General features: G+C 45.1%; 2 protein-coding genes across 3 annotated transcripts; one reads left to right on the top strand and one right to left on the bottom strand.

The window, feature by feature from the left end:
* The first annotated feature begins 28675 nt into the window (after positions 1 to 28675).
* Positions 28676 to 78521, top strand: TP53BP2 (tumor protein p53 binding protein 2). 2 transcript variants are annotated; one of them, XM_080938557.1, is made up of 18 exons: positions 28676 to 28932; positions 46391 to 46538; positions 48990 to 49103; positions 52535 to 52617; positions 54043 to 54144; positions 57948 to 58122; positions 58628 to 58809; positions 59151 to 59315; positions 59645 to 59873; positions 61251 to 61340; positions 61663 to 61742; positions 63080 to 63542; positions 65220 to 65998; positions 68321 to 68458; positions 69239 to 69372; positions 71224 to 71390; positions 74211 to 74410; positions 77842 to 78521. In XM_080938557.1, exons 1-18 carry the CDS (start codon positions 28906 to 28908, stop codon positions 77881 to 77883), a joined length of 3318 nt encoding a protein of 1105 aa, XP_080794683.1. In that variant the 5' UTR covers positions 28676 to 28905; the 3' UTR covers positions 77884 to 78521. The 2 variants fall into 2 exon arrangements, with proteins under 2 accessions (XP_080794683.1, XP_080794682.1); XM_080938556.1 differs by having other exon boundaries at positions 61594 to 61742.
* Positions 78522 to 82961: 4440 nt separating this feature from the next.
* CAPN2 (calpain 2) lies at positions 82962 to 131991 on the bottom strand. The gene is made up of 21 exons (XM_080924353.1): positions 131524 to 131991; positions 126796 to 126865; positions 108611 to 108729; positions 107947 to 108080; positions 106791 to 106959; positions 105847 to 105930; positions 104753 to 104838; positions 103434 to 103508; positions 102319 to 102479; positions 100117 to 100286; positions 97939 to 97950; positions 96825 to 97036; positions 95080 to 95116; positions 93840 to 93905; positions 92481 to 92538; positions 89289 to 89353; positions 88361 to 88429; positions 87935 to 88013; positions 86419 to 86535; positions 85897 to 85955; positions 82962 to 83923 (listed from the first exon to the last, which is right to left on the bottom strand). Exons 1-21 carry the CDS (start codon positions 131758 to 131760, stop codon positions 83900 to 83902), a joined length of 2103 nt encoding a protein of 700 aa, XP_080780479.1. The 5' UTR covers positions 131761 to 131991; the 3' UTR covers positions 82962 to 83899.
* Positions 131992 to 143602: the final 11611 nt, after the last annotated feature.

Here is a 143602-nt window from a genome sequence, read left to right as displayed (position 1 = left end):
ATGGGTAGATTCCTGGGGATTAGTAGAGAGCCTGCCAAGCCAGAGATCTTGTCTCAAAACCATTACTTCTTGAGTTTGATTGATCTCTGGCCTCCTAATGCACCAACATCATAAATGCACATTTACGTGAACACTTATTTTCAACACAAAAGGCTACTTGCTATGTATCTTAGTTGGGGTTTGAACTGCTAGAAAGAGACACTATGACCACAGGAACTCTTATAAAGTAAAACATTTAACTGGGCCTAGAAGTTCAATCCATTATCACAATGGTAAGAAGCCTGGTGGCAAACAGGCAGACATGGTGCTGGAGAAATAGCTGAGAGTTCTACATCTGAATTTGGCAGGAAAAGAGAGAGACATCAGGCTTAGCTTAAGCATATGAAACCTAAAGCCTACCTCCCAGTGACAATCCCTCCAACAAGACCACACTTCCTAATAGTGTCACTTCCTATAAGCCTATTGGGGGGTGTCACTAGCATTAAAACTACCACACTATGACAAAAAGCTAGCCAACCTAGCAAAGATGAGGTCTCCGAGGTAGAGAGGGAGATAATTAATCCCACTTTCTCAGTCTTGAGAAGCCTTCAAGAGTGACATTAGCATTGGCCTCCAGACCCCATAGGCTGGGAAGCATCCATGGAGTTAAGTGTGCTGGTGGGAAGGGGTCTCAGATCGACAGCTTCTTGCCTACTACATAGCAACCTTTATTTTGGAGATCAGAGTTGCTGTTACAAGGGTCTGAAGGCAGCCATTAAAATGGACTTCTCCTTTTACTATTACTCATTAGACAAGCATCTTCTTTAAGGGCTCTTCAAAACCGAGAATAAAATGTGTTTCACTCATATGAACGTTACATTTCAATTGGTGTATAGTGTTTATACTTGCTGCTGACGTCTACTAAGAGGAAGCAATAGATAACCCTCTGGTCTGATCTGTTGTGAGAAAGCTTACAACTTAGCAATAAAAACAGTATGTGTAGCTGGTCTGTGTAGAGATCAGCGAGTAGTTTGTTTGATGACAACGGTGAAGATAGGAACCAGGGGACACCTGAGCAGATGATAACCAAGCATGACACCGAGCAGGGTGTCCATCATCCACAATTTTTCCTGAAGACAATATGATTCTTCCAAAGGCATATCCAGTCTGTGCCAATTAAGGTCATTCTGGAAGCTATGTAATAAAGAGTGCTGTTCCCATATTTTCAGTTGATTTCGGAGTTCTCTCAGGCCAACACTACTCATTGTAGTCAGTATGAATTGCAATCTTAGGAGGGACAGGATCCAGTTACAGGCCCTTTGTTTTTGTGTTCCCCCTCAGTTCCCTGCAAGGCTACCATGAGAAAGAGGAAGGAGTGTGGAATATTCAGGCACAGGAAACAGGGATCCAGCCATGAATGGACCGCACCACACCCTGGTTGAGCTATGGACACTAGACTGTGTGACTAGGGTAAGCAGGCTTGCCTCATAGAGGAAGCAAAATGATGACCAGGAAGCCAATGGCTGTACCACAGTTCTCAGTGCGGAGCTGGGAATGGGACAGGAGCCTGGTCCAGATGCCAGGGGTCTTCAGGCTTGAGATGCAGACAAACCTGGACAAGGCTGCCCATGCAGCCCAAGCTCCACAAGGTCTTGTGTTTTTCTTCATGGGTTGTGGCTGAGGCTGCAGCTGATAGCCTGAGCTCCCACATCTGAAGCCTGGTGCCGAGAGGAAAATGGATGCTAAGGTGGGGAAGAAAGGAAATATGCATATTCTCTGTCAGCCTCGAACTAGCTTCATTGTAGGTAGCAGGAAAAAAAAAATCGTAGGCAACCATATACTTAAAAAGTGTTTCTAAGAAAGGCCATTAGAGACTAACACAAGTTTGATTTCTAATTATTCAGATCAGCAAAGGGGCCTGGTTTTCAAGGGTTGTCGCTGATCGGAACCCAGCTGGTTACATATTTAGCACCTCAGAATGGTCTTTGAGAGTTTAAAACACTTTCTGGAGATCTTGTTTTTATGTGTGTGAGTGTTTGCCTAGATGTATGTCTGTTTAGACGTGTGTCTGTGTCCCACATGCATGCAGAAGCACGGATCCACTGGAATTGGAGTAATAGATGGTTGAGAGCTGCCATGTGGGTGCTGGGAATTGAACTTAGGTCCTCTGGTAGAGCAGCAGTCAGTGCTCTTAACCACTGAGCCACCTCTCTAGCCCCATGACCTTTGAAATTTCTAGTTTAAGGCCTGGATATTGTTCGTATCTGGTGATTGATTCATGCCTACCATGCTGACAGTAGACTTGAGTATTATGAAAATTCCAGAAGAATAGTTTACAGAAAAGGTTTCTCTGTCCAGGGACTGGAATACCTAGACCTCTCTAATCCATGTTTCTTAGAGATATATGGCCATCATTCCTAGTGTGAAGGCTGACTGGCCTAATCATTCTGGTAAACAGAAATCTCTTCCCTAACCACAGAAGCCCGATGGAGAGAGCACCGTGACAGGGAGGGTAGACGTCACCCGAGTTCCTATGAAGCCTGATGAAGACTCCCTTCTCATCAGAAGATGTTTCTCCAGTGGCTGCCCTGTCCGATGATCCTAGAGAGATGTCTTGGACCTGGGATGGGGCACTAGGATATGGGCCTTTTTTGCCTCCTTATACCAATCTCCCAACCCAGGACAGACCTCTGACACTTGTGTCCCTTTTTTTGCTAAACCGAAATATTTTCTTTTGGAGGAAGAAGGCAAGAAGGAGCCCCCATAAGGCTCAGAAAGCTAGGGAAACTTTCGAGAAGCCCCCTCCCCTGAGCCTGTAAAAGCAGAGGATGGTCACAGGGGGCGGGATCTATGGCAGCAGAAGCACCTGCAAGATGTGCAGGAAGGTCCAGGGATGCAGCCTGTGGTGGCTCTCTGGTGATGCAACACCTTTAAGTGACCCATGCTCTGTGAGTAACTCCTGTAAGCTCAGTGATCCTCCTAGACTTGGGAGGAATCATCTCTTCATTTTGTTACTCATGCCCTAGCACAGAGATTTGTTCATGTCTTCGCCGGAAAAGTCACACAACAGGCATGTTCTTCCTTTTCATGGCTTTACCATCACTGATCAATATCACAGTCAAGGGTGATGTCTGTTAGCCTGCAGATGACAGAGTCAAAATGTTCAGGATCTGGGAGGTCCCCTTGATCATGTGAATCATTAGCTGCTAGCTTCTGAAACTTCTTTCCCATCACATTAGGTTTCAGGTGTGTTCGTGTGTGTGTGTGTGTGTGTGTGTGTGTGTGTGTGTGTGTGTACGTGTTTTCTTACAAAACTTTATATAAGCCACACAGTGGAGCTCTCCTCTCAGATCTTCACAAGCACCAGAGACTGAGCCTGTGTCAGGACAGTGAGGCAGGCAGTCTTTCAAGTGGAAATCCCAGAGGGTGGAAGCAGACACCACTCAGGGAAAATGGAGACTTCAGGGTTGTTGTGAGGTTGGCACAAGGCTGAGGACCAGACAGGATGAGTCATCTTAGGAAACGTAATACGGGTGGAGCTGGGAGGCAGTGTCATACTGTGCTCTCATTTCAGAATCACCTCAGTATTGACTCACAATTGCAGCAGCAAACCTCATGGCTGTCCTTCCCATAGACAAGCATGGAACCCCCATGTTATAGTAAGGGCAAGAGAATAGGGCTGTTGACCCCTAGGGAAGAATGCTGCCCCGGGGCTCTGATGCCCATTGTTCTTCAGCTGTGAGCCCCTAAGCAGGTCAGGATTAAACAGTAGGAAACAGTGGGATTTGGAGTCAATCAGACTAGGTTTTAATTACAGCTCCTCCATTTTCCCTTTACTCAGCTTCTGTTACTTTACTTTTTAAAGCTCTGCCCTTTGGAGTCTTGGGTCCTGGATCTGTTTTCACTTCGGTGCTATTTATCTTTTCATGGTATAGTGTAGCACCATTGCAAACGCAGAAAACAAGACTCTGTTCCTGTTGCTGTTGTGCAGAGGTGAGCATAGGGTAGGTCTCGACAAGAAAGGGAGGTTGGCTTCAGCTCTAGTAGACTGAACACATTAGCTGTGGGCAGTGTCACCAGGCATGGAACATGGGTGCTTCTGGGTAGAGGACTGAGCAGTGATATGACCACCAAACAAACACAAGTGCCCATTAGGTCTATGTGGGTATGAGATATTTGAAGAACTGTGGATTAAAGATGTCCACATGGTGGTGGATAACGACAATGTGGTACCCATACGCAGCGGCGTTTTATTGATCTGTAAAGGAAAATGAGATTTGCAGGCAAGTAGAGAATCTGGAATGCATCACACAGAGCAAAGTAACCTAACCTAGGAGGACAAAAGCTCCATGTTCTTTCTGCCTTACGTGTAGATCCTAGATCTGCATGTTAACTGGGAGTAGCTGTACAATCCAGGAAACTAGAAAAGGGCACTAGTGGGGGTGGGGTGGAGGAGAGAGATCTTCGGGGAGGAGGAGGAGAGACACAGGTGATATGGAGGAAAGGGAATAATGAGGATTAAGTCAACGGGAGACGGGAAAGAAGGGTGGAGGAAGAGGTGGGAAGAAGGATAGTAATACTGAGGATGCTTGGGAAAAACCACAGGAAGGCTGAAGTGGTTGTTGCTTTTGCAGAGGACCTGGGTTCAATTCCTGGCACCCACTTATAACTCTCTGTAATTCTAAATCCAAGGGATGTGACACCCTCCTCTGACATCCACAAGTACTAGACATGCACATGATAGACCTACACAGAAGTAGACAAAACACCCATCCACATAAAGCAAATACATTTAAAAAACTTTGAAGAGTTCAGTTGATGTTACCTATACAGATAACAATGCTCATCTCAGGATCCATAGGTTGCCAAACAAAAGCCAGTCTCAGGTATGGGATACTTCCCTTTGAATTGTGGGTCAAGAGTATATTAGATACACCCCAAATGATACAGGCTATTGCTACTGGTTGTCCACCTGACGGTAAGACCCCCATTGCTAAAAATACCACACACTTTAGCCATAGAACATGGAGAGATCAGGTTGTTACCTACTAGGAGCAGCCTCCTTCCTGCTACTCAGCTTTCAGAGTGCCAGAAGGTGCTATTCAGCAGCTGGAACAAAAGTCATGTACAGTCTCACCCAGATACAGCTCCTGTGATTCACCTTAATGACCAACATGGCAAGATATGCCCAGGGCAACAATAGTGGCACGAATGTTATGAGGATAACCAATGATCTCCAATTGTGAAGTCCTGTTTCATAGGAGAAAATAGAGACTTACTATAAATCTGGCCAAGAACCTGTGGTTTGGAAGCCCATAGGTTCCAGGGATGAATCTACAACTATTATTATGCTAAATGGACAAAGTCTCAAACTGCCTTCTAAACCTCAATTTCTTTTTTTAAAAAAAATAATTATTTATTTTATGTTTGTGAATACACTGTCCCTGTCTTCAGACACACCAGAAGAGGACACCAGATCTCATTACATATGATTGTGAGCCACCACATGGTTGCTGGGAATTGAACTCAGGACCTCTGAAAAAGCAGTCAGTGCTCTTAACCTCTGAGCCATTTCTCCAGTCCTAAATTCCAATTTCTATACCTATAGATTATGGTGGCTCTTGGGCCTTGTCAGAGAAGTTTCTTTTGTGCAGTGGCTAATAACAGAAACTCATAACTTGTCAAAGCAGAGAGTAAGTGGCCATGGGACCTCTGTGTCTACTCCCTACCTCCAAGGCTCAGGAGACCATCTCAGAAGATGGCACAGAGAGACTGTAAGAGACAGAGGTTGGGGATGGCTAGAGTGAAGAGTGTCTTTAGGACGAGACGGGACTGCTCCACTCACAAACGCACAGCAGCTGAGGCTGCCTTCATAAGAGTTGTCCATGACGCTAGTTTATATGAGCCCCTGCTTCTAACTGAGGAACTATGAACAGTTGATGACTTCTAGGGGACTGAGAGTAAGTTAGCCACACTCCAGTAGATGGCTCCACATTTTGACCAAATGCAGGACAAAAACAAAAACAACAACAACAACAAAACCCAAAACAAAAACCAAAACAACTTAAGAAAGGAAAGATTTATTTTGACTTACACTTTGCAGGTAACCTTATTTTTAATGATGGCTCTTAAACTGTTTAACCTCCCTTCTAGCCCAACACCCACCAGAGGCACCAGTGGAGAAGAAAGAATACAGGGGACGTGGTTCTGTTTAGAAAGGTTCTTTGGAGCAACTCCTGTCTGTGTTGTTTGGAAATCGCCAGTTCAGTTCACAGGTCAGTAGCAGCAGCTCCATCCTCCCACGAACACTTCACAGATACACAGCAGACTGGTTCAAAAGATCGGGATAGCAAACATGAATCAGCAGCAGTGGCACTACCTACCAAAGACAGCCAGGCCTCAGCCTTGGCATGAGCCAGCAGGAGGGACCCAGAGGATGTTAGGAAAAAAGTTCTTGGCCGTGTCTCTCTCAGCAAAGTGAAGATCAGCGAAGACTTGAGACCCTCAGCGTTGCACAGCTAGTTCTATAAGCAAGCCTAGATCAGCCTCCCTCGATGTCCATTGAGCCTTTTATCTCTCCGAACACCACATGTCCTCCACAGGTCTTGCCTCAGCGAATGTGCCTTCTCAGCTGACATCACTGCCAATCAGCCCGAGTCCTCGGAAGTAGTGAGAAACTATTGCACACCACCAGAAATATTTTTAGAGCGTTTCTTTCTATGGAATCCCAATAAATATAGCTTAACTACGCAGTGTAAGGCAGGCTAATACACATGAGTGGTTAGCACAGAATTCTTCATCTCACGTCATTTCGCTTGCTTGCTTTAGCAGACTATATTCTCTCCTGTGTCCGCTTCAGCTAAACGTTCCTTCACGAGTCTGCCTTAGCCTTTCACCTGAGTCCACTTCAGGAAAACACTCCTTCATGTGTTTGCCCCAGCAAAACACCATCCAACACAGTCTCCAAAGAACCGTTAAAATTCCCACTTTGATGTCTATCGTGGTGGAAAAACAAACCAAAACAAAACACAGCAGCAGGAGTGGGAGGTAGCTAATCACACGACTTCCATAATCAGAAAACAGAGATGGGTACCAGGGCTTGCCTCGATTGATTTATCTTCCATATTCAGTCTCAGATCCAAGCTGATGGAATGGTTCTACCCACATTCAGGTGTTTGTCCTTCCTCAGTTACATCTCTCTGTAAACATTCTCATAAGCACACCTCGCAGTTTGTTTCCATGGCGATTCTAAACCCAGTCAAGTTACAGTGAGCATTACCCATCTTAAGTATGCCATAAGTATGATTAGCATTGTAAACGTTGGTCTCAGTGTTACGGTGGTGTTTGAAACCTTGGTGTCCCCTTGGGCTTCCTCATGTGCTATCTCCTGAGCAGTTTGTCTGTCTGTGAAGTAAGTCTGTCACCCATCGACACTGGCAGTCTGGGCTGGATCCTCCTCCCTGGAATGAGTAGTCCAGACTTTCCTCAAAACAGAAGCTGATTCCAGCAAGTGGATGACAGGGAATCAAAGTGAGGACCAAGTAAGACAGAAAAAGCAGAAAAGCCAGCACAAGGATGCGCAGTACTTGGTGGGCACAGTACTTGGGCCATAGAGATGTGGTCTCATGGGAATTCTGGAGATAGAGAATGTCTTCCAGGAAGGTCCTGCTCAGGGAGAGAGGACAGCCATTCATTCAACACTTCTTTCTGCTGGTGGAGGAGAGCCTTGTTCCTCTCTGGTCTTCACCTGCCCTGTACCACCATTGGCAACCAGAGTCCTAAAGAAAACCTCGGCCATCAGTGGAAAGACTAGTGTTTGTCCCCTCAAGTCACAGGGGGTCTGATGTGGTGCAGTGTACTCTTCTTCCCAGGGCCTGGTGACTAGGTAGCTGAGATAGCATTCTAATGAATCTTCCTGTCTCTGAATGTCTGCCTCCAAACTATCCTAAACCCAATGGCAGCTGAATCTTCCTAACAAACAGCTCTTATCACGTGTCCCTCTGCTTAAAAAAAAGATCTTTAACATCTTTTCTTTTTCTTCCTCAGTCTCTCTGTCTCTTTGTCTCTGTCTCTCTGCCTCTCTTGGTCTTCCCTCTCCCTTCCTCCTTTCCTCCCTCCCTTTCTGAGACAGTGTTTCTCTGTGTAGCCCAGGCCTCTGCTTCCCAGGTGCTGGGATTAAGGGTGTGCACCCCCACCATTAAAATTTTCACTTCTTGTGTGATGAGACCTGTCTCACAGGCACATAGGCATCAGAACCATGGGGATGCTGTCTCTCCTTGCACAGATTCCATTGTCAAAGGGAAATAAGGCATACATGGGTTTCTAAATCAATAAAGCAGACAATTTCTTCCTCAGCACTTCCCAGCACTTCATGCTAATGAGCTCATTAGGCATGCACAGGAGTCACCAAGATCCCCTTTGCCTCTTCACAGAAAGCCAAGCCCCTTGATTTTGCTTACTTTCCATTTGTCTTAAAATCTGATTACCTACTATGCTAGAAGATATTTTGGCATTGCATATACTTAAATAAAAAAGACATATAAAAGACAAAATGTAGAAACCATTTAAAGAAGTGGAAAGTAAAATACATGAGTGGATAAGAAAGTATATATTTATATAATCAATATGGGGGTGGGGCAGAGGAGAGAGTACCTCTTGCTATTGTGCCCAGGCTGGTTTCAAACTGTTGGGCTCAAGTAACCCTCCTGCCTCAGCCTCTCAAATGTTCCATATGGTAAGTGAGCATCACCATACACCCCCCTGAATATAATTTTTGTAGGCATTTTTTAATGACCCTTTTTTGTTCTATTTTTTTGGTGAGTTTTATAAAATATCATTTATTTCATTGCTTTTTTCTTAAATTCTGTAATTATTTTATTGTGGAACTACATATTTAACAGGCAATAAGGTGTATATCTTACAAAAAACCAAAAAAAAAAAAAAAAAAAAAAAAAAAAAAAAAAAAAAAACAAAATCAAAAACCAAAACCAACCAAATAATAATCTCCATTTAATTGGAATTTTAAAATTCACCCTAATAGTCCATTTTTCAATTGGTGTATTTTACCATTCATAGAGTGTGATAACTAATGTATTTAGACTTGTGAATGTGTGGGGCTGGGGAGCTACCTTGCCTGTTTTTCTCTGTTAAGACAGAGTCTCGTGTAGTCAAGGCTTGGCTCAAGTTTGCCATGTAGCCAAGGATGACCCTGACACCTTGATCCTATCTTCCCCTGTCAAATGTTGGGGTTGCACGCGTGGACAACCTTGCTGGACTTCAGACAACACCACCCTCTCATCGTCTTGTTGCTCTACTACGTTGCTATTTTCTTTTCTTATTTTATTTTTACATAATTTTAGGTATGGTATTTTCATGGCTACCTAATTTTTGACATATATGCCCCGTTAGCTCCAGCAAAGTTTAAAGTTAGCCAGTATTTTATTTCAATTTCCTTCCATATCTAACTCCCATGGTTAGTCTGATACTGATTTTATTTTTAGGTTGCTTTTAAGCATGAAAAAAGAAAAAAACCCATTAAAGGTCAACAAGTTGGGCACTTAGATATGTTACTATCTAGTACCAATTTGCTCACTTTTAGTCTTTGTATTGTGTAAGTTTTGGTTTTTTCCTCCTTTTTAAATTTTTCAATGAGAGCACTGGGGTGGAAAAGTTGTTTTTTGAAACAATTTGCTTTTCTCTTTTCCACCTGTGAATTCCTCGATGTTGAAATGTGGCGCTTACTGTGCTATTGCATTGGCTTTCCCAGCCTGGAGCAAGGTCAGACTCCATTGCACGCTGCTCTCAGACTGTCTCTGCTGATTAGCATGTGGTCTTCGAGGCTGTACTTCAAAGTAAAAATATTCACTTCTTTTTAAATGTTGTTTTGGCTACTTGTTAAATTTATGTGTCCAGTTTTGTGGCTTACACACACACACACACACACACACACACACACACACATATACATATACATATATACCACAAACATACACACTACACATACACCTATATACACACTTATACACACCAATACCCCACATACATATATACACACACCACACACATTACACACACACACACATTACACACACACACACACACACACACACACACACACACACACACTTTGTCCTGGGCCTCCTAGTCCTGGGAGGCTAGGATCCTGAAGACAGAGAGTTTGACTTGTCTAGAAGATTTGCTTTCTAGCACAACATTGTCCACACTGATAAAGTGGTCCCTAGTGAGGAAAATGACATTGACAACATGTAATAATGGCAGCCATGGAAGCTATGGTCTGAACGTTTTGTATATGCAACCTCCTTTAATTGTCCTGGGAGGTGACCAAATTGATGCCAAATTTAGTGTGGTCAGCATAGCGTACGCTACCAGATAGAACTTCCAGGCTTAAGTAACCCTCCTGTCTCCACTTCAGGAGCTCTACGTGTCTTGCTACATAGGTATACAACAAAGGTACAGCCCATCAAAGGTACAGCCCATCAAAGGTACAGCCCATCAAAGGTACAGCCCATCAAAGGTATATAGCCCAACAAAGGTACAGCCTAGGCTGCCCTAAGACTCTGGTCCTCTTCCTCATCTTTTTGAGCTACTTGATCAATGACATTCTACCATAGCTGACTCCTTTAATTTTCACTGTAACTCCAGATCTAGGAATCCACCTCTTCTATAGATAATACAGCAGGATCTCCTAACAACCAAATAAACTATCTAATGCCGCATATCCATGAAGTAGCACGGTAGCTTTTGTTACTGTTCTGCGTGATACTCGGTTCATGATTTTGGCCACTCCATATATTTCTTTGCAAGACTGAAGTGCTTAAACACCAAATGGACTTTATTTCAGGGAGAAGCTTGGCAGATGGGCTCAGGTTATCCGTAAACAAACTCATTTGAGTGCTGGAGAGTCAGCTCAATGGTAGAGCGCTTACCAAGCAGGTACAGAGCCCAGAAATAAAAAAATAAGGTGGTTTAAAAAAAGGAAAATAGTTTTTATTTGCTATGTGTGAAAAATATTTGTTCATGGAGAATCAACTAGTCTTTGCTCCCTTTTTTTTGAAAAAGTTCTTTTATTTATTGGAAAAAATCACATCATTTCTCCCTTTCCTTTCCTCCCTCCAAACCCTTCCATATACTTCTTGTTCTCTTTCAAATTCATGGCTTCTTTTCTTAACTGTTGTTACATGCATTATCTATATGTATATCTATGTATATATGTATATATGACATGTATCTATATTTCATATATTGATATATAGGTATATACACATATGTGTATATACATATATTATATATACAAACATATTAATGTATATATGTATGTGTATATTCTTAAATACATAAATACAGCCTGCTCAGTCTGTATAATGTTACTTGTATGTATTTATGTCTTCAGGGCTGACCACTTGGTATCTAGAAACCAATTGGAATGCTCCTCCCTGGGGAAGCCTATTTCTCTCTCTCAGAATCCCTTGGTTGCCTGTAGTTCTTTGTCTAGGATTGAGGCTCTGAGGGCTTTTGCTGTCACCCTTCTGTTTGTTGTTGTTGACCTTGTTCAGCTCCTGTTTAGGCAGTTACGGTGATCTCAGATCTCTTGATCAAATAGGCATTTGTACTACATGTCTTGCTGCCCAAGAACTGACCCATTAAATGTGCCATTTTTTTTCCAGCCTGTTGAAACGTTTCCTCTGGTTATTGACCTGTATATTCTCGTCTCTTGAAAATGTATCCGCAGACTTACTTAAAAGTCATAGTTAGGCATCTGGTGTGATCTGAAAGGAGCCACCTACATTACTGCTGTCTACCAAGAGAGCAAACATCTCTTGTCATCTTTAAGCTCAACCAGTTTTGGTTTCACAGGCTAAACTTACCAACAGCCCATCTTCACCTCTACTGTTCACAAGCTGCTTGTAAACACTGTCTCTGTAAACCCAAGCCATCTGTTCCCCAGAGGAGATTGTCCCAGCCTGGTTGATGCTGCTTATGCAGACACGAGGCCTCTGCTCACCTCAGCCTTGCCTGCTGGGAGTACACAGGCTGCCATATGGGTCAACAGGTTCTTCCAGTTAACCTGAAGTCCAGGTTCCTGATAGTTGCATGTGACATGTTCCCTTGTTGGGACATTTAGATCTGTATAATGTACGTGGACTTAGAACATAGTTAAATTATAGCCCTTTCTATGGTAACCTAAGACTTTCTGATAAGCTTGAATATAGTAGAAGAAATCTGCTGGTGAATGACCTTTAGTGGACCTTTGTGGCCATATAAAGAATCAGGTAAACTGACCATAAGGAACCTCTCTCCGACCTTATCATTTTGGTAAAATTAGTAAAAATGGTAAAATCTGTAAAAGAAAAAAAGGTAAGAGCCCTTTGAGTAAGGGGTGTTGGTTGCCTCTACCATGTCTTTACGACTTTGAATATTGCAATATTCACACTTTAAATATTGCAGCCTTGAACAGCTAAGGAAAGTCACACTCTTAGTATTTGCTGCCACTGCTGCCTCCATTGCTGCTCCTAGGGGTTGCTCCCAGCATTAGAGGGCACTATAGCTTAGGTTTGGGAGCAGAAGTCCTTGTGCCTAGTTCAGGCCAAGATGAGGCAGTCAATCAGAAAACTGGACAAACTGGATGAAGGGATCACTCCCTGGAGCTTGGCAGAAGATGGACCGGAATGTTCTAGGAAAGAAAGCCAACAGAGCAAGGATGTTCTTACCTGGGAACACCCTCTTAGACTATGACATCACCATTGAGAGCCCTGGCAGAGCACATCCCTTTTGATCTGAGAAAGTAGAGGTCAGAGTTAGGGCTGTTGACCTGGCTTTGGTCTGTGGGACTGAACAGTAGAGATGGGGGGCATTTTGCAAGGAAGGAACAGAACGTGAATTCTAAATTATTAGTTAAAGACATAAAAACTAATAAAATAGACAAGGCCAAATTAACTAAATGTGGGGTGGGTAGACAGCTCTCTAGTCCATAAAAATTTCTAGATATTGATATAAGAAAACTTAATTTGGACCCCTTATTTCATTATATACATACAAAATTACTAAATATGCACCACAGGTGTAAGGTTACAGAAGTGCTAGAAAAAACATAGGGGCAAATATTATAAACTTTGGGTTAAAGAAGATCCCTGAAACAGGATACAAGAAAGTACAGAAACCCCAACAAAATTAACCCAATCAAAATAGAAATGTATGCAAAGACACTACAAGTTAATGTCTTTATCTGGAATTAAATAGTCTTAGTTTGTATAGCAGTTAGCATGTAGACCAGGTTAGTCTCACAGAGACTAGGGTGTATTTTGTAATGATTTGTGATAATGACTTTGTACTTTGTACTTACTGGGCATTGCTATGTTTCCTTTTAAGAAGCTCCCCAGTGTGTTATGTGTCTCATAACTTATGGCACAAGTCTCAAGGGCGTTTTGAGTTGTAGATTATTATTTTAATTTGAGAATGTTTAAATATGTACAATGAGATATCTTGGACATAGGATCCAAGCCTACATCAGAAATTACATTTTGTGTATATCCTATACTCATAACCTGGAAGGTTATTTTTATATTTTTAATTCTCTCATGGTTTGACCATGACCTGTTGTAATAGGTCAGGTATGAAATTTTCTACTTCTGGTAAGTCAGCACCAAAAACTTTTAAGTTCTGGTGCATTTCAGACTTCAGACTTTTTAAAATTTGTATAAAGGAAATGAAAAGACAAGATGCCTAAGACCAAAAAAAAAAAAATTCTCAGTACACATGTGTATCAAATGACATTTCTCCAAACCATATTTTGCAATGCTTACAGCTCAGTCAGTACTAAGGCACATAGGTCACAGATGGGCTTCACGAAAGGAAACACAGCCATGACCAGTAAGTACAAAGATGCTTATCACAATCATTACAAAACACATCCTGGTCTCTGTGAGTTTGAGACTAACCTCGTCTACCTGGCAAGTTCTATTCAAATTTGGACTGTATAATGAAACCCTTAATCAATCAATCAATCAGTCAATCAATCAATCAAACAAACAAACGAACAAGCAGAAGATAACAACTGTTTTTTAATACACGGACTAACTTTCATCCATTGCCCATGAGTGTAAAATGGAGAGATGGCTTAGCAATCGAGAGCACATGCTCTTCTTGCAGAGAACCTCGGTTTGGTGTCCAGCACCCAAATGTTGGCTTACAATCATCTGTATCTCCAATTCCAGGGCATCTGATGCCCTCTACTGACAATGCAGGCACCAGGGATGTATATAGTGCAAAACATACCTGCAAACACTCATGCACATAAAATAGACGCTCTCTCTTTCTTTATATTTTGGTGAGTGAACCTAGCTTTTAATGGCTGAACCATCTCTGCAGCCGAAGAATTCTTTTTCAAAAAAGCATTAAGAGTGTTGAAAAGCAGACCCTGTGCATCAAGCAAGTGACTCAGCAGCTCCACTTCCTAATATTTGCCAAAGAAAGATGAAATGCACATTTATAAAATGACTTGCACATTCGCATTCACAGAAGGGTCATTCATAATAACCAGGAAGTGTTCCATGTGTCTATGAACAGGTGAACGGACAGACACGCTGGCTGCATGCGAACAATGGAGCATGATCCAGCAGCAACAAGGAACAGAGGAATGCCACGTTTAATAAAATGAGCGAGTCTCAAATGCGTTGTGGAAATTATACAATGTTTGTTCAAAGAGAAGATCTTTAATATCATTACCAAATACACACACACACACACACACACACACACACACACACAGAGAGAGAGAGAGAGAGAGAGAGAGAGAGAGAGAGAGGAGAGAGAGTAATTGTGTGTGGGGGGATGAATGCACTTAATAAGTAGGGCATGGAAATAGTTTTACTGTCTTTATGTTGGCCAACACATCGTGTTGTCCATTTTAAATATATGTGGTTTTGTTGGTTAGACAAAATAAATAGAGAGGGAAAATGAATAGTCTGGAGCAGGAACTCACGGATCTTAAAGAAGACAATGGAAAATGTTCACAGAACTTTGCTTTGCATAGTAAGATGACATCTATGAAGGAACCTGAAAATCAGAGATCACATGCAGAGATTGTCAAATAACACCAAGAAGTCAACAATTGCAGATGTTGAGCAGCAGCCACGCGGAGTAAAGGTTGCACGGCACTGTTTACATGATTTGCTAGGACAGACAAACACTGCCTTGTGTCAGAAAGCAGCTCTCTCACGTCCAGGGTAGGGACGATCAATGTGAAGGCACACAGGGATAACCGAAGTGTTGTGTAGCTTTATCTTGTATTTTCAAAGGTTTATGTATCTGCTCAAACTAAAACATTATACCGTAAAATACATACATTATATGTATGTAAGTCAGACCTCAATAAAGATTATTAAAACAAAGACCCCATGTTTATGCATCAGGGTAACCATCCTGTCAGTACTTCTATTAATATATGATCTTGGACAAAGTCCTTATTTAAGTTCAAACTCATTTATCTGTAAATTAGGAATTATGAGGATTTAACAGGATCCTGAGTTGGACCTTTTCAGGGTTTTGCATGGGTCTCAAAATCAAAAGTCAAGAGTTTTTCCTGACCACATTAAGAATGTGGTTTATAATCCCGAGAAGCTTCTGTAGATTTCAGGGAACATGTATACTTCTGTCTGCTCAGCATCTACACATCATGCAGGCCAAATGCTCAAACCTGAGATAATGCAGAGAGATGAAGGTTTGTTTCAGCTCAGCTCTGCTGATTTCTGTCCACAGTTGGTTGGCCCATGGCTGCTTTGGGCATGTGGTGAGACAGGATAATTTGATGAGAATGTGTAGTGAAGAGAGTTGCTCATTTCACAATACCCAGGAAGTAAAGAGAAAAACAAAGGCAAGCATCCATAAACCCCCTTCACATGGCACACTGCCAGTAACCTAACTTTCAGTTGGCTCCACTCTGAAACATTCCATCGCCTCCAGAAAGAATCCCTCTGGAGCCCAAGCCCTTAATACGGAGGTAGACACTTCGAGAGCCATTTCAGGTTCAAACAGTGGCATTATTCTCTGGAAAAGCATCTTCCAGTATGAAAACAAGCAACTGGACTGACTCTCTTTCCTAACTGAGAATAAATTTTGCTTCTAGATGCAGGGAAAGTTCTGGCTCTTTAAGAGAAAAAGCTGTTCAGTTTATATATCCCGGCTGACCCGAGTTAAAATGGACTCATTTGATTCAGCTAGGTGTTGGAACATCGAGTCTCTCTCAGACACGATATGTCTTGGTGTCCATTTCCCTTAAGTTTCTGCCTTTCTTGTCTATGACATCTTGTCTGGCAGCTTGAGTGTGCCCTGCCCATGACTTGGTCATCTGCCACTAACCTTATGATTACTATCTCAACAGCAACTCCTGTCAGAATTTCCCAGCCTTTCACATAACTACCATCCAACCATAATCTGTCTAGAAGATGCTACATGTCTCCTGTAAAACTGGCCCAGGTAGCTCCTGCCTGCTGACCATGCCTCCCTAGGAGTCATCAGAAACATGGGTTCTTCCGGCTGAATGGCTCTCTCCTCACACCTGTGAGAAGTACAAGAATTCTTGGCAGGCAGCTTATCTGAACGTCTAGCTGAAGATCACAGCTACATTCCTGCATCCTTGCAGGGGATTCCAGTCTGAGATAAGAAATGTAAATGGTTTGGGTTGATGTTAACATCACAGTCAAATAAAGCTGCATTTTATAGCTGTTGGTGCAATAGCATTCTTTACTCTGCTATGTACCTTCTTAGAGGAAGGCTTTCTGCTCACAAGAGTTACTTCCATTTAAGTTTATGTTTCTGGTGCTCTTTGGATGTGCCCCTGTTAACTTAAACGCTCACTCCAGGACAATAGTATGTGGAACTTTCTCTCTGTCCATTTGGGCAGTATTGTGCGGTGTGGAGTCTGGGCTTTCATCTCGGGCAGATGTGGATCTGAGTCTCAGCTCTGCTGTTTATTGGTGCTGTGGTTCAGAGGAGAGAGCTCTGCTCTAGATATTCTGGGTTTGCCTTGGCTCACTGAACATGCAGGTTTCCCGCCCCCACCCCCTGCCTGCTATCTTCCTTTTTGGGTCTTCTGAGGGTAGTCCTGTCCTTTAGGTATCAGCTTAAATGGTGTCTCTTTGGATGGGACTTTCCAGATCACCGTTTCCAACCCACGGGACTCCAGTCTCTTTGGTGTTATCTACTTTTCTTTTAGCATTGCTCCTCTTATTATCTGGTCATCCCAAGCAGAACACGCAGTCTTCATGAGCAGAACAGGCCCTTAGCTGTCTTTTCCACAACCATATCTCATCTTTAGAGCTCTGAATTGCACGTACCCAGCCCTAAACAAGGTAAATGCTTTAGCAGTATTTGTGGACTAAATCGGCGGGTCAGCATCTCTAAGCTTTAGTTCCTCTGTAAAATACAGACCATAGTCTCTCCTTTTAGGGTTGGGGAAGGTTAGCATTTATGAACAAATGTTATGTGGACTCAGCGTATGTGTGGTTTGCACTAAGTGTGCTATGATGGGAAGACCTAGGTGCAGCTATCTCTGCCCACTATTCTTCTGAGCACACAAATTCCTCTAGAAACTTTGTATGCATTGTATTGCTATGAACACAGGAGAAACTCTGAAACTTGGTTTATCTGTTTATAGTTAATTTGAAATAAGGGTCTCACTTGAGTTCCAGGTTACCAACTCAGCCTCCAAAGAAGCTGGGACCACAGGTGCACACCAGTGTGGCTGTTTAAATTTAGCCAAAACAAATTTAGTCAAAATAAAATTTCTTCTTTTTTTTTTAATGTAAACCTAATGGTTCTTCTTTTCTTTTCTTTCTTTCTTTTTTTTTTTAAAGGTTTATTTATTTATTTTATGTGAGCACATTGTTGCTGTCTTCAGACACACCAGAAGAGGACACCAGATTCCATTACAGATGGTTGTGAGCTACCATGTGGTTGCTGGGATTTGAACTCAGGACCTCTGGAAGAGCAACCAGTGCTCTTAACTGCTCCAGCCCAATTCCTCTTTTTTTTTTTTTTTTTTTTTTTTTTTAAACAACTTTTAGCTTGTTAATTCTCTGTTCTATGAAGTTTTTCCTGACTGTTCATAGTGGGAAGGTCAGGTACTTGGGTGATTTTGAGCAGAGAACTTACACATTTGAATTTCATCCATCACTTGCAGGTGGATCTCCCTCTCCTAGACTACACATGCATTGAATCTTCCTTACTGTGTTCCCACCGACAGGCCCTAGGCCTGGCATTCAGGACAGAGGCGCTGAAGAGTGGATCGTGATAGGATCAAAACCACGGTGTAGTAACTAAGATTCCAGATCCGAGGATGCAAGCAAAGTATTTTACATTCATGTGGTCCCAGTCCTTTACTTGTGAGACAGTAACTACAAATTCCACTATTATTATAGTGATTATATTGGTATCTTCATGTGGCTTTCTTTAAAAAGTACCCTTAAGTCTAGATTCCAAATAGATGTACCCCAGACAGCACATAGATCACAGTAGACATTTAGTAGCAGTCACTGAAACATATGTAAATTAAATATGTTTTGGCAAATTAAAACATAATTAAGCAGGCAGGAAGAACTTGTTGTAGCTGGTCCTTTGTATCCCATATAGGCTGTAGTAAGTATTTAATAAATAGTTTAATATGTTTAATTTTAAGTGTTTCAATTTCATGACCATTCTATTAGTAAATGTGAAACAAATGCAAAAAATGTTTGAGAATGCTTTTATATTCTATTCAAATTTGTTTATAAACACTCTTAGAATCCAAATTAAGGAAAGGACGTTCAGTGGTTATAATTTCTGAAAGTGCTCTCCGAACAAATACTTCTCCCCATTTTTTGTTTTTTTGTCTTTGATTTACCTTTTTATGTGCACCTTCCTAATGCCTCTCATGAGTGTTAACTACAGCAGCAATACAATCCAAGTTAGAAATTTTATGTTTTCCTAATTAACATGATGGGACAGAATCAAATGTTCTATCGATGAATGGCTATGTTGAACGTTATGCCTAACAGTTATTGCAAGTCAGTTGCAGAGTCTTTATAAATGAGATTTAAATGACATACAGAAGTTCATCTGGGCTGGGGACAAAGCTCACTAGTCGAACACTTGTCTAGCACTGGAGATGCTGTGTGTTCCATTCTCAAGAGCCCCGTGTTCCTTTCCCCAAAACACCACCCGATTAGCTTCTTCTTTTCTTATGTATTTCTTTATCTATTTAGAGAAAATGTGTATAGTGCACACAATTGGTGATAAAACATGCATGCCACACTCACAGGAACAGCAAGAACTTTGTCTAGCTACCATAAAATCAGCATGGGTTTTGTAAGAGTTAGTTTTAAGTCACTGTGATATTATATATATATATATATTATACACACACACACCCCTTAGGTAATCTACTTTGAAGTAGAAAAGCCAGGGCTGGAGAGACACCTTGGTGGTTAAGAGTTCTTTGTTCTCTTACAGTGGACCTGGGTTCCATTCCCAACCCATATCAGGCAGCTCACAATCTTCGGTAACTCCAGTTTCACTGAGTCTGAGGTGGTTTCTTTTGATCTCTGGCCTCTTTTGACCTCTGGCCTCTTTTGGCTTCTGGCCTCTTTTGGCCTCGTGTGGCACCTGTACTCATATGGTATATATATAAACTCACGCAGACACACATACATACACATAGAAATACATCTTTAAAAAGGAGTAAAGGCTTGTTTTGGATTGCAACTTTGCAGGTCTTAGTCCGTGGTTGATGGGCCCCATTGCTTTTGGGCCCATGGTAAGGCTGAAGTCTATTGTTGAAGAAGCTGTTCACCTCCCGATAACCAGGAAGTAGAGCAGAAGAAAGTCGGGGTCTTAATATCCTATGTACAACATGCTCCAATAATATAATTTCATTTTGTTACACTCCACCTCCTGAATACTCTCCCACCTTCCAACGGTACTACACATGAGCCACACCCACACCACTGATCTCATCTACGGCAGCATTGTTGAAAAAAACGAAAGATGAATGACCCCTGCCCTGACACTTGAACTTTAAGAATGGTTTCAAAATGACCATGACAATATTCATTCTTCTTTGATGTGTATTTTGATAGAGATGGGGAGGCAAGAGTCATGTGTATTCCTCATAGCTGACTCTGCTGGTGCCCAGTGGGCCTTTGGTGCTTTAGCATGAGCGGTGCTTGAGTCTTTTAGACTTGACTGCTTTCCCTTGTCAGCAGTGAAGCTGCTACTTAACTTCCTTCTCAAACCTCATGACGCAGCTCTTCTTTCTTTCCAAATGCTGCATCTTAGTTATATATATGATCACTGACCAAAAACAGGAAGCGCTTTAAGGTTGTTCCAGGAAAGGGTTGACCTCCCACAGATCTTATTCTTCTAGAACTTTTTACAGATGTTTACAAGTTTACCATTTGGGGGTACACTATATCTACGGCCATTACACTGCGAAATGTACAAAAACACTGATTTGAATCTCACACAGTGCAGACAAATAACTCACTAATTTGTCACTATTTTGCTTCACTACTGTATCATGAGCTCCGTTTAAAATACTAAAGAATTCATGTTGCATAAGGATGAGTAAAAGAAAATCTGGACCCTATGGCTGATAGACTTGTGGGAGGGATGGAAGGGAACCGGAAGGCACTGTGCCAATACTGAGTTTCTGAATCCTCAGGGGCAACACAGAGTGTGAAGATGAGGCCTTTAGACTTGTGTTGTAGTGTGTGCTGGAGGAAGTGCAGCAGGCAGAGGACACTGAGAGAAGATGATGTTCCTGAGTCTCAGAGAGGGAGAGGACTGTGGTATGCAATCAGGCTAGAGGGCAGGCCCAGATAGACATGCAGGGACTTGGAGGATTAACTAATGAAGGGCTATTCGATGATCAGATCTATGGAAGGTGATGTTAGTTTAAACAGTATGCTGTGGTGATAGATGAAGGGGAATTTGAGCTATTTAGGAGACAGAATAGACTAAGAGATAAACAAACTCAAGCATGACTTCCAGGTATGTGGTTTGAGGAAATGAATGCAATGCCATTTCCCATGATCGGGAGGGGAGAGAAAGACCATGGGTTTGATTTTAGACATATTAAGCTTGCAAGACAAAGCAGTCAAGCAACCACAGACACATTCTCCACCAACTGTCTAGTGCTTTACATTATTACATATGCCTGACCATTTAACTTTAATTAAAATAACATCAGAGGATTAGAGAGATGATTTTTCAGAAAGCTTGGGTTCAATTCCCAGCACCCATGTTGGGCGGCTCATAATAATCTACTCTAGAGAAATTTGATACCTCTGGTTTCTGCAGATATCTGTACTTACATGTACACACACACACACACACACACACACACACACACACGGGGGGGGGGGGAGAGAGAGAGAGAAAGAGAGAGAGAGAAAGGAGAGAGAGAGAGAGAGAGAAAATCTTTAAAACCTTTAGTCTCTCTGTTCTAGTTGCATTTTAAGTAGTCGATAGCTCTGTGTAGGGGGTTGGTTGGATCTCACAGGCAGAAACAGCCTTGACAAGAAGGAGGATTTGGGGTCTGTCCTCAATACAGTAAAATTAAGGCTCTTTGTAGCTAGCAACTTCCATTTTTAACAGCCCACTTCTAGAGCTCAGAGATGCAGTCTGAGGTTGGGAATACACAAAATTGGTGCCTATGTAGAGAAGGTTAACGACGTAGGAAGAGGGTGACAATGAAATAAAGAAAGGGAAGTGCTGAGGGCAGTCAACATGCAAAGGCCAGGGGAGAGCAAACAGTTTCAGAGGGCACAGAGAAGACACAGGCAGAGGCAGAAAGAAGAGAACATCCTTTAAAAGTCAGCAGAAAAGTGTGTACAGAGGAGAGGGGCGGAGCAACAGCTGCACAGTGCTGCGAGGAGCGCCATGGGAGACAAACAGTACAGGCTCATTCCATCAGCGAGAGATTCCCGGCCACTCCAGCAAGAGCTGTTTCAGTGGATGAGAAGCAGATTAGATGGGGAGGGTGAGGTCACAGACAGAGAACTGACAACAGAAGACAAACTTCCCACCCCACAAGTTGTCAATACAATTCCTTTTACAGTTTAGTCAGGAAACACAGACTTAATATTACAGACATGTCTTCAAGCTTCACTTCTACCCCTCCGGGTTACCAATTTTGAGCATGTTGCCATGAACGTGGTAAGGCACACACAATGTACTTCTCTCTTATCCTGACTACCTTGGAGGATGGATAAGAGGGCTTCCATGCAAGGGCTCGGAGTGAGTCATGTTAAGGAGTATCATTTAGCCTTACAGCCACAGAATGATGTAACAGAAGTTCTTTCTTTCTCTCCTATTCTCTAGACTTTATAGAGCACACAAGGAGAAACACATAGACCTCCATGTATCATGCAGGTGGCTCCAGCCCTTCCTCCTTCAGCCCTGGCTCTCCCATGCCCTATCTACAGGAATAGAAATGTCTTAAGTCTGAGAGCAACATGATTACACAGGTGTTGAAAAAGAAATCATTCTTGCTTACTACACACCACACACACACACACACACACACACACACACACACTCTCTCTCTCTCTCTCTCTCTCTCTCTATATATATATATATATATATATATATATATATATATATATATATATATATATATATATCTTGGGCTCAAGCCATTCTTCTGTCCCATTCGTCAGAAGAGCTGGGACTATAGGCCACTTCTCCATGCTAGAAAATAAACGCTTGAGTTGGGCATTTAGTTCAGTGGTAGAGTATTTGCCTAGCAAGCACAAGGCTCTGGGTTCAGTCCTCAGCCCTGAAACACAACAACAACAACAACAAAATGAAAACAAGATAACTAGAAAATAAACACTTAAAACCTTGCAGGCCATACAGCTTCTGTGGAAACTGCCGGGCTCTGCCGTTCCTCTCTGAAAGCAGCCCTGGTCTGTATAGTAAGAAACGTGTCTCTGCGTTCCACTAAAATATTATTTATAGACAGAAGTTCTCCTATCCGTTTAATGTGGCACAAATCTTTGGAGTCCTTCCTTTATGATGCAAGACAAAACAAAAGAAGTGAAAAACATTTGAGAAGGGGGCAGGGGGCACGAGGCTGCTGACACAGGCGTAGACAGATAATCCCAACAACTTGAGAGGTAGAGGGAGAGGCAGGAGAACGGTAAGTTCAAGACCACTCTGGGAAACTTAGCAAGATCTGCATCAAAATAAAATTTAAGAAGTGAAAAGAAGCCCAGAGAAACAGTTCAGTGGAACTTTCCTAGGCCCGATAGTCAGTACTCCTAAACAGAGAACTCAGAAAGCAAAACAAAATGATTTTTTTTTTGCTCAATAAGCAATATGAAAACAGGTGGAGAGCAGATATGACCTGTAGCTTGCAGCTCTGTCGGTTAGAAAAGTGGTTTTCAGCTTGTGGATTGTGATCTCCCCTTGACAAACCTCTAGCTCCAAAAATATTCACCTCATGATTCATACAGTAGCAAAATTATAGTTGTGAAGTAGCAACAAAAATAATTTTGAGGTTGGGGGTCACCACAACACAAGGGACTGTATTAAAGGGTCACAGCGTTGGGCAGGTTGAGAACCACGGAACTGGAGAATGTTAGGAGGTGCAAATACAGGAAGACCTGCCCAAGGCAAGGGTCAAGAGTCCATAGACAAGGAGGCAGACAGACAGGGGCTGGGAGGGAGGGAGACAGAGATTTGCTAAGTACCAACAACTTTGCATTTAATCGAAGATCCAACCAAGTTCTAGGCACAATGTTAAGGCTGAAGCTGCATAAAGTGTGAGTATTTCTTGCCACGGAATCTAGCTGGATGTGAGCTTTTGTCTGTGTCATGTGGTGAGGGCTACATGGTACTGTGGAATGAAGAGAGAGGCCAGTTCCTCTTGAGAAACATCAAACAGCACTTTCAAGAGTCACATTTAGGTAGCAACTTCAAAGATGCACAGAAACCTTGTCACATTGTTATGTGCTATACTTAATCAGGGAATACGAACTTCAGCCCCATCTCCTTGCCTTTGGGTACTGCTAATTAAGGAGAGTGCAGGGGGAAAAAAGTTTATAGGTCAAGGAACCTGTAAAAATAAATAGCTCTGGTTGACAACAATTAGCTGTGTATTTCATTATGGAGAGATTGTGAATGTTTCCAGCACACACAAAAAAATGGTAAATGTCTGAGAGGATGATAGGCTAGTTACTCTCATTTGATCAGTAGACACTGGATACATGTGATGAAATAAATACATATTTCATACGTATATATGTGTAATATATACATGTATATACAATCATCATGCATAAATTTAAATGCATTAAAAGGTTGTATAGATGGAGTGTCTATTGGAGCATTAAATTGTCCTAGATGCTCCAGGCCCTTAGCTCATCTTCTGGCTAGTAGCAGTCTCTGGTGGTACAGCTCTATACCCCTTTCACTACTTGAAGATTCCAAGCACAAGCAACTTTGAAGTCTGAGGCCCTTTGTCTGGCTTTCCCACTACCCAGAGTCTGATTCTTCATCTGTTGATTCGAGGCCTCCCTTGGTCACACTGAAACACTGTGAACTCAGTTCACCGGATCACTGTATCCTCAGTGTAGCATTTATTATTACACCATTCATTTGCTTATTGTCCAGCTTCTCTACTCAGAATCCAAGCCTCGAGAAGGGCCTCCATCACCTCATTGACCAGATGGTTCTCTACTTTCTATTGGCCCTGCATATGTGAAGTCAATCAACCTCAGCATGAATATTTTCAGGGAAAAAAAATGTGTCAGACCTGAACTTGTATAGACTTTATTTTCCCTCTTGCCCTTATTCTCTTTAGAGGATAGTAAGTATTTGTAAGGAGCTTACGTTGTATCAAATGGAATGACTAATACATAAGTTGATTTAAGGTAAACTGGAAGCTATGTCCAGGTTATATGCAATTTGACTGATTGGGTTTTGCCCAGACTGGCCTCAAACTCTTGATCCTTCAGCATCACACTCCCAGTGTTGTGATTACAAGCATGCGCCTCCATAGTCAATATGTCAGGAATTGAGCGTTTGAAAATGATGGCATCTGGGGTAAAGCAGTCCTCCATGGATGTGGAGGACCAATTGTAAGGGTCAAATCAAGAAGAGTAGTAGGAAGAGGAAAGCAACTGAGGGGCAGAAGAGAGAAGGAAACGGAAAAGGTTCAAGTCCTGCAGTCTCCATTTTATTAACTAAGTAACATGGAAATGCATCTTCTGAGGGAGGAGAGGAGTCAAGGTTGGGAACATCTGTGGGAAATGGGCCAGAGTAGCAAGGGGAATGACCTAAGCCAAACAGATAGGTAATTGCACTGTGCCTAAGGGTGGGGTGAGGTCAAGAAAGAAGACAGCTCCTCCCCGACCAGCTTGTGTAATTTCATTTATCTTTCTTGGAGTCAAATACAGAATTACGGGGTGGGGAGAACCAAGTTGAGGCTCTTGGAGGAATAAGAATGTGAAGGTAGAAATACAGAGAAAGTGAGAAGCTTAGAAGGCAGCTCTTCTGACCAATTCACCTAAGAGCTATGTGTGACTTACACAGAATTGAAGGGACTGGATGAAGGCACAGACAAGGTTCCTTTAGTTTTATGCTGCTATGATTAAAAAAAAAAAATCCCTCAACTATAAACAAAGCAGCTGGAAATTCTCAGTTGGCTGAAAGTGAGTTTCAGGACAAACTGCCAGAAACCATCCCTTTCTCTCTCCCTTCCCTTGGGCAGGACATTTGAGCAAACAGCAGTTAAAAAAAAAATGGCGTTAATTAGTCACCTTCTTCTTCCTTCCATTTTCACTGCAATTGTTTTTTTTAACTTTTAATGATTTATTTATGTTTACTTCATGTGAATTGGTGCTTTGCCTGCATGTATGTCTGTACGAGGGTGTCAGAGTCTTTGGAGTTATGGTTGTGAGTTGCCATGTGGGTGCTGAGGATTGAACACAGGACCTCTGGAAGAGTAGCCAGTGTTCTTAACTGCTGAGACATCTCTCCAGCCCTAGTTTTGTCAAAGTTATTATTGTTGTTGTTTAAACACCCCAGTGTTGTCAGTGCTCATATCAAATATTTGTATATAGTCAGTGTTCTGGTAGTAATACCTGTTCCATTCCTTGACCCACCGAGAAATGGAGCACTGGTGAGCAATAGGAATCCCTTTACTGAGCTGGGCAGTGATGGCACACACCTTGGATAGCACTTGGAAGGCAGAAGCAGGTGGACCTCTGTGAGTTTGAGGACAGCCTGGTCTATGAGTTCCAAGACAGCTTAGGCTACACAGTTACCTTGTCTAGAAAAACTAAACCAACCAACCAACCAACCAAAAACTGAACAACAAAAAGAAGTTGGGTTTTTGTTTTCTGGATAACTGATGTTGTAGATGGTCCTGCAACTGTTTTGTATTTTGATATTAATGCCTAGTCACGTACTCATGAAGGTGACTTCATTTGCACTTTCCCATTTTAATTAGTAAAATAAAGGCAAGAGCCGGTGATTGGGCAGGGGAAGGGAGGCGGAGAAGAAAAGGGAGGGGACAGGGGAGGAGCAAGAGAGAAGCTACAAGATGGAGATCGAGAAGGACGAATTGGATCCAGGTAGGCTTTATTGGCATTAAGTAGTTATGAACATTTAAGCATTTTATAGATTTAATATCTCATGTAGAAGGGCAGTTTGTATCTTTGTCTGTTTGATGCAATCTTATTGTGTAGAGGGTTTGTGAATTGAGAATTGAATATATAATCCTGTAAAAAAAGCTATTGGACCTCAGAGTTGTGTTTGTGTTGAGATTTGGGGTAAAGAAACACCCTGGGACAGAGGCAGTAGAGCAGGCAGAACAAACGGCCAGGGAAGAGAATCGTGTGGACGAAGTGAAACCGTGGAGATGGCTTGGACGGAGTGAGAGTCCGTGTGTTGTCGGCCCAGTACTACAAGCCCCCTGTGGAATGAGACCTTGGGGTAGGGGATGCGGGGGTGTGTGAAAAGATAAGCCAATTCATTTTTATTTACTGCAACAGATGTAGACTGGTTTTATTGTCCATTCAACTTTGTTTTGTTCATCAGTGGATCCACAGTACTTAGAAGACCTGCTACATAGTACTTTGATAAGTTTTTCTAGGTAACTCAAGGCCTGCACTTCCTTTACTTAACCCAGGATAATCATAGACATTGAACTAGGTTTTGTGAGAGCACTAAATTCTACTTATTTGTAACTTCATATTTAGATATAGTAGTTGGGATGATGCCAATTGGGAGTTTGGTGGTGATTTTAGTGAAGGATGTTAAAGTAAGAAATAATTATTTTTTATTTGTTGTTTATTTATTTGGAGCTGGGATGACAAGCATGTAGCACTGTTCCAAACAACAGATGTTCATTCTTTTCATTGTATTAAAACCAGACGTTTATTCATGCTAAGCATTCTATCACTGAGCTATGTCTGACTCCAGACTTTTTCTTTCAGTTTATATTTTGAGTCCTATTCCACTAAAGCTGCCCAGGCAGGCCTTAAATTTGGGATCTTCCTGCCTCAGCCTTCTGAGTACCTGGGAATATAAGTTTGTGCCACAGGTCAGTTTTAATTTAATTTAAAAAAGTGTTATTTGAGGTAAGGTCATATTCTTTCAGCTCAGGCTGGCCTTGAACTCATTGCAATTTTCTTGCCACCGCGTCACAAGCGCTGAGATTACAAGTGCACGCCACCACATTCAGCTGTCTCTATTCTTGAAGTTATATAATAAATTCGGGTGCTCCATTTCATTTTGTATTGGAGAATCTTCTGTAATGATAAAGAATTCCAAGTGAGCTTGCACGGACTACTTCACGTGAAATGAGCTTCGTGGAGTTAGTGTTCCTGAAGCCTGTGTCTCTCTGGATAGGGAAGATGACTCAACTAGCTCTGCCTCCATATCAAAACGAAGCAAAGCATAGCAGGTTACCCAGCGTGAGCTTCCACTGCTTAAAAAGATGATTGTGTTAAGAGTGTTTACAAGGAGCTGAAGAGCGCCCCAGAAAGCTATTTCACCCATTTTCAGATCCCTTGACCGTACTGTTCAAAACACATGAAACCTACCACTTCAGTAACATCGAAGTACTTTTTCCTTCTTACATTTACAAGTAACCGGACATTTAGATGAGGCCTTGGACATTGAGTGAGGAGTCTGTCAGGAATGTGCCCTGGCCAGGACTCTCGAGTCTCCATCTTGTGGGGCTCCCCGGGTCAGGTGAGTGAGGTGACGCCGCCCTGGCCCCTATGCGTCCGGCGCCTTGTGGCAGGCTCACGGTTCCTAAGGCAAAGAAAGGGCTCAAAACTCTTGAGCAAGTCGGAACCGCCAAGGAGGTGAGGGACACAGCCCTGGGCTCCGTCCCTGTGTTTTACAATTATTGCTCTCCCGAGGCACCGCCTTCCCGTGCCTTAGCTCCGCCTGGAGGCGCGTTCTGGTGCAGCTCCGCCGCCCATACTTTCCTCCCCAGGAGCGAAGGTTCCCGCCCCCTCTGGCACCGCCTCCAGACTCTGCGCACGCGCCTTCGTCGCCCAGGTCCGGGCTCCACCCCTCCCTTTCCTCAAGCCTCCGGGCGCGCCGCGGGCGGGGCTTCTCGGGGGGCGGGGCCAGCGCGCCTCTGAGGGGGCCCGGCCGGGATTAGTTGGTTTCGGCGAGGAGGACGAGGAGGTGGGAGTTGCGAGTGCGGAGACAAAGCCGCGTCCCGGGGACCGGCGAGGGGAGTGGGCCCGGGGCTCGGTTGCGTCCCAGTCGGCTGAGGGGACTCGCGCGCCGCTGCCTCGCAACAGGTCGGCCGCCCAGCGCGCGGCCTCGTTCTTGCTCGGCTTCCCCGGGCCCGCGACCCCCCGGGCCACTTCTGCTGGGCCAGGCCGCGGCCAGACCCCCGCTTCCATGCGGTTCGGGTCCAAAATGATGCCGGTAAGCGGGTGGGCGTGCTGGGGCCCGGAAGTGTACGGGCCGAGGTGGGGGCGGGTCAACGGAGCAGGTAGAGCTCTGGGCTTCGGGGCTCTGAGGCTCCGTCCCTCCCGGTCCCCGCGACGGTCGCGATGCTGCCCCGCAGGCAGTGCGGCAGCCTGGGCCGCTGTCCCCAAACTTTGCCTCTCAGAGGAGACCTTTGGTGGGCACGTTTTGAAGGTCAAGAGCTGGGGAACCTCGTTCTTAGCCTTTTCTTTCTTTTAATTGTTTTGAAGCATTTTACTGAGGCGAAGCGTAACGCTCGAAAAGGCTTGCCTTTCTTTTTTCTTTCTGCCAATTCTTTTTTTTTAACTTGAATTTCGATCTGATGTCGGCGATAGCAGCCTAGTCACCCTATCTATCTCTTTGTGGAAAGAGGTTTTAGTAAATGCAGCCTTGAAAGTTTTAGTTCGGAGGAAAACTTCTGTACCCCGCTCTCCCAGCTTTTTTCTACAAGACCTCTAAGAAAGACGAGTGAATTCCTTTGGCATCTGACTTGGCCAGCGTCACAGGTGACTTGCAGGTTGGACGGAGGTATTTCTGAAAAGCCTCCTTTCCTTAGCGAGCACAGGATCTGGCTGGTTTTGGTGGCTTCTGCAGCCGTGTATTTATTTCCTCGTGGGTGCTGTGTTTGTTCTCTCGGGCAGGATTAATCTTGCAATCAACTTAAGTCTTTTAAAAAAATATTTTTTTTTATATTCTTTGAAAGGGTCATGTATTTTAGTCATGACCATTCTTAACCCCCTCAACTCATGTTCTTATAGCACCACTTGTTTAAGAAAACTAAACAAAGACTTAAAACAACCTTTTTTTTTTTGCTTTTTGTGAAATTCAAGGAATAGTGTTAGAATTTGTGTTTGAATGTTCTGTTTTGTTTCTGTAATTACACATGCAGAATATATATTGTCTCTTTGCCCCTTTGTGTTGTGGAGGGTGTTGTTAAATTTTTCTACATTGGACGCATACATAATAATTTGATTATTTGGGTTTAGATGGCTTGGGATGGTTACTATTGCTAAGAGTCAAGGAATTTGGAACTGTTAGCATTTTGTAACTTCTGGCTTATTAAGTTAGGGCTGTGATGTGAATATCTTAAAATACATACCTTGATTATGATAGACTGTTTTGTTAACTTTATTCCTGTGTTTTTATTTCACTGTTGTGAACCCCCCCCAAAAAAAAACCCAAAAACCAAAAACCCTTTTGCAGATAGCCATCAGCTTCCCCTGAACAGGAAAAGAAACAGAACAGGTGTTTTTTTGTTGCAGGATGATTTCTTCCTGAAAGATCAGTTTAATATCAAGGTATCCTTTGTTTTTTTGTTTTTGTTTTTTGTTTTTTTTTTGTTTTGTTTTGTTTTATGTAGGGATGTTTTTCTCCAAACTACATAGCAGATTATCATAAAAAGTTATGGAACTTGGGACTAGAGTCACTTAAGCAGGTATGGTGGCTCTGGCTGCTTTTCAGAATAGACTTTCAGTAGAAGAGGTGTAGTGTGTATGTTGTACTTGCTTTGAAATTTGATGCCCTTTGGAATTTTGCACAGCATTTGTGATCTCAGATGTTTAAGAAAAATTTGTCTTCAATCGTCATCATCTGCATCTTGGGGGTGTTAGAATGCCAATTTTTAGGGTGGTTTGGAAGATTGGAGTCACTATTTATGAAGAAAGGGATTAATACAGTGTCTGGCTTGCAATAGGTGCTCGATAAACCTCCTGAATTAGCGATTAAGCATGAGATTCTTAGTCTGTGATAGATAACAGCGTAATACATTTTCATTTAGCATCCTTGTGTTCTTTACAAGAGATTTATTTTATGTATGCCTCTGTACCATGTGCATGCCTGATGCCCACAGAGGTCAGAAGAGGTCATCATATCCCCTGGAAAATAAGTTATAAATGGTCTTGAGTGGCTATGTAGGTGTGGGAATTGAACCCAGGGCCTCTATAAAACTAACAAGTTCTCTTAATGGTTAAGCTGTCTTTCCAGCACCCAAGCCTCATGTTGTATATGCCTTTGTACTTGTGTTATGAGGGTACTTGGAAATAAAATGTCTGTGTGTGAGGCACTTGGGATCCAGGGCCTTGTACATATGCTAGATATGCACTATCACTAAGCCATAAAGCCCTTAAAAGTGTATTTTGGTTCATTGAGCTAGGATCTTGCTGTGTAGTACCTGGCTGGTGTGGTTCCTACTTAGCAGCCCAGGCTGTCCTTTAGCTCACAGCAGTCCTATTGCAACAGTATCTGGACTGCTGGGATAACAGACATCCGTTATCCCAGCACTGGCTTAAAACCATTTTCTTAATGTGGTTGTCATCTTTAGCTTTTACTATGCTTGGAGTTGTAGTCTGGTGTAAGTAAGGTTTTGTTCTGTTCTATTATTACTTTGGAAAACTAACCAGTTTATCAGGAAAAGCATCATACTAATGAAGAACTTGATATTCTTTTTAATGTAAAATATACATATTTACCATTTCCAAATGTAGTTCTGTGGCACTGAGTTACATTCCTTGGTTTGCTTTGGAAGGCATTTTGGAGTTCTAATGAATTATATTAATTATTAAATAAATACGAACAGATGGTATTCATGTATTTTGTTACCAAATAGTGCAGACTCAAGTAGTTTTCCTTTATGTGGCACATGAAGTGATAATTGGCTACAGAGCCAGACTGGAAGATACATTTGAGTCGTCTAAAAATAAATAAGTAGAGTTACAGTGGCGCTAATGATAGGGTACCGTGCAAGTGGGAATGGCGGTCACTCTCGTTTTCAGAGACCTGCCACGGTTAGCATCTCTTGTTCTTTGGTATCTCCACCACTTAGTGAGGAGAACTGACTTCATAGTCACCTTACCTTCATTTATGAAGCGTTATTTGTACTTGAAGAGACCGGCTTTTCAGTGGTTAGGGTTAGGGTTAGGGTTAGGGTTAATCATTGTAATTGATTTTCACATGGAGGCAATTATCCAAAACAAAAATTCTCACCCACTTGAAAATTACACTAGATTTCCTTTATGTATTACTTTCACTTGGTGAAGTGTTATATTTCAACAAAAATATGTTTGTATGAAAAAACTTAATTTTGCTGCTCTTTTTAGAAAACAGTTTCATAAAAACTTTTGTTTACATCTGCTATTGAAATGGCAAGTTAAAAAGCAAACATTACTTGTGGAAAACCCCACCCACAGAAGGCCAGTGGGCTTGAATTTGCCTGTAGAGGAGCAAGCTCTTGGCGTACTTGTGTAGACTGGGGGCTGTGCTGCCCTAGATTATCTGCCAGTGTCCTGTACACAGTGTGGTTATTGTGAGTGAGGAACTGAACGTGAAAAGATGATTTCATTTTAATTATGTTTAAGTGACCGTGTTCCTGGTGGTGACTGTTCTGCATGTGCAATCAAACTGGATGTCATCATACTATAGATAATATTTTCCAGACACAGCAGCTTACTTTAAAAACTCAGTTTACCTGACTGGTTTAGTTGTAAGTTTGTGCCCTGTTCTCAGTGCTGCAGGAGTGTAATTAGTTGGAGCTGGTTTGTAGTGCTGGAAAACAAAATCTGATCCTTTGCGCTTCTGGCATTGGGTGCAGCAACTTGGTTATCGCAGGGACTCCTTTAGCACTTTAACACACGGTCAACAGCTTTTCTGTTTTGGTAGTTTCACTTTGTGCAAAGCCTAACTTCTGGTATTTTTAAAAGTCCAGTTTTATTTGTCAAGATTTTCCAAGCTGAAATTGTGTTTTCAAAAAAAAAAGTTTTTTTTTTTTTTTTTTTTTTGAGGTAAAGACGTGGAGTATTGAGCCTGTGTGGTTATGCTGTGCTCTGAAAAAGTTCCTTCCATAACATAAGGAACATAAAAAGGTAGCATATGTTGGGGTTCATTCCGGATTGACGTTTGGGATAAGTTCTTAAAAATGAGTTCCTGTCTCTTAGAGAGTTATACTTCTCAAAGGCTGTTGGAATCATCTATTTTTAAAAATGTGCAAAACCCCTCACATTTCATGTGTTTCAGCTTTGTGGCCTTGTGATTTCAATTATATTCATGTGAAACAATTTAAATGTCCTGTTTAGTTTGTTTTTTCCTTTCAGAGAAGTCAGACTTAGTATAAAGATTAGTATAAAGAAATGTAAGCAAGTATGCACTGCCCCATATTTTAAAAATTCAAGTGAATTAGCTTATCTGGAAGGGGCCTTGGAGGGTCATTCTTAATCTTCTAGGAAGAGCTGGCAGGCCCCTCTGCCTCAGACAATAAGAACTTTCTGCACTGGAGCTGTTAAGGAATACTGTTTCTCCCTTATCTCTTGGTGATCTACTGCAGTGTGGAACTCCTTAAAAAGGTTTCTAAAAACTCTTCTTTACACTAAGCCCTTGTGAAGTCTACAGATCTGCCAGGTTCTCCTCAGTTCAAATGGGATAACTGAGCAGCAGTGCATGCTGGTCTAATACCTTCATGTTATAAACCTCTCCCTAGATTTTTCCACTAACAAGTATCTCAAAAGAATAAGAGGCATAGGACGTAAGAGCTTAGAAATCCAGAGTGCTCTTTTCAGCTCATGCCAACGTAATCAAGCCAAACACTAAATACTGGGTTTTGATAATGTGTTACATACATTTTTCTCTAATCAGTTAGAATGAGAAAATGTAGATAAAATGACCTCATTTGAAATATATTCTTAGTTGGAGTGGTAAATAAGACTTTTAAGATTCTACATCTATATTGAATGTAGAAATTTCAGGAGCTCTTTAGAGGAGCAGGCAGCATTATTAAAACACTAAATACTAGGCCAGGTGGTAGTGGTCCACACCTTTAAACCCAGCACTCGGAAGGCAGAGAGGCACGTGTATCTCTGTGAGTTCGAGGTCAGTTTGGTGTATAAAGTGAGTTCCAGGACAGCAGGGTATACAGAGAAACCTTGTCTGGAAAAAAAAGCAAAAAATACTAAATACTGTTTTATTGGAGAAATACAAAGTCTTAGTTGTGGGTAAGAAACATAGCAAGTATGTTTTTTGGTTGTGATAGTGTTTTTCTATGTAAAATAATTTAAAAGATGTTTTGTTTAGATTATGCTACCATAATTGTCAATGAAAATAAATGCCTAGTTTACTGATCATAACAACTGGACTTCTGAAACACAGTAGTTGCTTTCTTAGGAAATTTAAAAAAGATTTTGTGTGTGTGTGTGTGTGTGTGTGTGTGTGTGTATAAGTGTAAATGTATGTGCATATGAACACAGGTGCCTGTGGAGGCCAGAGGTACCAGATCCCTTGGAGCTTAGAAATTTAGGTAAATTTCAAACATAAACGAAAAGCCCTATAGAAATGCAGTGTTATAGAAAATACAATAAACAATTATAAAGTATTAATTTAAGTGATAATAAAAAAAGGTGGCTAGGGCACTTTTTTGATCTTCCACTGTGGGACAAACTGTTTGAAAACCTAGAGTTGGAGGTGGGTAGAAGAGGTGAGGGAAACCTAACTCCCCTGCAGGTCAAGCAGAAGGCCTCTATTTAGAGTTCCTTTGCCTAACACAGCCCTATAACCTAGAGAAAGCTCAGTAGCTAATCTTGTAACATAGCAGAGTTGATCTTTCTGCTCTTGTTCAACAGAATTTGAAGCTCAAAGCTGTTTCAGTAGTTTGCTCCTGGCCATTCTACTGAAGTGAGATTTGAACTAGCTACTTGAAAGTACATGTGCTGTTCAAGCTTGCAAGCCCATAACTTGGGCTATGATATTTTTGAACATGGCAGAGCAACCAGTTGGAGTGTTATTTTGACTAACTGCTAATGATAACTTCAAATACTGCTTTTCAGGGGCTAGAGAGAAAGCTCAGTAGTTAAGGGCACTTGGTCTTGCAAGGGACTGAAATTGGCTTCTCAGCACCCAAGTCGGATGGTTCAGAACAGCTTCTGTCCTGGGGATACAACGCCCACCTCTGACCTCCATAGGCACGTACTCACAGACAGCATATACTCTCACACACATATATGCACATAAATAAAAATAAATCTTTAAAAGTTCTTTCCATAATGCAACTAACTTTTGAAGTAGAAAAAGACAATAGATTGAGAAGATTGGTTGATTTCTTACCAAGTTCCCAGTAAAAGGGAGATGGTTACCTGCTCCTCAGTAAAGGAAATATTGCAGTAACCTTTAAAACCTTTCTCCTACTACTGTAGAGTGCACCTCAGATCTTTCTCATTCATAGAGAGGGAGAAGGGGCTTAATAATTATGAAGGCTGTCTAACACAGGCACTGGGAAATGTTTAGGATGAAAACTGGAGTAGCTGGGCTCATGGACAACCATTTCCAGTTGGTTGGATGGTACAAAAAGACTGAAGAAGTAGTGGGGCATCTCTTGCACACTCAGGACTGTATGGTGAGTCCAGTGTCAGGGCTGATTTGGATGGAATCCTAATTGGCCTATTAATTTTTTTTTTCCACGATGGCTATTGGGGACAGCACATATTCAGTACGTTTTAAGTGAATGTCTGCAGTATTTCAGGCCCCTTTCTGAGTCTCATGGATACAGAACAGGACAACTTCAGGAAGACTACCTTTTATGAAGCTTGGGGAGATAGAGACAAACGGAAAAGGAAGTAATGGCCTTAGATGGGATTTACGTTAGGCTAATGTAGCTGCTTTGTATTGAGTAGTCCGGGATCTGACATTGGCAGTGTGAGCTGCAAGTCAGGAAGCAGAGGGCCAACACTGAAGATCCCCACATGAAACAGTTCAAACAGGCAGAATCCCTCCTGTCTGGGGCAGAGACTTATTAAGCACTGGAAACCAGCTAGACCAGAGCTCTGAGGGCTAGAGAGAGCGGCAGGCGGCCGCATGGAGCTTTTCTGTGGAAGGGCAGACACTTGAGAGCAGGATATTGAGAGTTGGTGTGGTCTCATGACTAGGAAGGCTTGGTCCATGGAGAAAGGATTGTAGGGCCGCCATGTGGAAAGGTTGAGAAGTAGACAAAACGCCTTGCCATACCAAGGCTTAGCCGATGGTACAGTTTGGAGAATCAAAGTTTACCGTTTGCTCTACTAGCTTGCATCAGATGACATTGAAAGGTCCCTGGGTGAGAGGAGAGATAGATTTCCTCAGGTTGGGAATCAGAATAAGGTAAGAATCAAACTATTTGCCTGTCATTAATTTTTTTTACTTCCCATTCTGTATTGGGGACCAGGTTAGGGCCTTGTGCATGCGGTCCACAGCACTTGATCTTAAAACAACAAACCCAATGATTATTTATTTTAACAATGCATTTTGTCTCTGTGTATGTCTGTTTACCATGTGCGTGCCTAGTGCCTGTGGAGGGCAAAAGAGGGTGTCAGATTCCCTGGGATTGGAGTTACAGATGATTGTGAGCCACAGTGTGGGTGCTGTAGATTGAGCCCAGGTCCTCAGAGGAACAGTCAGTGCTCTTAAACATTTATCTCTCCAGCCTTGTGGCTTTTTTCTTACTTTTGAGTTAGGATCTCTGTAAGTTTCCCAGTCTTGTTTAAACGTGTGCCATGGTGCAGAAAGACCTTACATTTACAGCCTTCTTTTCTCAGCCTTCCAGAGACATAGCTGGTGTATAGCCTTTGCCACTAGGCCTAGCTCAGTTCTTTAATTAATGAAGTTTTCACATGCTTGTACAACCTTGGAAGTGCTTTAGAAAGCTTTTTGACTATGTAGCTGTGTTACTCTAGTGGCTTCAGACCCTAACTACTCCATGATGTCCCTTTTGTTTTGAAAATAGAAAAATGCTATTTTCATGTTCCTAACAGATGCAAAATGTGCAGAGACCTAAGAAAATCAAGTCAAGCCGATGTTAATTTTAGAAACCGTTTCTTTATGTTTTCTCCATCACACAAACTGTAGATGATGACCACTAGTCTGTGAGATGCAGGGCATTTTTGATAAATGTGTTTATGAAGTAGGAACACTATTTTGAACAAAAGATTCCCTTTATTCTCTTATTTGGTGTGTGTAAGTGCATGCATGCCACAGTGCACACGTGTACATCAGAGAACAACTTTCAAGGGAGAAGCTTTTCTTCTACAGTGGGCTCTGGAGATGCATCTTGGGCTGTGAGGCATGCACAGCCAGCACTGACCTGTTGGGCTTTCTTGCTGGCCTCCAACACTGCCGTCTAAAGGCATCTGGGATCTTTGGTATGTTGGCCATTGCTCTGTAGAGCCAGAGGCAGGCGTTTGCGCTCTTTCTTGCCTTTCTTTCCCTTCAGCCATTTGGTCAGTGTGCACCAAGACTCTTAGCTCCAGTCTCTTTCTCTCTTGGTGGTGCAGCACTCACCTTGTCATTATTTTTGTTCCAGTCTATTCAAAATTGTGTATTCCTTGTGGTCTCTCTGAACAACAGTTTTTCCCTCTCCAGGGTTCTTCAAGACAGTCCTCTAATACAGCATAATAAACTCCCTAGCCAGCTATCAAGTTTCTTTGTTACACAGCCCAATGAAATTAAGCCTTGTTGTAGCAAGGATACATCCCATTTCAGAAGTTGTAGCTACCTACAGGAAGTGACCAAAGATTCAAAACAACAACATTAGCATTTATAAGAGAGCATCTAGCCATACTTACTGCTATCTTCATGCTCTTGAGTAATCTCATTAGGGTGCTGCAGGCCTTACTTGGGGTGTTTGCTTTTTCTCTTGCTCACTGTCAGTTGTGCCCTTTTGCATCTTGCTGTTCATAGCCAGCTCTACTCCATTGGACTTTGCCATCTTTCTGTGTGAAAGGCAAAATAAAATGTTTAATACTACCTTCATGTAGAACAAGTCACATATGTAATCATAAAGTAGCATCACCCACTTTAGGGGAGAACACATTAATCTTACAGAGTAATTGCAGACAGGAAGAATTTATTAAATACCCATTTTGTTCCTTTTAATTTATTTGTGATTATGACAGCTACTGAAAGCAGGGTGACCTCAAGGGACATTGCTCTGGATGATATATTTGGACTTTGACATTGTTAACTTTGTCTCCAAATAGGCACAGTTGTATCCTTTTCATTTGAGACATTGTCTTGCTTTGAAAAAGCTCACTATGAAGTAATGCTGTGTGCTTATGGGTGTTTCTTGAGGTACACATACTTCCCTGACCAGGTTCCAGCCTCCTGTCACTGTGCCCATCATCGTTGGAGCCTCAGATCTCTGACTTGGGGCTATTTATTCAGACAGAAACGGATTGCGCAGCTGCTGTGTGCAGGGGCTGAGTGAACTCAGTGGGATGTAGTGAGGCAAGAGTGGTTGACAGGCAAAGAGAACATTTACTCTGTGGCAGTTGGGGGTGTGTGTAGGAGTAGCCAGAGGAGGTTTTATGTCTGAATCAGTCTACAGTTGTAGTGATGGCTTCAATGTGAGGGTATGGGCAGGGCCTGCAGATAAGCTGTTCCGGACGAGAAGAGAGGAGAGTGTGGGCTTTAGATTTCCTACTTGGTGACTTGAAACTATTACTGTGGAGCACATCATTTCATAGAAGTTTCAGGATTCTTCCCCATTTATATGTAACCAGACTGGCCTGGAACTTGGGATGACCTTGTGCCTCAATGTCTTGGGTACTGAGATTATAGGTGTGAGCTACCATACCCAGCTAAGCTTCAAGCACATAGCATCCCTATCAAAACAAACAAACAAACAAGAAACAACTCCAAAATCTGAAATCTGGAATGTGGACAAGAGGTCATGAGTAGAAAATTTCACATCTAATCTCACGTGAAGAGTAGCAGTTAAAAATGCATCCTTGAGGCTGTATGTATTAGGTACATGTAAGACACATAAATATTATGTTTATACTTCAATCCCCTTCATTAGATTTTTAGATTGGGTATCTGCAAATGTCCCAAAATACAGAGATGAAGTTAATTCTTTGTAATCGTAAGCCTTTTGGGTAAGGGATGCTCAGCCCTTATTTTCTATAATTGCATTGGAATTATCAGAAATCAGAAAATGCAAAACTGTTCTAATGACTTCCCCAGCAATAAAGCTTACACTTTATTTTTAAAGATTTATTTATTTATTTTACATACAAGTATACTGTAGCTGTCTTCAGACACACCAGAAGAGGGCATCAGATCACAGATGGTTGTGAGTCACTATGTGGTTGCTGAGAATTGAACTCAGGACCTCTGGAAGAGCAGACACTGCTCTTAACTGCTGAGCCATCTCTCCATCTCATCCTGCACTTCTTATCCCTTAAGAACATTTTTATTTATTATTTTTATGTTTATGGGTGTTTTGCCTACATGTATGTCTGTGTATCATGCATGTACAGTATCCACAGAAGTGTGAAGCAAACTGGGACTGGAGTTACAGACAGCTGTGAGCCACCGTGTTGGGTGCTGGGAATTGAACTCAAGACCTCTGGAAGAACAACCATTGCTCTTAACCACTGAGCCATCTCTCCAGCCCAATACTCCTTATTCTTGACTTTCTGCCCCAGAAAAGGCAGTTTTCATCACTGTGTTCCTATTGCTTGAACTGTGTCTGCATGATGACTGTACATGTTAGTAAGTGCATAATTCAGAGACACTGAGGTTAGCAAGGGGTTGGGATTAAGGGGCAGACAGATGGGCTTCCTTTGAGTGACTGACTTTGATGAAAAACATGCTGAAAGATGAATGTAGAAGCAGCTCTTAATCTGCTCATATATATGGTTATGTTACATGACAACTTTGTGGACACAGTTTTTCCTTTCCTGCTTTATGTGTGTATGTTCAGCATCTCATTGGTCCCATTATTTTGCTAAGGCCTCTCTGTGGGGGCTGAGAAGAAAGGTCATTGAGTAAAGTAATTGCTGTGAAAGCATAGAACTTGAATACGGATCCTCAGCATCCACATAAAAGCCAGGCTTGGCAGTGCATGACTGTAACTCCAGTAGTGGGGGGCAGATAGAAAGGCTCAGGGGTGAAGGTAGGAGGCTCACTGGCCAGACAGTATAGCCAGTTGGTCAGTTCTATTTCAGACCTTGTCTCAACTGTAAGCTGAAGAACAATAGAGGAAGACACTGACCTCTAATGATGTCAGCCTCTGACCTCCATATGACACCCCTGTGTGCACATGCACAGATCATGTGACAATCCTGTGTGCACATGCATGGATGCACGTACAGACAATCCTTTCTGAATCAAAGTGTTTGCAAAGGTTAGTTTTGCAGGGCCAGGTAATAAAGGAGCTTTGTGGTATTGTTCCCCAAGAAAGCAGTCTAGGGCTTTGAGTAAGTACAACAAAATATAAAGCTGGAGGGACATTTGTTCTTCACAGAAGCATAGGAAACCTGTCAGCTTTCCTCTAAATCCCACCACCAGCTTAGTAACTTAGCAGCTTTGTGGAAAGTTTCTTATGTGTTGGGGATTTTGAGAAGGATTTTTGTTCTTATAGATTATTAATTTTTCCTTGAAGTGCAAGTTTTTCTCCTTGTAAGCCTGATTTCCTCCAGGTAAACCTGGGGTAAGTGTGAGTTTTTGCAAATGGCGACTCTGAAGGTATGGTGGTCAGCCTTGCTGTTTGTTACAACAAACATCTTAGATCCACATTCCACTTCTCTTTCTCTGCAACCTCACATGGCGTTTAAACCCAAAGTAATAGGGCTACAGAGGCGGCTCAGTGAGTACAAGTCTTGTGCTGGCAACCTGTGTTTGGTCCCAGGGAACCATGTGGTGGGAAGAGAAAACAATAGCCATAGGTTGTCTTTGACCTCCATGCATATAGTGATACGTACATACCACCTCCAATGAACATATACATACCTACATGCATATACATAATATCAAGTAAGTAAACTTAAACCCAAAGGAAGCTTCTTGCAGTGCCTAGCCAGTGATCTGTGTGTCTTCTTGTCTTCCAGCGGAACTAACTTCTCTTTGAAAATGAAGCACACAATATCAGTGACACAACATTAATTTCTTTGGGGTGAATTCCGAACTAACTTCTCTTTGAAAATGAAGCACACAATATCAGTGACACAACATTAATTTCTTTGGGGTGAATTCCAATAACTTCTGATACATGGTTTACTTTTTTTTGTTTTTGTTTTGCTTTGCTTGAGACAGGGTTTCCTTTGTATAGCTCTAGTTGTCCTGGAACTTGTTCTGTAGACCAGGCTAGCTTTAAGCCTAGAGATCCACCTGCCTCTGCCTCCCAAGTGCTGGGATTAAAGGTCTGCCCAGCCTTTTTTCCTTTTTCCTTCCTTCCTTTTTTCTTCCCCCTCTGTCCACAGCAGTCACAGAGTCTTCCACTTATTGAAAGTGAAAAATTGTAAGCGTTGCAAATAGTATAGCCTAGGCAAGCACCCATAGTGGCTCATAACCATTTGTAACTCAGGTTACAGAGAATCCAGTGCCCATGGCCTTAACAGATACCTCCGTTCACGTGAATAGGAAATGTGTGCTCATGTGCATGCATACAGTGCACACAGTGCACATGCATAGACACACAATAACACTAATTGCATTAAAAAAAAGTAAATAAATGGAATCCTAAGCTCTGTGGCCTTTGTGTCTGGCTTTTGTCACTCAAGGTATTGTTTTAAGGTTTGTGTTGTCACATGCACAAGATTGACATTGTTTACGGTAATTTTCATTCCATTGTAATATTATGGGTGTTACCAGTTTGTTTTTTGTTTCAGTTGGTTCTTGACTAAAGTTGAGGCAGCATGGTTATGCCAAAACTGTACTATTAAATATGCCTTTCATCTGTGTGAGAGTAATAATATGCATGAATAAAAGTGATACTTTATGGTGGTTAGTTTCATTGTTGATTCATTAAACCAATTTTAGTATATAATAATTGGCTTAGAAATTAAAATTCTCCTGCCTCAGTTTCCCAAGTGTGAGTGCATCATATCTGACTTTAAATTTTGATTTTTTTTCATTATGGTGATTCAAAATCACTTGATCCAAAGAAAACAACTGCTTCATTTTGTTTCTGGTTTATTTGTGGGAATTAAACTGTCATTTTGAGAATATTTGGAGCCTTCACAAGAACACACTTGCAAAACAAAGCTAAAGGGAGTTAGCAGTGCCTGCCTGGCCTTCTCTCTCATACCAGCGTCACAGGTAGTTCACCTTACTGCCATCCCTTCTTCAAGGAAAGGAAGGAGAAAGGAATTGATGCTTGTTGAGAACAAGGCTACATTTCTTTCTCTTTATAGCACTTCACATTAAAATGCATCATGGCTAGGTTCTAAGTTTAAAGATTTGAAGTGATATTTAGCCTTTATAACTTGGGAGAATACTTATGACTATGAGTATAAGGAAATGTTTGACATAATTTTAAAATAACATTTCAAAGCTGTGGGGCTTTCATTTTGTCATTTTGTTCTCATGTTGTCAAAGAGGAGGAAGATGCCATCTTTATCTTCTTCCTGGGATCCTTGGCAACCATGGATCTATCATCATCATCATCATCATCATCATCATTATCATCATCATCATTTTAACTATGTGCCTCCAGGAGCCTCATAAATTAAAATTCAAGGTTCTTATTTTGGTCTTTTACCGTGGTTCTTGGCAGGTTTCTAGACCAGTTTGTACACCATCCAGGACTTGCTAGAAATGGAGTCTCACATCTACTGTCAGGTGGGCCAGCAGTCTGCGTTTAACTGTCCTCTGTCCTTGCCACCATTTTAGAACCTCTGCCCATAAAGATATGTATACTAGTTTCTGCTTGCTCCTGTAATTTTTTCTTCTTCTCTCTGCAGAGACCTCATCTTCACAAATGTGACCAGTGTGTTCCCTCTTTGGGCCTTTGTTCTCTGTGGCATACTTGTTCAACCTTAGCTGGACTTGTGCCTCATTTCTTTTAGATGTGGCTGCCTGCCTAAGAGCCCTCCCAACATTGTAGGGAGGAGCTCGGCTCTTCAGCTGGTATTTGGCTCTCCTACAGTTCCCTCCTCTGTCTCACCTTGTCCTTCAGGAGGGAGATTTCTACTGTGCACCAGAGCTCCCTAGCCATCTGGTTCTCTTGAAGTTGCTTGAGTTCCTCCCTATGTCTTTCCACATAGCTTCCGTGTTCTTCTGCCATCTACTCCCCCCCCCCCCCGCATTTCAGTATTAACTACTTCAGCAGAGATCATTCTACACTACAGTCCGTAGATCATCTGCAGATGCTGGACCAATAAAACGAATATTGAATGAGAAATAGAATGGTGGTGGTCTGGTGTAAGACTGAAGAAATCAAGTCTGTAGCTTGCTGTTACTATATTTGAGACCATTTAGTGATGCCTGAATAGACTTAACTGAAACAAGCTGGGGGTAAGAGGGTGTGCCCTGGACCAAAACATTTCTCTGAAAGGCAGAGCTAATGGTAGTGACAAGTGTGGCCCTATGTGTGCAGTGATGAAGGTGACACAAAAGAACACAGTAGTTAAGAGCTCAGTCTCTGGAGGAAAACAGTCTTGGATTTGGATCTTGGCTGTGCCATGACTTGCAGAGGTTAACTTCCTTTCTGTGCTTCAGTGTGTTACTATATAAAGTGCAGTGCCATCTTGATGCATGTTGTGTACTTGTTATCTACCAGGAAGCTTGAGGTGCTGAAGGCACTAGCAAAGACAACCCTCATGCATTTGTAATGAATGGTAAGCTCATGACTGTCAAGTACAGAACCTATAAGTAGAGGTAGTGGCTTATGTGTGTCTGTGTGTCTATGAGAGAGAGGGGGTGAGGAGTGTATTGGAATTTTAGGTGGAGTGTCTGGGAAGATGTTATTGAGTGAGTGACAACAGCAGAGGCAAGAAGGAGACCAAGCTATGCTAATGAAGATCGTGTTTGACAGGAGCAGCAAGTGCAGAGTCCCCGGCAGCCATAGGCCGGGCCTGGCCTGTTGTGTAACAGCTTGGAGGACTCTGGGCGAACAGAGACTATGGGTGGAAGTGAGGAGTTGTAAAGTTAATGCGTGGCAATGTCCTTGGTAGTCGGTGTTGGTTTTATTGTTGCACCTAGTTAAATGGCAGTTCCTAGAGAGCATAGGACTCATTTTAAAGATAAGAGTATTTCAAAGAGCATTCTGTAGAAGTGTGGGGTTCTAATTAGATCTGTTCAGGAAGCCAGCAAAATGCCATTGCTAATCCAGCATTGAGGATTTTGGCACAGGGATTGAGGGCACAGCCACTTTTTATGGGGAAGAAGGGTGTTGGCTCAGGTACTTGCCATTCACACCAGTGCTAGTGCCGTGGGGGGAGTACTCAGGGAGGAGCACTGCTCACATCCTTATGGTAGTTATGCTTTAGAAAGCAAAGGCTAGGTGGCTGGCTAACGGAGGACTTCCTAGTGTTTCTCTGCCAAAAGCACAGACATCTTGAAGAGCAAAGGATAGATCAGAAAATGTACTCTGACCTTGTTTCAGTGACCAAGGAGATCACTGCTCTGAGCCTTTTTCTTCATTGATAAAGAGAAAATAATACCTGTTTTGTTTGTCTGAGAGCTGATGTGAGTCTTTGGATAATGCCTGTGAAAGTAGCAGGCAAGACAGAGTGGACAGAGGTCTATTGTGTGAGTGTGTGTTTGCCGATGCACTGTGGTTAGTGAATGTTCTTCTGTGTGGTATTAACTTACAGCGAAGACAGGTCTTTTGAAGCTTTAAACTTCAGAGAAAGTTTAGTGTGGATGAAGAATATGGAGCAGCATTACTTAATACTGTGGTTAAGTATGCTGGGTATTCTGGCTCAGCAGCAACAGAGTAGCGCTCTCTGAGCTTGGTTAATCTTTATTTTTTCCAATGTTGTCATGGCACTGTGTGTAAGGAGCTTACGTGCAGCCTTGTTGGCTAAGTTGAGGCTTTTAGGAACCACAGTTTATGCGGTACAGTTATCAGAATTCACAAAGCCCGAGGTTAGCTTGAATGCACTCAGTTCAAACTAAGAATTTCAACAGCATTTTACCTTCTTTTATATGATTTATTTACTGTTTTAACAGAATCCACTTTAATGTTTCTAGATTACTTTGTATGTGATAGACATTTACATGAGTTAGGGCACACCTTTGCAAAAAGGGGAGGTGAAGGATCCCAAGAAAATGTGCTTTAGCACCGAGGAGTAGAACCCAGGTGCCTCCAAATCTTCTGGCCCCCAGTGTGATGTCTGAGTTAATATCTGTTACTGTCCCTCCTCAGTGCTGCCCTTTCACAAGGAGGCTAGGCAGCTTTCTCACTGGGATGGTGGCCAGAGGAGTTTCAGCCTGGAAGGGAGGTCAAGTGACTTTTGGCAAACCCTCTAACTCTGTAATGCTACTATGTCACTGTGACCAGAGTGTAGATTCAACACACTCTGCTTTGTGTGTGGGTGGGTGGTTATAAACTCCACACTTTTTCAGTGGTCAGCACAGTCTCATTTGGTTATTTTTTGGAAGTATCCTGATGTATTGTTTATCAAGGTCCCACAAGTTTCCACAGTCTTTGCATTCTTTCTTCATTCAGCATGAAGGTAGGATGGATACCTTCTAACAGGTGTTTTTCTCCATACTGATGTGTACTGACTCCCATGGAGTAGGTATTCATGGGATTGAATGGACAGGGTTCCTGCATTTATCAGACTGGTTTGGTACTTGTTTGATTCTTCAGTTTCAAGAATTAACAAATTTTAAATAATTTGATAGACATAGAGATGTGGATTCTTTGGTAACAGTGCTTTTTAAGATGTTTATTTTTACTGGGAGAAAGATGTACAGTGAGTTTTAATTGTCTATTGGACTGGATTTCCATACAGGCTCTTGTAGGTTTTGGTATGCTAGCTAATTTCTACTGATTCTCATACTTAGAGTAGGTATTGGGTTTGATTGATACATTTCAGTTTAAAGGTTTTGGAGTAGTTAATGTCTTCATGTGATATAAAAATGAGGTTCCCTTCTGTGTTCTGGCTCCTGTTTCTTGTCCCCACCATCAGAATCTGTACTTGCTCTATTTTTATATATTCTTCTAAAGAGAAGTACGTCCATAAGTCTGTGTGTGACATTCACTCCTGAAGTCATCATATTGAAGTCAAACTTAGAGCAGATACCTGATTAGTATAATGCACTGTAACCCAGAACTTGTGAATTAAAAAATCCTCCTGCCTCAGCCTCTTGAGTAGCTTGGATTACAGATAGGTGTTTTACCACATCGGGTATGTATGCCATTCTCTAATCAACTATGAAAGAATTCATGAAAAGATCTGTTTGATGTCTTGATTTAACTCAGTTTTTGCTAAACAAACAGAACAATAAAACTGGCAAAAAAAAAAAAAAAAAAAAAAAAACTTGCTTTTCTTGTTTATCTGAAGGCTGCCTATGGCTGTCCTGTGGTGTTTCCAGGTCAGCAGGCAGTTCCTGGGGAAGGACAAGGACCCAGTGCTTAGAGCCTACCCCAGCTCTACTTTTTGTTTCAGGGCAAGGACCTAAGGGGAATGCCACCTGGGCAGACAAGCCAGGTAATGGTTTCCCTCTGTTTCAGATGTTCCTGACAGTTTACCTCAGTAACAGTGAGCAGCACTTCACAGAAGTTCCTGTGACCCCAGAGACAATATGCAGAGACGTGGTGGATCTGTGCAAGGAGCCTGGAGAGAGTGACTGCCACTTGGCTGAAGTGTGGAGTGGCTCTGGTATGGACCTGGCTTTCCGTCTGCGCTCTGCTGTCTTCTGTTGCTTTTGGATTCTGGGATTGGTACTGTGATGGGCGGGGTGCTCTCATTCACCTACAGATAGCAGAATAGCCTGCACTTTAGAAGGTCATGTTCTTGCTTAACTTTTTTGGTGAGCAGGAACCTTTTTTCCCCTGCAATAGAAGGAAGTCACTGAACAAAGACAGGTGACAAGTGTGTTGGACAGAAGCTTCTGGGATATTGCTATGGTCAAGTGCTTGGTACTCAGAAGTTTGTTTACTTATTTATTTTTGTATGTTTAAGTTTTCCTTGCTGGGCATTGGTGGTGCACACCTTTAATCCTAGCATCTGGGAGGCAGAGATGGGTGGATATAGGAAAGCCAGGGCTATACAAGGAAACTCAGTCTCAAAACAAAAACAAGCCCCCCCCCCCAAAAAAAAAAAAAAAAAAAAAACACCACCAGCAAACAAAAGCTTTAATTAGAAATATGATGCTTTCCTTCTTTGATGTTGGAGACAGTCTTAGTTTCCTGTTGCTATGATAAAATAGCTTGAAGCAACTTCTGAACCATAGTTGAGGTTGTCATCCTTTATGGTGGGGACATCATAGCAGGAGGAGCTTGAGGAAGCTGGTCACATTGTAGTCACATTCCAGAAGCAGGTATGAATGCTTGCTAGTACTTGACCTGAATTTCCCCAGAACTGCAGAAAAAAAAAAAAAAAAAAATCAAAAAAAGAAAGCCATTCTCACCCCAAAGCTTTAAGTGTATTCTATTGCTTCACTCTCTTCTTTCCCTCCCTCCCTCCCTCCCCCCCCTCCCTCCCTCCCTCCCTCCCTCCCTCCCTCCTTTCCTCCCTCCTGCCTTTCTCATATCTTTTCTGCCTTCTTTCATTTGCTTGGAGATCATTTCTTGGATGCCAGTGCACTATATTTTGAGGGCTGCAGAGATGGGAATTTCCTGCTTACAGATTCTTCACCATGCAGGAGAAGCAGGTGTCAGTGCGCTTTTGTTACAGTGCCATGAGGACAGCAGCAGTGCTCCATTTGCCCGAGGAGAGGGTACCATGGACAAGGATGGGTGCCCGTGCCCATCCTCCCTTCGCTCCCAGGGGAGAAGTAGGGTGTCTGTTCAGAATTTTACCCCCCTTTGGGGGGGGGCACCATAAAATTTGTGTGGTTTGTGGAAAGTGGTTGTATCATCACTGTTACTCAAAGTAGAACCAGGACTGCATGTTGTTTGTTCCAACTGAGCAGATTAAGTTCAGGGTTAGGTCACAAAATTGGCTGCCGAATACCTGGCTGCCCTGTCTCTGTCCATGTTGTTTATTTAAGGCACTGAGAGATGGTGTCTTTGATTACTGATAAGTGTAGAGTTTTCATAGGCCATTTCAACATTCTTCTACCATCATATTGATGTCATTGAGAGCTCTGAGGTTATGCACCTACCTTCTTAACTAGTACATGGGGTTTTTAATTCAGCTTTCTTTCCTGAAGTAGGACATTATTAGTTAATTTTTTTCTTTGTAACTCAGGGTACATTGTTTCTGCTGAAGCTTTTCTTAGTTATTGGAGTATTTAGCTGCATCTTTTTTGTTTCTAGAAAAGTTCTGAAAGCAGGCAGCTCCAAGAGGGCCAGATTTTATCCCATGGAAATATTCTTTTGTTTGCAAATGAATAAATTTGACACTTAACATTATTTATAGACAGATAGTTTATAAATATTGAGTCTGGGAAGTTGGCACAGCGGGTAAATGTGATTGCTCCATCTAGCATGGATCTCAGTTTGCATCCCCAGCACTCATGGAACTGGGTATTGCTATGAGCTCTGTAACTCTACTGATTGGGGTACAGGGGGACAGACAAGGAGATCCCAGGGACTCACTGGACAGCCAGTTTAGTGAAAATGGCAAACATTCAAACTCAGTGAACAGACCCTTTTTTGGAAAATGGGGAGTGGTAGAGAAGACGTTTAGCTTCAGACCTCTACGTGTGTGCACATGTCTGTACCACACCCCACTCACAAAAGGAAATAACCTGTATTAAAGACTAAATTAAAATTGGAGCTTAGACCATTTAGAAAGTTATTTTTAGTTTTTTCTTCATGTTTAGGGACTCATTGGACATCAATATTAATGAGATTGGGTCTCTGGTTACATAAATTACATGAAGCTTTGAAACCCCTAGAAGTTAAATGGCATGCCTATAGATAGGAAGAAGCCACTTAGTTAGACCCTGACATCTGGCACAGACCCATTGTTTCTATTGCTTTATATTGACCTGCTTTATACTCAACGATTGTGTGGAAAATCTGTAATATATTATTTTTTTGAGTTCTGTTGATAGAAAAACTATGTGAAATACCAAGTATTTCCTGTATCTGTGACATAGAGCACATCAAGGCTATATTTGTCTTTCTTTTACCTGTAACTAATGTAATTTTTTCCTTTTAGAACGCCCAGTTGCGGATAATGAACGGATGTTTGATGTTCTTCAGCGGTTTGGAAGTCAAAGGAATGAAGTTCGCTTCTTTCTTCGTCATGAACGACCCCCTAGCAGGGACATTGGTATATAATATTCTGTGAATCCTAACTAGTGTTCGAGCTTTTTGTTTTGTGTAGTGTATTAGCTGGGGAGAGACATAGGATGAGAAGCTGGGGAACTGGTGAGAGGAAGGCAAGCTAGGACATTAGAGCACCAGGGGAGGTTTCTTAGTCTAGTCATGACTGACAGTGGAGAAAAAGAGGTGTTTGCTAGAAGAAGGCGAAGCCTGGTTGTAGTTTCCTAGTGTGGTAGGAAGGAGTCAAAGAAGTTGAAGTAGAGAGAAGAGAAATGTTTACCCAGTACAGCAAGGTCCCTGAAAATACATTTTTCCACCCTGATAGGTTCTCTTAGAGAAAAGAAGGAGTCTGGATCTCCTAACATTTAACAGGAAAGAAAGATACACTTAACTCTGGACAGTTTGTCGGGTGTAGGGTTAAGGTGTTTCTCATCTGAAAACATGTATTTTCCAGGGGTGGAGATAGATGTGTGGAAGTAATGAGGTGGGTGGGCAGGTTGAGCTGTTAGGAAGAGGAGTGCATGCGTACTGGAGCAGTAGGGTGCTGGACACATTAAGGTGATCTGATGAGAGACAGAAGCATCTTAGGGAAGGGAGGGTTTATTCTGGCTTACAGGTCAAGGGTTACACTGTGTTTGGAAGGAAGTCAAACTGGCAGGAACTTAGTCACCTCGCATCCACAGTCAGGAGCTGGAGCAGTGAACACTTGTGCTTAGGTCACTTCCCCTTTATACACAGCTCAGGTGTCAACCTAGGGGATGGGCCACTCATAGTGAGCAGTGACCTAATTTAGGCAGTTTCAAGCTTTAATTAACCTTATCAAGATGCTCTCACACTGGCACACCCAGAAGCTGGTCCATGGGTGAATCTAGATATTGCCAGATTAGTAGTTAACACCAACCACTGGCACAGGGGTAGGGTGAAGAAAGGATGGGTTTATGGGGAAAGAGTAGATTGTATCTAGTGATGAACCTCAGGAGTAGATTAACAAACAAATGTAGTGAGGGGAGTGATTAAGAAGTAGAGTGATTAAATATGAAATTTTAGATGTAGACCCTTTTCAGGTTAGACCCTGAAAATGAGCGTGATTTAGAAACAGCTTGGCCATAGAACTTAGGCCATCTCTTGAGTTTCAGATGAAGGCAGACTTGGAGGACATAAAGAATGGGATGGTAAAGTCTTTGTAACTGAGAGTTGTGGCCTGAGCTGATGAGGACAGAGGGCAGAGGTAATACAGCAAGTAGAAGCTTGTGGGCTGCTAGTGCCTTAGACCCTGCGATGGGGCTTTGCCTGTAAGGGACAAGTGAATCTGCATTCCGTCTGGGGAGTCACAGGTAGAAACAGGATCACTCTGTCTTTCTCAACATGCTGGAATTTTAAAAGGAAAGTTTAGGACGGTTTTCTTGGGAGTAAGAATATAGATAATATCTTAGTGGACAGTGTAACTTCCTAGTTTTATTATTCGATGTTACTTTAATCCAAGTATCCACAGTACCTGAACATTAGAAATGAGTAGTGTCAGGGGCCAGAATTGACTTAATTTGATAGATAAGAAGTGCTGAGAGTTAGGGTTAAGTAGCTTGTCAGGCCACACACAGAGTGGCAGAGCCAAGAGCACAAATCTGAATCATCCAGACCAGGCAACTTAGGTGTGTTTCAGTATCACTGGTGTTTGTAATTTTATTTTAAATATAGTTTTCTCCCTAAGCCTTCTTTTAAAAATACACTTTAATTGACATTTGCATCATGTTTTTATTTTGTTCTGTATTACATTGCCATATACATTCTGAGTTCTAATAAGTTGAATTTTGGTTGTCCATCTGGCAGTTCAAAAGAGTTGCTGTGTGCAGCTCTGGGCGCATTATTAAATAGTCTCCAATAGTGCATGATGCAGTCTCAGTGCATCTGTGATGTGAGAGACAAAAGGGCTTTTGCACATTGTTGCATGCATCAGTGCCACACAGGGCTTACACTGGTGTAGAGCAAGGTGACTTTCCAGTCTGCTGTAAGGGGGAGACTTGTTTTTACTCTTAATTATGTAACTGCCTATAAGTAAAAGCTAACAATATTTTCCCCTGAGACAAAAGAAAGCAATTATTTATACTGTAGAAAAATGCTTTTCTTAGAAACTATGATAAATTACTCAGGTTATTTTATTAGAGTCAAAAATAATAAATAATGCTTCTGAGGCTAGCTAGTCATAATAGCGTATTTATTTATTAACACAAAATTTGTTCTAAGTTCCCTGATAGGTAAGATAGACCTGATTCAAAGAAATGTTTGTCTTAAAAATCTCTCAAATAATTGTAATGATTGCTTTAAGTTTTGGAAAGTATGGGTATGAGTTTAACACGTTTAAAAATATTATCTTTGTTAATATTTCATATATGTATTAATTTAGATTTATTCCTTTCCTCTGTTGTGCATTGAGTAGTGCTGAGATACATAGTTTGGTTTGAAAACCTCCTTTTAGTCAAAAAGCAGAGTAGTTACTAGTTTTTAGTTAGACTTTCTCAAATCAAGAGAAATGGAAATAATTTTCATAAATTAATGAGGATATACTTTATACTTATGAATTTCCACAGAATCTCCCAGTAAATAAAATAATCAGAATACTGAATACCACAGATTCTGTTTTTAACTACTTTCTTCTTGAAATATACAGTTTTTTTACTGTTAGTAAGTAGAGGTGGACTGGTTGCATTTCGGTTCTTTTACAGAACACCTCTCCACCTTGAACTACATTGAACTAGCATCCTGATCATGCCGAGAAAGCACACTACCACTGATTTATCTCATATACCCCAGACCCCTTACTTTTTTAAAAGTGAAATTTGTTTGTTCATTATTATTTATTTAGTGTGTGTCTCTGTGTGTGTACACATGTTTACATGTGCTCATCCCATGGTGTGCATATTGTTGTGCTATAGCATGGGTGTGGGAGTCAGTTTTCTTTTTCCTTCCTTTGGGTCCATGAAGTCAAATAGCTCACTGGGCTTGGCAGCAAACACCTTATTAACCTGTCGAGATGTCACTCTTCCCCCAGCCCTCTTTTTATTTTGAGACAGGCAGGCTTTGAACCTCAGCTTCTCTTGGTTGAGCCTCCTGAGTAGCTGAGACTATATAGGTCTGTGCCAGCAGGTTCCTCTGAACCTCTTTCTCATTCCTTACTGCATGGCCCAGAACTAGGAGGAGCAATGACAGGTAAATAGTGTGAATCGCTTGGAGTCAGAGGTACAGTAACTCCCACGATTGTTGAGTGACTCAGGCAGCTTCTTAGGGAATTGGAATGTGCGCTGCCTTGATGCTATTCGCTGTTTCTTATGATTGCTGTTTATATAGATACTTGAGTATCAAACAGCAGTAAAACAGAAACATACTGCTGCATAGAACTTCTGTCAACCCTACTGTTAATGCAGTTTTTGAATCTGTATTTAGTAAGTGGACCAAGATCCCAAGATCTGGGTATAAAAAGAAATGGTGTAAAAGTTCCTGGTGAGCATCGGAGGAAGGAGAATGGAGTAAGTGCTTCTTTTTATCTTGTTCTGTGTCACAGTGATGCCTTTAAGCATTTTATCTTATCCATTGTCATTTTCTTATTCACCAGATTAATGGTGACCACCTTAAAATCTTTTTCTTTAAAAAAATTTAAATATGTAAGAAAAAGAATTATTATTTATTTCTGGGTCAGGGTTATCAGATCACCTGGAGCTGGAGTTACAGACAGTTGTGAGCTGCTTGCTATGGGTGCTAGGAATTGAACTTGAGTCTTCCAACAGAACAGTATGTGTTCTTAACCACTGAGCCATCTCTTCAGTACCTTTAAAAGCTTCTTTAAATATATTTCATAGGTATATCCCTGATCATTATGTGCCTATTACTCTAAGAAGCTAGCTGCTGAGTAAACCATAAATTTACAACAAAATACATGTTTGGCAAGTTTCAGGAAATATTTGGTTTTTTTTATTTGTTTTTATGTATAATCACTTTTAGAAAAATGGAAAATTATTTATTGTATTTATCTTGCTATTGTATATGCATTGAAGTATCTTCGAAGGTATTCTTTTCAGAGCCCATAATTTTGAATATCATTCTGAATTTTATGAGTTACCTTACTAAACTTCACAGTTAATCTTTGCCAGAGTCTCAGATATCTAGAGTACCTGTTCTCCATTGTAAGTTCTTCCTGGCTCTGTTCTTTGATGTACCGTTAGCTCTCTTACTATGCTGAGGCCAGTGCAAGGTGACAGAAGGAGCTTGGATAGCAAAATATTTCTGCGTGTAATCTAACATATAATTTCTCCAAATTGGTTACTTTCCAGAGGAAGCCTTCTGTAAGTATAGCTGAGACACAGCAGACCAATTACTACCTTACTGTGTAGCCCTGGCTGGCCTGGAGGGCCTCCTTCTTTCATCAGGCTCGTCTTGAACTTGTGGCCCTCCTCCTGCTCTGGATCTTAAGTTCTGGGATTTTCTTAGACTGTTTTTTGGGGATTGGAAAGTCACAGTGTTGCTTCAGCCCCCGAGGGATGGGGTTGTAAGCCTGCAGTGCCAGGCCCTGCCAGTGCTGACTTATATTTAAGTCTTGTTTTGACAACCGTGTTCTGGGTTTGCTGTCAATACCCTAGTGCCATGTTTATGCAGCCACAGTCTACTGTCCTAATGTAAATTAACCACAGAACAAAGTAATCATGACTATTTATGTTTCTGACGAAACTATTTAGTTAAAATTTTACAACTAATAGCTTAATTTTACAACTTAAAAGATCATTGGCCTGTGTGAGTCTGTTTTATATCTTAATAAGTCAAGTCAGTGACTATTAAAGTAAAAATTAATATCTGAATAACTTGTTTATGATTAGTTTAGATGAAACTTTTAAGTAGGCCTTTAAATGGAATCTCTGAACATAGTATAGAAGTAGCTGGTGGTGTGTTTCCATTTGTAGGTTAACAGTCCTAGGCTGGACCTGACACTTGCTGAACTCCAGGAAATGGCATCTCGCCAGCAGCAGCAGATTGAGGCCCAGCAACAAATGCTGGCTACTAAGGTAGTGTCTTCATAAACCTCATCACCTACTGCTGTTACTGTCGTCGTTGAAATTGTTCACAGTCACCCTGATTGTTAAGGCACTTACCACCCCAAGTCACCATTCGTTTTTCATTTTGAGTTAGGTATCTGTCTCTGTTATCTTTGCTGGTCTCAAACTCTTGGACCCAAGTGATCTCCTGTCTCTGGCTCCTGAATAGCTGAGATTATAGGCTCACACCACTGTGCCTGACTTAGTCTTTGGTTTTGATAAAGGCTAATTACCCTGTGCTGGGAGTCAGAGAAATGGGAGAGTTATGAAGAATACTTTGCTTTGTTCCCTGGATCTCACCCTGCTGCAGCAGGAACGACATTTACTAACACCATCACTGTCATTTTCTGCTACTTGGGTCTAGTGAAAAAGAGATGCTTTAATCACAGCCTCAGCCCTGATCTTGAGTAAGAAAAAAAAGTCCTAGGAAGCCTCAGTCACTGTAGGAACTAGTCTCATTGTCACTGCTTCTGTTGGCTCCTCAGCGTTCCAGAGTAAAGCCTTACTAGCCTTTGCCTGCCACTCAGCCTCATGGCAGTCACCCAGCTTTGCTTTCTGAGTAGTCACGGGGGTGTGTTGTGTTCCAATAAATCTTTTTTATTATGTATACAGTGTTCTGCCTGCGTGTATGCTTGCAGGCCAGAAGTGGACACGAGAGCTCATAGATGGTTGTGAGCCACCATCTGGTTGCTGGGAATTGAACCCAGGACCTCTGGAAGAGTGGCCAGTGCTCTTAACACTGAACCGTCTGTCCAGCCCCAAACAGCACATTTTAGGGACTGAGGAAATGGCTTAGTGAATAATATGCTTGTTGTTCAAGTGTGAAGACCTGAGTTTGGATATCAGAACCCATGTAAAGCTGGGTGCGGTAACTTATGTCTATGACCCCAACATTCCTACAGTGAGATACCCCTGCCGCAACTATGCACGCTGGGTAATGAGAAGAGAAAGAGAGATGGATTGATTGATTTTTAAACAAACAATCAAACAACTTGGCAAGCTTGTTTTACTTTCGGGCTTTAGCTTTCCAGCCCTTAGTCTATACACTCAGAATCCTTAACTTACCTGTCCTTTAGTGACTAGAGGCTCTAGGACGCTGGGATAGTCACATGATGACTTGACAGGTTACCCGTTAGGACTTTGAGGTAATGCTGTGAGATCTGGTAGCTATTCTTAGCATGCACTGTGCTCTTGCATATGACACTGCCCTGCATTCCCCTGCATCCATTTTGACTTGTATATAATACCCCATGCCACAGTTTCCAGTCCTGTGGTGTGGTGCTTCTCCAACTGGACCTCATCATCTAGGTCCTTTCTGAATCAGAGTTTGGAGTCTGAGGTCCTGCTTTTCTAAATCTCGAGATAAGCTCATGTGCCATCACAGTGAGTAGTGAGGTACACGTTCATATAATGAACACTCACTTATTGCAGAGTAAGTCTGTAATCTCAAGACCTTCACTTAGAAATTTCATGTTATTTATATGTTTTAGGCATATTCTGAGCTCTTTACCTTAATTGTAGATACTGTAACTGATGATTTAAAATTATAATGTAATGAAAATACATTTCAAATTGCATAAGTACAGTTTTCTAAGGTGTTACCCCCTCGGCTCTTTACAGTTTCTACTTATGGCATATATAATCTGTTACGTATTCCTCAAGGACCTACATTCTGTATTTAATCATTTCCGTAGCAGCATGTGGTTGTATTGCTCATTCCCATGTTGTAGATGAAAAGACAAATGTCTGTTCTTGTGAAGCTTTATGATATGCCCAAAATCTCATAGGAACTCATAGTTGAGCTTGGGCTCGAATCTGAATTTGAATTCATATCTTCTACATTTAACTACTTTCTTACATTACCTCCCAATTCAAATGGGCTCCTTCTTAAAATTAGCCTCTTTTTAAATGTTAGCATTTGTATGTACATGCATGTGTGTATGTGTGCATGCATGTGTGCGTGTGCTTGTGCACATATCTCTACCACAGTACAAGTGTGGAGATCAGAGGAAAACTTCTGAGAGTTGGCTCCCTTTCTATCATGTGAGTTTCAAAGATTCAACTCGGTTTCCCAGGCAAGTACTTTTACTTACTGGCCCCATATTAGCTTCCTACAGATGGCTTCTGGGGTCAGACAGACAGCTCAGATGGCCAAGGGCCTGCTGTGACAGTAGAGGAACTGAGTTTTGATCCTCAGCATGGTGTAAAAGCTGGGCACACTGGCAGCATCTGTGACAGTAGAACTGAGTGGAATGCTTATGGAGACAGGTTCAGTGAGTAACTTACCCTCTGTCTGTATAATTCCTTCCTCCCTAGGCTCAGGGGTCATACAGAAGAGGGTACAGAAAGATTTTGAGAGATAGAGACAGTGACTACAAGGAAACTTTTTTCAGACATAACAGGGTGTTTACATAGATGAACTCACTGCAGTTATTAATACATGTATAAGACCTGTGCAATCTCAAGCCAGACAAAATCCCAGCATGAAGAAAGGCATTGGACATACAATCCCTAGCTGAGGGGCTGTTGCCAATTGATAGCTTCTGGGAAAGGCAAGTCAGTTTTCTTTAAGGGTATGATCCCCTGCTAGGTTGGCCACCCTCCAGTGGAAGGCACGCATCCAGGAACACTTGAGCAGCACAAATTGTACTTGGTTTTTTAAAGTGGAACTTCTCAGCAGTTAAAAGCATGTACTGCTCTTCCAGAGAGCCCGAATTTCTGTTCCCACACTTAGGTAAGATGGCATATAACTGCCTATGACTCCAGCTTTAAGGGATCTGAATCCTCTAGCCTCTGTAGGCACCTATATTTATGTACACATACCCACACACAGATACACACATAAATAAATAAAAATAAAACCCTTTTAAAAGAAAATGGACACAAAGTTGGGTGAGTAGGTATGGGCTCTGAGAGGAATTAGAAAAGGGTTGAATGTGATCAGAATTCATTGAATAAAACTCAAAAATTTAATAGAATTTTATGAGGGGTGTCTTAGTCAGGGTTTCTATTCCTGTACAAAATATCATGACCAAGAAGCAAGTTGGGGAGGAAAAAGTTTATTCAGCTTACACCTCCACATTGCTGCTCATCACCAAAGAAAGTCAGGACTGGAACTCAAGCAGGTCAGGAAGCAGGAGCTGATGCAGAGGTCATGGAGGGATGTTACTTACTGGCTTGCTTCCCCTGGCTTGCTCAGCCTGCTTTCTTATAGAACCCAGGTCTACCAGCTCAGCGATGGCACCACTCACAATGGGATGCTTCCTCACTCCCCATCATTAGTTGAGAAAATGCCTTACAGCTGGATCTCATGGAGGCATTTCCTCAACTGTAGTTCCTTTCTCTGTGATACTCCAGCTTGTGTCAAGTTGACATAAAACCAGCCAGTACTGGGGGAAAGGTGATTAATGAAGACATCTATTGTTGACCTGTGGTCTTTCATGCCGGATTACATACACACATACATATATTATACATACAATCTGTTTTATAAGCCGGTCTTTACAAAACTGCTTCCAGGATTACTGCTTTCTTGGTGTGTAGAAACCACTTGGATTAAAAATACTGATTTCTAGGTCTTCTCTCCAAGAGCTTGTAGGGTGGGCCAAGGAGTGTGTGTTTTGGGTCCTCCCCAGGTAATTGTGGGAGAGCAGAACAGTGTTCCAGGAGTAGCAGTGTTGGTGTGCAGGCACTGGCTGAGGTTATATTGAAGATGGCAGTGTGCCTGTTTAAAAATGATAGGCCCAATACATGCTCCTGCTTCTTTTCTTTAGGAGCAACGCTTAAAGTTTTTAAAACAGCAAGATCAACGTCAACAGCAACAAGCTGCTGAGCAGGAGAAACTTAAGAGGCTCAGAGAAATAGCTGAAAGTCAGGAAGCTAAGCTCAAGAAAGTGAGGGCACTAAAGGGCCATGTGGAGCAGAAGAGGCTGAGCAACGGGAAACTCGGTATGTAACTCCTGCAGACAGTAGAGGCCACATTTGAAGTTATTTTAGCATAAGAAATCAGAGTGGCACAGGAAGTCTATATGGATTTTTAGTGAGGATAAGTTTATTTAAAGAAAATTTTTAAGAAATGATTTGCTATAATTTATATGTTACAAGCTCATCTTGAAGTTAGCATTGATTTTTTTTGTAAGATTTTAAAACTACATTTTAAAATTATACTTTTCTTAAATTTTTGACCAAGAATTTAATGAAAATATTTTTGTTTATACGGTACTTCTAGTCATTGTATTGCCATAAATAAAGTCTTCAAATGTCTGTGTCTAAACAGAAATGCAGGTGTTTTATGATGTTTGTGTTGATTTCAGTTGCTTCTAAATGTAGGTTGGAACTAGGACATTTTCAAAGAGTTTTCTACTTATTAGAAAGTTCATTACAAAGCTTGATTGTCTGGAAAGTAGTTCGTTCTTATTTTTATTTTCAACTGTGGTCATTCTCTCTGTTTTAGTGGAGGAAATTGAACAGATGAATAGCTTGTTCCAGCAGAAACAGAGGGAGCTAGTTCTGGCTGTGTCAAAAGTAGAAGAACTTACAAGGCAGCTAGAGATGCTTAAGAACGGCAGGATCGATGGCCACCATGACAACCAGTCAGCTGTGGCTGAGCTAGACCGCCTTTACAAGGAGCTGCAGGTACGCACAGCTACTTCCTAATGCAGTGGGCACTCTCCCCTAGAAACACAAACTGTCAATAGGAAGGGACCATAACTTTTGGACTTTAGCTGCTTTTCCATAAGGTGGGTGGAAGTGGGAAGCCTAAATTCCAAGAGTCCAGAATAAACTCTGGATACCCCAAACAGGAAATTTGAGGCATAACCACAGCCAGTGGTCTGGCACAGATGTCGGTTAAGTTTAAACCAGGAGGGAGCACCTTACATTTTTAGATATTATGTAAGTTAAACATGTGATTGTCTCCTGAAGGTGCTTTTCTTTCTTTCCCCTGGTATCTTTTTTCCCCTTCCTGTTTTGTTCAGTTAAGAAACAAACTGAACCAAGAGCAGAATGCCAAGCTGCAACAACAGAGGGAGTGTTTGAATAAGCGCAATTCAGAGGTGGCAGTCATGGATAAGCGAGTTAATGAGCTGAGGGACCGACTGTGGAAGAAGAAGGCAGCACTACAGCAGAAAGAAAATCTCCCGGTGAGCGAGAGGGCGAGTGGGCCTGGGGAGGGGAAGCATCATCCTCTGAATCCTTCTAGCTGTGCTCAGAGAGGACAGTGCAGTGCTGTGTCTGCCAAAGATGATCTGTTATATTCTTGGGTTTAGTTTTTACCTGTGCTGTTTACCTTTCTTCCTAACACTTGCAGCAAGGTTGTAGCAGAGTTCCATGAGGTGGTTTTGTTGGGGACAGTTTTTTATAGACTCTGTGGCTAGATTTCTGAAAGTTCTGTTTCTTGAAATTTCAGTCTTATGAATTTAGTCATCCAGTAAGACATGTAATATTAAAAGATTTGTGCTTTTTAACTAAGGTTTCACCTGATGGAAATCTTCCCCAACAAGCAGTATCTGCCCCAAGTCGTGTGGCTGCTGTAGGCCCTTATATCCAGTCATCCACTATGCCACGGATGCCCTCCAGACCTGAGCTGCTGGTGAAGCCAGCCCTGCCTGATGGTTCTGTGGTTATGCAGTCGGCAGAGGGACCAATGAAGGTGCAGACACTGCCCAATATGCGGTCTGGGGCTGCTTCTCAAAGTAAAGGTAAAGGTGGGCTCTCTCCAAATCCTTTCACAGTTAGCCTTTCCCATTCCACTGCGCTTTCCAATGTTGAGTGTTTTCAAAGTTGTTTTCACATTACCTACCTACGTTAAAATCTCAAGTCTCTTTATTATTGGCCAATAATTTTAACCTTAACCAATACAGTTTAACTCCGGATAAAATCAAAGTTATTTCAGAAATGAGCTTGCAAGATGTCTGGTGTTCACCTGTATGTCCAGCACTCTCTGCAGAGGCTGAAGCAGGAGGATTTTGTTTTGGGGACAACCTGGGACTGTATAGTAGGACATTATTTCAGAAAATAAAGTAAGCAATTCTTGTTATGAAGGCAAGTTTGGTCTGATGTTAAAGTGAGATCCTTTTATCCTGTGTGAAGAGACTTTAGACACATATCAGTGATGCCATTTTTGTACAGGTGAATCCATTCTCTCTGGAACAGTGTTAAGGATTCATGAGCTCTTATGTATGCACATTGCTTGCAGACAGATTTTAGAGTAAAGGTAAAGACCTGGGAGGGGGGAGGGGGGAGCAGAGGCTCCTGCTTTAGTTGTCCTTGTATTATGTGTAGTCAACAGGTACATGCTGAGGTGCAGTGTGCAAGTCAAACTTTCATAATGGAAGGATCAGGAAGTGCAGGGTCTCAACATTCTTACCATCCAAATAACCATTGTGTCTTCTTCTCTGTACCATTGTTATATATAAAAAAAGCCCTAATTTTAAAGTATTTGTTGTTTTGCCATAATTATTACTATGAAACATTAATAATATTAATTTTCTAAGATGAAAAACGCCATGGCAGTTGTGGGGTGTGTGTGTGTGTATGTGTGTGTGTGTGTGTGTGTGTTTTGTTGTTACTGTTTTTGAGATAGGATCTTGCTGTATATAGGCCAGGCTGGTACACAGAGATCCACCTGCCTCTGCCTCCTGAGTGCTGGGATTAAAGGCATGTGCCACCATTCCTGGCTGGCATTTGAACTTTAAATACTAGTGTAGAGAATCATAAACACCCCAAATAGTGAAAATTGGATAGGAGTTTAGAGCATTCATTTACTGATCCATCATTGAAGCATTGTTTGTAAGATCTGTTCTTCAAGCCTCAACCTGTTATATAGGAATTTGTCCTTTGGGTGATGGTCCTGCTTCCTCACACAGTGAAGAATAATGAAATAGGGCTTTTCTGGTTCTGCTAAAAGAAAAAAACAAAACCTAACATAGGTGCTTTCTAAATAAGTTTGGGAGGCTGTGTACCCAAACTGTAAAGCTGTTTTTAGAGATTAAAAGTTTTAGCAGTCAAGTGGACTAACTGAACCAGTGAAAATGTCCTTGAATGTGAGTGACTTCTGGCTGCTTTCTGTGTTCTAGGCACCAAAGCTCACCCAGCTAACCCTGATTGGAACCCTTCCAATGCCGACCTCTTACCCAGCCAAGGCTCTGGAAATGCTCTGGACCAAGGTGAGACTTACTGTGCTTCCCCTGAACATTTTGCTTTGACTCTCTAAAAGGTTTTTTTTTTTTTTTTGTTTGTTTGTTTGTTTTGTTTTTTTTTTCTAGCTAGCTCCTTTTTTAGTTTGTTAAGACCAGGAATAGTTTATTTATGAAAGTACTTGGTGGGCCTGTTTGGAGAGAGATCTAGGAGAAAGAAACAGGAATGATAAGCAGTTTTCTTCTAAACAGTCTGACTATCAAGCTGAGTTTTTGTCTTTAGTTGATGATGGGGAGATTGCTCTGAGGGAGAAAGAGAAGAAAGTGCGTCCCTTTTCCATGTTTGACACAGTGGACCAGTGTGCTGCCCCACCCTCCTTTGGTACGCTGAGGAAAAACCAGAGCAGTGAGGACATCTTGCGGGATGCTCAGGTACTTAGCACCGTCTCAGTAGCTATCAGCTAATGTGTTTCTCTAGTACATTTTTAAAGAAAAAATTTGTAAATGTTGTCTGTGAGGGAGAATAAAAGTACAGTATCTAGAACATTGGGAAATATAACGGGAGTCTGTTATTTCTGCTGTTCAGATACGATTGTACACTCCTGCCATATTGGGGATGGCTTGCATATTTACTGATGGGTCACAGGTTTTTGGGACTCTCTGAAGTGTGTAAGTACACTGAGGAAGAGTATTCTTCCAGATGTTTTATTTCTTTGAAATCTAGTAGATGAACATGGTGGCTCACAAAGGAGAGGCTGAGGTAGAAGGACTCCCTCACATTTGAAGCCAGTTTGGGGTGGGGGATTGTCTCAAAGAAAGAAAGTGCAACAGAAACCCTTGAACTCTAGAGCCAAGGCCATGTCAATGATGTAACTGGGGCCTTCAGTGACTGGAGATCTTAACTTAGGATGAATGGACCTGTGGGTGAATGCTGCAAGTTAGCGATTTTCAAGTGCATGCAACTCTGGAATTGCATGTTTTGGTGTGTTTTGGGGAGGGGGGCTTGCTTTTGCTCTGTATCTAAGGCTGGACTCAAACTTGTCCTCCATCCTTGCCAAGGGCTGGGATTACAGAAGTACACTTTTATGCTCAGTTAGAGTGTGTGACATTCTGATAATATGCTTTTCGTGTATTGATGTGTTCCGTGGATATGAAAGATGTCAGTAAAGAGTTTTGCTCAGCTAGGAAGCAAGATTAGGAGGGAGCCATGGAGTGGAGGGAGGAATTGCATTATGTCACTCTAAGTCCTTGTTAACCTGATTTTAAAATTATTTTATTATTATTTGATTTAAAGTTTTAATGATTTTTAAAATGGAAGCAATATTTTGTCTACTTTTCATGGGCATGTCTAGTGTGCAGAAAAGTATGTATGTATATATGCATGTTTATGTATCTAGGTGCATATATGTGCTCAAGGGTATGGAGGTCCAAGGTTGATGTTGGGAAGTTTCTTCAATTGCTTTTCTACCTTATTCTTTGAGGTAGGGTCTCTCAGTAAGTAGCACTCAAAAGTTTGCTGCTATGACTAGTCTAACTAGATAGCTCATAGGCTAGAATTACAGACGAGCTCCCACTCAGTGCTTACATGGGTTCTGGGAGACCAAATTCTGGTCCACTTGTTAGGTGGCAACTGCTTTAGCCCTTGAGCTAGCTGGAGACCTTAGAGATGATATTTTTATAGTATGTTCTTATATTTGTGAAGTGAGCTGACTAGAGTATTGTGTATATTTTTACATAGTGTTTTAACTGCCCTACTGTATATATTACAGACTGTAAATAAAAATGGGGCTAAAGTACCACCTCCTGTTCCTACAAAGCCAAAACAGATTAATTTGCCTTACTTTGGACAAACTACTCAGCCACCTTCTGACATGAAGCCAGATGGAAATCCTCAGCAGTTGCCAATAGCTGCTACATCCATGGGAGCTAAGCTCAAGCCTGCTGGGCCACAGGCAAGGGTGCTGCTGTCTCCAGGGGCCCCTTCAGGTGCTCAGGACCAAGTTCTGTCTCCAGCATCTAAGCAAGAAAGTCCACCTGCTGCTGCAGTCCGGCCTTTTACGCCCCAACCTTCCAAGGACACCTTCCCTCCAGCCTTTCGGAAACCCCAGACTGTGGCAGCAAGCTCCATCTATTCCATGTATACACAGCATCAGGCACCAGGAAAAAACTTCCAGCAGGCTGTGCAGAGTGCCTTGACCAAGACGCACCCCAGAGGCCCCCACTTTTCAAGTGGTAAGCTTCCATTTGTTTGTATTTTTAAGTTTGTGGTGGGGAGGGGAGTACACTTGAAGGAATAAACACATGTTCCAGTGTGCATGTGCAGGTCAGAGGGTAGCTGTTGAAAGTTAGGTTCCGCAGATAGGACTCAGGTTGTCAGACTTGCTTGGTAAGCACTTTTATATACAGTCGTCTTAAGAGCTAGCCCTTGATTTAAGGTAAGGTTCTTGCTTTCATTTTTACCTGTTTTGGGCTTAAGTCCTATGTGACGCTACTGTAGACATCAAGGTACCAAGTGTCTAGTTAGACTGGAGCTGTTGTAAGAATTTTAGCTGTGCTCTGGCTTATTGGGAGCTTCGTGTAGTGCCTTTAAGTATTACACTACAGTAGTTACTGCAGCCCTGCATCATGTCTTATTTCCATATCTACAGCTATGAGAGAATACCCCACAGAAGGCAACAGAAAAGCGAGGATTTTATTATCATTTTGGAGAAGTTGAGGCACAAACTCAAGCAACTGGTCACATTGTAGTCAGAGTCAAGAGCAGAAAGAAATAACTAAACCCACTGTGTCTGCTTGTTCTCAGATAGCTTTTTCCTGTCTTATATAGTTCAGGACCTACTACCTAGGAAACAGTGTTCTACACAGTGGGCTGGCCCTGTCTACATCAATCAACAGTCAAGAATTCCCACAGACATGCTCACAAGCCAACCTGATCTAGATAGTTCCCTGTTTGAGGCTCTTTTCTAAGATGATTTTTTAGGTTTGTGGCAAATTGACAACTAAAAACTATCCATGACAGCTGAGTTGGGGGTTGGTTCTGAAGGAGGTCACTGATGTGGAGAAACGGTCACAGAGGTCACAGAAGCCTCATCCTTAATGTGGCTTGGCTGTTCTTGGCATGTGGAGGCTGGGACAATTACATTGTCTCTGGATTCTTGAAAGCAACATTCACCTGTGTCTAATACATCCTAATGAGGATACTACCACTAAATAAATATGAAGCCATAATAAAACTAGTTTGTGTTAAACATGGATATTTGAGTTGGTTTTTGGTTTTTGTTTTCTTTTTTCTGGCTTGTTGGTTATATTAGAGGGCTAGAGCACAATTGACCACAATGTAATGGATTGAAAATGGCATTGTAGTTATGAAATAAGCATAGAATTGTGGTTTAAAGCTATCAGAATGTACTAAAGTGTCAGTGCATTGCTACCTCTTAGTCTTTCCAGTAATCCTTGGTAAATATTGCTAATAGAATAATTTGGACTTCAGATTATTTTGACATAATTTGAATGTTTCAGAGGAGTCTCTTTGGGAAAGGAAGTGGTTCTCAGGTTTGTGAGCCAAATATGATTTTTTACATTGGTCCACATTTGAGTAGTGTTTAGAGTGGGTAATACACGTGTGGACTTAATCTGTATGTGGACAGATTACCGATTTTCCCTGATGCTACAGTATGTGGTTTCCTTTTTATTTCATAGCACACAGTGCATGTTATAATCAGTGGAGATTTTGATTCAATGCAAAGATAGAAGTTCTTGCTTTGTTGTTATTTTAGAATACTAAGTGTGAAGGAAATAATGTAGTATCTATCAAGCAAAGAGAGACTTGGCTTACCATTAGCTGTGTTCTTACCAGTTTTGCTTAATTAGCACTAACCAGGGCTTTTCCTTCTTCTCTTCACCAATTAGTGTATGGCAAGCCTGTGATAGCTGCTGCCCAGAATCCACAACAGTACCCAGAGAACATTTATTCCTCTAGCCAGGGGAAGCCTGGCAGTCCAGAGCCTGAGACAGAGCACGTATCTTCAGTTCACGAGAGCCACGAAAATGAAAGGATTCCTCGACCACTCAGCCCAACGAAATTACTGCCTTTCTTATCTAACCCTTACCGAAACCAGAGTGATGCTGACTTAGAAGCCCTTCGGAAAAAGCTGTCCAATGCACCAAGGCCACTAAAGAAACGCAGCTCCATTACAGAACCAGAAGGCCCTAATGGGCCAAATATTCAGAAACTGTTGTATCAGAGGACCACCATAGCTGCCATGGAGACCATCTCAGTCCCATCATACCCATCTAAGTCACCAGGCTCAGTGACTATCAACCCAGATAGCCCAATTGAAATTCCAAACCCATATTTACATGTGGAGCCAGAGAAGGAGGTGGGCTCTTTAGTCCCTGAATCACTGTCCCCAGAGGATATGGGGAGTGCCAGTACAGAGAATAGTGACGCGCCAGCTCCTTCTCCAGGCCTTGAGTATGTGTCTGAGGGAGTCACAGACAGCAGTACGAATCTCCAAAGTAACACGGAAGAAACAAACCCAGAGGCCCCCCACTTACTTGAAGTATACCTAGAAGAATACCCCCCATACCCACCCCCTCCATACCCATCTGGGGAACCAGAGGTGTCTGAAGAAGACTCCGCACGAATGCGCCCACCTGAAATCACCGGGCAGGTGTCTCTGCCTCCTGTAAGTAATGTAGTGTCCATGTTCATCCAGGAGACTGTTCTTGGGATGCTCCTCATGGTGGCTGTATTTTTTGTTTGCCTTTTTATCTTATGATCCCTTGGCATGACGTGGGTCTCTGTAGTCTTAGGTTTTGACTGCAATGGAACTCATTCATGGTGAGATATGATTCCCAGCCCCCCGCCCTCCTTTTTTTTTTTTTTAAAGAGAGAATCTCACTCTGTTGCCCTGTATACAGGCCTTGTGCCTCTGGACTTGCTGAAATACAGACCTTTACCACCAAATCACCAATCACCCTCAGGGTAAGAGTGACAGATGTTGTAACATTTATGTGAAAACACTGCTATATTTTGGTGTGAGTTGGGTTCTTTATAGAGGAAACATTTTTGTTCTCACACCTGTACGGGCTACCACTTTTCTCTCTCACTGAAGTCACACTAGGGAGACACTGGGTTTCAAGCACCAGCTTTGCTGCGATCTGTACAGTGTTCTTTATGGGCTGTGCTGCTGCTCTCCCGGCTTTGAATTTTCTATCCGTGAGATGTTAAGATTTTATTTTTGTTTTTCATTTTATGTATATTAGTGTTTTGCCTACCTGTATAAATGTGCACTGTGTGCATGCATAGTACCCAAGGAGTCCAGAAGAGAGTGCCAGATCCCTTGGAACTGGAGTTACTGATACCTATGAGCTGCCATGTAGGTGCTGGGAATTGATCCAGGGTCTTCTGCAAGAGCAGCCAGTGCTCTTAACTGTCAAGCTGCCTCTCCAGCCCCCTAAATGTATTTTTAACGAAATAGAAGGTTGAGTCTCAAACATAAAACTGATAAAGTTTGAAGGAGGATTGGAGAGAGAACGGCAGAGGGGAGCAGGCGCTTCGGCCTTTCTTCCCCGTCAGTGTTGTCTGGAAATCACTAACAAGTACCAGTCTCTTGGTTTTCTTTTCCTCTAGAATCAAGTTCTCCTAAAATTATGTTTCTGGCTGGAAATGCCTTCTACACTTCTTCCACATATTCCAATTGTTTTGGGAGTTTATCATGTCACTTTGAGATGGGGTGGGGTGGGGATACCATGGTCTCTATAGCCTGCTTTTCTATAGCTTAGTCAGAAGTCATTTTTGTTTCCTTAAACACAAAATAGAATGTTGGGAACAGTCATTTTAAAACACAGTAAAAACCAAATGACACTTTTGAACGATATTTTAATCGGGTTTTATATGTCTGATCCCATATTTTATATATATTGTGATTCCTTCGGAAGAGTCTCTTATTTTCTTCCTAGGAAAATGACTGCTCTTTCCTTTCTGTCTTAGGTGAAGTGGATGCTGCGGTTGTATATGTTTCTTTGAAAGTGTGTGGCTAGGTGTTTGCCTTCTGAAGCATCCGAAGGCTGTTAGCACAGTCTTAGCCTCATTACATGTTTCAACACTTAGTCTTTTCTGTCTGCGAGGTATATTATCTGTTACTTAAAAGTTCCAGCTCTTTACATCTGAGATAAAAATGAAAAGGGGGTAGGATGGTTCGTTGGGCAAAGACATTTGCCACAAAGACTGAGAACCTGAGTTCTATTTCTGGGACACACATTAGGACAGAACTGACTCCTGAAAGTTGTCTTCTGACTTTTACACTTGCACTGTGACACATGTGTGTGTACAGCCCCCAACACGCCCACACACACATAAACAAATAGATGTAATTTAAGAACTCTCTCTCTCTTCTTCTCTCTCTCTCTCTCTCTCTCTCTCTCTCTCTCTCTCTCTCTCTCTCTCTGTGTGTGTGTGTGTGTGTGTGTGTGTGTGTATGTTTAAAAATCCTGTTTCAATAAGATGAAAAGAACTACCTCTTGGGGCTTTAAAGTCCAACTTGCCTTAAGATGTACGGTTCTCGCTCAGTATATATCTAATTATAACTAATCAGCTTTATTATTTAGCCTAATAATTTGCTTGTGCCTTAGCAAGGATTATGGTATGAAATACTTAATAGGAAGGGCTTACCTAGATTAAAATTCTGGTCCTGATGTTTTCAGCTATGTGTCTTCCTTTTTGTGTGCAACAAGGATGCTGCGGTCTTTAATGAGGAGTTAGTAAGCACCTGTCTATGTGAGCTCTTAGGGATGAGTATTGCCAGTTTACGAGGGAGGCTTTCTGCACTACACTCTTAGATGAGTGATTTACAAACAGTCTGGGTCACATGGTGAGTTCCAGACCAACCTAAGCTAAATGTTGAGGAAAATAAATAAACATACAAATAAAACCCCAAGTGGTTGTTTTTTTCACTACCTCACTGCTGCCTCTGCCCTCATTCATTTCCTCCACATTTCCTTTGCAGGGCAAAAGGACAAACTTGCGGAAAACTGGCTCGGAGCGGATTGCTCATGGGATGAGGGTCAAATTCAACCCCCTTGCTTTGCTCCTAGATTCATCTTTGGAGGGAGAGTTTGACCTTGTACAGAGAATTATCTATGAGGTAAGTTTCTTAAATATTATTTTAAAGCTCAAAATAGCTACTATAGAGAAATTCTATTTAAAAATTTTTCTTTTTGGGGCTCTGGAGTTGTGGAGAGAGATATTGAGCATGTTCTAAAACGGGCTGTGTTATTTTAAGAATGTAACTACAAAAATGTAACTAAGGTTTTGATAGTGTAGGAGTTGAGTTTACACTTGAGATACATCAGTGTACTTTGTTAGCAAGAACGCTTCTCTCTGACGTCACTCTGTGTGCGTTTGCACTCTGCAATGGAGTATCACACTTGTCTGTGCTCTGAAATTTGTTATTACTGTGGTGATTTTTTTAAGATAGGGTCTTGAGATAAACCTCAGATTTATGATCCTACTCCCTCAGTTTCCTGAGTACTGGAATTACAGGCATGTGCTACTGTTCCCAACTCTTTAAAATAGTTTTGGTTAAGTTTTTTTAACTGCCCATAGCAAATAGGATGTCTCCTTAGAAACCAGTTCGTTGTGCGAATTGGAAGGAAGAGCAGGATAACTATAAGGTTATAGTTTCTGATGTTATGACTTTTAAACAAAACCTTCTTGCAGTAAGTACTTAACTCGGCCAGGCCCTCTGCCCTATTCTAGGACTTTTCTTTAGTTTTCCAGGCTCCTCGGTGTTTCACTTACGATATTTAAGTGTCGCCAAAGTTTCTGGTTTTTTGGTCCTAAGAGCCAGTTTGTAATGACATTTGATGTGACATGAAGTTGGAGAGAGTCTCACCCTTCTTACTGGTGTGACATGGTGTGACAGGTGGATGACCCAAGCCTCCCCAATGATGAGGGCATCACAGCTCTTCATAATGCTGTGTGCGCAGGCCACACAGAAATTGTGAAGTTCCTGGTGCAGTTTGGTGTTAATGTAAACGCAGCGGATAGTGATGGATGGTAAGTACATTTAAACTCCAGCCAGACATCAGCTGCGCATGTTCATGCTAGAAGCAGTGGTTAATGTTAGTGGAAGGCATATGCGAGCATGCTTCCGTCCCGTGCTGTCCACATGCTCTTGGAGGAGTTACCTGCCCTCTTGTAATAGGTATTTTGTTCAATTTCTAGAAGCAAATGGAGTTTAAGATTTTAATTATAGTATACTGTGATAAAATTGCCGGTGTCCCTTCTCTGTGCTTGAGGTGATTGTGTGAAACAAGACTTATTGATCACAAGCACTAGTGGATGGGGACACTACAGTCGAGGTGGCTGCCAAGTGCACCATGGGCAGGTGGCATATACAGTGTGAATTCTCCAAAGTGCTGACTTCATACTGCAAGGGGACAGCGTGGACAGACTGATTCCAGAATGCTACTCAGAACAGCCATAATTTATGACTTATAAATTATTTCCGAGCTCTCTAATACTTTTAGAGCTTAGTTGATCTCATCAGTCTTGATCCTTCAGAAAGAGAGATTGTAGGAGACACAAGCTCTTTCTGTGGAGGAATATGAAAACCTTTTCTATAAAGGACTGAAAAGGTTACCATTTAATCTCCTAAGTACTTTAATTTTATTAATTTGTTTTTTCTTTCAATGTTGCATCAGATGCTTGTGTATGTAAATCAAAAATGTGAATTACCCTACTGGAATTATCCAGTGACTACGTGATCATCTTTGAAGACTGTTTTCTTTCGTTAGATATTTGTTGAATAGCCAGCCAAAGCTATATAGTGACACAGTATTTGTAAATAATCAAACAGACCTTTTGTCCAAACCATGGCTGGGATGTAGCTCAACAATGGAGCACTTTTCTGCAATGAAGAGCCAGGGAGTCCCAGGACTGTGAGCTTAGCAATGGGTAGGGTAAATGAAAAGAGAAGACACAGCGAGAATAGACTGAAGAGGGAAAGAAAAGCAAAGAAGTGCTGTGCATGTCAAAGCCTGCATAGTTACGGTTTCTAGCCAGTAGTCTGAGGTGCCACCGATTTTCTTTTGTGGTATTGATAAGTTCCTGCTAACTCATTGCCTAAAATAGATTGAATTGTGTGTGTTTAGTACAGTCACTATTCTAAGAATGTGTTCCTGTAATCAGGAATCATCTCACTTTTCTACTTAGAATTGAATTGACAGTTTCAGCCAAAATTACTTTGAGTTTTAAAAATATAGGTAGCCTATACGTGCAACTGAATTCCTTGAAAGCTGGTGTTGAAAAAGAATACTGGCGTGCGGGCGTGTAGTTTAAAGACTCTTAGATCTTACCCTGGCAGAAATTATCAGGTTTCAGGGCTAGAGAGATGGCTTAGTAGTAAGAACACTGGCTGTTCCCAGCACTCACATTATAGTTCACAACTGTGGTACATAGCTCCAGTTCCAGGATCTGACTTTTTTTTTTTCTGGTACCAGGCATATAAGAAAGAGATGCACGTAAGTACATGCAGACAAAGCATATACATGCAAAACTTAAAATTTAAATAAGAAATAATTACAGGGTTGGGAAAGTCTAGACTGAGCTGAATCTACTTTTTTTTCTGTTCTTTTTAGATCACAGTGAAGACTTTATTTCCTTGATTCTTTACACTGGCTGGTACTCAGCTCCTGGGCCCGTTGGTCCATTGCTTCAGACATGTTCCTTTATAGCTGTAATTATCTTATTGTTTCAGTGATCTGTCTTGATTCAACTAGTTTTTAAAAGCTATTTGTGAGGCTAGTAGATAGGAGACTGAGGAATGTTCTTCATGGATAACTTACCAAGTGGAGGTTGTTGAGCTTAGAGAAACATTTCTAACCAGTTTTGTGTCTTACTCCACAGGACCCCATTGCATTGTGCTGCCTCCTGTAACAATGTACAAGTGTGTAAGTTCCTGGTGGAGTCAGGAGCAGCTGTGTTCGCTATGACCTACAGTGACATGCAGACCGCTGCAGACAAGTGCGAGGAAATGGAGGAAGGCTACACACAGTGCTCCCAGTTCCTCTACGGTAAGTAGCCAGTGCGGTCTGATGTGTTGGCTGCCATGTTTACTTACCCTTTCTCTTGAGGGCATAGCTCAAAGCTCAGTGAATACTTTAGTATTTGCTCTGCATAATTCTGGGTCCTGGAATGAGGACAGTCCAGGTCACAGATACGTGCAGCTTCTGAGCATGTGCCTAAAAAGCTGTTGCCACAGACGACATCAGCTACAGCTGACTATTCGTGTTAATTAAGTCTTTGTATTCAAATGACCCTTACTATGGCATATGCACTTAGTGAGTTATATTAATTTATAAAACAAGATTAAAAAAACAAAGACAATGTGTTACATGGTTTGGGGTTTAGTTTTATTTTATTAGTTAATTTTCTTAATATTTGGGTTTATGATTTTGATTACTGTTAAAAATGCTGTACCTGTCTAGGGCTGACCCTATATACAGATCTTTGTTTAGAGAAAAACAACAGTGAAGTTGAGCTCTGTATGTGTGGATTGCCTTTTATGTAAAGCTTTTTGTCGTGTGTAGTCTACAGTTGGAGTTAATCTTTCTGTTCATTTTGCTTGAGAGGATAGGAAACCAGAAGGTCTCAGGAGTCTAGATTGCCCAGCTCCCCAAAGTTCTCTTTTGAACAACTCTTCAGAAAGCTTCTTGAGATGAAAGGCACCTGTCTTTGCCTTCTCTGCCTGGCCATATTTCTTGGGTGTTTCTGTCGTTTCCAGGTTGTAGGTGAGAAGAGAGTTCTTGATGTCCACAAAGTCCCTGTCATCTAAGTGTTTTTCTTCATTTTTCTGCTGTTTGTTTGGGTGCTGGTTTTGAACCCAGTACTTGTAGCAGATCTTTACAACTGAGTGCACCCAGCCCTTCCAGCTGTGCAGACATCATCACTCAGACCATGATTGCATTCTGTTTGTTTTCAACTGGGGACCAATTTAATATTTTGACATTAACCTTATTTGTATGGGTTGGAGAGATGGCTCAGTGGTTAAAAGCACTGACTGCTCTTCCAGAGGTCCTGAGTTCAATTCCCAGAAACCACATGGTGGCTCACAACCATATGTAATGAGATCTAATGCCTTCTTCTGGGGTGTGTTTGAAGACAGCTACACTGTACTCATACATAAAATAAATAAATCTAAAAAACACATTATTCGTAAATTTATATGTGATAGACTTTAAAAAGACGCGAGGGATTTAATTTCTATATAATGTCTTCTAAAAAAAGACATAAAGGATATGTAATTGTATCACAGATGTCAAGGTTGATGATACAGGATAAAGGTTAACTACTGGTGGGCGCAGGTAGTTAAGGGAGAAGAATGTGACCTCACAGATACCATATGGATATTTTGTAAAATTTATTTTCCCATTTTATTTTATTCATGTGAATGTCTGGCCTTCATGTATGTCTGTGCACCACATGTTTACAGTGCCCTAGAGGCCAAAAGAGTCCTCGATACCCTGGAACTGGGATTAGTGTTGTAAGTTGCCATGTGGTTGCTTGGAATTGAACCTGGGTCCTCTGGAAGAGCAGCCAGTGGTGCTCTCAACTTAGAATCTCTACAGTCCTGCCTGTAATTCTTAATGAAAACGGTGACTTGACCTGTTAATTTGAGCATCTTATAGCACCTAGGATTTCTTTTCACTCCCATCGCAAACAAAAATGAAGCTCTAAAATGTGGAGTTAAATTTGTGTGAAGTTTTGTTGTCTATTCCTATTGTGATGTTTGGATGGAACCTAAGACCGTCTCCGTGCTTCTTGGACCCTCACTGAGGGCGACACCACTGGCTGTTGCCCTGTTTATCATATAATTTAAAAGGTCAGAAACTTTCCTGACCCCTTAAGTTGGCAGAACTTTCTTTTAGAAGTAAAATTTTATTTCTTTTTTTTTTTTTTTTTTTTTTTTTGTCCAGAGCAAGTACAGCACATGCTGGTTATTAATTAACACATTAATTGTTGTAAACTAATAACTAATTGTTGGATGCTCAGAGTTGAAAAACATGTTTGAAAGACAAGCAGATATTTTCCTATATTTTTAAGACATATAGGTAAATGAAAATTGATCTTCCTGTAAACTTTATTGGGGCCATATCTGCTTTCCTCTGCTTTCTTCTGTGGGACCAGGTGTTTGTTTCTCTAGGTTTGTGCCATCCTTCACTTTCAGGTACAGAGGAGGGTGTTGAGCCTAACTCACAGTCAGCATGGAACTGCTGGGAATGGCCTTCTGAGGGCTTTCTCCTGCCCTGTTTGTGGACATAACCTCTAGAATTCTGTTAGAGTGACCATATATAGACTTTTCTATCTTACCTAAACTACCATATTCTGCATTCTAACAGACTATATGTACTTTAACTTCTAATAACTAGGAATTAGTGTAGGCACTTTATTAGCTAACACACTTCTCAAAGTTTGTCTGTTTGCTCTGTGTGCCCGGTGAGATCTAAACTTGCAGAGCCTTTTGGCCATTATGTGTAGAAGCAGGCCAGAAGTTGACAAGTGTCTTCTTTTTTTAATGTCTTAGAATCAAACGGTTTTTCTTTTAGCTTCTGGGCTAACAGAAGGCTTTCTCTCTGGGGAGGGTAAGCTTCATGAGATGCCGTGGGGGTGTTTGTTGTTGGCCTCCTAGTTATGGCATCATTTATGGTCTGTAAATACTGCTGGTCTTCAGCTTCCCTCCCATGCTGGAACATTTATTTCTTGAATGCTTACTATTGTAGTTCTGACATTCTAGTGAGTGTCCTATCCCTGTTTGTTTCACATAGTTTAAAGTTCTTGTGAGCGGTGTAATCTGAGTAGTGAGTCCCATGCTGTCTTTCTTCTGTCTTTTGTAGGCGTTCAGGAGAAAATGGGCATAATGAACAAAGGCGTCATTTACGCACTGTGGGATTACGAGCCCCAGCATGATGATGAGCTGCTCATGAAAGAAGGAGATTGCATGACCGTCGTCCGCAGGGAAGATGAAGATGAAATCGAGTGGTGGTGGGCACGCCTTAATGATAAGGAAGGATATGTTCCACGAAACTTGCTAGGAGTAAGTTGCCCCAATGCCACCTGTGTTTTATGGGTGATGAAGCAGAGCTCGGTATAAACTGAGTACCTGTGATTTACTACCCTCTGTTAATAAGGCATGTGGGGCTTGAGAGATGGCTCAGCAGTTAAGAGCACTTGCTGCTCTTGCAGGAGACTCAAGTTCAGTTCCAGCATCTCCATGGCCACTCTTAATTGTCTATAAACTCCAATTCTAGGGGACCAAAGTCTGCTCCCTGCACACACATGGTACACATACATACATGCTGGCAAAGCACTCATACACATAAAATTTTTTAAAAACATGAGGCTTAGATTATGATGCCCTTAATTTAGACTCACATTAGACTCACAGCCATCTCTACATTGCACTTGATTATACTTTGGAATGTGTTGATACATTTAAACTCAGGGAAATGTGTTCTAAATTTGTGCCTTAGGCTCTTTTGTAGGTTTAACCCAAGTGCCATATAGGTCATGCCCATGTTCCCAGCACTTGGGAGATGGAAGTAAGAAGATAAAACAAGCTCCTTGAGGGCTTGGATTTTTTTGTGTGCCGCCTATGCGCAACAAAGACTCTTGGGTGTGTGAAAGAAGGGGAGAAATAGTGTAGGTGGATTGAGATAAGGTTTGGAGGTAAAAGTGCTTGTAGGTCTGTTGTTGGTGAGGAGTAGGAAACAAGCTTAAGGGCAGGAAGGATGGGGTAATGGGCATGTGTCATGTAGGTCACAGGCACTGGATTCCACGTCTCCAGTGATTTATTCAGAACATTTCTCTTCTGGATTAAGCAGATGGTGTGGGAGACTGAAGAAGCCCACCTCCTGAGCTTGGTGTGTAGCTAGTACAGAAAGTCCATGGAAGACACTGGTAGGTTTTTATCAAGCATCAGATAGACAAGGTTTGTCCTAAAGCCTTTGGTAGAAAGAAGCCTGTGGGAGGCTTCTCCAGAATCAAACCAGGGGCAGGGTTTTGTCTGCTAAGGTTCTTCTTCTTGAGTGTTTCCAGTAACCTTGGCCTTTGGGACTTGGCATTCTAGATTGTGACAGTGACCCTCTTTCTATGGTTGTCTGTCACATGTCCAATTTAAGTCATTGCTACTTTAACTGCTGCTTTCCGAGAGCAGCATTTATTGTGAAGTAACTGCTGAGCCATCTCTCCAGCTTCATCATGCTCTAATCTCTGGGGAGCAGCTCGGATGAGCTCCCTTCCTTCCCCCTATCCCTGTTTCTATATACCTGAGACTGGCCTCACACTGACTCCTCCTACCTTCCAAGTGCTAGGTTTACAGGTATGTCTCACTGACCTTCCTCATTTGTTGGGAATTATTAACTAATTGTTGTGGTAAATATTAAAAAGATGGCTTAACCTTTTCTTGGCCTCCGAGGTCTCACTCCAAGGACGCCACTGTCATGCAGAGCCAAGCACACACTTTCGGTCCCCGCACCACCCTCTCTCAGCTATCTCTATTTTATAAAGTCTGGAACTCTGGCTACCAGTTCCCAAGTGGCGATCTGTCCTGGGGATCTCTAACTTGGTGACCTTACACTGCCTCTACGAACTCTGGCACAGTTCACCCTACCACCCTTGCTGCTTCTGTCTCGGGTGGATATGACTGACCCGGTGTGTTCCTTTCCTCCACCGCCAGACACAAACATGACTCCAAAGCCTGGTAACTTATCAAGCAGGCTTATATATTAGATTCTCAATCCACAAACCCTCTATACAATAAGCTTACAACCGATGGACAAAGATACAAACCGCCTTTCTATATGAGATAAAAAGACCCATAGAAACCCTAGAAATAATAATAACAACCTCATCAAGCTAGAGACGTGCTGAGAGAAACATACACATCTGCCTCCATCTCCGTTCCTCCTGCAACTCCCTCTCCTCTCCTTCCATTTTCCTAGCCTTTCCCTACCTAACTCTCCACTGTCCAATCATGTATCACCTTAACAGCAACCCATATATTTGTGGCATGAAGTATGACTTTTTGATTATTTTGAGAGAGAGAGAGAGAGAGAGAGAGAGAGAGAGAGAGAGAGAGAGAGAGAGAGAGAGAGAGGATGTTCCTGCATGTGCCACAGTAATTGAGTGAGCACAGTAATTGGGTGAGGTCAGAAAACATTTTTGGGAGTTTAGAAATTGAAGTCTGCTGAAGAAGCTTGGCAGCCAGTATTTATTACCTGCTGAACCATCCCACCTGCTCTCCTATCTTTCCAGCCCCTAACCAACTTTAAAATAATGGTTGATTTATAAAATGGCTTAGTCAGTCAAGCTAATTAACATGCATAACCTGATATAGCTAACTTTTAATTTTGTACTGAAAATAAAATCTGTTAGTTTTCAATTAGTATGCATGGCTTTTTAACTATAAACCTCTATGTTGTACAGCAGAATTCTGATTAAGTTAAATTTTCTATAAAGAATGGTTACTGAGATGGGAGGATTATACTGAGGCGGGGAAGCAGTTAGTCAGAGACTCGTTGGAGCTCTCAGAGGTTTTGAAATGAACAGAATAAAGGTTGTCATTTTAGTCCTAAACTTAGAACTCTTAGTTCCTGGCAGCTTCTTCCAAAACAGTGTGCTGTGCATGTCATGTTTTAGTATCTTTTGAGTGTTAAAAAAACAAAGAAAATTTCACAATGCGGAATATTTAGACAGGCACAGCCTTGAATCTGGGAAGTGCATTGGCGAATGTCTTTTCTCAGCTCAAACTGACTCTTGAATAAACACACCTCCTCTTTTGTTTTCTTGTCCCTAGGAAACAGGAGGGGAGAGTTTGTTTAGCTTGATGGTGAAATTCTAGTTTGACTTGCTCTGAGCTCCCAGACCCAGCTCTGTAGCCCTTCTGTGGCCTCTCCTCACTCTTGTTATGGAAAGTACAGTGTGGCAGAATTCCTAAGCATTCACCTGTCTTCCCTCACAGGCTCACATCCCACCCAGTGTCATGACCTGTAAATAAGGTTGGAAATTGTGGTTTCTGTGTGTGGTTTCAGTACTTGGGAGTATGAGGCAAGAGGATTGAAAGCTAACCTGGGCTACCTTTAAAGACCCTGCCTCTAAAAACAAAAACTTTTGCCCCACCACAGTGGGCTTCCAAGTCTTGGAGCATATAGTTTACAAGATGTCTTCAGTGTCTGGCTTGCATTGGCTGCAGTGTGCTTGAGCAAACTGCAAGTTGAGTTCATGCCTGGAGTCTCTGTGTTGCAGCTCTGTCGTACTGCTCCAGCTGCTGGGCCTTGTGACCTTCAGTGGTCTCTAGAGAGTGACCAGTGAGTCTATGGGCCATGTACTCAGTGGCCAGCCTGCTTCCACAGCTCAGTACTTCGAGCTGGTTTCCTGTGTCCTTACTCCCCCTCCTGTATTTATTGAAATACTGTAGAACTTCCATACAGACACTGTGTGTAAATATTTTCTAAAATTCTCTTGCAGCTGTACCCAAGAATTAAACCAAGACAAAGGAGCTTGGCCTGAAACTCAGTTAATGAAGAATTAATGAACTAGAAGAAATACTATGATTATCCTGGAAAAGAAAATTCAGAAGACTTATTTTAATGACAGTGTAGCTTGAAAGCAATGAAGAATGTGCCCTGGGAGAAATGAAGGATTGAAGGAGTCAGCATGGGCAGCGGAGCTGAGCCATGAGTCTTCACACCCTGTGCTGGGCAGAGCACTCACTGCGGCACACAGATAGAAGGCAGCCATCTGGTTTGTCAAGTAATGGGACCATTTGTTGAGCTGTGAAAAAATCAGCTTCTTGTCCTGCTTAGGGTGTTTTTGGCACTGTTTCCATTCTGCTGACCTGCCAGAAAGGACCAGTGCCATGTGGCACCATCTCCAACGGCCCCTAGCACCGGCAGGCTTCGGGGATGCCCAGCGGGTGCTGTACACTGTGTATTATCAGTAAGAAACTGTTAGATGCTTGTCAGTGAGCAATAACTAGTATATGAACTCTTGTAGCATTTAAGAATTATGCATCTATTTGAAATACTCAAACTAAACTCACTACCTAAGCAAAATTAGATTTAGAATCTTGTTTTAGGCTGAATTTGAATCTATATTTATTGTCTTTTTGTATCTTGGAAATTAGGGATTTGTTATAGATTTACTCGTATTTGTCAAGATCATAGCTGATTTTAAAAATGATTGTAATAAAATTAAACTTTCTGACTCCAAGCCATTTACTGGTTTTCCTTCTAACGCTATAAACATCTTTGGTTATAGGGCATAAGCCATCGGGCTCTCTGCTGCAAAGCTGAGAAATAATGCACTGCTTGGTCCAACAGGCGTGAACTGGTAAAATTTCCTTACACTCATGTGATTGAGAAGCCGTTCTTAATTACAAATATTCATCTTTGCAGTTTACAAGTCTGAAAGGCTAGAGTACTATACTTTTAAGAGATGGGGGTGAGGGTGTGCACATAAGTACCGGTCTCATGGAGGCTGGAAGTGGGTGTCAGATCCCTTGGAGCTGGAGTTAAAATGGTTTGTGAACTATATGATATCTGTGAAGAGATCTGAACTCTGGTCTTCTGATAGAGCAGTTGGTGCTCTTAACCACTGAACCATCTCTCCAGCCCCTAACGTTGTAATTTTTTTAAAAGAAAGCTTACATGGACCTGTAATTTCTGCTGGGCCATTTTAATATCCTCCCCCCACCCCACATTCTTTATAAAGTTGTATACATTTATTTGTTTACTTATTTATTTTTACTACCAGTCAAGTAATGAGTTGTTTTAGAACCCAGTTGGCTTAGTGGAACTATAATAGAAGATACAGATGCAAAAACAGTGGTTACTTTTTTCAGATGGTTTTAAGAGTAGCTGAATTCTAATGAGGAAAATAGATGAACAGCAGAACATAACCCTTCAGATCATGGAGAAAGAATGACAGCATGAATTAAATATGGAGACTGCACAGCAGGAAGGTTTCTTAACCCAGGTCCCTTCCCCAGTGAGTGAGTCTAGCACAGATCTAATGACTTTTCAAACTAAGTTTCCTAGTCAGCTAGCACAATAGGGAGATGATCTTGGATTATGCAGGTGGGCCCAGTGTAATCTCATGAGCCCTTGGAAAAGCCTGAGCCTGAACTGTTGGTCAGACAGATGTGGGGTATTTTTGAAGGTGAAAGGGGTTATGCACCAAAAAATATGAAAACAAAGAAAAACTGGACTGTAAGGAGACAAGACGTCAGGCTTGTAGCCATGTGGACCTGAGTGTACCCAGGCCAGCTGATCTGTCTGGAGATGACTCCCCCTGTGTGGGGGGTGCACTAATGAAAGTTGTATCAGACCCCAGTCTGTATACGTGTGAGATAATGGATACGTTTTAAGCCAGTGGGTTTGTATGAGATGTTGCAGTAGGAGACAAATAGACATGGGCTTTAGAGCCAGGCTGTGACACTCATTACTTGTATGACCCTGCCAAGACAGTTATCTCTGGGAGACTTGTTCTCTTAACACCTGCAGTGAAACCTGAGGAAGAACTTTACAAAAGCAGATGTGAGGAGTAGGAAAAGAAACCAAGACAGTTGGTTCCAAATTTCTTACCCTTACCATTCTTTCTTATTCTTTTTGTAGGCTTTTTTTTTTAAACCTGTTTCATTATTAAAGTATCACAGCTTCTTGGGAGCAATCCTAGAAAGTGTAGAAAAAGGTTATTGACTAAAAATAACACAACTTTCAAGGGAATAACAGACAGTTTATCATGCAGTCAATTTGGATGACCAAGGCCCAGGAAACATGGAGCCATGTTACTCCAGGTCCCTATGTTTCCACAAGGGAGCAGTTGCACGAAGAGATATAGTAGTAGAACAAAGGAAGTCATAAATCAAGGCAACTTAAGAAATTGGTGGGTACACCAGAGAGGCACTTACAGCAAGATGGGGGATCTCCTATAGGTCCCAGATGCTATGTGATGACATTCTTAGACTGTAGGGTAATAGACTCTAAACAGTTTTTATCTATTGCTGGATTTTATTCTGACATAGAGGTGGCTGTTTGGGGGCGGGGGTTGGGGGATAAAACTAGCCCAAGATTCAGTGATTAAATAGTATTCTAACCCTCCACACCACTACAGTTCTAACCAGCCTCAGATGAAGCTTCTGTCTAGGACTTCTTTTTTTCTTAAGGTTCCAAAGTAACAGTTTTTTACTCACTCCCAAAATTTTGTACAGCAACATTAATCATCTACAAAACTAGTCCCAGTTCTATAACTCTGTGCCCACCCAAACTAGAGATGTATTTGGGATTCACAGATGTTCAGATGCTACATGAAGACCTTATCACAAATACCTCATATATGCAACCCACCTTAAACATTGCCCATTGTCTTGGACACGAATCAGACAAGGCATTGATTCTGGCCAGATTTTACATGCAATTGGCTCAACACAGTCTGTTTTTCAGGGGTTTCTAAGGCTTCAGAATTGTGGGTTGTCAATCTGTCTTCAAATGATGATAAAAATAAGCCACAAGTGGTTGTTACAACAGAACTTAGTCTACCACTTTCTCTCCTTTTAATATTACTTAAATACATATAATTTATTTCATTTGTAATTTCCACTACAAATTTCATATACAAAGCAGGAATTCCTGTGAGGAGTTAGGCAATGGACATTGGAGACACTGTTGGGTATATTTTGTAGTCCTGTTTTCTAGATTTTTATTGCATCATTGAGAGCCTGCTGGACACAATTCTGTATTCTTTTGCTTGCCATTATGTGTTAGGCAATGTCTATATCAAAGTCATAATTTATCAAATGACTTAGCTGTTTTTTCAGTTTTGTGTATTGCCGTTGGAGTCATTCTAACAGCAGGATTGATAGGTTTTGCAAGAGGGGGGGAGGAAGCCCTGTGCAGTGGGCCATGCTGAGGAGAGTGTAAACTTTGCTCAGATTTAAAAGGCAGTGAAACCTTGGCTGTAGGTGCCATTATGTGACTGGAGTCACAGTTGACAAAAGCAAGGGACAGAAGAAAACTAGGGGAATGTGGACTCAGGTCAGAGGAATTAGTGGAATTAAAGGCAGCAGAGCCTGGTGGGGTTAGGGCTGGGTGCTGGAGGTGTTCCTAAGAGTACCCATAGGTACCTGAATGTTAGCCGTGTAAGAAGACTGAGAGGTTGTCAATTCAACTAGGTGGTACAAGATGGGAAAGTGATTTGGGGAACAAAGAAATGAATCTGAGAGGACAGTTTAGAATCCCTAGTCCTGGGGAAGGATAGGTTAGGGTGGGAGTGTGATGGGGATGCTGTCGAGGGGGAGCTGTGAGAAGAAAAACTGAAGAGATGAGAGTACCCAGTCCACAGAAGGGCCGAGAGGGGTGTGGGCTTGCGATCTAGGACAGAGGTTTACAGGAGTGGTGGTAAGATGTAGGCCAGGTCAGTATCTATGGGGTCAAAAAGTTTGGAAGTCCTGTTTTCTCCCTGTAAAATTGGCTTTAACCAGGCTTTTGTTTTAGGCTTATTTTTATTTTGTATGTATTGTCTTGCCTGCTTATATGCTTGGACCCTACGTGCATGCAACACCTGTGGAGGTCAGAAGAGGCATCAGACCCACTGGAACTGGAGTTACAGCAGGTTGTGAGCTGCCGTTGGGCTGTTGGGAACTGAACCCTGTCCTCATTGAAACAAAGAGCAAAGTTGGCATTGGGGAGAACGGTGGATCGGCTAGCTGCATTCTGCCCACTAGTGGTGTCTAACATGGCCCCTGCCATTGGGAGAGGCCAGCTCTCTCTGCCTCTTTTTACACCTACCCCACCCTCCTCCTCTCAGCTTCTTAGGGCACCCCTCCCACCCAGGTCTAGAACTCCTGCCCTGACTGAGTGACCATACTCTCCAGCTGTGTCTCCTAACCTCAGATTTCAAACATTCTATCGCCTTCCTTTGTTCAAGCCCTTCTTCAGTCCTTCACCAACACTGTCCTTGTTACCCATAGTCTGGAGACAATCCATTCCTCCCTGTTCTGAAACCCCTCGGGGTTGAATAGAGGAAGCTCATGCCAGTGACCCGATCAGGAGTTCAAGGCCAACATTAGGTCCAGATCTGTCTGGACTATATGAAGTTCTGCTATATATCCCCTGCCCCTAGGGGGCGGTAATCTGCCCACTAAACTGTCCGTAAAATAGTGGGCAGCGTTTTCCCATCAAGTCTCCTCTCTTTCCTTCCCATTTTATAATTCTTCAAGGATCACCAGCAACAGGTCTAGCCCTAGACGAGTGATTTAATATGTAGGTTTCTCAGCTCCCATCCCCACCGGAGTTGGCCTAAGTGGAGCCAGCCATGACTTCCCAAAAGCCTTCTTAAACCAGACCATACAGATGAAATTTGGGTTGTCCTTTCTTGTAGAATGACCAGAAATTCTAAACTAGAGTTTTAAAACATTGTACAATTCCGCAGTTTAATCATATGCACGATGCTTTCTCAGTGTAAGAATCGGAGCAGCAGACCTCATTTGAGTAGAAGCCAGCTCTTTTCTGTGCACTCATAAACCCTCCCATGGGAGCCACGCTCTACAAAGAAAAACAAGGCATGGTATGACTGCATTGCAACTCTTTATTACAGTACGTCTGGAAGTAGATAAGGCAGTATGTCTGTATTGTTGCTAGCATTTCCCCAGGATCAAGAAGCCAGCTTGGTTGTTTTAAGAAGATCTTCTGAGCCCTGTCCTCCCCAGCTGGAGGCACAATCCCTGGGGTTTATGATGACCTTCTTGCAGACAGCAGACCCGGCTCAGTTGGTCAGTAGAATGATCTCACTACTTACTATTTGTAAGACTTAAATGTCTAAGGCCAAATATGGTCAAGGACTTGAGTTTAAGAATGATTTGCTGTTCATAAAAGGTATTAAAACCATCTTTTGTTACAACAAAATGATGGAAGCCTTTTCTTAAATTGACATTTATATATTTTTTGAGATTGAGTCTTGCTAGGCAGCCCAGGTTGGCAGTGTGTCAGACACTCCTGGCTCCTGGATTCTTTAGATGCCTCCATCAGACTGGATTCTTTGGATGCCTTCATCAGACTACTTCATCATTGTATTTCCCAGTTTGCTCAGGGCAAGCAGCAGCCTCTGGCCTGCTGTGGCAGATGCCACTACTGCATTTTGAATTTTCTTTAAATATCCCCATCAAGGCCTTATGGCCTCTGAGATTGATTTACTGTTTGCCCAGGTATTTAAACCTCTCTGCATTCCTTCCTGATTTAATATTGCTATGAACAGGACAATGTGTAGAAGTAAAAAGGTTATACTATTTACAGGCGTAAAGCTTTCTTTGACCTTACCAAGGGTTATGCAATTCATTTGCGTTTGGTTTAATGGTATGCAAATCTGTTACTGTGTTTATGTGAAAGTTCATCTATCTCAGACGGTTATATTCTTCAGTTATAATCATCTGACGAAGTAAATGTTCCCGTAAGTTCAAGATCCAGATACAAAGTGTTTACGTTTAGGCATTGGCTGTTTTCTTCCACTAGAAGTTTTCAGGCATATAACTTCAGAGTACTGAAAAGCTCAGCCACTGTGTGAAGAAAAAACAAACAAGCAGCCATTCAGGGAGGGTTGTTCAAATTAAAGACCTTATAGGTGGCTTTGAGTTATTCTGGAAGATTGTTAGACCCGAAAGCTTACCAAGGACCAAGACAGCAGTATCCTAGTGGTTTATTCTGTCTACGTTCTGAAGTCTAGGTTTAGAAGTTTGATGATTTGGGTGGTTTGAACTGGTGGTTGTTGCAGTATTGAATACAGGAAGGGTGACATTCAAATGACATATGAAGCAGCTTTTCATACCTCTGCCTCAACACACCACATCAGAGGTTTGTTTGGGGTCTGGTGTGGTGGTGCATACCTTGAGTTATAGAGAGGCAGAGGCAGGCAGATTGCCATGAATTTGAAGCTACCCTGGTTTACATAGGGAATTTCGGGACAGCCGGGGGTACATAGTGAGAACCTGTCTCAAAAAAAAAAAAAAAAATTATCCTTGGTTCTATATTAGAATGACAGGAACTCCTATCAGACTCTAAATTGACGTGCAAGTCATCTGGACTTTGGAAAAGACCTCCAGGGCAATGTAACCCACAACTGAGGTTGCAATCATGAAAGTCACTGCATAGTTAAGGGGTGACTTCCTAGACATGGCTCCTTGTCAACCTCCCCTAAGGGAGTTTTAGAAACCTGTGGAAGGGAAGTGAAAAGGAGGGTACGTGTTCCTTAGGAGCTGGGAAGGAGCTGTTCGGCATAGACAGGCCAGTGTGTGTGAGCAGGGAGAGAAGCACAGAGGAGCCAGAGTTGGCTGTCCAGCAAAAATGAGAAATCGACTCGTTTCGGGAACCTAGCATGGCATCCAACCTTAAGTTGTAGGCTCAGGCTAAGGATGCTTTCCAGTTGATAAAACATACATAGCTTTAAGCAACTGGTCATTCGTAAGTAGTTAAAAGGTTTCCACTTAGATATGTGTATTCTACAACACACAGTAGAGCAGTGAGCAGCTGTCTGAGTGTCAGAGTTTAAAATTCAAGGGAATAAACAAAAAACAAAAAATGGTTAATTCAATCTTCTTACCTTTCTGCTCTCTTGGGTGACATGGAGAAGTATCGAGCATAAGTACTGTTCCCACCCAGTACTGCATCCTTCTGTGGACTGTGCCCCACTAGGCTCTGGGACCAACTGGAGTCATGTGGTCTTGGATTCTCTGCTGATTTTAATTTTTTTCTGCTGTGCTAGGACTTGAACCTGGGGCCTTATAAGTGCTCAGCAGGCTCTCTGCTACCCAGCTGCTTCTGTGAGTGTGAGCCTTCTGTTAGCAGCAGTACAGGGGGATGTCCTGTGCTTTGTTTCTGGTGAAGTTGCCTACCCTATCGACTTAGATTGATCTCAGAGGTGTGTTGTTGCATTCCAAACCCATAAGCCTATCAAGGCATACGACAAATATGTGTATTGTTGTTAGTTTCCATTTAAAAAGGAGAGAGAGTAGAGAGAAGTATGAATGGCAGGCCTTCCCAGAAGTCAGCCTGGATTCTATTCTAAGGGTTTCATGCTACAAGCACACTTTGTCAAAGGCTGACCAGTTCTTCCCTCAGCTATCTGGTAGGCCCAGTGCCTTAGTTTTAACCCAGTGCTTATGCGCCAGTCAAAGCTCACGGGACGAGAGAGCCAGGTGTGTTTTCCTAGGTTGGAGAATTGGCAAGTAGTTCAAAAATAGCAACTCGAAGTGCATCATGGGATTTCCCAACCATGATTTACAGGCCTATTCTCAATAGACCAGAAAAAAAAAAAGTTCCAGTAGCAAAATTTCAAAAGAATGTCATCCTAGTAGCAGCCTGCTCAAGTCACCCTAGGAGCAGCCTATTTAGGTCACTATAAGAACGATCTGTTCAGGTCAGTTACCCCAGGAACAGCTTGCTCAGATAGACCCCCCACCCCCAAATAGCCTGTTCTGACCCATCTTGCAGCATCCTTCCCAGGAGTCGGGGTTGGTGTGAGCTGTTGACTTACCGAGACAAGGTTAAGCTGTATCGTTCCAGTGTTCTCAGGGTCCAGCTGCTTGAATATCTCTGTGGAGGGAGGGCAGGGTGTGAGGAATGAGGGAGCAGAGCTGCAGACTGCAGCCGTGTCCAGTGGGGCAGCTGATTTTTGCTGGACGCCGCAAGCCACTACTCTTTCCTGCTTCCCCAGTTTAACAAAAGGGAAATGTGTTCTCCATTCACAGACACATCCAGGGACTGCACCCCTGGTGAAGGACAAGATAGGCCAGTGGCTCTCAAGCATCCTAACTCTGCCACCCTTTAGTACAGTTCCTCGTGGTGTGGTGACCCTGGCCATAAAATCGTTTTTGTTGTTACTTCACAACCGGAAGTTTGCTACTGTTATGAATTGTAGTGTAAAAATCTGCTTTCCTATGGTCTTAGGCGAGACTTGTGGAAGGAAGGGCCATTAAATTCCAAAGAAGTTGGGACCCATAGGTTGAGAACCACCAAGAGAGGCCTTAATTCCACGTGAATGTAAAGAGCCACTTACTGAATAGTGTTTCCAGCCGAACCAGACACCGAACAAAATTGTCAAAATCAATGATGAGTTCGTCATCTGCAAACCGGGCAACGATGACTTGGTGGAGTTGACAGGGCAACTTGAAACCTGGAGGGGAGTGTACAAGGGACCATGTGTGAGTGTCAGGCCCACTGCCTGGCTCTGTCAGTGTCAGACCTACCATCTAGCTCTTCTCGCATGCCATGGAACCAATGTCTCTCTCTCTCTCTCTCTCTCTCTCTCTCTCTCTCTCTCTCTCTCTCACACACACACACACACACACACACACACAGACCCCCCCATTACTTTATTTTTATATTTTTAACATTTGTATGTGTGTACCTGCTTTTCTCTATGTGCACCATCTGTATGCAGTGCCTGCAGAAGCCAGAAGAGGGCATTGGATCCCCGAGAGCTGGATTTGTGCTGACTGCCCAGTGTGAGTGTGTGTAACCAGTCAGACCTCTGTAAGAGCAGTCAATACTCCAAAACACTCCAGCTCCCTGCGCCATGTGACACTTGAAATTACACCTGTAATTGCTTTTGTGTATGGGTGGTGGCTGGTTGAATTTGCAATGTGGCCCCTTCTGATGTTTCTTTAGTTTCTAAGCTATTCCATCACCCTGGCCTATTTTCTCTCTAACAAGTAAAGCTTTCTGCAATGGTCTTGCTACTCTGTATTGATTACAGTGATCCCATTCATTTTTTTCTAAGTTAATTCTAAATCAGCTTGGATTAATTTTAGGAAGATTTAGCTCTCACAGAGGACTGATTGTGGCAAACTAATTTAAAATCTTCCTTGTGATCTAAAAAGGAACTTCAACAGGCTCATGGCTAGCTAGGCGTGTTGACTGCATTTCCCAGCTTTCCTTGCTGTGAGACCCTGTGAGCAAGTTCTGGCCAATAGTGTGTGTGAGCGGAAGTCATGGGTGTGCCTTCCAAAGCAGGGAGCCCTTTGTGTGTGGATGAACTGCTAGCATGTGATGGTGGTGGCCTGTTGTCCCAGACCCATAAGCAGTAGACAGGAGGAGCCTGGGGTGCTAACAGTAGGAGGCCCCATCCCAGTTTTGGCTGCTTGAGGGAAAGATGCACCCTGTTTAAACCACTGTTGTTTGTAGTCTCCTATAGTCAGATTTGTCCTCAAAGCACAGAAGTCTCCTGTGTTGGTCTTTGCTACGTTCATAGCCTCATTACTGATGTCTGTTCTGCCGGGGCTTTCTTAAAAGCTGAGCAGATACAGTCAGATTCTATCAAATCAGCAAACGCACACACACACACACACACACACACACACACACACACACACACACACACATACATACACACACACACACACTCAAAAGCTGTCTGACTTCACCCTCTGCCAGGCTGTTCCCAGAGCCCAGGACCTTGTGCATGGTAGGTAAGAACTCTACCTCAGAGCTACATTTCCAGACCCAGAAGCAAAATTTTGTTCTATGGTATAGAGGCGCTCAACAGGCAAGGAGGTGTGGGTCTAAAGCATTACCTGCTTCTTCCAGTGCCTTCCTCATCTCATAGGAATTCATGGTTCCAGACCTGTCCACGTCGATTTCTCGGTAAATTTTCTGGAACAGGAAAAATTCTTATTAGAACCATGACCCAAAGCAAAACGGGTGTCAAGATGCCTGTTAGGTGTGTGCTGAGTGGGCTTGAAGGACTTCCATGCAGGCTTCTAGGGAAACTCTTGACAGTGACCTCATTTCTGGTCACTAACTAAGCAAAGGAACTTGTTAAGTCCTTGCTTTTTTGATTGACATACAAGCAAACTTCACTTCTTCTGGGTTCTGTGATGGATAAAGTTCAGTTCCCTTGGAAATGTATCCCTACCCTCCGGAACCACTACGTCTTACAGTACATGCCTAGAATGTCCCCCAGCACTGATCTATCCGCCCCAGGGTACCCAGGGCCCTACTTGGTATTTCTGAATCTTCGTCCAGAGGATGTAGAACTCCTTCAGCCCCAGCTTGCCACTCCCGTCTTCCTGCCCTCGGTTAAGGAAAGTATGCAGTCACTGGGTACAATGCCATCTGGTTGACCTCCAGGCTGGGTCTGCTGATCTTCCCAACACAAGCACAGGGAGGTTTCACAGAAGGATCTGCCATTTGCTTTCCACACTCTTGAGTCTCCTCAAAAGGGAACAGCGGGAAGGGTGTGATAGAGCCCTGCTGTCTGCTGACTGAGGGGCTATGGGGGCCCCAGATCTTGATAACACTTTGTTATAAGGTGATAGGTAGGTCTGGGCCCTTGAACATTATTCGAGTGATTTGAAGGGGCATCTTGTGAAGGGAGCAGCGTCATAGGTACATGCCACGTGGCCAGTGGACACAGTGTCACAGAAGCTTGGACTGTTCCATCTCTGAGCATAAGAAATGGAAAGAGAACATGGTGAGTCTGCTGCAGGGACAGGTGGGCATGGCAGAGGGGCTGGGCCAAAGAGAATGAATAACAATAGAGGCAGACCTTCATCTTTAGGTCTAGAAACTTGTTTGTTTGTTTGAGACAGTTTTTCTATGTAGCCCAGGCTGGCCTCAAAGTGGAAATCCTCCTGCCTTGGCCCCACTATGTGCTGGAATTAACAGACGTGTACCACCTCACATGGTTTGTCAGGCCCACTGTGGTTTAGGGAATCTCTGCTTGGGAAAAGTTGGAGAATGATGTCACCCAAGAAGCCACCAAGGCTGCTCTGGGCAGGGATGGCAGGTGTATGGTCCAGGTTTCTGGCCCAAGACCTGACAGGCTGCCTATCCACAAATGAAGCCTCTGAAGGCAGGTGGGGAGTGGACCCCCTTTCCTTTATCTGAGGGAGCAGGCTCTATTCTCTGGAGCCCATGAAAGGATACATCCAACATGTCCACCATGATCTTACAGGTCTCGATGCTGAAGCCGTCTGACTTGATGTCTTGGCCTAAAAGGTAAAATAAAGATATGAGGAGAGCCTTCCAGACCAGCACTGTCTCCCAGAACTTTCTACAAAGATAGCCATGTCCTTCCTTCCTCTGTGCTGGCCACTACAGTCGCCATGTGTGATTGGCTGTCAGACTGGGGAGGCACAGAGGGTCTTAGATATGCTTGATTTCTTTATATAACTGCCATGGACAAACAGGGTTTAATACTAAAATAAGCAATTAAATTGATTGGGCTTTTTGAGCTTTGTGATTGGGCTTGGCAGGCTTCAAAGTAAACACTTCTGCCTCCCAAGTGCCGGGATTACAGGCATGTGTTACCACTCTGGGTTATGGCTGAGCCTTTACATGCTGACAGGGTGGAACACTGCCTGTGGTCACACACAGCCAGAGAGCATGTGTATCCATTGTAGGCGCTGAGCAAAGAGAGGAAGGCAGTTGTGTCTCTGTTTGAGATGACACTGGGGCTGGAGAGATGGCTCAGAAGTTAAGAACACTGACTGCTCTTCCAGAGGTCCTGAGTTCAATTCCCAGCAACCACATGGTGGCTCACAACCATCTGCAAAGGATCTGATGCCGTCTTCTGGTGTCTGAAGAAAGCTATAGTGCATTCATATACCTAAAACAAATAACTTAAAAAAAAAAAAAAAACAGAGATCTGAGGATTCAGAACCTACTGCACTTTACTAGGTGAGTTCTGTGCTATTGGTGGTGGCATGTGGTATGAGACTTTTGTCACACTCCCTATGGACTTCATGAGGAGCAACTGTGTGTGTATGTGTGTGTGTGTGTGTGTGTGTGTGTGTGTAATGAGGATGAAAGAAATGTGTGTGTGATGGATGTGTATGCACGTGTGTGAGTATGGATGGGTATGTGCCATGTCACGTGGTACAAGTCAGGACAGCCTTGGATGTCCGTCCTCACCTTTCACCTTGTTTGACAGGGTCTCTTTGTTGTTAGCCCCTGTAGATGCTAGATTGGAATACCCACAAGTACCTTTTCCTGTCTCCATATCCCACCTCACCATAGGAACACTGGGTTGCATGCATGCTACTGTGCCTGGCTTTATACAGGTTCCAGGGATTCGAACTCAGGTCCTCATATCAGCATGGCAAGCACTTTACCCTCTTAGACATTCCCTCTAGGCCACAAAAAATAATCCTTTTGGTGATGTCTTTGTAGACTATTTGAGCCTACACTTTATTAAACTTGTTTCACTAGCCAGCAACCCATTCATTGTCCAGTATGGTCATGAGGCTGTGTGGGGACACTTAGGCAGAAGGCTAGAGTCTCCGGGCAGGCAGGGGAGGGGGCTGAGCTCAGCAGCACATACTTTTCCTCAACTAGGAGCAGGCTGGACCAAGCATGGCATAGCTCTTCCTGCATCCCAGCTGAGAGAGACAAAGACTCTGTCTTCTGCATGCACTACAGCCAACATCTGAGGAGCCCTCTGATCATCCTTGGGTCTGGCAGCCACTATTCTCTTGTGTTGGAAGAGGGAGAATGTAGCTGGGCCCAGCCCTGGGGAAGTCCTGCATTGGTCTGCCTGGATGCTGGCTCCAGCCACCCTCACTCTGACTGCTGAGGGTTCTGTGCAACACAGATGCTTATCGTATAGCTGTTTGTTCAGGAGCCACAGGCTACAACCCATCGCCTCCCATGTCTGTGAGGGACACACACCAAGTATGGAGGACTATTTGGGCTATTCTTTGACTTTAAAATAGGATTTCTTTTATCCCGAGGGGTCAAGCGGGAGGCCGTCTGGTCTGGCGTCTGTGGAACGTCCACAGTGACTGACAGAGTGGATGCTCAGGATGTCACAATGTGTGTGTCTGTTTCTGACCTGCATGACTTCAGTCACTGCACACCAACGACCCCACTATCATATCAGGAGCCTCCGTGGTTTGTAAGGATTTGAGGTGAGAGAAGTATATTTCCCCTCCTCTCTAAGGATGAGCAACAGCAGCGGAAGTGAGCATTAGTCTTTGGATAATTCCTTCTTAAGGAAACAGCTAGAAAAGCTGGCATGGCTGATCACACCTATAATCTCCATACTTATGAGCCTAAGGCAGAAAGATTGCTGTGAGGTCAAGACTATCCTGGGCTACACATCGAGTCCAAGGAGGTCATTCTAGGTGAATGAGACCCTATCTCAAAGCCAAAAAGGCCACCAGCAAGTGAGATGCTTGTCAGCAAGCCTGATGATCCAAGTTCAATGTCTAGAGCCCATATTGTGGAAGAAAAGAACAGCTCTTGCTATTGTCCTCTATGTGTGCACTGTGGCATTCATGTGCACACACACATATGTGCACACATATATACATGTAAAAATTAATACCTATATTTTTAAAAGCAAAAAAAGTTAAAAGTCATAGTTATAAGGTAAAACAAAAAATAGCTGACAATAATCTTGGCTCTGCCTCATTCTCCGGCCTCTGTCTAGTCTTGTTCCTTGCTTTATGGAAGCCTCTGACCTGAGCTTGAGCATGTATTCCAGAATCTGGACACTATTTACTTGGTCCCATTGGCTCAAGTGAACTGAAGCTCATTTAATCCAAGGTGGGGAGTTGAGACTTTGCAACCTATCTCTCTTAGTCTGTGGGTAAGATGGCATATTATCTGCCATTCTGGTCAGTCAGTGACAGGGGACCTCTCCCCTAGGTAGGCAGAGAGGTCTCTGGGCTGACTTAGCCTTTTCTTACCAGCTAGTCATTATAAGAGCTCCCATGTACAACATGCAGGCAGATTTTCTATGTTATCTCATGAAGTAATATCCAACCACTGGGAAGAGGAAGTCATAGTATGTCTGTTTTGCAGATGGGGTGGGGGAGAGTCAGGCAGGTAGTCTAACTTGATTTAGATCACAGAGCTTAAACACAGAAGAACTTGGATTTCATCTGTGACCTCTAAACCCGGGAACCTTTGCTCTAGAGTGTTACCTCACTCAGAGCCTACTTCATCCTATTCTTCCCATGAGGGCAGTGCAGAGGACATACTGGGGAAGGAGCAGAGAGGGCCGGTTTAGCCACAGCTGCTGACTTGTGCCTGAAGGTGGGGGGGGGGGTCCCATACCCTCTCATGTCCAAATTGGGAAGAGTATGATGAGGAATTTGTAAAGGGGTCACTTACGCTTGGCTAGAACTCTTCTCAAGATGGTCTGCAGCTCAAAGGCAGAGATCTCAGCATCCTGTGGACAGATGACCAGAACATCATTATGGGCTCCCTGAAGGCGCTGGGTGAACCACCTTGAACATCTTAGCAATGCAATCTTGACTGCACTGTCAACAACCTAAGTGATGTGGGTGCTGCTGTCCCCAGCCTACACTAAGCACTGCCCTGGCTGGTGTTTAGCATACTATCATACTATAGGGCACATACTAGGTCTACTCAGTCACCCTTTAACTCCTACCTGGCAGGCTTTCTCTACCCTCTACAGCTCAGACTTAGGGCTTCCTAAACTGTTTAAGACCAGCCATTTCCTGGGCCACCTTGTCTGGTCTCTGTGGGAGAGGATGCACCTAGTCCTGCAGTGACTGTATATGTAGGGAAGCAGTGGAGGGTGGGTGTCCAAAGGGAGGGGTCTATTCAGAGGAGAAGGGGAGGGGAGAATGGGGGTAGGATCTGTGAGAGGGAACACTGGGGGAGAGGGGGACTGATAAGTGCATACATAAATTAATGAAAAGAAAGGAAGGAAGAAAGAAAAAGAAAGGAAGGAAAGAAGAAAGAAGGAAGGAAGGAAAGACAGAAGGAAGATAGAGATCAGCCATTTCCAAGATGGCTCATCTCCTCTCTGGGGTTACTTGCCAGGGCTCCTCAGACATGGTCCAGCTAACTCTGTTCACTTAGATGTGTTTGTGTAATTTATCTAACCTGGATAAGGCAGGTGTGGGGGTATGGGTGTGGTTCAGTCAGTGGGGATAGTAAGTTTCTCTGAAGCCCCTTCCCTTAAGAAACTGAGAGGAGAGAGACTGGCGGTGCCTCAGTGTGAACAGCATCTGGCTTAGCACTGTGATGAGTTTCCTTCATGGCTACACTGGAGAGAGCTACACAGTGCTACACAGAGCTACACTTTGCTTCTGGAGTTGCTGGGAAGAAAGGGCTGACTGGCTCTGGGGTAGGACTATAGGGCTAGGAATCTTTCAAGTGTCAACTGCTTTCATTCTGGAGGAATGGGACTCTTCTATCTCAGGTAAGTTTACGGAAGTCAAGATTGGGAGTCAAGTTTCCTGTCTTGGTTGGCATGGAACAGAGAGGATACAAACAACCTCAAAGTGAGCCAAGAATCCTCCAGAGAGAAGAGCAGAGCTAGGGATGCCCTAGGAGCCAGCAGAGAGCTTGAGAGGATGTGAACAAGGGATGCTGAGCTAAGAGTCTGAGCGACCGGTGACACTTCAGCTTTTGCTTGGTTTGCTTTCTTGCCCCTTAGATGGAAGTCTCCTCCAGGAAGTCACTTTTCCTTTGCGTCAGGAGGACCTTGGTGACACCTACCTCCCCAGCCAGCTGAGCAAACAGCCTTCTGAATCCATCCTCAATGTCCTCCTCATTGGCTTCAATCTAGAAGGTGAGACACAGAAATAGAAATGGGTTAAAGGGAAAGTCGACAGCAAGGTCCCCTCCCCATTCCATGGTATCCACCCCTCACTTTCCAGTCTTCCTGTCCCTCAGGACAGAATTCTAAGGATACTGGACTTAACAATGAATGGCAGTATGAAGAATTAATTATTTTGTATTTTGAGACAAGATCTCATATAACACAGTCTGGACCCAAACTCTTTATGTAGTTGAGGATGACCTTGAATTCCTAATTCATCTCCCAGGTGCTGGTTTTACAGGTATATGTCACTATGCCTGTCTTTTAAGATTATTTTTCCTTTTCGAGACAGGATCTCAAGTAGTCCAGGGTAGCCTTGAACTCACCGTAGAGCCAAAGATGTTTTGAACTTTTCATGTCCCCACCTCTACCTCTTCTGTGCTGAGATTACAGGGGTGCACCACCATGCCCGGGTAATGTGTTTTTGTTTTGTTTTAACTAAAGCCCTTGAGAGGGAGTGGAACCAAATGGCAGCGAGGTTACCCTTTAACTTCTTGTAATCCCAAGTATCTTTAATATTTAACCAAGATGACCTTGTATGGTCCACTCTAAAAGGAACCCAGTGGGGTGTTGTGGAACAGTTTAGTCAATCACATTTGGCATCCCACTGGGTACATATAACAAGCACAGGATTTCAGCAGCTATGATCCAACGGAAGAGTCACCCCAGGGCCTCAGAGAGAAGGAGCAATACCCCTTCATTTCTCTAGCCTGTGGTACTTTTACTAAGCTTTGCTAAGACTGGGCCTTGGGTGAAATTCCTGAATTACATCCCTAAAGCCCTTTGGGATTTACCACTGAACCACTCTTAGAACTCTCAGCAACTTAAGGAATCTCCTCATCCTTTGAGTCCATTTTCTAAATGATAAAAGTGAGGTTGAGCAAGGGGAGTGACCAGATCCCAGCCTGTTTAGTGCAGCATTAGTGATCTGTCTTACTCTCTAACCCCCAATCCCCCCGACCCCCCTGTACACACAGATAAAGTGGGCTTCAATGAGCAAGAGACTGACTAGCTGTAGCCTGGCTCTCACTGTCTTTACACAGCCCAAGGGGTGTCCAAGCCCCCACAGTGATTTTGCTCTGTCATATTCTGTGTGTCCATCAAATGAGCAGAGTTAGAGAGTTAAAGAAGAAATACCTCTTCAATGTTGGCTTCAATTTCATCATCAACAGCTCTGGAACCAGAAAGATATTTGGTTACTAGAAGGCTGGGGAGGGTGAACCAGAAGTATTGCAGATGTCATTCTACAAGAGGGAACAGCAGTGTTTACATCCAGCATGCTGTGACAGAGGGAGTCTCTGCAGCCCAAATGTCTGTGATAACACAGCTCCTTGGCAACAGTAACCAAGGCAGAGATACTTTGTTGGATTTGGGTCTTTATCAAACAGCTCCCCTTGTGGAATAGAGCAAGGACTTTAGGACTTACTTAGAGTCTGGCTGGACAGTTCCTTGACACCTGTTTCTTTGCCTTCCCTCCCTCCCTCTCCCCCACCTCTTTTTTTAAGCAAACACCCTACCACTGAGCTGCATGCCTAGTCTCAAAGGACAACTTTGAAGTTCCATCTGAAACATTCTTGGCCATGAGAAAACTACCATACTTGCTTGTATGAACCCCTGACTCCATCCCACATTGGGCTGAAGCAAGCCATACGGAACCTGATGGTAAAGCTAGCTTACTTTCACACAGTCCCTTACATAAGCTGGGTCCTTCGGTAAGGATACTTAAGCCTGGGAGAGCTTTCTTTGGGTGCCTATAATCTTAAACGAGCTTACTAAGAGTCCCACCTGCAGACCTGAAGTGTCACAAGTGAGTAAAGGAACGTCTAAGGGCTGCTAGCTGGGATCTGCTAGGTTGGCTATCCTAGGTCAGGGCAGTAGCTTTTGGGTGACAGAGAGATCACACTGGGGACTAGCCCTTCCCCGTGAGAAGGGCAGAATAAGGTTTGACCAAGAGCAACACCTTCACAATGATATTAGGGCCTGACTCCATCTCATCAGTGGAGAGGAAGCTGGACACACTGGGAGTTCCCTGGTGAAATGGCTCAACAGGTCCTTTCCCTACAGCAGGTTTCCATAAAACAGGAGGACCTGTCATGGCAGGAAGCCACCACCATGCTCTTGTGGCATTTACTGGTTCGCAGCTGTTGGGAGCGGAAGCTCTTTCAATGTTGTGTATTGTTTTGAAGCAAAGGTTCCCTGGCCTCTCTCCCAATGCCTCTTCCCTTTCATGGGAGGTGATGGGTAGAAACTGGCTTGTGCCCACCCCATCAAGCACATTATGGGACCTTTGGGTCTTTGGCAAAGGTTGTTCCAACTATGGTGGCCCAGAATGCCCTTGTTCCTGTCCTTCCCATTTTGTCCCTGGCCCCCCATCAGTTCTGGGTCCCCACAGCCTTTCAGTGATCCTCCTTTGGCTTACAATGTCCAGGGGTGGTTCCGTCTGCTGGATAAGTGACTGGGTGGCAGACACTACTGTGATCTGAGGCCACAGGGACAATGGTGAGAACTTGTCATACATGCCTAAAGTGCTCTACCAGAGACTTCCTGACTAAAACTGGGAAGGTTTCGGACATTGGCATTCTCCATTACACATGACGTGGGAAAGCAAGGGCTATGCCAGGTGTGGGCTCATAGAGGGTGTACGCAGGCCATTAAAATTATATTAGCAATTAGTAACTCATAGAAGGTCTTGCAAGCCATTCACTTCCCCAGCTGCCCTGTTTCAACTTAACATGTCCCGAGTGGATTTTCCCTTTGCTTCCTTCAATAGACCCTTCAGAGCTCTCCCGCCAGCCCTACACTGGCAAGTAGGTCGGTATTGGAGAAAAAGAAAAGTGAAGGGCAGACCAGGGCCAGAAACAAGGAGAGGCAGCAGAACATACTGGTAGTCAGCCTTCTTCTCCGAGAAGACTCTGATGCAGAAATCGCCGTCCTTGTGGGGCTCGAAGGTGGAAGGAACAAGGACATACTCTCCAGGGGGCAGCTTGAAGCGGTTGAGGACCTCCCGGAGGTTGATGAAGGTATCTGACCTCTCCCTGGCTCGGGTCGTGAGAAAAAAGTTCTTGCCGAGGTGGATGTTGGTTTGCCCTGTCAGCTGATGGTTAAACAAACCAATGAGGAAGGAGCTCACAAGCATGTCACGTTCACTCCCACAGGGATGATGGGGATGATGCCTGGATCATTTCAGATGGGAATTAAAATTTCCACCCCAAGCATCACATGACTGGTAAGGAGCTCAGGCACGACCAGGTGTGACGAGAATGCCTCTTTCCCATCCACTGTGCTCTAGGTGACAATCAGGGTGACAGAGGCCCCTCCCTAACAAAGGATCCAGGCTGGTTCTGTGCTGTGTTTCACAGGCCGACAAGAGGAAAGAGAAAAAAGGAGCCCTGCTGCCAAAGTAGATGTAAGCCAAGGCTAGGCCCAAGACTCAAAAAAGCTCAACTGTCCATCTGAATGCCCATGGATGGGGCAGGGTACCTGGTGTGACCTGGTGTGGCCTGGTGTGGCCTAGTGTGTCTATTTACTTTTGAGTCACCTGGCTGCTATGCATTTTATTACTGTTAACTGTGACCTTCTGCGCCCCTGTTCATGCTCACAGTTCCCAGGGGGAGTGATGGCTGATTACTTACACGGGAAAAGAAAGCAAAGCTCAGGGAGAGCATGTCATGCGCAGAAGGTCACATAGCCAGGGAGTTGCTTCTGTCTCCTGCCCCTCTCCCCCCCCCCCCCCCCGGCTTGTTCTCAGGGCTACTCTAGGGTCATGGGAAAAACAGTAAGCACTAATGAACTCTCTAGATACTTAGCCCCGAACTTTGTACAGTCGGCTGCAGAACTGGAGCCACCTCCACGGGGCCTCTGCGGGGTCAAGAGCTCATCTCTCAGCCACCGGCCCACTCCGAAGCTCCCACTACTCCCTGAGTTCAGGTTGACTATGCCTCAATCTTGTTGGCAGCTGGAGGCCTGGGGTTGGGGACTGACACGTGCCAGACGTACCTCCTCTGGGACCTGAAAAATAAAGGAGGCCTCATTCAGATTTGAGGAACAGAGTGCGAACACATTAGCACTGTGCCCGACTCTTCCCGGAGTGTTTTCTAGGTAGCTCCGGCGCTTCTAACTAGGTCATCAATGTACGCGGGCCACACTGGAAGAAAACCCTCTTAGGGCCTGACGATACAGTGGATGGGCCCTCAGTTTTCTTACATGTCAAAGAGGACTGGTAACTGTCCTCATCCTTCCTGCCCAACTCTGAAAGCCCATGACTGGACTTCCAAGTGCATGCGTGGGCAGACAATTCATTTTGCATTTCTGAGCTCTTCCGTCCAAGTCCTCAGCTTCCGTTTCAGAGGCTGAGAATCCAGGGACTACGTATACTTTGGAACTGACGGGTTTTTTTTTTTGGGGTGGGGAGTTGTTTTTGTTTTGTTTTTGTTTTTCTGTCCAACCTCATTTCTTAGGCTGGTGGGTGGGGCTCGGATCAGCAGCCAATCAGAAGCAGCTACGTTGCCTGAGCCAGAAGCACAGGAGCTTCTCCCTGACACCTCGCCTGGTTTTTCAGGGTTCTAGGAGTATACTTGGAGTTTGTGGGGAGAGGCCTGGTTTATGTTTGCTATTTTCCAAAGTCGTGTTCAGGCTACCACCTGACCTTGCCAAACATGAGGCTGAGGGAATGATGGGCAACAGGCTTGCAGAACCAGGGGGAGTCTGGCAAATTGCCGGATTTTGCTCACTAAACAAAAAGGCAACCAAGTAGCCACCCTGAGGTCTTCCGTGCTCTGCCCATCTGCCAAGCAGGGCTGTGTTTTGTACAGCTGAGCCCTCACATGGAGTTAGAACTCCAGGCTCTAGCCCTAGGCTGCCCCTCTGGTGCTGTTGAGCAGGCCGGACTTTTGTTTGTCTTGGATTGACAGAGGGCCCCCTGAGCAAGGGATCCGCGAGAGCAGAGCTGCAGCCAGCAGGCCCCAGGGGAGAATAATGACCCTTCTTTATCCTGTTGTGGGCTCTTGCCCATCCCGGCCAAAGACTTAGCTGGTCTCTGACCATTAGGACCTGTTGGCTTAGTTCAGCCCTCACAGTACTTCTTGGTAGAAAATTCTGTTCTAGCTTAATTATGTCTTTTCTCTTCTGAAGTTGCCGGGCAAACCAGAAGTCCAGGACTGTGTGAACAGGGACACAGAGGTCTTTTCCAAGCACGGAACTCCCAAGAGGGTAACTTTGGGTGCCCAAGGAAGGGCCAGCAAGTTCCTGGGGGACTCAAACAGCTGTATAGACTTTGGGTCGGCTACTGCTAAGTCTGGCTATGCTGGCATCTTTATTTTGGCTTGGCTAAGTTTCCTGTCCTCTGTCTTATTCCAAGTCTTGCCTCTGGCTGGGGTCTGTGTGGCTGGGGCTGGGAGAAGAGAGGAGAGGGAAGGGAGGGGAGGGAAGGTAAGGAAAGGGAAGGGAAGGAGAAGGGAGGGGAGGAAAGGGAAGGGAAGGGAAGGGGAAGGGAGGGGAGGGAAGGAAAGGGGAAGGGGGGGAGGGAAGGGAAGGGAAGGGGAAGGGAAGGGAGGGGAAGGAAGGAAAGGAAAGGGAGGGGAGGGGAGGGAAGGAAAGGAAAGGGAAGGGGAAGGGAGGGGAGGGAAGGAAAGGAAAGGGAAGGGAGGGGAGGGGAGGGAAGGAAAGGAAAGGGAAGGGAAGGGAAGGGAGGGAAGAGAAGGAAAGGAAAGGGAAGGGGAAGGGAGGGGAGGGAAGGAAAGGGAAGGGAAGGGGAAGGGAGGGGAGGGGAGGAAAGGAAAGGGGAAGGGATGGAAGGGAGGGGAAGGGAGGGAAGGAAAGGGAAGGGGAAGGGAGGGGAGGGGAGGGGAGGGAAGGAAAGGGGAAGGGAGGGGAAGGGAGGGAAGGAAAGGGAAGGGGAAGGGAAGGGAGGGAAGGAAAGGGAAGGGGAAGGGAAGGGAGGGAAGGAAAGGGAAGGGAGGGGAGGGGAGGGAAGGAAGGGGAAGGGAGGGAAGGAAAGGAAAGGAAAGGGAAGGGGAAGGGAGGGGAGGGAAGGAGAGGGAAGGTGAAGGGAAGGGAGGGGAGGGAAGGAAAGGAAAGAAAAGGGGAAGGGAGGGGAGGGAAGGAAAGGGAAGGGGAAGGGAGGGGAGGGAAGGAAAGGGAAGGGAAGGCAGAGCTCCACCCATCCTTTGCCTGTACCTCGTAGATGCCAAAGCCAATGGTGTGCATGTCCTCGCCCATCTTCCTCTGCCACCTCCGATGCTTCTGGATGAGACCCACCAGGAAGGTACAGCCCCTCTCCCCATCCTCCTCATCTTCATCTTCTTCCTCCAGCTTGATCAGGTACTGAGGGTTCATCCAGAAGGTATCTGTGGGACAGGGTCAGAGGAACCCAGGCCTGAATAAATTGTCCAGGAGCTGAGAACTGGGCTGGGTCTGGCCTCGTGGCTGGAGGTGGTCAGTTAAGGATGAGAAAGGGGGGGGGGCTGGTGGGAGATGAGGAAGCACAGAAGAGGCCAAAGGCAATGCCTCAGATGAAGTGGCTGCTGAGAGGTGGGCTCTGGAGGCAGATCTGCCTGCACCTATCATGAGGAGACAGCTTCCTTGGGTTCTCTCCGCTGGCATAGGGGTTCTTATAGCTTAGGCTGGCCTCAGACTTGCTTGTGTCTGAGGATGAGCTCCAATGTTTGATCCTCCTGACTCTGCCTCCTCAGTGCAGGGCTTGCAAGTACTAAGGACTGAACCAGGGCTGCAGGCATGCTAGGGAATCACTCCCATCAGAGTTACACTCTTGCTCCCATTATGAAGTCTACCTAAAGGCGTATCACCCAACTCATAGCAAATGGAGGGCCACTGGACTCCTGGCACACTATGAATCTCAAAAGGACCTAAATCAGGAACTGGTCTTTATTTACCCGTAGGCTGGCTTGCCTTGGTGCTCCCTGTGGACACCTGCGCACACTGTGCCTGCCTTTTGGCTCCTACCCCTTGGCAAATGTAGAGGCCAGAAAGCTTTGTGTCTCTTGCTTACCCTCATGGTGCCTCTACAATCCGTACTTCCAAAGCCCATTTGCAGGAAGACACTGAGTCCCCTGTTTGAGTGCCTCCCATCCCTCAAGCAGTGACTTCTGAGGTAGATTAGAAGCATGGCCTCACAGCCTTGGCAGCCATGTTACAATGGGTTCTTTCGACTCAGTTGTGTTGGCACACACATTTGTTTGTGGAGCTCTAGGCTACCTCAGTGGCGCTGAGCAAGTACTGTTGAGGCAGAGCATCCCCAAGGCCAAGAACACTCACTCTGAGGTCCTTGAGAGAGTGTCTGTGGACGCTCTCATCTAATGGGTACAGAATGTTTCTGTGGGTTGCAGAGGGGCTTCTCAGTGGTGACCTCTAGAACTGCCACTTGGTGACTGCATGCTGGGACTGAGGGACTGGCTGGCTAGTCTACTTGCTCTGTTGGTCTGGTATATGACTTAGAGCCTCTGTTTCCTCCTCTGCAACAGAGAGTCAAAATATGACCATGTCTGCCACTGGAGTAACAGTGACTCCATAGTCATACTGCCTGGGTTCAAACCCCAGAAAGCTCTGTGGCCCTGGGTCAGCCACTTCCAGAGTCTCAGTCTCATCATCCTCAAGTTGGAAATGAACTTAGGTGAGTTTGTCGAGAAGACGAATACACAGAAGAGACTCATTGTCCCCAGTACTCTATGAACACCTCACCCTGTGACTGGGAGTGTCATCGAGATCAGTGTCTAGGGGGCAGAGTAGGAGAAGACTGAGCCATCAAGACAACAGAAGAGATCAGCAAAGGGATCAACAGAGCAGAGCAGAGGAGAAACCCTCTCCTGACATGAGTTAGGCTCCGTCAACATTTCCTCTCTCCCTCCCTCTGTCCGTCCGTCCGTCTGTCTTTTTGAGACAGCGTTTCCCTGTGTAGCCCTGGCTGTCCTAGAATTCACTCTGCATAGCACGATGGCTTCTAACTCCAAGACTGAGCACTGGGATTCAAGGTGTGCTGCTACCAACACCCAGCTATAAACATTTTATAAGTGAACTTGACACACAAGAGGGTGGCAGAAGAGGCTGGTGTGCCCCAGGATACAGTGCATGAGGGCCTGAGGTGGCTCATTATGAGCTAGGACTTAGCACTGCCTCCGTAAGCCATATGAAGGTCACAGCACATAAGGGGATATGGGGTCCAAAGGGCATCACAGCAAATGAATACAGGATGTAGTAAGGCTGAGAAAACGGAAAGATGTTGAGACATAGGCTGGTGGTGAAGGAAGAGAATGAAGGCCTGGGTGAGCGGGAGCCAACACCTCTGGGCTTCCAGGCTGATATGGCATCTCTATCCAGGTAGGAGGCCATGGGACCGCAGCCACACGTGGTTATGGCCCTTACTTGGGTAATTCCTGCAGCCCCCTGCCGTGGAGCCTCGCCTCCAGTTCCCATCCATCTTGGTGAGTTTCCACTTCTTGTACGAGTCACAGGTGAGGGTGTCTGGGGTCAGGTTACAGATCTCCAGGCGAGAGTAGTGCCTCAGGAAGTCACTGAAGGACATCCTAGCAGAGACAGGGCATGTTGAGTTACAGAGGACATGGGGTCAGCCTTAAACTTCTGTCTGGTCAGGCGAGGGACTGCTTAAGACCCAGTGCAGGCACTATGGCCAGACGCAGAGGGCCCCAGATCTAGCTCTGTAGCAGCCACCTTCCAAGTGACAATTTTGGGCAAATTGATAAGTTCTCTTTGCACCCCAGAGTTCTCATATGTGAAATGACAGCCATGAATAAATACAAACCGAGACAACACATGGGCTCTCGGAGCAAACAGTAACCACTGTAGGTGTTCTGTGGGGCAACGCACATGCAGGGAACCCTTTCTGCTCACTAAGGAACTGATTTCATTCTTCTTAAGCTTTGTTTTATCAACATTACGTGTGTTTGCTTTAGTGAGTATTCCTGAATACATGCAGGAGCCTGAGGAAGCCAGATCCCCTGAAATCAGAGTTACAGGCATCGTGAGCTACCGTGTGGGGTTAGAAATGAACTCAGGTTTGCACGAGCAGAGGGCACCCTTAACTACTGAGCCATCCTTTCCTTAGAGTTGGTATCTCAATGAACCAGGACATCTCTTTAGAGACTGGTGGGAGGAAAGGCCCCCTCTTTCTCTGTGTTTTCTCTTAGGTCTGAAGGTCTCTAAAGGAATTCCTCTCAGCCCTTGTGAAATTGCCCAGGGTGTCAACCCCATGGCCGAGATGGACAAAGAGAAGAGACTTAAAAGGTCATATAGAGATTGTATTTTCTGGATAGCCGAGGCTATGCAGCTTGCTCTCCATGTTGAGAGCCCTCTTCCTCAATTTCCAGAGAGCCAAGATTACAGAGGTCACCACCTGCTTGGCACTTAAATGCATAAAGAGCAGCAAAGCCACAGTGCCCTACCACACGCCCTCAGAGTGTTCCGTGCATTTCTGACTGAGGCTCTGGTTAGTGGCTTCCCTGGAGCCTCCGCTGCCTTACCAGAACTCTCCGTCCTCCTGTCGTTCTGTCAGATTTGCCCTTACTTCCGGGTCAACCGTGTTCCAGCTGGGGCAGCTGGAAAGCAAAGCAATAAGAGAGGCCTTGAGAATGAGTCCCCAAAGGCTGAGGATCGAAACACACCCACTCTTACTACCTACGGAGGGCCCTGGCCAAAGAAAGGAAGGGATTCTCCCACCTGGATCCAGACCCCCATGGAGAAACACAAAGCATAGTCTAAGAAGCACAGAATCTTGTAAAGGGAACAAGGAGGAGGTCCTGCCCCCTGGAACATGGCAGATAGAAGAGTGGGAAATAAGCAAGGCCCGCTGTCAAGGGATGAAGGCGTGTTGTCTGTGTCAGGGAAGATGCTCCTGGAAGCTCTTTTAGGGGTGACTGTATATCCACCAAGGACCACCCCCAGAGCAACCTGGAAGGAAGTTTGTCTATAAGCATTCCTCTGCTGAGGCCAGGGCTACCTAGAACAAGGTGGGAAAGTGGATGGAGAAAGGGGAGGTGCCCCTGGGAAAGAGTCGGTGGATCCAGCAGAGACTCTCAAAGGATTATTTGCCCAGAGGGTTGAAGCTTAACAGCTCCTAGAAAGCCCCGAGGATCAACAGGCTCTTCTGCTCTTGGCACACGGTTCATACTGGATTTATTAGGATGGCAATGTCTTTCCTTTCCTTTTTCCTGTTTACACTTATTTATTTATTTTATGTGTGGTGTGCATGAGTGTGTGCTGGCTCGAATATTCCAGCAGGTATGCTCTGCCACAGTGCCTTAGTGAAGGTCAGAGGGTAACTTGTGCTTAGCTGGTTCTTTCACTCCTCCATGTGGCTCACAGGGATCAAAAACTCACGTCATCGGGCTTGGCGCCAAGCACCTTTGCCTGCTAAGCCATTTCATCGGCCTATGGGGATCATTTTCCCCAGAGGGCCCAGTAGCAGAGTGAGCGTGAGCTGGAAAAGGACGGACAGACAGACAGATGACGGACAGAAAGAATGTACCCTGCTGGAGGCTTGGGCCAGGCCAGAGTTCCCCAATGCTGACTGAGAGTAGTTTGCAAAAATCTTTAAGCGAGCCACAGGCCTGGGACCCACGCGGTGTGAGGAGTGACCTCAGAACTCCATTTCTTGGCACTGCCCACAGTGCCTCCTCTCTGAGCTGCAGTCGGCCTGCCTCCACCCTCCCCGTACACTGCGAGCGCTCCCCGGGCCTCTCCTCTGCTGGCCCTCCCTATAGGATGCTCAAAACCCGAGCCCTCCTCTGCTGGCCCTCTCTGTAGGATGTGCACTCCATGACCCACCCTGTTCCCTTCTCACTTGTCATTCCACTTCCCGGTCCACTCCACTTGTCCCCAGGGATTCCTGATGCGGATCAACTTCTGCAGGCTTCCTGAGCTTTCAACCTAAAGGAGCCAATGAAAGGAAAGAAGGAGGGAGAGGCTGAGGGCCACGCAGGCTTGGAGGGCTTGGACACTCCTTTCTCCCCCTCCCCCTTCAGATTGGAGGAGGATCATGGAAGCTGGAAAGGTGGAAAGGGTTTGAAGCCTCAGATCACTGCTGGCCAGTGTTGGAAAATCAGAATTAAACCCCAAGCACCTAGGAGGTCCCTCTCCCAAGTGCCAGGGAAGCCAATGAGACTCCATCTCAGTCAAACAAAACAAAAGAAAACAAAAAGCACCACCTCCCCCCAAACCAAGAAAATGAGAATTAAAGCTCCTAGGAGCTGGTTTTAACGACTGGGCCCTTTAATCGTTGTCAGCAGCAGGCGGCTTGCCCTGGTGTCTGTGGTTGGAGTGTTAGAGCTAAACCTCAGTTAACTAACTATAATGGGTTGTACTTTGGTGACAGGCTCTCAGAGATGCTGTTTCGGTTGCTTAAAGGTGTTGGATGAAAAGGAAGATGCAGCTTGGGTTTTTGTTGTTTTTTTGTTTTGTCAAGGTTTCATTGCATTACCCAGGCTGCCCCTGAACACATGGACTCAAATGACCCTCCTGTCTAGGGTCCAAAGTAGCTGGGCCGACAGTCCCATCGTATCTGTAGCTTACTTACTTGTAAATGGCTGGGGGCCCTGGGCAGGGGGGGGGGAGGGGACCTGCCACTTCTATGGAGGCAGCATGTGTGGCAAAACTTAGCCAAGTTAAAATACACATTAAAAAAATCTTTATAAAGCAACCCAGGACTTGAGAAACAGAGGCTAGGATTTCAGGTGTGAGCCACCACGCCCCACGAACAGTAATTTGAAGAGTATAAAACAGAAAGGGCTGTGTTCGGGGTTTTGTTTTTAAAACGAATCCAGAGTTAACAGAAGAACGCCCGCAGCCGCCACTGTGACCAGCAGGGGGCAGAGCGCACCGGGCAGCTGCCGCTCTGGAGGCCCCACCCCGGCCAGCCAGTGCTTGCACGGGCCCTACCTCCTCGGCCCCGGTGACCGAGTACGCATGTCCTTTCACCAACTTCTGGTACGTAACAGCCTCAGAATCCGCAGCGCTGGTGATCTGTAAACACAAAGACGGTAGGCGGCGGCTGCTCTAATCCGGACACAAACGGCCCAGACGGACGCCCAAGGCACCCGGGCCCAGACCGGGGAACTCTGCAACTTAAAGTTGCTGATCACCAGGGAGCAAGTTGGCACACGTCACCCTACTTGGATGGGGGGGGGGGGCGTGTAGGGATTCACCACAGACAAGGGTCTGTGGGAGACCTAATGACAGATACCCAAGATGCTCTGATTCCGCACCCCTACCCCGTCTAGCTCAGTTGCACAGGATGGCAGTTCTCTATTTCTAGCCTAACTTCAGAATCCACATATTGGGTTGCCAACTCCTTAAACCCCCACCCCCACCCCCTTTCACATCCTTTGGGCGCAGCTCCGGGAAGCTCCTAGGGCCTGGACCAGGCTCACGCTGCATCTTCCTGGTGAAGTTTGCCTGCAAAGCTACTTTTGAAGAAACGGTTCCTTGTGGGACTCCCTGGAGTCTGTCTTCTCCAGGACCCACAATCACGGGGACGGATTGAGAAGACGCTGCAGGGCTGCTCCAGACAGCCCTGCTTGTGGGGGCCAAGGTGTCAAGACCGGCAGAAGGGGGATGGGACTTTGTGTGACCTGCGTGCGTTCTGTGAGTGAAGTGATTGAGCTCAGTTAGAATGGAGAGTGGGCTGGGGATGAAAAACTGAAGGCACTGTTACTACATCAAAGGCGCCCCCTAGAGAGCTACTGCCTAGTGACGCTGGCCTTCCTGAGCTGAGCAACAAGTTGGGCAAGGGATGTGTTGATGTCTTAAAGTGTCTGGGCCCTTTTAGGCCTCCCCTGAGCGATGGCAGGCTGGAGTGCTTGCTAAGGGTGATGGAGACTTACATCAATAGAGCAGCCAAGCAGAGACCCTTTCTGCAAAGCCTTCTGGATGATCCTGAACAAGTTGGGGGGAGGCTTCCTCAGCTCATACCACTCAGCAATGCCTCCGGTGAAGTCTTCAAAGCCCTCGGTGGTGGCACCCCCGGAGAGTGCCTCATAGCACCCGTTGATCCTGAGGGAGGGAATTCATGCTGCCACTCCCTGCCCGGGGTGCTGTGGCAGTGTGTGTGTGCCTTCAGCCCTGAAATCGCCAACCCACTCGAACTCAGATCCCCACTGTGGGAGTTCGGGGGTCCTCTGCTTTCAGCCCCCTTGTCTTTGTCTCCAACTTGGGGTATCCAGGAAGGCAAGGCACTATCACTCTAGTCACTTTTCCTCTGTGGCTATGACGTGTTTTAGAACTTGTACCGAACCCTGAAGCTGGAAGAACTTAGTGTTGCTATGATCCAGACTCCGGGATTGACTCTCACCCTGATGCTGAGGTTGGCTAGAGACACTTCAGTAATGAACCCAGCTTCCTCAGAAGCACACAGCAGGTTTCTATGGTCATCCCCCAAGTTCTCATGGCTAAGAACATGAAGCCCCCACACCCCTTTCCTAGCCTGGGGCTATAGGTATCCTAAACCCACCAGCTTCCATCTTAATGCCATGTGAGCATCATCACCTGAGACCCCGCTGCAGAGGGCCTGACATCCTAGGTGGGTTCAGCACAGCTCTGGGCCAGCTGGGTGAGGCACAGCTAGGATCAGAACCAGGAAACCATTCGTACCAGCCACCTGATTTATTCTGGATGAGTTTCTACAATCTCCCTCCCTCTGCAATGGGTAGCTTTGACCCATTAGCAGAAGCTTTTGGTCTTTTCAGTCAAGAGGCAATGGGGCCACCAAAGAAGCAGAATTTTCTCAAGGCCTGAGCAGTCGGCCCCAGAATGTTCCAGTTCACTTGCAAAAACAGCAATGACCGTCCTGTCCCAGTACATCATGTGAACAGCCACCATGCCCACATTACCTCCTTGAATTAAGAGCCCAATTTGGGCCAAAGCCATCCTTTTATAGAACAGAATGTCTACTCAAAACACTCCCCAAAATAGCTTCTGCTGTTTTGGAGTCCAGGGCAGCAGGGGCAAGATGGGGTGTTGGGGAAGGGTGTGGTTACTTACTTGGCATAGGCCTTCTCCAGGAGGGCACTCCAGAACTCGCTCCCCTCAGCTGAATGCACAAAGAGCAGCTCCCCGTCCTTGGTGGGCAGCCTGTCGTCCACCACCACCTCCACCCATTCGCCATATTGCCAGAACTGCAGGGCATGGGCGACAAGAGAGGGGTGGCGCTGGGACTCTGAGCCATGGCCTCATCCTGCTCTTCCCACCCAGCTCCTTGTTGTAGGTTCCCATGATGCTCTTCGGTGTCTTATGTTAAGTGTGCCCCTCGCCAAGCAAGAAGCCAATGGAGCTCACGTGCGCCTCCAAAGCCATTTGCACTTCTTTTAAACATATCATCTCTCATTTGCATAAAAGGAAACGTTTTAACCTTTTATCTCAAACCTCAAATAATAAAACTTAAAAAAAAAAAAAAAAAAAAAAAAAAACCAGGGATTACTTCCTGAACACATTACTTCCTGTACACCATGATATACCTCCAAGCACCATCCCCAGCCCTGCCTCTCAGCCATTCTGATGGGACCCCACACTGTGGGCAGGCTGGGAAAATCTTGTCTCTTTCTCCTAGCATCCTTTGCAGAACAGAACTGATCTTCAGAGCTTTCAAACCAACCTGCTGAGCCCCCGAGCCGGGGCAAGGAGGTGCCTCAGCCAACTGTTAACTCACCTGGAAGCGGAAGATGCCTGCATAGTTCTCCTGGAAACTCTGATCTAGAGGCACAACCCGAGCCAGGATTTCTTCATTCAGGGTGAGGGAGGCAATGGCAGCCAGCAGCCAGCAGTCCCCTGAGAACGCAAAGCCAAGAGCTCTTGGTCAGGTCTTAGCTCCCGGAGGATATGAATGAAGTCTCGTTTCTGCAGCTGAGTGCTTGAAACCCAACCTTACCCCTGGAGTGGTGTTTCAGATAGTCCTCAACTACGGGATAGGTCACCTGGTCTGGCGGATATTTTGATGGAGCTGCTAACAGTGAAATGCCATGCTGTGTGGATGGCTGGATCCAAGAGAGGTTCACTGAGAAACTAAGAACCTGGTGGCGGCTCAACTGTGTCGTTAGAGCCCAGGTCTGTGCCTGATACACAGGAGCTATGGACAAACTGAACTTGGCAGGGCAGCAGAAACCTCAATGAAAAGGTTTCCAAGGGGAGTTTGAATGAGAGAAGAAAATGCACCAATGGATGGAGAGGGGCTGAACACCGCTCCTCTCCTACAAGGATTTGGAGACAAAGAGATACCTGGGCGTGGGGGTGGAGGAGGGCAGTGTGATCACAGGACAACGCAGAAGAGCCATGAGCTAGTATGTATGCGCTGGGACTGACTCTGAGGGGTTCTCAGGTAGAGAGAGGCAGAGCTCTCTTCTGGGATTCGGGCACAGAAGGGACTGAACGGGGACAGGGACAACCAGATGAGGATCTCTGATCCTCTTTGTGAAGGGGAACATATGTCTAAAGCATGCAGTTTCCACTGGTGCCCACTGCAGGAGCTTCGTGTAGGAAGGCACCATGGTCATCCCTGCACTTACAAATGACCTGGCAGACAGGGACGTTGTTGAGGCACCAAAACAAAACAAAAACCAAAAACAACAACAAAGGGAAACTAGGAAGAGAATGAAGATGTTTATGACAGTAAAAGTTTCCATGGCAACCACAGGGAATGACTTGGTTAATTAGAATGCTTGAAACACGTGGCCCTCCCTAATTGGTCAGCAGGTAACCAAGAGACAGAGAATCTGTTGCTTCTGAAATTAGGTGGGCGGTAGAGCCCTGCAGATTTTGTAGTTTTCCACTACAATCATTTGCTGTTCTAGTAACACCAGGGCCTTCTCTGGACTCTGTCTCCAATGCTCTGTCCCCAATTCCAGAGGACCGGAACATAATGACCTCCAGTTGAACTTGGCAGGGACAGGCAGCCTCTGCTTTGCATCTATAAAGATGTGTGTAGACTGAAGGGCTGACATCACCCCACCTCCGTGAAGCTCTGCCAATGCTGATGAAACAAGGCTGAGAGATACGGAAGCTCGGTCTCCAGATCAAGCCGTTCCTGAAGGCAGCCCTGAAACATTTCCCTCACCTGAACTGATCATTTCCTCATTTCCTGATCCAGAGTTTAGGTTACAAGTCCCCGAGACTTGCTGTTAGGGGAAGGTGGACAGGAACCATTGCTTGTTCAGGCCGCCTGCAGGCTTCCCACTGCTCTAGGAGATTCAAATTCTTCTCATTACTCCTCACAACAGCTCCAGGAGAGTGTGCACTGCAATCACTGCCTCCCCTTGTTAAAGAGTAACAAGGCTCAGCAAGCCTTTGTGTCCACTGTGTCCACTGAAACAGCCGCAGGCCCGGGTTTTAAATTTTAAAGTCTTGATTGGCTGTCAGACACCCGAGGGATTCAACCTTTTGGGTCATTGAGGCCACTGTACAGCTTAAACTGCTGACTCTAACTAGGGAGCCCAAGAGATTTGGCAGCGATCCTTTCTGGCTCTGCATAGCAGGCGGACCTGAGGATTAGTAAGGGTGGTACCTATCTGGGAGTGCTTTTCCTACCTAACTCCACATGGTACCTTGGACGGACCTGTGGACGCAGTGTTCAGAAAGACCTGACAGTTTCCTGAGATCTGCCGCTAGCCCATCCAAGCCATTCAAACTCTCCATAACTGAAGGACTAGCTCTCCAGATGCCAGTTGTTCCTGGGGTGAGGGGAGCCCACTGCCCCCTTTATTATTCCATCTCTCTTCTGCTTTAGGCCTCTTTAGGAGCCTGGCAATGGCTGTGGTTCTAATGACTTTGAACTTATTACATGTTCTAGGACACCTGCAAACTGTCTAGATCGGAGCATCTCTATGGCATTTTCACACAAGCCTGAGGTGTGAAAATGGACCCACTGTGTGGAGTCAGACCCAAGCTGGAGCTTTCGTGAATTCTGTGTAAGGACCCATCACATCTTGAGCATCTGCTTAGGGGATGCCTGGTACCGTGTGAACCCGCTGATGACATTCTCCCTTCTGATTCCCTCGGCCGGAGTGATCGCGACTTTTATATCGGCCTATACACGGAAACATAAGCATGTGTGCAGGACCAGGCCTTTATAATCTCAGAGGTCCCTGGGGACCAGTGTGCTCTTCAGGGAACAAAGAGTCTGGCCTCGGAAAGTGACACATTTGTATTTCTGTATTTGTATTTATATTAGGTCGCCACACCTATCTCGGATTACCACTAGCAGTCTAGGGTGCTCTTGCCACATCCTGGGAATCAGTGGCCCTACTTTGTGGCTTCCAGTTTTCCCCCTTTATGTCCCAGAAGCAAATATCCATACTAGACAGGTAAGAATTAGGCCTCTTCTCGAGCCGCCTTTGGAGACCACTTTCCTCATCACTGGCTGTCCAGCTTCTTCTGAAAGGGTCACGATGCTAGAGGGTCCCCAGGGCGACGAGACAGTGACTCTAAGCTAGACATAGCTCCTGTGTCCTGGAAGGGGCACGGCCCAGGCTCCTCCTCCTCCCAGTAGGAATTTAAGAACTAGCAGGTGGCTAACACACGCACAGTGCTTGAATGCTGACGAAGAATGGTCCGCATTCTTCTAGGACTTCTCATACCTCTCAGGCCATCCCTCCCATCCCTCTTATCTCCAAAGGTCAGGAGGTCATGGAGTAGTCATTTGACAGGCCTCACACACATAGTCTCTGAGTCCAAACCCTGGGACATTTCTTGTTTTGTTTTCTTGAGTCATAGGCTCACCATGGAGCTCTGGCTGCTTTGGATCTTGATATGTAGACCGGGCTGGTCTTGAATTCACAGAGCTCTCTGCCTGCCTCTGACCCTCTTGTGCTGTAATTAAAGCTCTGTGCTATCATATCCAGCCGAATCTTGGGTTTTGTTTCAGAATAACACCACGATAGTAACTTCTTTTTTATCGAGGGATTTCCACTAGTTCCCACTAGGAATGCTCAACCGTAAATTTGAATGTGACACTTTGGAAGAATACACTAACAGGGAATTCACCAAGGCAACATGGAAGCTTCTCCTTACACGGCCAAGACCACACTACAATCAAAGCCAAGGTGGGAAGCAAAGAATGCTGTGCACTTTGGATTTGTCGGTGTGTTAAAACAAGGTCTCACTGTAGCATAGACTAGCCCAAAACTCAAAATTTCTCCTGCCCAGGACTCTAGTGTGCTTGGATCACAGGTGTGCCCCAACACACTCTAAGCCATAGACATAATCACACTTCTAACTCATGAGCCCAGTGAGGAAGCCTTAGAGGCAGGAGGATATTTTGTTTTTTAATAAGGTGGAAACACTTAGAATCACATTTCATATTTGATTCCTTTACATTCTCCCTCATCCCAATCAGCAGAATATTTTGAGATAAGTGGGAATCCCCATTACCCATTCTTTAAAAAAAAAAATTGATCCATACAAAATGTATTGGCGGCAATCTCTATGCAGTGATTGTGCAGCTGACACGCTCAAAGGCTTGCCATGTGCCAGGCCCATGTAAGAGTTTGCTTACATCTTCCCAGAACCACACCCTTTCATGGTCACTAAACAGCCTATTTCGTGGCGGAAACCAGTTTCAGTGGGTGCAGTCCCCGCTACCGAACACCCACCGCAGCTGTCTGCTAATTTAAACTCTTTCTTGCACACCCTTCACGCCCTACTTTGCCTCTTTCAGATTCACCCAACTCAGAGCACTGCTGGGAGACTTGGATCTTCTAGAGGTGACCTGAGCCACCACTGCAGAGCGTCCACCTCCCCCTGTAAGCCCCAAACCTTGCATGGGACGGTTTCTCCCTGTAGCACCTTCGATTCAACTGTAACAACCTCGGCCTCCTCCCTCAGCCCCACCCATTCTTGATTTTCCTCTCCCACCTCCCAAGGTCAGAATCCACCTCCTCTATAGCATCTTATGGAAATATGTCCCTTCTGGATAATCATGAAGACCTGTTCCTGGGCGGGCACCCTGAGCTGGAGATGTCCCTGGGGTTCCCTCTCAGCAGAACTTGCTTGGGGCAGTTACAACCTGGCCTGGTAAGAAGTCAACCGGCTAGTTTGGAAGGGTCTGATTAACTCAACCACCACAAAGGGATTCAACTAATCTGTTTTAGCTCCAGCAAAACAGCTCTCCAAAGGGTGCCTTTCGGGTCCAGGGGCGGAGGCCCTGGAATGTAGCCACGTGGGTGCGGCTTGAGAGAAAAATGTACAGGTTTTAACCAGCACCTGTAAGAGATTCTAGACTTGAACGCTATGTTCCCCACCAGCACACCTTTGGCTCTGTTCAACAGGCACAACAGGACGACGCTGGTGGGAGGGACCACTCAGTCCACGAAGGGGAAGGACTGTCTTTGTGTCATACCTTGAAGTACTCAAACCCCTGTGTTCCTCCCCTGGCCCTCATCACTGTTGTTACTCAGGCACACATTGTCTCTGTGCATCATCGTCGATGGACTAGTTTTGGGTCCCCAAATTACTCTATCTCAAGCAGAAACACTTGTCTCTGGAGCCCGGCGCTGGACTATGGCAGGCTGAGGTTAGGAGCCTGGTCAATCCCCTCCCTGATCAGTAGACCCAGGGGCTATGGCTGCTGGTGTGGTTTAGCCCATGGGGGACCTGGAGACCAGAGGCCAGGCATGTCTTCCCTGCTTCCTCTGATGAAAGCTCTCTCTTGGGAGGTAGCATTGTACAAGTCCCACTCCGGGTTCTAGAATTCTGTCATTTCCCTCAGCCTCAGATTGAGATCCAGAGACGAGCCCGGGAAGCTGTTGGCTTGTACTGATAAAGTTGCACAGAGCCTGCCTGTGGGGGGGGTGGCTGAGACAATCACCTACCCCCCCCCTTTTTTAAGTGGCCCATATTCTCAGCTACAAAGATTCATTATCATAAAAAAGTCTTTTCCTCTTAAATTGGCCTATAAACAACATGATGCCAATAAAAATAGCAAGAGTTTTAAAAACTGGAATCTAGTCAACTCCAAAGTTTATAGGGAAAAATTAAGCATGAGGCCCAGGCAGAGAGCAATATCTAAAAGAGACCCAGAGTCAAGGTGCACCCTGTAATCCTAGCACTTTGGAACTTAGAAAGAGTTCTGTAGACTCTTGGACTCGTGCCTAGAACAGCTCAAGTCACCCCAAACAACAGAGCTAAGTGACAAAGTGACCGTGAATTAAAATGCCTAAAACCATGGCTGTGGGATGGTTCAGTAGGTAAAGCTCTTGCCCCCCAAATCTGGGTTTTCACCCCAGAGCTCACAAGGCAGGAGAGAACTGACTCCTGCAAGCTGTCCTCTGACCGCCACACTTGTGGAGGTTACACAAAAAGAATGAGAAATGATTTGATACCCATATATATATGCAATCATATCATGCACCTTAAAGTTGGATTCACATATACTGTGTATACACTCGTAACTACAGTGAACTATCCATTTATACAACTTTCCTCTTATTTATGTATCTGCATATTTTATATTATGGTGGTACTTGACATAGCCTGTGAATCCATGAAAACTTCTAGAAAAAGTGGGGGAAATCTGTTACAATGGGAGAGTGGAAACTAGCTAATTGTGATTTAGAAGTCATGAAATTTTAAAATCATAAGTTAAAAATGTTTAAAATCTAAAATAATTAATTTAGCTACATTAAAGAAATTACACGGTAAAAGTCACAATAAGCAAGACAACAAGAATACAAAAAATGTGAAAAATGAATGTTGTTCAGACCTAGACCACAGGTCACTCTTCTATACATACAAAGAGCAAAAGGCCAAGCTTACCAGAAAAATAAAGATACAGTTAATAGGAAAAGGAAAAACTGATATGTGTATTCACGCATGTGCATACATATGAACAGGAGGCCTGGGTATGTGTGTGTGTTCATGGGTGCATGTGTGTATGTATGTGTTACATGATATACACAAGAGTAAGAGGCTGTGCTTGTGTGTATGTACTATGTACATACAGAAGAGCAGGAGGCTGTTCATGTGTGTCTCATATACACAAGAGCAGGAGAGGGTGGGTAGGTGTGTGTGTGTGTGTGTGTGTGTGTGTGTGTGTGTGTTATGTGCATACACAAAAGCAGGAGGCTGTGCCTTTACGTGCAGTTCGGCCTCAGGAGTTGTCCTTGGGTGCCGTCCACTCTGCCTTTTGAGACAGGGTTCCTCACTGGACTACTCAGGCTAGGCTGGCAGACCAGGGAGCCAGAGACCCTCGGGGCTCTCAGCACAGGACTATCTGCTACGTGAATACCCTTGACAGTACTTAGGCTTTTCTCTCTGGGTTGGGGTTCCCTCTTCCTCTGGACACCTCTCTTTCTCTATTAAGACAGGGTCTCAGTCTGTAAAGACTAAGGTTCAGGCTGACCTGGAAGTCCCTAATAGTCTAAACTGGCCTCAAATTTACAGCAATCCTCCTGCCTCGGCCTCCCATGTTTGGAGATTACAGGTGTCTATAACCTGGCTGGCACTGGACTGTATCTTCTTTAGAGCTGCTTGGCTTTCTTTAAAGGTTATCAGGTTTTCTACTGCCTACGTTTCCACTGTCCTCAGCGTACCCTGGGAATGAGGAGAGGCACGTGTACACATAAAGTCTGTCTTGGCCACTGTACAGCTGGGACACATCATCTCTAGTCTGTCTTTCTTGCCCCGGGAGCCCCATGCTGGCTTCTGTCCAGTGCCCGGAACAAGAGCAGCGACAAGGGTCAGAGACGGGTCACTGTAGCACTTATCGCTCCAGAGTTCTCAAGGCTGTGCCTCCCCGGGGGTGGGAGCTGGCAGCTGCTGAACGTGTCCATGGTTAGCCCAGAGGTTACCGAGCCGCCCGCCCCTGCTGTTCACAGAATGCCAGTCTGTCACCTGTCACCCAGGCTGCCTCACATCAGTCATACATCATCCCGGAAGACACAACACTGCAGATTGTGGCCACATGGGGCTTCCAGTGCCCTCTGTCACCTATTCCCACTGGACTTTGTTTCTGTGGTAATACAGCGAGAAAGAATATCCTGATCCAAATGAAGAGACCAGACTCAAACTACACACATACCTACAGAGAGGGAAGCTTTGGAGTATAAATCTCTGAGGTAAAATAACCGACAGTTTGAGGAAGGTGGGGGAGGCAGGGTTCTGGAGTCTAAAGCCAGCACCAAAAGGACATTACAGTGGCCAGGGGAGTGGCCCAGGGTCTCAGAGCTAGCCTGGCCCCTTCATCTTTTGTTTGGGGAACACACTGAGAAATCATGCCTTCCTCTGGTGTGGTCCTCCAGGGCTCCTGTCCAGGGTGTGTCTTACTGCAGGCAGAGTTCATGCCTCTTCCCTGAGACCTGGCCTACCCGGTTCTATTTCTAGCTTTTCACTCTGGCATGTTCCACATACCTGTTTGCCTTCCGGCACCAGAAGACACCATAAACCTCAACGCCACCCTCCCAAACTCCCCACACCCTAGGTTCTTTACTTTCTCAGACCCCTGTAACTTCAGCTAACTTTGTTCCTTGGCCCAGGCCCCCCCTTCCTGTGGCCTTTCCTTCCCTGGGTGTGACCCAGCCTTTTTACATTGTCCTAGGCACCACTTTGTCCCATTTGCTGAATAGGCAAACAAAACAGACATGACAGTTGCCCACTGAGCCCATGACTCGGGAGCCTTGGCCACTAAGGCTGGAGGGGCAGCAGTCACTTTGAGCATGGGCACTGGTCCAGCATGGGAGGTGAGAAGCTAAGCAAGTGAGACCCAGGAGGCCCAGCTGAGGCCTAAGGATACACACAGTTTTGGCTAGAAACCTAGGTCTGGTCCTGATGCTGCTGCCACTTCACTTTGGGTGAACTCTGCTGCCTTTCTTTTCCTCCTGTGCAAGCCTTAGTCACCTTTGGCAGTTTTGTCCTGGGAGGTGTGAAACTGGCAGAAGGTCTTGGGGAGGGGACGGATGGATTGTCACTGAGGTGAGAGCGAGAGGGGGAGGGGACAGTGGTGGGAGGAGCTCTGTCTCATGATTCTGGCTGAGCTTTTGGAAGTGCTTCCAAAGTTGCAGAGAATGCTGCTGTCCAAACAAAGGGAACAAATCATGGAGATTAAGGTCAGCACTGGGGTCAAGGTCAGCACTGAGGTAAAAATTAACATGGAGGTCAAGGTCAGCACTGAGGTCAAGGTTAACATGAAGGTCAAGGTCAGTACTGACTTTAAGCTCAACACAGAGGTCAAGTTCAGCATTGGGATCAAAGTCAGCACTGGGGTCTAGGTCAGCACTGAGGTCAAGGTTAGTGCTGAGGTCAAGGTTAACATGGAGGTCAAAGTCAGCACTGACTTTAAGCTCAACACAGAGGTCAAGGTCAGCACTGAGGTCAAGGTTAACATGGAGGTCAAGGTCAGCACTGACTTTAAGCTCAACACAGAGGACAAGGTCAGCACTGAGGTCAAGATTAACATGGAGGTCAAGGTCAGCACTGAGGTCAAGATTAACATGGAGGTTAAGGTCAGCACTGAGGTCAAGGTTAACATGGAGGTCAAGGTCAGCACTGAGGTCAAGGTCAACACTGAGGTTAAGGTCAGTACTGGGGTCTAGGTCAGCACTGAAGTCAAAGCCATGTTTGCACAATCACTTAAGCCAAGAGTGGCCCCTACAGAGAAAGCCCCATGCCCTGCTTCATCAGACCAAATTTTCAGGGGAAACCTAGTTTGTCTGTAGGCTATTTAGAGCTGGCCTCTGGTCCTGAGAGTCACAGGTCTTTCTCTGCTTGGTGCCCTGACAGAGCACAAGGCTGTAAGGCTCTCAGGAGCCAGCCTCTTCCTTTTCCTGAGTCCATGGTTGTTCTAACAGTTTCTTCCCCTGATGGGTTCTCTCAGAGTCTACTTCTTGGTTTATCTATTCCTCAACAATTCAGTGATCATCTCTCTAGCCTGGGGTACCTGAGAAGACATTTATCCATGGGCCCTTAGGGTCTCTAAAAATTCAGACTTTCTCTCCCCATTTTAATTTGCTTGGCCAAAGCCAGTTAAAGCTGGAGTCTGGGCCGTTCCACACCTCAGACTCAGCTGTGGAGACTCACTTAGTCTTCCTGGATGAAACGGCTAATTGTTTCCAGTTGCTCTGGCCCCTATGAGCACCCCTAGACCCCACGGCCTTCCTACCACACCCAAGCCTGCAAACAGGTCCCTGTCGGCACCCCAGACCCCGCCTTGGGTAGGACAGACCTTATGAATGGTTCCTTTATCTTCAGGGCTCTCTTCTGAAAAGATAAATTCATTCAGGACCATGCCAGTAAATTTCCAGAGCTGTACTCCTGGTCTCTGTACCCCGTGTAGCAGCCCTGTGCCCAGACCACGGTCACCTGTGCCACTTGTAGGAAATGTCTGTGGCTGGGTTACTCACAGTCGCAGCTGCTTGTAGGTTACTAAGGGGAAGATGAAATATTTGTTGGGTGTTTTCTCTTTCATTCCTTCAGCCATCAACATCTTTCCTTCCCAAACAGGAAAGAGCAACAGACTAGAGAAGCACCCAGAGGACCTAGGACACGCTGGGCTCTGCACAGCTTCACCACTGTGGATAAACCAGCCACGCACTGCGTCAGCTTAGCCCTGCCATGGCCTCGAGTGAGTTACAAGCCCAGAGAGGGAAGATACCCATTGCTCATAAACTTCAAACACAGGCCAAAGTGATGGGTGCTTAGGCTTGAGGGACGCAACCCAGCCAGCTCCACCACTCCTGAAAGCTCTCCTTGTGCCTGCAAAGTGTTGATGGTCACTTTTCTCATCTGTGCTTAACTTTCTGTGGTTCTTCTGCCTGCAGCTCCCCCCCCCCATGCATTCAGGCAGGAGGGTCTCCAGTTTAGTGCCTTAGGCAACGCCAAGGCACTTGAGCAGCTAGCTTACTGCCAGTAAGGACAGCTGTGGAGATTTGATCCCAGTGATGGTGGTGAACTCTGGTCTAGGCAGGGAAGAGTGGGGTGGGCTTGGCAAGGGGCAGCTGGGACCGAGTGAGGGGAGTGGGAAGAGCCTGAGGCATGGAGAATAGGCAGGGCTCTGGGTGGAAAGGTCAGTAGGTTCCTTCTTAATGCTTCGCTTTCTGATGTCAGCTGTCCCACCCTGTCAGCCCCTCCAGGCACATCGAAGCCACTGCACTGGCTGACTGAGTCTCTACAGGTTTGAGAAAACAAACAAAGATGCCACTTTCAGGATGTCCGGGACATCCAGCCACTCTGCGGGTCACAGGCACCCCAGTCTCAAGATACATCCCTACATACTTCCAATGAGTGCTTCAGGATGGACCCAAGGCTGGAAACCGAGGAAACAGATAAAAAGGCCTGACAGAAACTCAGAGAAGTTACCGCCCCCCATCTCCTCCTGTTTGAAGCTCCTCCCCACGCTGGTGGGAAACCTGGTACTCCTCTCCCACATGCCCACATGCCCAAATATCTCAACAACGCTGACCCCTCTGCAAGTTGGGCACGGCCGCGATGTTACTGCAACCTACATCTTGCCTCAATTAAGCTGCAATGCTGGAGGGGTGTGGAGCTGTCTTCCACATGCACCTTCTACCACTGCCACCCATCTGCGGAGCCTCCTTGCTGGCCGTGCCAGTATAGTGTGGCCCTCTGTGGCCTTGTGCCTGAGATCCTCTGATGCTTTAGGTGCCCACAGCTTCACCTTACTCCTTTGCTAATGGTTCTGACTGGGACGTTTCCATCCTCCCCAACATCTTAACCCTTCTGAGGGAGTGTTCCTGGCAAGCCCAGGGTAGAGGCCCAGAATGCTGCTGACTTCTGAAGAACATCCCCCACCTCCCACCCCCACTGAAGGGCTCTCTAACAGGCCTAAGCATTGCAGGCAGGTCTTGCCCACCCTCCTTCCTTCTCCCTTGCTAGACAGTTAGATTACATCCCTAAAAGCTGGCCCCCAAGGCCTCTTCCCTTATTTAGCCACTGACTCACTCTGGAGACTAAACACCAAAGTCCGACAATCATTATTTGGTGACACAGGCTGACCTGTCCAATCAGGACTTACCAGTTCACTCTAGCACAGAGTATCCCCTCTTCTCCTTGAACATCCACTTCTTCAAAAACCACCTGCTGCTTCTTGCTGTCTGCCTTTTCCCAATCCAGAGCAGCTCAGCTCTGGTCCCTCCATACCTGGTCCCTCCATGGTAATAAATCTCCTTTGTGCTGAGAATTTGGTGTCTTGAGTTTGTCCCGTACAGATCCTAAAGGGACTCCCAACCCCTTCAACCAACCAAGAATTCTCTGCCCCAAATGTTAAGAGTGGTACCCAGGAGAAAGCCTGCTTCCAGTCCTGCTGGTTTTGTGGCTCATTCCTGTGCTGGCTCCCTTCCTCCCATCACTGGTTCACGGCTGGATGGATCATAAGGAACATGGAAGCAGCTCCAAGCTACATTTCTGCCTTCAACATTACCTTCAGTCTCCATCCCACCAGGCACCTTGTGGGGGAAGGGACAAGCGGGTCTCCTATCCTAGGCAGCCCAGAGAGGGATGGAACCCCAGTTCTCAGAGAGCTGGAAGTTCTTGATTTTTAAAAGAGATAAGAAGAAATGACCCAAATGACAATCGAGGGTCCCCCTGGAGCTAGCTGTGTGGTTTCCTCTAGAGTGATAAGTCACTCTGGGCCTGGCCTCCTGTTACTCATTCCACAGCCTGATGACAAGGCAGAAGAGGCTTTCCCTAATGGGAGTGTTCCCAATTGTGCCATATTATCTTCATCTGGCTTGGGGAGGGCAGGAGCTGGAGTGCAAACCCTCCTCACTAACATGTCAGTTTCTTGTGCAAGAAAGACCCCAATTCACCCCATCTTTCTTTCTTTCTCCTACTGTGGGGAATCCCTGAAAGAGGCAGTGTGGGTGAGGAGGGGCTGCAGGGACTCACACCCCTCCCCCAGTTCACTGCCTCTCACACCCACAAAGGGGTGGGGGCTCTTCTCCACGGAGGCTCCTACTCTCAGCAGCCATCTTTCCTTCCCTCCTGCAGGATCCAGAGGGATGCAAAGGAACTGAGCTGAGGCAACTCGATGCAGGAGTAACACCAGAATGAAGGCTGGCTTGACAAGAAATGGCGGTGGTGCAGGTGATCTCCAGAAGGAGACAGAAATTCCCCAGAGGCTCTGGGTCTCAAGAGCACCTTAGAGTCAGAAGTCTCAAGACGCTCCATTGTGTGGGAAGAGGAAAAAGAACTCAAATGTCCTCATGGTTTCCATTTCACAGATGGGTCATTGGAAACTGATGACTCACATTCCCAGGGTGTTGGAGGGAAGCCCAGGAGCCCAGGCTATGTGGTACAGGAGACCCAGCTGTGTGGCACTACTGGCCTTTGGCTCTGGGGAAGAAACAGCAGGAAGTTTTGACCATCACAACTCCAATGCACGGGAGCAGAGGAATCTGGAACCTTCCCCAGTACTATGCCTGTCTGTCACATCTCTCTCTGACAACACCATGGTCACCACACTAGGTGCCAAGGCTGGTCCTATCCAGGCATGGAAGATGGTCAGGGTGATGGAACGTCATCTGAGCATACTCCCCTCTGACACTCTGTCCCCAAAACCTTATTAAACCTTTTCTATGCCTCACCCTCTTGCACACTGAGCCTCTAAGTCATTCTGTTTCATCCTCAAGGTTGTTATACCCAGTATGTGGAAAAGCATTCTTGCTGTTCAAAGTGACAGAGCTAAGGGGCTAGCCTCTAATCACTGGGCACCAAAGCCCAGCACGATCAGCTGCCATAGACACTTTTAGTGGAATTTAAATAAAGCCTGCAAGTTTAGTCCCCACCCTACCCCCATCATGATGGTGCACACCTATAATCCAAGTACATGGGAAACCGAGGCAGGAAGAGCTCCTTGAATTCAGGAAGTGAGCTACGGAGTGAGACCTCACTTCAGAAAACGAAACACCAAGTTCAGTTCCTCAGTTGCGCACCTCACACTTTGAGTATCACTCAGGGACCTGGTTGGAGGTTAGCATATGGGGTATCGTAGCCGGAAAGTTTACATCATTGCTAAGTGCTCTGTTGGGACAGAGCTGGGGGTCTAGCCTGCTTCATTGCACACCTGCCTTCTAGACCACCCTATCCTGGTGGGGACTCACTCACCATTTACAGGGCATTGGGGCCAGGACCCCACTGGACCTCAGAGGACATGAAGTTCTTATTGCTGGAGCCCTGGAGAGGAGCTTCCCCAGAGCTAACGCTGTTGGAATCCGAGGCTCCCACTGACTTAGGACTCTGAGAACATTGCAAGTGCAGCCTTAGGAAAAATCTGACCCAACCCTTTCTTCTCAGACAGGGGTGTGGTGTGGCTCCTAGTTACAGACAGCTGGTGGGAAGGTCGAGGGAGAGTACCCAGACAGACCGAAGATCACATCCTGATCCACAGACTAGCACTCTGTCACCCCACTACAGGATGGGCATGCTATGGTTTCAGAGGAGAGTCCATGGAGAACAGGAAGCCCTAATGGCTCCCCGTCACTTCTACCCCCACAGTCAAGCACAAAGCTGGAGACCATGCGGGGCCAGGGCTGGGGCCAGCCAGGACAGGACAGGGCCCCAGGGGAGAGGAGCAGCTTAGCCCTTCACCAGAGCTTTGTCTCTGCTGCCTTAGCTGCAGCAGAAAAAACAGCTGGGAGGCTGACGGCAGCTGTACAAGTGTTTGCAGCCGAAGGGAAGCTGCGGAAGGCATGACTCATAGCTGCAGAAGTGCTCCGGGAGGGGCAGGATGAGGGATAGGGGCTGGGGGTGGGGCTGGTAGAAGGACCATGAAGAGAGATGGGTTCACTTTATTAAACCATCTGAGACCTGATTTATGGTCACTGGGTTTGTTTGTTTTGTTATTTAAACTACAGGTTTCTCCTTCTCTTCCTCCTCCTCCTTCTTCTTCTACTGCTTCTTTTTCTCCTCCTCCTTCCTGCTACTACTACTACTACTACTACTACTACTATTATTATTATTATTATTATTATTATTATTATTTATCATCATCATCATCATCATCATTAAATTTGATGTTTCTGAGATAAGGTCTTGCACACAGATCAGGTTGGCCTGGAACCCTTAGCAACCCTCCTGTCTCATCTTCCCGAGTGCTGGGATTACAGGCACATACCACCATGCTCAACATCCCTTACTTTAAAAGAGATGCCTGAAAATCCTAAGAGAAGAGCACCATACAAAAATTCTTGGCTGGTGCTCCTTGAAACTGCCAAGCTTAAGAAAAACAAGTCAGGACTGAGAAGCTGTCACAGTTGAGGGGTGTCCCGGGGGCCACAACAGAGATGCATAGAGGCATTCTGGAGAGAGCCTGAGATGTGAAAGGTCACTGGGTAAACCTGAGGAGTCTCCATGAAGCATGGCCCTCAGGAGAGGGCAGTGGTACTGGTTATCTATGGTAGTAAACCCTCAGGAGAGGGCAGTGGTACTGGTTATCTATGGTAGTAAACCCTCAGGAGAGGGCAGTGGTACTGGTTAACTATGGTAGTAAACCCTCAGGAGAGGGCAGTGGTACTGGTTAACTATGGTAACAAACACACCACACTCGTGCGATGGTCAAGACTGGAAACTCGTTCTGTTTCTTTGTTAACACTGCCTTGATTTTTCTGTGAATCTAAAGTTATTCTAAAAGCACACAGTTTTATTTATTTAAAAGGAAAAACAAAGCCTATTACAAAAGGACAACAAAGGCTCACAAAAGATGGGTGGCCCAGGATGATAAAGGCTACTCGGTGGTGGAGGGGTTAAGACCAGATCCACCTTCAGGGGCACAGCTCCCACCGAGCTGCCTCCCTGCTGCTGTCTGATGAAGTAAACACCAGGAGACGGTACATCCTGTGGCCACACACCTGTGTTCTGGGAGCCAAATGAAGTTTGAAGTAGGTTACAGAGAGCACAGGCCTGCTGTTTGAACAGCTGAGTCAGCACTGGAAACCATATGCTCTCGCCTGGACCTCAGAGGCCTGCTGGGCACAGGATTCATTCCCATCAGCAGTTCCAGAGTACTGAGTGACTGGCCTCTGGCTTTCCTTTGTGGCCTTCCTTAAAGGAGGTGTACTGGCTGGTTTTATGTCAACTTGACACAAGCTGGAGTTATTACAGAGAAAGCAGCCTCAGTTGAGGAAATGCCCCCATGAGATCCAGCTGTAAGGCATTTTCTCAACTAGTGACCAAGGGGGGAGGGCCCAGTCCATTGTGGGTGGTGCCATCCCTGGGCTGGTAGTCCTGGGTTCTATAAGAATGCAAGCTGAGCAAGCCAGGAGAAGCAAGCCAGTAAGTAACATGTCTCCATGGCCTCTGCATCAGCTCCTGCTTCCTGACCTGCTTGAGTTCCAGTCCTGACTTCCTTTGGTGATGAACAGCAATATGGAAGTGTAAGCTGAATAAACCCTTTCCTCCCCAACTTGGTTCTTGGTCATGATGTTTGTGCAGGAATAGAAACCCTGACTAAGACAGAAGGGTAGATTTTTTTTTCTTTGCTGAGTCCATGCCTTGCTTAAGCACATTCTGCAATGCATGTGGCTCACGGTAGGAGCCCATGCACACACACACACACACACAGAGGAAGGGAACCATTTGAGGGAAGGCCGGAAGCTGAGCCTTCCAGAAATGCAGGTGAGAGACTTTTGTGAGCCCTTGAGGTAAGGGTGTGGAGGGTGTGGACAGATGCTGGAACACGGTCAAGTCCAAGGGGGCCGTATGCCCAAGCTCACTGGGTTAGTGAATGCGTTTGGGTAAGAGGCACCAATGGAGAAAATGAAACATCCTTCCTCAGCTCAGCACTGAGGATTCAGACCCCGTCGGGTTATACAGTGAGTACAGGACTTGGATCACACCAGAGCTCTAACAATGACTAGGACACAGCCTCTGCATGGACCCTCCTGTCTTTGTGTGCCAGTTTTTCATATCTGCATAGCATGCATAAAACTATCTACTTGGGATTTGGTATGCTATGGTGCAACCAGTGAAACAAAACCCAATGCCGTCTGAGTCATGCATTGCTCTTGCCCACCTACCTGACCAAGGAATGGGAAACAGTTACCGTGAGCAGGCTTGATTTTATTGAGGGACTGGTTGCTGCTGCAGGGATTGAACCTAGGACGTCATTCATGCATGCTGGTGAAGAACTGTACCACTGCCCCGCCCCACAGCAAGACTAACTTTAGAGGGCTGAATGTCATGTATCAGTGGGTTCTGATAACATCTTGTTTGTCTTCCTTCCTTCTGCAGTTTAGGAAAACTGAGGTCCCCAGGGATGCCTGGGCCAAGGGCTCCCAACTACTGACATTACTGAAACCTGTGTCTTTTCCACAGCCCCGTTCTGTTGCTTCTCAGCCTTTTGGGATTCAGGGATGTTGTTACCAACCCTACTGAGCCTGTGTGTCTGCCACAGTCCTATTGCCTCTGAGCCTTTTGGGATTTGGTGATGTCACCGCCCCTTCAGGATCTCAGGCCCAGATGTCAAAGTGAGGGTGAGAGTTCAGTGAGCCACATTCCACCACCCACAATCTCGTTAGAATCTTCCAGAGTGCAAAGCCGAAGGAAAATAAAAATGGCTAATTTGGTACGTCCAGAAACCTTAAACATTAGACCAATTACTGAAAGTTTAGGAAGATTTACATGTCTCTTTTCCATTTGGTCCTGGACATACAGCAGACAATCTCTCCCAGGAGTTTAACTGTTGCGGCCCCTCCCAAACTGCCTGGTGGAACCACAGTGGATCTTAACTCAGATACTTGTTACATGTGGCTTGGCCCTGAGGATGTGGGCAGACTTTTGAAGTAGCTGTGGATTCTTTGTTAGCACTCAGAAACTGCTGTATTTTCCTAGATCCTTCAAGTGCTCCCAGGCCGGTCAAAGTCTCAATCAACTTCCAACCCTATCAAGCAGTGGCTTGTCCCCATAGGACATTCATCTTAGGCATCCTAGGATGCCTGGTCTGTCCTCTTTCCTGGGGAAAAAGGGCAGAGAGGGCAGTCAGGGAGACCTGTTTTCTGCAGGTGAGAAAACTCCATGGAATTTTAGGAATCCTCACTCAGCAAAGTTGTGTTCCTGCCCTGAGAGTTTGTTTGCACAAGCTATCACATCCCCCACAGGGTGGTATTTTTGCATGCCTCTTTTGAGGGAAGCCATCTTGGCACTAGTGCTGGGGACAGACAAATATGTCTGTACACCAGGCCTCTTCTCTGACTATGGCATAGAAATGCTCATCTGTAAAATGAGGAGGATCAGAGGAATCTTAGAGTGTGGGTAAGCATAGTTCAGTAACTGGTTTACTACACATGGCTGCCACCAGCATGAGACCGGAACCCCTATGAAGTGGGCACGGGAAGGCGGTGAATTCTAGAGAACCAGTTTCGCTATAGTGGACTTGTTTGGGAAGCCCACGGAGGCAGCTAGCAGGTTTCTGGTTTATCAGAGCAGGTAATCTACCCCCAAATAATTATAGGCCTATGTTTAGGAAAAAGTGAAGGTGGATTCTCACTGCTGGGATTCACCAGAAGCCTGGAAAGCTTCAGAAGCCTAGAGCCCTAATTCTCAGCCCTCTCAATCCTGACTGGTGCTTGGGTTAGTTTGAATAACAGGAGCATTACAGTCACACAGGGCTTTCCCTGGTGAGCTCCCGACTGCAGGGAGGAGCTGCTACAAGTGCTTTCCACTTCCTCTCAGCAGTGAAAGGATTCCCCTTCCTTCACACTGAGTCACTGACTCCTCTTGGACCTGTGTGGGCGGCACAGACCTTCAGCCTCAGCATTGTGACGGGCCAGGGGGGCATCCCCAGGAGACAAGAAATCCAGGGAGCTTCTGGAATGGAAGTCACCACACAGCTAGGGGAGAGAAACCACAGGACTTGCAGTTGACACAGCACAGCTTGCTCCAGACACTACTACTTACCAAGAGCTCCTTGGCAGATGTCTGTGCGGGTGGCTCCTCCAATAATGAACTGAGGGTCAGCGCAAATCTCCTGGAAACAAACGCACAGGGCATGGTCAGCAGAGTGGACGGGAGCCTCGGTTCCCTGTGGGTGCCTCAAGCTCCTCCTCATGCTGCTCTGAGGAACATGTCACAGTCAGATCTCCATGCTAGGAGGAGGTCTATATGACCCTTGTGAGCATGGGGAAGCCTTTCAGGAAGCCATCAGACCCTACACACTCCAAATTTCCTGCAGCCTGCTTGTTTATACTGTTTACCAGGGCCAGGGAATGCATCTTGCGTCCTCTGCCTGGCTTTGGGACCTTCTACACTAAGTGACCCCTGCCTACCATTCTGGCAGCTTCTCTCCTAGGCCTGCAGACAAGTGGTCGGGTTTGTGCAACCTTCTCCCTTGGCTTACATTTTCCAAATGGTCTGTTCACATTTCAATATCCTTCCTCTCTCTTTTCAGGATGAGGCCTTTCCTCCACATTTATACCCACTCTTCCCTTTGAGTTCTGTCCTAGAGTTTTTGAGGAGCCTAAATCTGTCTGGCGACACTCCCGGGTCCTCTTCTATCTTTCTAATACACATACTTCTTGGGGACAGGGGCTGAATCCAGCCTCTCTGCATTCTCCCAGCATTCTGCACCTGCTGCACACACAAGGCACAGAGCCTTTGGGGACTCAAGGTGGAGTCAGCTCCTATTATCTGTGGAGAACACCTCAGGAGGTAAAGTGATTGCTCATAGCTTCAAGGTTCCTCAGTGGTAAGGACCGCTGGGATTTGAACTCATTGGTGTCAAGTGCTAATGCCCTTAAGCCTCTGAGGAGGTTGCTCTCTGCAGCCAATGTGGTAGGGCTCAGCCCTCCAGCGGGCCCCTGGATATGTTTCCGGATACTGAAGAGCTCCACCCAAAAGCCACAGAGGAAGTCAGGGCCCAAATCTAAGCTGGTTTGTAGGAGTGTGGCATCTGCAGTGTGCCGTTGACTCTTGGCCCTACTCTGTCTTCTTCCCCAAGTGAGAGCTGGGTCTATCCTGGCAGCCTCCAGTGGCACACCAGCTCACAGAGCATGCTCACTTCCTGCTTCCCCGTCAGTCTGCCCGGCGGATGCAGGGCAATGAGAAAGCACTTCGGTCCTAGCAGGAAAGCCAACTTTTCCCAAGGCCTGCCAGGCAAGCACTTAGCCCCGGGGAAGGAGCAGACTGGGCTCGGTTCCAGGAGCCTCTGTCACAATCCAGAGGCCAAGCTCTTGCCTCAGAAGGGGGCTACCACTATACTTCAGAGACTGCCTCTGGGTCTCCAGAGAAGTCCAAGTTCAGACTTCACAACCCAGAGGTAATTTAGAAGACTGGGCTCCAGTCACAGCCTGTGGAGCCTGGAATTAAACATGATGTAGCCATAGAAGGAGGGAGGGCTTCAGCCTTGGGTTCTGATAAGCCAGTGAGAATCTCAGCTCTGCCATTTACTGCAGAAGGCCCAGGATGCTGGTGGGTGACTTGATATCCCAAAGCTTGTTCCCCATCTGCACAATGGGTTTGAAGAAGACAAATGTACCACCCACAGAGGACTGTTCTCAGGGTCAGTGAATGGCTTTGACAAGCAAGTAGTCTACCATGACATCTGGGAGAACCTAATGTGCCACCCTTAGAAGATGCTGGGCCACTGGTCACTGTGGCCGCCATGGTTACTGCCCTCAGTATGGTTGTGTTCTTGGTCTGTCTCATCTCTTGCAGTGGAGAGCTCTCTTGCCAGTGTTATGACGCTCTCTCAGGAAGAGTTATCAACCCCCAAGCCACCAACATGGCTCACCTGCTCCCTTGCCTGTCCTGTTTTTTCTGGATTGTTTCATTCTTTCTCTGGGGGTCACCTTTAATTCCTTCCTCTCTCATGATTCAACCTCTAGCAAACTCAAGTTGTTCACAGCTGAACAACTCTTAAATTAAGCCACGGGTGTTTGTGCATGTGCGCGTTCTCTCTCTCTCTCTCTCTCTCTCTCTCTCTCTCTCTCTCTCTCTCTCCTTCATCCACCTCTTTCTCCCTCCCCCTTCATTCTTCTTGTCCTTTAGACATTCTTTTAAACAAGTGAAACACCTGATTCCCTTCCATTTTTCCTCCTCTGGGGTCTGTAGCCTGTCTGGTCCCTACCCCACCATCCATTGGCATTGGTCTATCTCAGTCTTTAATAACTGGCTAATGAAATCCAGTAGGTACTTTTAAAAAGTCCCTATTGCCTGGCCCCACCAGGGTATGATAGGACAGGTCAGGACAGCTAGCCCAGCCTTGGCTCCAGTCCTGATTCATTCTGAGCAAGTTTGACATTCCCGAGCTTCAGTTTCTCCAACTGTGTGGTGTACAACCTGCCTGCCCTAGGCTGTGTCCTGGAAGTGGCTCTGGAACTCTGTTTTTTTTTTTTTTTTTTTACTCTGAAGGCCCATGGGCGCTATCACCTGTTGAAGGGCATTTCTGCCCCTTGTGAGCTTCAGACAGAAACTGAGGATACTGTGCCAGGAATAGAATAGCTGCTCACCAACTGCATGGAAGGTTTGTGGGCTCAGTATGTGTGCAGATGGTGAACGTGTCTCAGCCTTGAGTTCCTGCTTTGACTTCCCCTTAACGGTGCATTGTAACCTGGAACTATAAGCCAAGTAAATTCTTTCTTCCCTTTAGTTGCTTCTGGCTAGGGTATCATAACCACAGAAATGATAAAAAAGTAAGTTGTAAAACAATATGCAAATGTAAGGAACATGTTCTCCTGTATGTGAATCAGCTCCGCAGTCAGGATGTCATTTGAGGTTCACAATGACTATACATTCATCCGTTTGTTCATTCATTCATTCATTCTCTAGTCAGTGGCTTGTGGATGTCTCAATGCCTGGGCTAGAGTAAGCATTCCCCACATGCTGGTGAATGAATGAATGAATGAACGAGTGAATGAGTTTGAGAAGGGACACTACCCTGGCAAGACGCCGAGAGCACAGGGTAACCGACCCATAGCAGCTCAGCAAGGAAACGTGTGAGTCACTGGTTCGTGGTGACAACCCCAGGACAGAGTACTACAGGGTGGAGAAGCACTCTCTGAGGAGAGGAGACTCCTGAAAGAATGTACATGAGCCAGACTTGGGGGAAGAGCGTGCCTGGGAGATGAGAAGGCTGAGAAAGAAGAACGGGGTGTGTCTCCAGGAAACTGAAGCAGCTGTGGCAGCTGCAGCTAAGTGTGCTGGGCAGGAGAGAAAACAGAGAGGCCTCATTTGTCTTGTTTCTATCTTATTCATTTAATTTTGAGACCAGCAGGCTTACTTTGTAGCTCGCCTTGGCCTCGAACTTACTAAGCAGCCAAAGCTACAAAGTATCAAGGATGTGTGCCACCATGCCCAGTTGAGGTAAGGAAGAGAAAACCAGTGACTCACCCAAGATACCCAGGTGCTCTGGATCCCGCTCCACAGAGACTTTTCCAGTCTTTGTTTTCATTCATCTTTTTTAAAATTTGAGTCAATGTCTCATGCGCACACACATGCCTGTGAGACTCTGCTTGTGTGCCACAGTGCGCATGTGGAGGTCAGAGAACAATTTTTGGGAGTTGGTTCTCTCTTTCCAGGTGGGTCTGGTACAGAACTAAAGTCATTAGAAACGGCCACATACTCAACGAGCCATTTTTATGGCCCCCCAGCTTTGAATTTCTGATCTCCTCCTGTGTCTGTCTCCTGAGTGCTGGAATTGAAGGCATACATTACCATGAACCTGATTTTATGTGGTGCTGGGGACAGAACCCAGGGCTTCATGCATGCAGAGTGCAGACTACCATCCGAGCTATACCCCTGCTAGTACTTTCCGACTAGATTCAGGATAACAAAAGCAGCCCTGGAGAACCAAGAGTATGGAGACAGGCTATGAATGTCCATTGTCCTAACAGGAATCTAGAAGTTTAGACTTCCTCTTGGTTCCCTAGAAAAGTCAAGTGAGGGTCCCAAGGGATGAGGACCAGCTGGGCTTCCACTGGGAACCCCAAGGGAACGGAAGGGCTTAAGGGTAGAGGCCATGAGGGTTGGGACAAGAGCATCTAGGAGTTGAGCAGAGATCACCGGGTGAGGACTCTAGGCCAGTATAATAATGAGCAATAGGATTCTTAGGGCCTTTCTATTCTTTAAGTGACCCAGGTAATATTGGAGGAGGGCTCCTCTAACTGTACGTTGAGAAATAGAAAAGATCCAAGCTGGATAAATCTAACTATCACACGTACATGAGACCACCTATGTCAGCCAGCGCTTGTCTGTATCCACTACTTGCCCGGACCCCACCCCCAGTAGTCCCGAGTCGTCTACCCTACTCTGATATCCCCACCTCCACCCCTACAGCTGACCCATGTCTCCTCCCTCCACCTCACCACTAAAGTCCAATAAAAGTTTCACCCCAGCAGTCCTGTGTCTCTGCCGCTTTGTGAAGCCGCTTTGTGAAGGCAGCCAGGGCGTGACCACTAATGGATTTAGGGTCCTGTTCTGTGAAGCCCTCTGGGCGCAGCTTGGGGCAGGTCCACTGGGTGAACCTCAGCCTGCATCAGAAGTCCTCTTAGCAGCAATCTGGGCGCACTACCAAGCCAGGACTACCAAGCAGGGGAGCCTTGGGCTCGCAGCCTCCCACTGCAGCCTCCCGGAACCCCGAGTACCCTCCCAGGTCATCCCTGCCCTGCCCGTTCCCCTCGCGCTTCCTACCGTGGGCCGCTTCCATTCGATGCCTCGAGTTTTGCTGGAGTAGGGCCCCAACTCCTTGAATCCCAGGGACGACGGCAGGGCGGGGAAGGAAGGATCCTGGAAGAGCGCCCCGGCCTCCAGGCACTCGTTCCGCAGGGTCTCGTAGTCCTGGTTGAGGTACTTGATGGCTCTCTCGTGCGACCCCAGCCCCTCGGCCGCCTCGCGGTCCTTAGCCAGCTTCATCGCGATGCCCGCCATGGTAGCGATCAGGATGGCGCACAGCACAGAGAGAGGGGTCGCGGAGCGGCGGGGCGCGGCACAAGGCTGGGGCGCGGCCGGGCCCGGGGCGCTGCAGCGGACTGCGGGAGCCGCCGCTGCGGGGAATGATTCACCGGCGGGAAGCGCCTGGGCCGCGCACGGGGTGTGGCCTCCGTCTCTCCAGGCCTGTTAGGCACCGGGCTCCGGACGCGGCCAGCCGGCGACCTGCACAGCGCCAACCGGGCCGTGGAGGACTGCGGGGCCGATGCTGCCACCTTCGGACGGCTCCCGGGATGGCGGAGCCGGTGGCGCCCCGGGAGGAGGGGAGGATGCGGGGGCGGGGGGGGGGAACACTAGCAAGTTGGGGTGCGAACGTGGAGACTCAAATCTCAGCCCGTGGAGAAGAAGGCTGGGCGAAACTCAGCAATGACTGTCCAGGAAACATCGGATGAGTCAGGTTCAGAGGAGGGAGTGAGCGAGGCGACTAAGCCAGTTGCCACTCACTGGGCTCAGGATCAGGATCGGATCATAAGAGAGCTCTGCGGATTCTGAGCACACGGGCCACTACTCCCAAAATCTCTGGGAAATGGCTACCGGTGTGTCCATCTTACAGATGAGAAACTGAACCCCAAAGAAGCTCAAAGATGGAACTTGCACGAATTAAAGCTAGTCACTGGCAACACGGGAATTTTAAGGTCCCAGGGCCTCTGCAGTTACTGAACAGTTATTTGTGCGTAAGTAGGGCTGATTTGACAAAAACCATCTATCCCCGTTAAATCTAAATATCCAGAAAAAAAGGGGGAATGTGTGGTTTTAGTATGTGTAACCTCGCATGTCACCCCCGAGGCAAACTTATGCTAGAATAATAATGTGGTGCTTATCTAAAAACTCAGATTTACCTGGGAGGATTTATTGAGTTACTGCTGAGAGAGCATTTCGCACAGAGGCCCTTTGGTGGCCGGTAACACACTACCACCCCTCTGTCCAGGGACAGTTCCTGAGTTGCAGCTCACACACAGAACATGGTTCTGGAATGAATACTGGGAGCTTAGTATCTGCTTGTACTATGAATGGTTTAAAGCGCCACGAGCTCTCAACCGGAAACAACCCACATCCACCAGTGTGACTCAAGAGACATGGTTTCTTGGTTTGTGAATCTGGAAGTTGCTGGAAACTGTAGCAACTTGAAATATCTATGTGATAAGCAAATGACTCTGTTCCTGGAGGAATCAAAGTGTCCACCTCCCTGTGGCAAAGCCAGAGCTTTGTATTACCACTTCACTATTCTCTCCTGTGCATGACGAGTGTCTGTCTGGTGTCTTTTCCCCCACTTCCCTTTTGAATCCTGAGCCCAAAAGAAATCAGGGTGGGGCCAAAGGAAATCAGAGGGTGGGAAAAAATGAACAACTTCTGGGAAAGGGCTGTGAAGCATAGAACCCATCACGCTGCGGGGAAAAAGCCTAGTGTTGAGCATAGTAGGCCCATGTCTTTAAATCCCAGCACCAGGGAGGCAGGGCCAGGCATATCTTCATGAATTCCAGGCCAGCCTTTTCTGCTTTTCCAGGCTAGCTAGGGCTATACAGCCAGACCCTGTCTAAAAAACAAAAGCACAAACAATCAAAACATGATGTGTCTGGTCATTCCACCTGTATTTGTTAAATAAAATCCTTTAAAACATGTTTATTTTGTATCAACACGACAGCCATAATTTTAGCTCTAAGGACGATTCATACCAATATTAGCCTCGTTACTGTGTCTATTCTTGTTTTTAGCGGGAGCCCACTGTTGCCCAAGGCCTACCCTCTGCTTCTCCCGATCAAACTTCATTTGGAGTTTTTTCTCTCTTTACTGTTTCCCCAGCTCTGCTTCCCCAGGCTGGCACACAAACGAAACAGGGTTTCCAGCCCACCTTCTTCTTTCCAGCTTCTTGGAAGGGCTAACGACAGCCAGAACATTCCCTTGCTTGGCTAATCACTTCCCAGTGTTTCTCCAGCTTCTCTTCCACATTCTCTCCGACTCTGTTCCTCCCCTGCCACAGAACAAACAAACCCCACCCCTCCTCTTATTCTCCTGCTTGAATCTGAGATGCCTGCAGAGTCCTGAGAAGGGGCCATTCTGTCCAGGATCATGGTCTTTCTTTGGAAAGACAATCGCTCCCTACCAAAATCTGACTTTATTTGTTATCCTCTGTCTTCAGGTTTCAACTCCCAGCACACTGCCTGATAGATGCACTGCTTGTCACCAGGCTCTGTCCTGTCCTTTGTGACTCTACCACAGTTGTCCTTGGTAGTTCAGGGATTCCTGTGCAAAGGCTTTAGAAGCTTCACAGCCCTTTCTTTCCTGGAAGCTTTTGACTTTTCCAGTATCTGATTTCCATTGGCACCACCCTGATTTCTTCTGGGCTCAGGGCTCTTGGGGGAAAAGTTTGTCTCAAACCTGCTTTAGCAAGAAGTTCAGTTTCCTAGTGAAGGACGTTCCTCATCCCTGGCAGCTGGAGGCCAGCTCCCTACCCCACCCCAATCCTTTTAGCTCCAAATGCCTGGGCAGGCTACACACATTGCTACCATCAAGTCAGAAACGTGAAAGGCCAGAGCTTTGCAAAGCTGTGACAGAAGAATGTCTCTTCTCACCCAGGGCTTCCTCTTCAAGGTTAGTGACACCCTTCATGGTGTATTCAGGCAGGGCAGCCAACCTAGCTGACTGCATAGAATCCTGCTTCGCAAAGGCCCCAGACCGTCTAGAGCTATTGCAATAGATTTGCAGATACAGAAAGTAGTGACTGACCTCACTCTTTGGACAAGGACCAGTGTGTAACTTGAGTCAACGCTGTTCTTTATGCTTCCCAAAGCTTTCCTTACCATGTTTTCTCAGGGGAGCAGAGGCCCCGTCTTTTCTTTCTGTGGCCACATGACCCCTGTCAGGGAATCATAGAGACTCCCACAGATCCCCTCTTTTCAAATGAGTCATCCAGCCCAGAAGGGTGGTGGTGAATCAGAAACAGCTGGTAGAACTGGAATATGAAAGAGAGAGAGAGAGAGAGAGAGACAGAGAGAGAGAGAGAGAGAGACAGAGACAGAGACAGAGAGACTGAGAGAGACAGAGACACAGTGAGAGGCAGAGACAGAGAGAAAAAGAGAGAGACACAGAGAGACAGAGACAGACAGAGATGGGGGGAGGGGCGGATGCAGTTTTTGTTGCTCTTACAAACTTCTCAGCTGGCCACAGGAAATCCTTCCTGGTTTAGGAGGGCTGTGGCAGCAGCTGACATGTGGTGGAGTAAGCCTTACTCTGAAACCCTAGACCACAGCAGGGTCTCCCCTTCAGGCTTCAGACAGCAAAGGACTAGGCAGATGGAGCACAAAGCAAACCCATGCTTTCCTCTTCTCCCTTGTTTCAGGTCTGTGGTGTGACTCCAAGTGGCTCACAGACAAGATGAATTGCACAGTTACTGAAATCCACTTGGGCTGTAGTTTGCTGGTAGACCAGTTGTCTAGTGTACACAGACCCGAGTTCCATCTCCTGTATCAATGAGCAGGAGACGAGAACAAAGGAGCCAGTTTGTGTGCCAAGTTTGTTTGAGCATTGATGTTCCCCATAGGCTCAGATGGTGAATGCTTGATCTCCAGCTGGTGGCACTATTTTGAGGAATGGTTGAAACTTTGGCAGGCAGGACTTAGTGAGAGGAAGAAGTCACTGGAAAAAGACCTTTGAGGGGTATACATGGCCTTCAGGCTCTTTCTCTCTGATTGCTTCCTACAATGAAGCCAACAGCTTTCTCCTCCCCAGCTCCTGCCTCCACAATGTTTAGCCTCATCTCAGCCCTAAAACGATGGCATCAGCTTGAACTCTCTGCAAGCCTGAGCCCACACAGCCTGTCCTGCCTTTAATCTGTTCTTCCAGATGCTTGCTTCACAGCTGCAGAGAGCCAAGTAACACGGAGTGTGACTTCCTTTCCTCTGGAGAGATTATGTTTATTAGGATTTATTCTTCCTCAAGACTGCAGTGTGCCATGAAGCAGAGGGTTTGGGGAGGAGGAAGGGGAAGGGGGGTGTTCGAGAGCCGAAGGAGAGATCAAACAGGTTCTTTTTAATGTTACAAAATGTGAAAGGGCTGGAACTAGAAGAGGAGAGGAAACTGTTTGAACAAAGTTCCAGATACCCAGATGTTTTCTGAGCCTTTGCCTATGTCCAGCCTGAATGCAGGGCCACAGATGAGGACACATCTCAGGCACCAAATGTCCTCTCTTAGAGGGGCCTTCATAGGAGCTTCTTCTAATGGCAGATTTGCTAAGGATAAATTACATCTTCACTTGTGGGATCCCTTACCATTTTCAAAATGCCACCCTCCCAGCCCCAACTTATCTCTTTCCTATTCCTGATCATTTTTGTTACTCTGACACTAGCTAGAGATAACCAGGGGAGGGGGCCTCATTTGAGGAATTGCTTTCATCAGATTGGCTCCTGGGCATGCCTGGAGTATACGTCATGGATGATTAAATGACAGAGGAGGACCTATCCCACTGTAGTGAGATGGGCTTGGGGTTGTGTATATAAGGTGGCTGAACAAGCCTAGAAGCAAGCCAGCACATAGTGCTTCCATGGGGCTCTCCTTCAGTAGTTGCCTCTAGGTTCCTGCCTTGAGCTCCTGCCCTGACTTCCCTCCGTGATGTGGTGCTATATATTCTTGGTATAGCTCCCATAGACTCATGTGTTTTAAATGATTGGCCCACAGGGAATGTCACTATTAGGAGGTATGGCCTTGTTGGGGGAGGTGTGGCCTTATTGGAGGAAGTGTGTCACTGTGGCGGTGGGTTTTGAGGTCTCCTATGCCTAAGCTATGGCTACTATGGTGCACAGTCTCTCTTTGCTGACTGAGAATCAAGATGTAGAACTCTCAGCGGCTTCTCTAGTACCGTGTCTACCTGCTGCCACTCTGTTTCCCTTCGTGATGATAATGGACTCAACTTTTGAAACTGTAAGCCAGCTCTAATTAAACGTTTTCTTCTTATAAGAGTTGCCATGGTCATGGTATCTCTTCATAGCAAAGAAACCCTAACTAAGACAATGAGTCTGTAGGGTGAAATACGCCTTTTTCTTCCACAAGTTTCGTTTAGCTGGTACTCTATCAGAGCAACAGAGGAGCAAATTAGGGGGTCTTCTCAAGTGGGGACCCACTACCTACTTTGGATAGCCAGGGTTGTTACAAGTATCAGCTCATAACATCTGTGAATTGTTTGGGAAACAGCAGGACTTTAGGCATTGCCACCATTACCACCATCATCGTCACCATTGCTGCCAGCAGCTGCAGCAATGTCCCCTCTCTATGTAAGAGCATGTGGGTACTGCTGCTGATTCTCTATCTTTATAGTCCCTGAGGAAGGAAACAGATACGAAGAACTACATTGCCTGCTCTATTGGAGGCACCCCAGGGTACCAGAGAGGTATGACCCCTGCACGGTTTCCATCAGTAGTATCCCAAGTCCCCAGACCAATGCTTTTTAATAGAACAAGTTGCTCACTAAGCAAAAAGAGCCACAAGGCAGGCCCCAAGACCATCCCTTGCACCTCCACCATCTCCCATCTTAATTCCCAAGTCCCTCCCAAGCGGAAATTCTAAAACTTTTCAGATATATGCTCAAGTTCACATGGCAGGAGGCCAGTGCGCTAATCGGTCATTTGGCTTCTGAGCGTACAGCATGTAATTTCTCCCAACATGCCAAACACATCACTGCCGGTTTCCCAGTGCATCTAGTAGCTGTCTTCATTGTAAGCATCCCTGGGTATATTAGCACCGAGCGTACTACTGTTGTGACAAAGTACACGAAGAAAGCCACCCAGGGTCTGTTTTGGTTCTAGTTTGAGGAATAGCAGCCATCCTGGCAGTGGGAACAGGAGGTGTCTTATCACATTGTATCCATGGTCAGGAAGCAGACATGAAGTCTGGTGACCAGGTAACCTGCTTCTCCCATTATCAGTCTAAGACCTAGCCCATGGGAAGGAGCCAACCTACATCCAGAGTGGGCCCTCCTCCATCAGTTAAGCTTTTCTGGAAGCACCCTCCGATGCACCCCAAAATGCATCTTTGAGTTGTTTGCAAATCCATGCAAGTTGACAATGTAGATTGAGCACTAAACTGGGCTTGCTCAGTTATGATCTGGGGGCATTTGCAGTTACAGGAGTATGAGTCTACCTGGTCTCTCCACCCAATTCCATTCCTTTCCTCAGTCAAAGGGTGAATAGGCTCATTGCCAAGAAGAGATACTGAAAATACTGAATAGCATCTGCAGTGTTAGATGCTAAGCTAGTGGAGAGGAAGCTGATATTGGTCCTGAAGCAGGAAATCTGCCAGCCATTAATTACTCAGTGGATGCTGAGTGGAACATATGGGGGTTGCAGATAAGGGGCCGAGGGACCAGGACCCCAGAATAGTAAAGGGACAGGAAGGGGCTGGGAGAGTCAACCACCAAACCAGTGAATCATCTTTCAGCCCTTCTGACAAAACATCCAAGACAATCAGCTTAAAGGAGAAAGTTTATTTTAGCTCCTGGGTTTATAGGCTCTGTTTTGTGGTCACCTGGGCCTGTGGGTTTGAGCTGATGGTGGCATACTATTTTATAGCAGGGTTGCCTACTCACCTCCTGGCTTCCTGGAAGCAGAGAGAGGCAGGAGAGGCTGGGCTCTCAATAGCCCCTTAAGGTGCATGCTCCCAGTGATCAAATGTACTAGCTTCTTTTCTGTTGGTGAGATAAATTACCACAACCAAGGCAACTAATAGGAAGAGTTTATCTGGGTTTGTGGATACAGAAGGGTAAGGGTCCACCTCAGGAGCATGACAGCAAGTGACAACAGGAGCAGGACTCTAAGAGATCACATCTTCAACTGCAAGCATGAAGCAGAGAGTGCACATTGGAAGTGGGGTGAGCTTATAAACTCAAAGTTTGCTCTCTGTCCCCAGAGACAAGTTACCTCTAGCAAAGCCTCCTAAACCTCCCTAAATGTTGCAATTAACTGGAGATCAAGTGTTCACATGTGTGAGCAGATAGGGGAGTGTGGTGTTTTGAATAGCAATATCCCACAGGCTCATATATTTAGGTGCCTGGTCATTAGAACGCACTCCTTGAGAGGGATTAGGGGGTGTGGCCTTGTTGGAGGAAGCGTGTCATTGGGAGTGGGCTTTGAGGTTTCAGAAGCTCAAGCCAGGTCCACTGGCTCTTTCTTCCTGCTGCTTGCCAAGCCGGATGTAGAACCCTCAGCTATCCTTCCTGTGCTGCCATGCTTTCTGCCATGATGGTAATGGGCGAAACCTCTGAATGTGAGCAAGCCCCAACTAAATGCTTAAAAAAAAAAAAAAAAAAATCAAACAATCACATCAAATTTCCTCCCACTGCGCCCCAGCTCCTAACAGTTCCAATGTCTTCTAAAAGTGCTACAGGCTGGCACCTAGCCTTTACCCTATAGGCATTTGATAGGCATTTAAAGATCCAAACCAGAGGCTGGAGCGATGGCTTAGGTTAAGAGTACTTGTTGCTTTTGCAGGGGCCTGGGCTTGGTTCCCAGAACCCATTCCATGGTCTGCAACCATCCACAACTCCAGTTCCAAGGATACAGTGCCTTCTTCTGAATGTATGTATATGCATACACATACATGTATTACATATACATACACATAGGCAAAATACACACATAAAATAAAATGAACAGATCTAAAAAAGAATCCAAAGCACAGCAATTAGCTAACGTGCTAGGCCCTACATTGCCTCTGTTTTCTGCTGTATTTGCTTTATGCACATTGAGACAAAGCTCATACACTTCCTTTGCTCTCTGCCGTGGTCTCCCTGGGGTCAGGTGTTACATTCTGTTATTATTGACCTGACCTAATTGACAAAGCATAATTGCTGTGGTCTCATTTATTCTATGGCTTTGATTCCAAACACCTCTCTGGTCCCGGCTCCTCATCAGTGGGTCCTTTGGTATCCATCCACCTGCCAGGGGGCAACTCAGTGAGCACACTAGGAATTTGTTTGTCCGTGGATCTGAGCTAGTGTCTTAATCTTCATAGGCCTCAGTTTCTCTGTGTGTGAAAGAGAGATCATAAAGCTGACAAAGTGCTCGGTAACTGTCAGGTGGATAAAGGGCTACAGATACAGATCAGGCTGATGATGAAAAGCAGAGGAGGGCTTGAGTTAGCTCTGTACAAACATGGCCCTGGCTGGGCCGTACTTGCCAGGGATGCTTCACAGTATGAGACCTGCGTCACAGAAACCAAGGTTGGATGGAACTTGAGAGGTGTTCTAGTTCAGCGGTTTGCAACTTGATTCTGTAAAGCAGCCCAAGTCTCTTGAGATGTTGATAGGAGGTCTCTTTGTGTGTGTGGATCTGTAATTTTTTTTCATGGGCAATTGATTTTGGAAAAGGTTTCACAGTCAATTTGCCTCTTGATGAGCTATAATGCTGTTTATATATTAAGGACCCTGATAAGTCCTATAGCAAAGAATTATGTTTAACGGTGTGTTGATTTGTGTCCTCTAGGCACAATGTTCCTCTCCCCACCCTCAAGAAAAAAAAAAAAGAAAAAAAAAAAAGAAAAAAAAAGGTAGAGGTTGTAGTTGTCAACTTGATATACCTGGGTTGAAGAACTGCTTCCATCAGCGTGGGTTTGTTACGTTCTTGATTGTTAATTGATGTAGGAGAGCCCAGCCCACCATGAGCAGTTACCACTTCTAGGTGAGTGTGCTGGGTTCTATGAAAAAGGTAACTGAGAAAGCCCTAGGGAGCAAGCTAGTAAGCAGTATCCCTCAGTTTCTGCTTCAAGTTCCTGCCTTGAGTTCCTGTCTTGGTTTCCCTCTGTGCTAGATTGTAACCTCTAAGCCAAACAGAATTTTACTTGCTCCACATTGCATTTGGTTGTGATTTGTATCACAGCAACAGAAAGCAAACTGGAACAGAGGTGCAAGGTGATTTACATCTGTAATCTTGACACTTGGGAGGTTGGGCAGGGGCATTGCTATGAGTTTGTGGCCAGCCTGGGCTATAGTGCAGAACACTGCTCAGAAAACTAAATAAAAGATTCAAGAGGCTTTGGGGTACCAAATGTGAGAATATAGGGATGGGATGTAGGAGGTCCTTCAGACCCCAAGGAAGATCTTACAAGGAAGAGAGAGAAGAAAATACCACAGGGCAAAAGAACACAATGTAGCTTGAGAGGAAACACAGGTAGCTTGGAGGGAACTCAAGGAGATTCCAGAACAAGGGTGGCTTGGTGGCGATCTGCCTGGGTGGCAGTGACCAGTGCCACCTCTGCACGTGGGGAATCCATGTCTCCTCAAAGGCATGGCACATAGTCTTTCATTAGGTCATCACTGTAGCCCACTGAGGCATGTCTTGCCCTCTTTGCCACGTTTACCCTTGAGAAAATGGAGTCAGATCTAGAGATTCCTTTGCTTCCTTAGGACCATGCAGCCAGGGAGTTGTGGCTCTGGATTGTAAAGGTGGGACACAGCTGGGGACGCTGACCCTGGATGTAGGACACGCATTTACATCAGTCTGAGGGAAACGCTAACATCCTGAACTCACTGTCCACGCACTGCACTACAGGGCTGGGTGTCACTAGTTACTTTTGTGGCTTCTAGACACTTTGATCCTTTCCTCTTCTCTCTTTTCTCCAGGCTTTTCTCCTTCCCTGGATACGCTGCCTTAAGCAACGCCCCCTCCCCGCCCCCTTTCCCTGTGTTGTGTCTTTGTGTAGGTCATTTTGCCTTTTCTGTCTCAAAACCTGCTTAGTTCATGTTTTTAACTTGTCATTAAGGGTCACTTGTGAAGACAGCTAGGATTTGGGGTAAATTAACCTGGACTTCCGTTGGTGGAGACTTCCACCCTTCCTGTCTCCTCCCCCGTTCTTTCTTCCTCCTCCCCCTTGCTTCTTCCTTTCCCCTTCATACACCCAAGTAGGAGGCTTTTCTATGGACTTGGGGCTGTCCGTTCACTAGAACTTTAGTGTGGACTCAGGCACAGCTAGAGGAGATTCAGTGGCGCTCCTTCATCTTCAGTAGGATTTGAAGTCCTGGGGAGCCGTTCCTTGTACCCAACCCTTCTGGAGAAGGAGCCTGCGAGCTGTATTGCTGCTCATCTGGGACTGTTTGAAGCTCTGCCCATCAGCACCTAAGAGGGAAGAGGGAAACCCTGCCTGGGGCCAAAAAAGGGCATAATCTGAGAGGAACCTCGGAACTGAGCCCAGGGCTGAGTCACACTCAGCTATGTGTCTCCACAGCTTCTGACTCAGCAGATTCCTCCAGATTCTTGAGAGAGGTTCTGAGGAGGGCGGGACCTCCCCCCCTCACTGTCTGTGGATGATCAGTGAAGTCTGACCACAGGGTGTCAGCTGGGGATGGGGTTTCCAGACTCCCCTGAGATAGCTCATTGGGCCAGTTTGGATGGATGGAGGGTGTGGTTGAGGCCCAGCCCTGAGCAGGTTCTTCAGTAGGGAGGGCTGGGCCTCCTGACTCATGCTCAGAAGGGAGTGCCTGGAGCAGACTAGGCAGTAATGGAAATGCAAATCCCATCAGCACCGGTTGCCTTCCCGTGTGCCTCCTGAGGCACTTGTGGGCAGTGAAGCCCTCCTCATAGCGTTGTAAAATTTAATTCTGTTCAGTGTTTTATTATTTTTTTATTAGGTGTGGGGAGGACCACAGGAGGACAGGAGGTGTCTCCCTGTACTACTTTTTGCCCTGTCTTTTGTCAGCTAGCCAGCCATGGCCAGCAAACGCTAGCTATTCTCCTGGCTACACCCACCTCAGTGCAGAGGTTACAGGTGTGTGCAGGACCACGCCCAGGTTTTAGGTGGGCGTCTGAGTCTGAACTGCAGCCCCTTGCTTCCACCGTAATCCTGCACCATAAGCACTCCTAACAACCCAGCCGCCTCTCCAGCCCCATTATCTCTTTTTATATGTCCCCCGGTGCCACCAATATCCGTCCGATTGTCCACTAGTCTGTGGGTTCCTCTGCTTTCCCTTTTGTCTTTTTTTTTTTTTTTTTTTTTTTTTTTTTTGGAACTAAGTTTTTATCGACGTGCTTTAGTTGTACAAAACAATTGATTCCATTGAGACATTCTCACATATTCACATAAAGGACTTTGATAACCGTGTCCCCTTCCCCCATCACAGCTTCTTCTGTCTTTTCCTTTCTGCTTTCCCCGCTTTGTCCCTTATTCCCTAACCTGGGCTCCTCCTGCTTTGTTGTTGTTATTATTTTCTGAAGCTGAGTGTAGTGGTACCTGTCTGTAATCCTGTAACTCAAGAGGGGAAACAGATCAGAGAAAATGTGTGTGTGTGTGTGTGTGTGTGTGTGTGTGTGTGTGTGAGAGAGAGAGAGAGAGAGAGAGAGAGAGAGAGAGAGAGAGAGAGAGAGAGAGAGAGAGACTTACTTTGCTCAACACGATGATCTCTTGCCTGAAAACAGTACAGCTTCACTTTTGCGGCTGGGTAATACTCCACGGTGTAAAGGCAGCACATTTTCTCTGTCTATTCATCTCCTGAGGGACGGGGTTCTAGACTGCCGCCCTGACCTGGCTGTCTTGAATGGTGCATCAGCAAGCATGGCCTCTGTTGCAGGCTGACTTACATCCCTGGGCTTCATTTAGACATATCTTATAGTTGTTCTGTTGTTTTTTTAGGAAACTCAACACCGATCCTCATGGTGGCTCACTGATTTAGAATCCTCCAGGAGCCCATCGTATCCCTTCTGGATGACAGCCGTTCTAACCACAGTGAGATGGAAGCTATGTAAATTCCCGATGGCTCGGGGATTTGATCTCAACAACAGAAGTAATCGATACAGATGCTGAACTT

Source organism: Micromys minutus (genome assembly GCF_963924665.1).
Source record: "Micromys minutus genome assembly, chromosome: 1".
In the NCBI taxonomy this organism is placed as follows: Eukaryota; Metazoa; Chordata; class Mammalia; order Rodentia; family Muridae; genus Micromys; species Micromys minutus.
The sequence above is the reverse complement of the archived record's forward strand: the minus strand, read 5'-3'. Positions and strand labels throughout refer to the sequence as shown.

Coding starts and splice junctions, on each gene's coding strand:
- TP53BP2 (XM_080938556.1), top strand. CDS start 28,906: ATGCGGTTCGGGTCCAAAATGATGCCG. Junction 58,123..58,627: donor GCTGAGCAACGGGAAACTCG/GTATGTAACTCC, acceptor TCTCTGTTTTAG/TGGAGGAAATTGAACAGATG. Junction 74,411..77,841: donor TTCCACGAAACTTGCTAGGA/GTAAGTTGCCCC, acceptor ATTCTCTTGCAG/CTGTACCCAAGAATTAAACC.
- CAPN2 (XM_080924353.1), bottom strand. CDS start 131,760: ATGGCGGGCATCGCGATGAAGCTGGCTAAGGACCGCGAGGCGGCCGAG. Junction 108,730..126,795: donor CATCTGCCAAGGAGCTCTTG/GTAAGTAGTAGT, acceptor TTGCGTTCTCAG/GGGACTGCTGGCTGCTGGCT. Junction 108,081..108,610: donor CAGGCATCTTCCGCTTCCAG/GTGAGTTAACAG, acceptor CATGCCCTGCAG/TTCTGGCAATATGGCGAATG.